This window comes from Cavia porcellus, unplaced genomic scaffold (genome assembly GCF_034190915.1).
Source record: "Cavia porcellus strain 051 isolate PalLab524CR breed Dunkin Hartley unplaced genomic scaffold, mCavPor4.1 scaffold_28, whole genome shotgun sequence".
Taxonomy (NCBI): domain Eukaryota; kingdom Metazoa; phylum Chordata; class Mammalia; order Rodentia; family Caviidae; genus Cavia; species Cavia porcellus.
In genome coordinates this window covers 44,969,462-45,098,066 of record NW_026947511.1, presented here as the reverse complement: position 1 = coordinate 45,098,066, position 128,605 = coordinate 44,969,462, and the positions used below count along the sequence as shown (strand labels likewise).

Below are 128,605 nucleotides of genomic sequence, written 5' to 3'. Positions count from 1 at the left end.
AGCATACGAGTCACTGAGCTTCAAAGCAGCTAGAAGAGACAGTGTTGCAACTTGGCATAACTGATGCCATCTTGTGCCCTGTAGTTGACCTAGAAGAGTGAAAAATTACTCAGGGTACAAGTCTCATGAGAAAAACAGAACAGGCTGCACCCACAAGAGAAAAATTAACCTGCCCAACAAAAGAAGCGAGATACCGGTGTCAACCAAAATTAACGTAAGATTCTAGCTAAATTGTTTCCAACAGGATGTCTTGCTTTGCAGTTTTCTCCTTTAAAAAATTCTGTAACCCTCCAGTTCGGGGCCACTCGATCTGATTCTGAAACAGGGATCTTTGCGGGTGGTCACTGAGCTCAGTCAGTAAAATCCCAAAATTTGTCAATTTGGCTGCTTGGATTCCTATACTGATCACAAACCCACCTCAATATTAATGCTTCAGTCAGTCAACAAACAGATTTTGGACTCAGCTACATTCTGGATAACATGTCAGCACTGAATGTAGAGAATTTACCAGCCCAAGGAGTGACACAGGCTTAAATTATATTCCACAGTTTTTGTTCATTAAAGGAAACTGGGGCACGCTGGCCACTTCTTGCAGCACACGTGTGCTTTTGTTTGCTTGTTTCATTTTTGGGTTTTTGAAGCAGGGCCTTGCTATCTAGTTCAGACTGGCCTTCAACTCACTGTATAGGCTACGCTGGCCTCAGAGTTACAGCAATCCTCCTGCCTCAGCCTCCCAGGGTGTGCTGTTTCTTATCAAAGGGAAATAGGCTTGGCCAGGCCCTGCAAAGACCATAAAAAAGAGAAAAACATAAAAGCAAGCACTCTCCATTGAGTGTTTAACGGGCCTGGGGTTTCAGTCTGGGGGTGTGGAAGGTTCTGATGACCGATGGCGGAGTCCGCTGTGCAGAGTTCTGGTGCCTCTTTCCAGAGCTTACAACGGTCAATTTTATGTTGTATATATTTTATCACAAATTTGAAAACAGCAGGTGGAGGGGCAGAGGGCACAGCACCTCCTCTCATCTGGGGACCAGAGGGGCCACCTCGCCCTGTCCCAGGTGCCCGACCAAGGGCTGTGAAGCGCACAGCAGCAGGAGGGTGCGGAGGACCAGAGCAAGGACATGCGTGAAACGTGTGGTCATTTGGTCTCACGGGCTGAGCACCTGCCTGGCGTGCACAAGGTCCCAGCTTCTACCATGGCGCCGTAACGGGGTGTGAGGCGTGGGAAAGCGCAGGGACCCCAAGTGCACGGCCCGGAAGGGGATCCCCTCTGGGAAGAGGATCAATCGGCTGTGTAGCCAGCACCCAGTTTCAGAAACCGCACGTTCAGAGCACCCCAGAATCAGCCCGCGTGCCGCTGGCCCCAGCACCCCACGAGTCCTGCCTGCTCTGAACCCCTACAGACCAGGGCTTCTTGCAGCACTGGCCGTGTTCACTGTCACATCCGAGAGCTTCTGCTGGGTGCGGCTGTGGTTTTTGCTCCCAGGCAGACATGGCCAAGTGTCAGCAGGGAAACAGGCGATGAGGACCAGAACACCCAGTTGCAGGACACAGTTCACACAACTCCTTGGCAAACTCGGGTGGCGCCGGGCACAGTGGGGCTCGACCCCAGCACTCTGGGAAGCTGAGGCAGGAGAATGGCAGGTCCAAGCCCAGCCTGAGCAACTTCAGGGATTTAGAGAAACTCTGCTGATTAATAAACAAACAAGGTCCAGGAGCGTAGCTCAGTGCGAGGGCCTGGGGATCAATTCTCAGTATCACACACACAAAAAAGTGGCCGCGTCTCCCAGGGCTGGACAGCCCCCTGCACCGTTTGGGTCCACCAGAGAAAGGCACGTAAGACAAATGCATGCTATTGGCACTGATTGTAAGGGCCAGAAATTTGAAAATACGCAGTGATTGGAAAAACAGGGAAACCCACGGTGACACATTCACCAGTGGAAAGACTTTCTTCTCCCAAGGACCTGTGAGCTGGTCTGGATAGGTCACCTGTCCCTGTGATGTAGCCCACTGTGCAACCGGGCCGTGGGCTGAACTTGGGCTAGAATGAAGGAATCCGAAGGAGGAGGGGAGCCTGTCTCGGGAGCAGTTCTGGGGAACAGTTCAGTTTTCCCAAGGGAAATTCTCTGCGTGGAACTCTGCTTCCCAGAAATCGGCCTGACTCCTGCAAGGCATTTACAGAGCCTGGAGCCATTGGTGTGCACACGCGGGCCAAAGAGCAAGCGGGGGCCACACCCCAGGGCCAGGCCCGTCAAGGTGTCAGTGACCCAGGTCCACCCACGGGGACCCTGAAACGCCGCTGAGGACCAAGGACCAAAGTTCGCTGTTCCAAGGACGTCTCAGAATACTCTTTCAATTGCTGCATAGAATGACTGCACGCTCGGTGGATCTCAGTTCCCATCAACGACCTCTACCTCCGGCCCCTCCGGTGACCCCAGAATCTCCGGCCCTCAGCTGTCTGCGGTGGAAAAGTGGGGACCTGGATTCTGGCGCAGTCCGGCTTCTCACCGCCAGGGGGCGCACTGCTCACTGCATCAGCGAAGGCCGTTTGCAAAATGTTGGGGCGCGACTCAGGCCCTAGGTTAGGAGCTTCCAGCTCTTTATTTATTTATTGAGTCTCTTTGAGACAGGGTCTCGCTATGCAGTTCAGACTGGCTCTGCGCTTTGTAGATCAGGCTGGTCTTAAGGATCCCCCTGCCTCAGCCTCCTGAGTGCTGGGGTTGCAGGCATGCGCCATCGTGCCCAGTTTAGCGCAATATTTTTAACCTCTACAATACCAAGTATATAAGTATATGTTGTTATTTTATGGACAAAGAAATTGAGCCTCAAAACGCTGCTACCGTGAACCTGCCTGCCTTTTACAAGGATCCCGTCACCCACCATGCTTTTCCCTCTAGCCTCAGCTTGCCCAGCTCTGCAATGGGAAAAGAATCCCGGCCTTGCAGGGCTGCTGGGAAACTCTGAGAGATGATCCACAGGGTCCAGAAGGCACCCGAGTGGAGGCAGCGCTGGCCGTAGAGGGGCCCACGGTGTGATCTCACTTGAGAGGCTGGGGACGGACGGAAGCTCCCTCGTGGAACCTGCGCCGAGCCTGACAGTTTTTATGGTGCAGCCTGCAGGAATAAATCCATGAGCTTCTGTTTCCACGGGAGACTTCAGGATCAGCAAGAGAATCCTGTGTCCCTGTCCCCACCGCCTGCCACGCTGGACCAGGCGGGCACCTGTCCGAAGGAGGGAGCTGCCCCTGGGTTTAGCCGCTCCCCTGGCTCTGACTGACGGATGCCCTAGCACCCTGCCCTCCTCTGCCTTGCGGAGTGTCCTCAGGAGCTATGATTTTAAATCTCCAGGGGATTTAGCTCAGCAGGAACTAGAGCCTGGCAAGGGCAAGGTAGTGAGTTCGAACCCTGGTGCCAAAAAACAATGTTAAAAATTTTAAATAGTTAAAATTAAAAAGCAAATCTCCAATGCCAGCACTTGGGAGGCTGAGGCAGGAGGATTGTTGAGAGCTCGAGACCAACCTGGGCTACAAGGTGAGCTCAAGGCCAGCCTGAACTGCACAGCGAGACCCTGGCTCAACAAGACAATAAATAAATCAATAATAAATAAAAACTCCAATGAATGCTCCTGCCGGGCGCCATCCCACAGAAAAGCAAGCTCCAAAAATGTGATGTGTTTTCGTTGATGGCCTCTGGCTCTTCCCCAAAGACAGGACGACAATGAAAGGTAAATATCTTTGGTCAATCCGGACATCAAGGCCGTTGGGGCATCAAAGCCGTTGGGGCAGCACAACAGAAGAAATCGGCAGTAACAACGAGGTGAGTGTGCTCAGCGCCAAAGGGAGTGCTTTGAGGGAACCCGGCAGCCTCGTGTCTTTTACTGTAACAGATTTTTTTTAATGTGAGCATCACCGGATTTTGATCATCCCTTATAGCTAGAGTCCCCAGCAGCAGGTAGTGAGTGCTTGGTGCAGCTGCTCTGTGATCCCCATGAGGACTAGTTTTGTCCAGATGATCATTACCTCATGACCACAAGGTGGCTGCCACAGATAACCGCCTGGATGACATCACATTCTCACTTAAAGACAGGCAAGAAGAGAAACTAATGATGTCATTTTGCCAGTGGGCGTTACCTTTCCCCTGAAGTTTTCCCAGAGCTTCTCAGCAGATCCCTCCTTGATTTTTTTTTTTTTTTTGTCTTTTTCCTTTTTATCGGTACCAGGGATCGAACTCACGACTGCCTGCTTACAAGGCAGGCGCTTATGCCACTGAGCTAAATCCCCAGCCCCCTATTTTTTTATTATTATTATTTAAAGAAAGATAAAACAGAAAATGGGCAGGAATAGTACATACTTTCAAAGAAAAGAAATAAACAGTAATAAATCACCAGTTGATGTATACATATTGTCCCCCCACAAATAGTTGTTCAAGATACAAAAGTGGAACGTAGAAATGGGAATTCATCATTGGCCAGCAGTGAGTTGCATGCACAGCCCTAGCCGCAAAGGATGATGGGAAGATGACTGGGTGTGGAGGATCAAAGGTTGGGAAAGGCTGAGTCCCTCCCTCCGAGGCAGCACAGCATTTCTCACCGTGTTGCTGTCTGCTCTTTTCCTCACCAGGCCACCAGCACCTCAGGATTCACATCTGGGTCCTTGGAACACAGCCCGGAGCTCAGCACTTTGAAGATGAGGAGCCAATGATTGTTGAATGACTCAGTCAGTGATTTGATCTCCCCCTTCCTGTTTCTGGCAGAAGAGCTGATTCTAGTCACAGGGAAATCTAACCTAATCTAACTACCCTACCCAAAGACTGGATGCAAATGATAATACAAATACCGCTGGTTCCTCCCCCGGGACCCCAGGCTTTGGGGCCTCCACTGCCCTCCTTACCCCGCCCCACACCGCCCAGCAGCCTCCTCTCCGGCCGGGTTCTTCTCACTCCCAGGTCTCAGGGTAGATGCCACCTCCCTGGGCAGCCTACCCGGTGTCCCCAGGCGTCCGCCCTCTACACTGCACCCTTTCTCAGGGAGATTGCAGGGAGCTACTAACACCTTCCAGGCACCAGGCACAGCTTGCCAAGCCCTCCCGTCTGCAGGGCAGAGCAGCCACTGTCCTCACTGACTTGAGACCCAGGTCCAAACGCCTGGAGCCTGGAACTGTGACCTTGTTTGGGAAAAGGCCCTGGGTGTGAGGCGGGTGGGAAGTGCCTGTCTTCCGTTTCCCATGCCAGCTGGAGGAAGGGGGCTTGGCTCTGCTCCTCCTCACCCCTCCAGAGGACTGGGACACCACCCTGCGTGGCCTCCCTGGCTGCTACACCGTCACCCTCCACTCTGACACGGGGTGCAGCCAGACAGGCAGCGTGGCACCCCTTCCCCCGCCCGTCCCCTGGGGGCACCGAGTGAGGCTAAGGTGGGGAGGGAGGGTCCGGCCCCTTCCTGAGGCACCCAACACTCACAGTGGCTCTCAGTCCCACCCTCCCGGTCCCAGGCCCGCAGCTGCTGTCCTGTCCAGGCAGTGCTCCCGGCCCTGCAGGTGAGTCTGGGGGCTCATCCTGCATGGGGACCCCACCGCCAGGAAGACTTGCTATGGTATCCTGTCACCCACCATGATTCAGGTCTCGGGGAGCGAGGGCTTCTGAGGTCCTGTAAATCTGCTCAGGATTTTCACCCTGAGTCACATGGACAGAGCCGCTGCCCCAAAGAAAGGGATAAACACTCAGAGCTGTTAGCCCGAAGGGCTTGGAGCCCAGCAACCAGCAGAGACCACTGGCAGAGACCAGCACCCGGCAGACACCTATGGTGCCCAGCACACTGGACAGTGACGACCAGCAGAGGCAATGTCCAGCAGCTGCCTGCATCAACTGCTGGCACCCAGCATGGCCTGGTGCCACGTGGTGCCATCCAGACCGCTGGCAGAGCTGCACTTTGCCGATCTGTAGCTTCATGATGGCTGCCAAAGTGAGATCACCAGGGCTGCAGAGTGACAGCGGTCATGTACAGGAGTCGCCGCTGGTTACTGTAATGAAACTCCTGAGGCAGGAAAAGGGGGCGCAGCGCTGGCATCTCCCAGCTCCAGTGAGGAACTCGTGACTGAGGGCAGCAAGGCGCTGCTGCCCGTCGGTTATTCAGTTCCGCTGGAAAATCCTGAGCCGCCAAAGTGCCGCACGGGACATTGCTGGGTGCCATGGGTTGACAGAGTCAGCTGTGAATCCCGAGTAGATTACAGGACTTTGGGAGCCTCTACTACTCAGGAAATTAACCATGAGCAGGTTTACAGGCCCTCCAAAGAGGGTATTTTACCAGACGCTGGGCTGCAGTTCAATACACAGGGCAGAGCCCTCCTAACTAAACCTTAGAAGTAGTTGGGGGTGCTGCTTATATAGCAGCTGCAAGTCTGTGATTGGTCCAAGTGCAGGCCTGTGTTTGGTGCAGGGCTCCAAGCCATAGCTGCCATGGCACTGATCCAATGAGGGGACAGGGCTGAAACCAGGGAAAGTTCTAGAAGGCTAGCCATGGGGGTTGAGGATGTTAACAGTGGGTCCAGGGCACCCTTGCTTTCTTCAAAACAGTAGCAATAGCTTCAGAGGTGACAGGAGCAGCACACTGAGAGGCCAGCTGCAGGCACATGGGAGCAGCAGAGAGAGAGTGGACACATAGCCAGCCAGGGGGCCTGAAGTAAGCTGTTCTCGTCCATGATGGAGGCCGTGGGAGCCTGGAGATCCAGAGACATACAGGGCAGGTGGCAGCATACACCAAGGAAGGCCAAGGGTGGCCAGGGACCTCCAAGCTCGGACAGAGCCCCTCCTTCAGGGCCTCAGAAGGAGCTGACCTCTGCCCCCTCCCAGCTCCTGGGGAAGAACCTCCTTCTGCGGGGTCCACTTCCGCTGGCAAGTGTCCACGTGTGTGGGACTCGTTGCAGCAGCGGCTGGAGGCCAAGCTCCCCGCACCCTGCTCCGACCCGAGGAGCCAGGACTCCTCGTTGTCCTAGCAGTGCACACCAGGTGGTTAGCAGGGGCTGCAGAGCTTCTCTCCTATCACCTTCAAAGTGATCCATTGGTGGCCTTAAGAAACCAGCAAACATAATGACATAAACAGGAAAGAATTAACCTGGAGAGAGAAAAATGTAAATATAATGTAAATGTAAAACCCGTCCCCAGGAAACTGAGGCCTTGGCTGGGACCCAAAAGCATCTTCTCCTATCTGTCCAGGGCTGAGTGGCTTCCAAGCCCGGTCAGCACTGACCTTTGTCCCCTTGGAGAAGGAGAGCAGCAGATTTCTGCCAGCAGAAGCGAAGTCAAGAGCAGGTCCTTCTGGGCCCAGTGGCCCCCAGAGCGTGGGTCGTTGTGGCTCGGGAACGTGGCTGTGTCCTCCCAGCTGATAGGAACCCAGGGAACCGAGCCCCGTGGGAACACCTGGAGGTCGTCAACACGAGGAACCACTGGGGTCAAACCCAGAGGCTCACGGGCGCTGGGCAAGTGTCCTGCCCCTGGGCTGCACGCCCAGAGCTTTTATATCTTATTTTCTCATAAGGCCTCACTGAGTTGCCTTGGCTGGGCTTAAACGTGTAACCCTCCTTCTTCAGCTTCCAGAGTACTGGGATTACAGGCATGCACCACCATGACTAGCTGGGTGGATTTAAAAATGACCTTCAAGCTGGCCAAATTGGTGTATGCTTGTAATCCCAGCATTCTGGGAGGCTGAGGCAGGAGAACTGCCAAGTTGGAACTCAGATGGGACAACTTAGCAACTTAGCTGAGACCTGTTTAAAAAGGCTGGGAAAAGGGTTAGGACGTAGGTCAGCACAAAGGCCAGGACGGGAAGGAAGAAAGGAAATAGGGAAGGGAGGAGGAGGAGGGCGTGGGGCTTCTTCTGCGCAACCAAGTCTCGCTTATCTTGAACTCGGTCTATGCTCACACGCAATGCTTGGTGAAACGTCTGTCTTCACACCGGGGGACATTAAAGAACGCTGACCCCTCCTTCTGGTTCCCCATCAGCTGATGGCCTTCCTCCTCCTTGAAGCCTTTTGTTGACTGGCTGAAATCTGCAGTCCACCCTATGCAGGCAGTCAGGGTCGGGGGAGATGAGGACGTGGCCCAGAGTCAGTGCAGCCAAGAGACAGCATGTCCCTTCCCAAGGCAGCCGCCCCTGCTCATGGGAATGCAAGAAGGTGGACACCCAAAAGGTCTTGTCCCTCCTGGATCCCAGCACTGAGCAGTGAGTAAAACCCTGCTGCCCTCAGATGGCCTTAGACCAGGGCTGTCCTGAGGCTCAGTGTTTTATAGACATTTCTTCTGGAGCAGAGGCCGCACAGCCTCTGGGTGACGGCTTCAGCAGCTCCAGACCTTCACAGACAGGATCGCCCCACATTTGGTGAGCGTCCCCGGGATGCCAGGCCAGCTTGGCAGGGGTGGCTCCACGTGTCTTCTCCACCCGGGCCCACGGGGACTTCTCTTTACAGCGGCTGTGTGGTGGCCACAGCCTTGACTTCCCCAAACCCCCTGCCAGCCGGGTCTGAGGTCCCCAACCTTGTGTGACTGTCACCCTGCCGCAGGGAGCATCTCTACCCATCTATTTTTGCACTGTGTGTGAGGACACGTGAGAACCTTGTGTTCCCAGAACTAGAACGGCTGGGTCATGCGAGAGACACAACTGCCATTCCCTGCAGGGCTGGGACCGGAGCTCAGGTGGAGCATTTCTTAGCATGTGGGAAGCGCTGGGTTCAACCCCAGCACTGAAAAAGAAATAAAATACAATAATAAAATAACAAAATAAAAAATATACAAAACATTCCACAATTCCCTGACAAATTCTTTTCTTATTATGTATTTATTTATTTTTTTGGGTACTGGGAATTGAACTCATGACCTTGCACTCACCAGGCAGGCACTGGCAAATTCTCTTCTAGAACTTTACACCTCCTAGCTGGGCGTGGTATGCATGCCTGTAACCTCAGCCCTCAGGAGGCTGAGACAGGAGGCTTTCCATGAGTTCAAGGCCAGCCTGAACTACAAAGTGAGACTCCTTTGCAAATCAATCAATCAATCAATCAATCAATATTGGCACCTCTTTCACCTCCAGCTGTGGTTTTCACAGCCTCACTGCAGTGGACACAGCTGAACCTTGTAATTGTGTCTGAGAGCCACTGCTGCTGACTCTGCCTTACTTAGTTACTCTGAAGTTAAGCATATTCTCACATTCTTCTTGGCTAGTAGGTTTGTTTCGTGGACTTACTACTGTATGGAGTCTGGACTGGCCTCAAACTTGAGGCGATCCCCCTGCCTCAGCCTCCTGGGGAGCTGGGAGGACAGATCATCACCTCCACATCTGTTTTAAACTGCAAATGATTTTTGGCACCAGGAATCAAACTCAGGACCTGATGCTGGTCAGGCAGGCACTGTGCCCCAGTCCATACTGCAATTTTTATACAGACAAAAGTCTTGGGAGTTATCATAATAAAAATTAATAAATTAAATGTTAAAGTCTTGATGTGAGGAGGCCAGCCCCTGTGGCTTTTCACATCCATCTCATCCTGCATCCAGGGCCCTTCCTCTACCTCAGTGGCTGGGAAGCACATTTCCCAGACTCCCTTGCAGCTAGAGTTTCAGCTGTGGCTTAGGATCGGACAGGGAAGTGCCCCGGCCAGGACGGGGGAGGCAGAGCTGAGACGGGGCCCCAGGAGCAGCTGTGTGGTCCCAGCATGCTGCTGCCCCTCCTGGGCCAGGCTCACTCCTTGCTGTCAGCACCACAGCTGTGGCTGAGGGTCCCCACTCCTCCCTGGAGGCCCCTCCTGAAGACTGGGTCAGCACCCGCTCCTTCCTGCTAAAACTGACTGGTGCAGTTTCTGCTTCCTGAAACTGAACCCCAGCTTGCAAACAAACACTCTTATCTCCACCGAGCCCGGGAGATAGGAGAAGAAGCCCAGATAAAGGGCAGTGCGTCCTGAGTCACGGGCTTCTGCTGGTTTCCTCACGGCCAGTCAGCCACATACTCTTCCTTGGAGACAGCTGGGAAAGTACCCAAAAGCACAAGAACGAACTAAAAGTCATTCTCGATTCCCCAGAATCCAATACCAACAAGAACAAATCACTGGGTCTCCACCTCGCCCCAGGCGCCAGCCAGCGACTGGGATCTGTGTGAGCAGCCTGCCGTGGAGGCTGTACCTGCATCTGAGCGGGCAGAGGTGGGGGAGCCCCGGCTCCTTCTCCACTGTCAGGGAGGAAACGGGCCACGGAACAGGGTGGCCATGTTGCCTGATCCGTCCTCTCCCTGGCAGAAGCCCAGAATATCCAGGGCTCCAGCTCCCTGGCTGGTCACCACTGGAGGCTGAGAATCTGATCTTTATGTCACCCTCCTGCTGGCAGAGGGTCACCTGTGTCCCTTCGCAAGCACTGGAGCCTAAAATCCATTCATCTGCTTATTTAAGCAGGGCAAAGCCCTCCCACCTTCTGTCCAAGGCCAAAGTCACCTTCCAGTGACCTCTTTCCTTTGTATCCCAGAGAAAATAATCTCAGAAATGCCAGCCACGGATGGAACACTCTAAGATGCCAAGAAGTTCATTCTCAGAATCATGGGAAACAGGAATTTTCATTTTACGGATGAGGGCCTCGGAGGAGTGGACTCAATTCTCCAACTTACAAGCAGCAGAGGCAGGATTTGAACCCGCAGCTGTCAGGATTCAAAGCCCGGGTTCTCCATCCTGACTGTGTACCCCATCCTTCCCAGGCTAGGAAGGTACCTCAGAATCCACGGCCCCCTTCAGGGAAGCGCGGCTCCCACAGAGCTCTCTTTGCTCACAGACGATTTCTGACACTTCTACTGAGGTCAGACTCACATGGCACAAACGTCGCTCTTTACAGGGGACAACAAAATCCCCTCTCAGGAAAGCAACCATTATGTACACCTAAAACACAGCAGTAAACTTAATTAAGTTTTTAAAAGCTGTACACAGGTTGGGGGTGTGGCCCAGCGGTAGAGCACCTGCCTAGACCCAGGCCCTCGGTCCCACGCCCACCACAAAAATGAAAAATGAATAAAATCCAGGGTCTTCTCTGCCTTTCTTCTTTCTTCCTTTTTCTTTCTCTCTTTCTCTGTCTCTTTCTTTCCTTCTTTTTACACAGAGCTGTGTAGTACTCAGTGATGTAGCTCAGTGACACGGCACCTGCCTAAGCGTGAGGTCATGAGTTTGGTTCCCCATACAAAAAAAAAAAGACTCACATGTGTAAATATAATATTGTTTCCCTAGTATTAAAAAAAGACTAGGTAAGATCCAACGTGTACAATAGATACTGTGAAAATGTGTGTATTAAGGTGATGATGTGGTCTGGCTTTTATTTGTCTATCCATATGGTAATCACACCGTCTTTTTGTGTGTGTACCAAGGATCAAACTTACACCCTTGTACTTGCCATGTTTGTTGCACAAACAAACAGAAACAATACGCAATATATTAGCTAGTATTATTTCTCTTCTTTTTAAAATTTCTGTATTATTTTTATCCTTTTTTTGTCTTTTTGAGCCAGGGTCTCACTGTGCAGTTCAGGCTGGCCTTGAGCTCACTTTGTAGCCCAGGCTGGTCTCGAACTCGCAATGATCCTTCTGCCTCAGCCTCCCAAGTGCTGGGATTATAGGCATGAGCCACCACACCCGACTGGTGGGTTGTTTTTAAAATAAAAAAAGCTGTGTATCGGTCACCACTGTCTCCCTGCAGAACATTTCCATCAGCTATTCAGCAGTGAATGGATGTTCAGACTCTTTTTACTTTTGACTGCCACAAATGTTGCTGCTGTGAACATTTATGTACACATTTTTGTGGGTCAACATGTGTTTTTGGTTCTCTTGAGTGTCTACTTAGAGCAGGATTGTTTGGTAATACGGTAACTTTCTTAGCTTTTGAGGAAAATGTTAAATGTGTTGCCACCCTGCCCACCATTTTATGTTCCCACCAACAACACGTATGAGGCTCCACTTCCTCCACATCGTCTCCCACACTTAATATTATCCATCTTTCTATTACAGCCATCGTAGTGTTGTGAAGTAGCAGCTCCCTGTGGTTCAGTCCGCCTTCCTCAGTGTTTAGTGGTGTTAGCTGCCTTCCATGTGCTTACTGGATATATATATGTACGTACATCCTTTGGAAAAATGTCTATTCATGCCCTTCATGCATTTTAAAATTTGAGTTATTTGTCTTTATTAATAACTTGTAAGAATGTTTTTCCAGTACTGAGAGTTGGAGCATGGCCTTCATGCTGTGCTAAATCTCCAGCACTTTAAAAAATATAGAGCTAGGCATGGTGGTGCACACCTGTAATCCCAGCACCCTGAAAGGCAGAGGCAGGAGGATTGTTGTAAATTCAAGACCATCATGGACTACAAAGTGAGCTCAAGTTTAGCCTGAAATGCACAGTGAGACCTTGTCTCAAAAAGGACCAAAAAAAAAAATTAGTGTCTTGCTAAATTTCTAAGTTGCCCAGCTGGACTAGAACTTGTGATCTTCCTGCCTCAGCCTCCCAGAAGGCTGGGATCCAGATCGGCACCACCACACCCACTGTGAGAGCTTCCTCTATGTCCTAGTGGAGTCTCTTAATCAGATATACAAGCTGAAGATATATTCTCCATTCTATGCACTGCCTTTTCACTTTCTTTTCTTTAAATACTTAATTAGCACTTTATCTGAAAATCCTATTTTGGGCAAATTTCCAAATACAAAAACATAGAGCCAGGCACGGTGGTGCACAGTTGTGGTCCCAGCTAGGGGAGGCTGAGGCAGGAGGATCAGCTGAGTATGCATGGTCAAGAACAGCCTGAACAAAAAAGAAGAAAAAAAGGAAGAATGGGAGGAAAAAAGGGAGGTGGGAGAAGGGAGGGAGGGAAAGAGAGAAAAAGAATGGAAGAGGAAAAAAAAAAAAAAGAAATCACTTCACCTTCATATTGTCCTTTGAAACACAAGCATTTCTAATTTTGATAAAGTTCAGGAGGTTTTTGTTTTGTGCTTTGGTGTTATATTTAGAAATGACTGCAAAACCCAAGATCATAAAGATTTATTCTTATATGTTCTTATATCTTACAGTTTGAGCTTTTACATTTTGATGTATTTTAAGTTAACTTCTGTACATGGTGTGAGTAAGGATATAACTTTTCTCTTTTCCTCGTGGATAACTAACTAGTTCCAATTCCATTTGTTGAAGAAATTATTGTTTCCTTGTTGGATGGCCCGCTCTTCTTCAAACCCAGTTGCAATTGATGTTTGTGTTTATTTTAGGTCTCTCAATTCTATTCCCTTCATCTATTTCCTTATTTTAGTACCACACTGTTTTGATTAATGTAGCTTGGAGGAACTTTTGAAATCAGGAAACGTAGAACTCTCCAACGTTTTTCAAGATATTTTAGCTCTTTGGGATTACTAGCAATTCTAAGAGAATATTAGAATCAGCTTGTCCATTTCTGAAAAAAGTTGGGATTTTGATGGGAATGGCACTAAAAATGTAGATCAATAAGGGGAGTTTTGCCTTCCTCATCATAGTGGTTCCCAATCCAAAAATGCAAGATGTCTATCCATTTATTTAGGTATTTTTTCAACAACCATTTCTAGTTTTTCAAATTGTATTTCTTGTATTTTAAGTTTACTCTCAAGTATCTTATACTTTTTATGCTATTATAGAGTTGTTTTTATTTCAGTTTCAGATTTCTTGATATTGGTGCATAAAAATACAAGCAGTGGTCAACATATATGATGATTTAAATTTTAAAAATTTATTACAGTAAAAGACACGTTACCCTTGGTCCCTTTATGATACTCCCCCTTGCTCTGAACACTTACCTCGATTCTCACCACTTTCTGGAGCAGCTCTGGACGTCTCCTTTCATGAGTGTCTGTGAGGTATGATACAGTGAAACACAAGATGACGGTTTTTAATCAACTCAGGACACTGAGGCAACCAGGGCAGCCCAGCTAAAGGCACGGAAGACACGGATCTGCTTCAGAAATAACAAAGATGACGGGATAAGTGTATTCAAAGCAGGGGAGAGATTTTGAGGGGGTTAATGGCAACGTCTTTTATGGTAATATGGTAAAATTTTAAATATGAATGTATTTTTAAATCATGCGTCGTACAACTGACTTTGTAGATCGATCTTGGGTCTTGAACATATACTGAACTTATTATTGACTCTACTTCTGTGTGTGAACTTTTAAGAATCTTTTAAAATACAACATCACATCATCACATCATCTGTGAACAGAGATAGCCTGACTTCCTCTTTTCCAAACTGTTTTTTTTTTTTTTTCTGTCCTGGCTGAATCTGCCAGCTATCTGTGGAAAACATCTGGTCTCTTCAGTGGGAGGACAGCTGTGCGAATTCCTGAGATGCCCTTGAGTGTCTGAGGAGATTCTCACCTGGTCTTGATGTTGAATATTCTTAACATAAAAGACCGGTTGTGGCGGTGTACACTTGCGACCCCGGCACTTAGGAGGCTGAGGCAGAAAGATCATCTCAAGTTCGAGGCCAGTGCTTCCTTGGTCTATTGAGATCATGTGGGTTTGGGGTTTCATTTTATTAAGATAGTGTATTACACAGAGGCTCATAAACTCGATCTACGGATCTGAAAGAAAGTTAGAACCAGTTTGAAACACCAAGCCTTCGACTCCTGTCCAGAAGGAACTGCCCATCACCGGCACACCTGACTCTCCCCAACTAAATCTCCTGAGCTGGGGCTCCCTCTGATTCATCCCAGAGGGCGCCCCTCTCTTCTAGAGAAGCCCCATTACAGAAACTGACCTCCTGGGGCAGAAAGCAGTGGCCGGCCTGCAAGACCACACGAAAGGTGCCAAGCAATCCTGGGACCCAAACTTGAGCCTACTTTACAAAGAACAGAGCTCTGTGAATCCGACTCTGACCGACTGCAGGGAAAGGTTTGTTGGCAAGGTGTGGCCCGGTTGTCAAAGCACTGCAGCAAGTGCCAGGAGATCTGGACAGCTCACGGGAACAGCAGTCGGGCTCCTAGCGGGGCTTCAGCTCCCCTTCCTGCCCCGCTAGGGTCCCTTCTGGCCAGAGGACACGGTCACCGCAGCTGGAGGGTGAATTCCCAGGCAGCTCCGGTTGGGAAATCTACAGGAAAGCTCCGCCTATCCGCCGGGTACAGCGGGCTCTGGACCAATCCGGTTGCGTCGCTGTGAGACTGGGCTGCTCCGATTGGTCCCCTGAGTGTAAGCCCCGTCCCCGACAGAGGCGGGAGAAGGATTGTGTGGGCGTGGCTCCCGCGGGCCCAATCCCGGGATCCCAGAGGTGGGCAAGCGGGCTGCGGGGACCACACCCCCCGAGGCACCCACTGCCCACTGCCACCCAGAAAAGCCTCCCCCAGGCTGAGTCATGGAATCACCGAGCTGTAACACAGAGGCTCCTTAAGGGCCGGACGGAGCCCGGGGTGACTGGCTCGCTGCTCTGCCGGGAAAGCGATGCCGGGTGTGGTGGCGCACGTCTGTAATTCCAGCACTTGGAAGGCTGAGGCAGGAAGATCGCTGAGTTCGACAAACAGCTTGGGCTGCAAAGTGAGCTCAAGGCCAGTCTGAACTGCATAGCAAGACCCTGTCTCAAACAGACAAAAATAAAAAATAAAGGAAATTGGTGCCGTCCTTTCTTGGGGGCTCTTTGGGACATCGTCGCGGTCGCCGCGGTTTGTCCCCAAGTTAGGAGGAGCCCGGCTGCCAGCCAGAGTCCTCAGACCCTCGGGCACCTTGACCTCTGTGATCCTCTATCCCGGGTCCCTCAGGCACCGTCACACTCTGCGCCCTGACTGGGAGGCCGCTGCCCTCTGAGCTCTGATAGCCACCGACCGGCCACTGTCACCAGCTTGTCACTAGTGGGGCAGGGCGAGCCTGAGTGGGAAAATCCCCTCCTGCTCTCGACTTCTGTGATTTCAAGAAGCTCAGGGAAGTCCTGCATACACGCAGAGCTGCTTCTGCAGTGGGGGCGCCGGAGAGCTGCAGTGGGCTGCATGTCCCCAGAAGTCTTAGCGCCTGCCCCCCCCCCCTTCGACAAAGGGAAGCCAGGGGACAGCTGTGGCCCACGTGGGCTCCTCTCCCCGCCTTTCCGAGTTCCACATGTGCTGGCGAGGCCCACAGTGATGGTTCCCTGCAACCTGACCGACCACGGTTATCTCACCAGGGACCACTGCTGACACACGTGCAGAAGTACTAACTGAGGCCTGGCTTCCTAGCAGGTGCTGCAGAGTGGCCTTGTCCTCTCCATCCCTAACCCGGGCCTCTACTGAGCCGCAGCCCCTGAATTTTTTTTATTTTATTTTGAGGCAGGGTCTTGCTAAGTTGTCCAGACTGACCTTAATCTTGCAACCTGCCCGCCCAGCCTCCTGAGTATCTGGAATTACAGGCATGAGTCATTGTCCCTGGCTGCCTGCTCAGAAATTCGATAAACAACTTGATAAGAAAGGAAGCTAAGTTTCCCTAGAACAGACATTGGGAAGGCAGGGATTTCGGGAACCAGAGGTCTGCGGGTGGGAGAAGGAACAGTGATACTCTGGTTGATCGGGTGGCTTTCACCCCACCCCCACTTCCCACTGGGCTCTCTGGAGGTGGTGAGCTGCTCCTCACCCGAGGTGGTCAAGCAGGGGCTGAAGTCTCCTTCCAAAGCTGCTGGGAACGGGAGAGGGAAGGCCTTGGCTGGCACGGATGTCCCTAAGACAGAGGCCTGGTGCCACCTGGCGGACACAGCTTTAAACTGCAGGCCGCCTGCTGGCCTCTTCCGGAACCGTGAGGGCCCCAGACAGAAAAAGGACCCACACCCTCCGCTTTCTAGGTTTCATCTTCCACACACAGAAGGGTGGACTGGAACACGATCCATCCCACAGGGTGGCTGTGAGGCTTTAATTAACCTAGCAAGCATATAGCGCGATGTGGTGTGAGCTCATTAAAATCATTAGAATCGCTGCTGCTGGGCCTCAGTTTCTCTATCCGTCACTACTTGGGGACCAGACCCCACAAGCATCATTTGCTTCCCTGCCATTCGGCTCCTCCCTAGGAGAAACCCTCGTGGAAGTTCTCTGTGCCTCAGTTTCCAAGTCAGGTAATGTTATAGGCAGCTGAGTTAGACAGGGCTGGGCCCTCAAAAGAGCCAGAGCAGAGAAGTTCAGATCCCTGCAGCCTTGAAAGAGACAATCACCTCTGCGGTGGGCCAGACCTCAAGACAAAAAGCAAAGCAAATCACCCACATCCTAAGGATTGACAGGCTAAATAATTCTGTATCACTCCGAGGAAGTCAGGAGCCAGTATTCCACCCCCTACAGGCTGTTAAGGAGGCCCCTTTACTATGCGACTCGTTCCCCCATTGGCTCCTAATGTAATCAATTTTACCTGAACAATTAATCTCATTGGTTGGCCACAGTTCCGTCCCGCCTTATGTTCACCTTGCAAATTCCCATTTTTCCCCATCTTGGACCCAGCTAACCCCATGGTTTTACTCTATAAAAGTCCCCAAAAAAGACAGAGAGTCCAGCAACCTGCTCGGGACCCCTTCTGTCTCTAAGATAAAAGCTTTCTTTCTCTTAATAAATATATTCTGCTCTTAACCTCCATTGTTCCTAAAATTCATTCTTTGATTTTAGAGAACACAAACTCGTACCGGACATAGTAGGGGGTGAGTTTCATCCCTCTGTATCAGTAATATCCACTCTCAAGGCTGCTCCAGAGACTAAACCAGAGCAACCAGACGCTATCACATTTCCGGAAATATGAAGACTCTTTTTACTTAAACGAATTTACTTTTTAGAAGGACTCTCTGCATCGCCCCCGCAGGCCATGAGTTGCATGTCTGAAATCCTAATTCCAAATTAAATACGAATGCAAATTGGGGAGACCACCCTCGGGGTAACCGCGGTCTTCTCTGCCCGCTCTTCCGAGTCCACTTCTGGGCAGAAGCCCAGAGTCTGGGCCAGCGTGGGTGGGAGATCTTGGTGTCCTACGTGTGTCCCTTGGCAGGGGACAGTGAGGAGGGATCAGGGGTGGGGATGGAGGAACCTGCTTTGCTGGCGCTGTGAGGGAAGGGAGGGGGTTTGGACCTTGGGAAGGAAGCCACTTCTGGGGGCCCTAATTCATTGTCACCATGGGGGAAACCTCCCCCTCCAGGGTGCCTCTGAGTCACTGAGTGTGGTCTTGAACTTTCCATCCTTCTTCTTCAGCCTCCCCTGTGTTTGGAATTTCAGGCCTGCAACCACGTGCCTGGTCTGGTTACTTATCTTTGTTTGTTTGTTTTGCTTTTTGGAGGAGGGCACAGGGAATTGAACTCACAACCTTGCGCTTGCCAGGCATTCGCTGTGCCGCTGAGCTGTACCCATGCCTGTCACCCAGCCTGGAGTCAGCAGCCCTGAGCATACCAGGAGACTCACAGGGCCTGGCACCAACCGCTCCCAGCCAGGTCACTTCCCTCCGCAGCCCCATCTGGAAAACTGTCAGGAAGCCAGGCAGTACACACACTAAACAACCACACCTTGCATTCCTAGGTGTAGAGACAGTGCTAAAACTCATGGGATTCCCCAAGCTCTCTTCAAAAGCTGTCCCTGCATTTGTTGTTAAGACATAGGGTCTCTCTAAGCTGCTCAACTGACCTCAGTCTCTGGAGCTGCCTAGGATTTTAGGCCCTCTCCCTCTAGAGCATCTAGGCCAGGATTGAACATGACGATTCTCCTGCCTCAGCCTCCTAGAGTGGTCAGCATTTTATAGGGATTTTTTTTTGGGGGGGAGGAAGCATGGTTGGTTGCTTGCATGTTGGTTCTTTAAGAAGCAGATGCTGGGGAAGGTTCTGGGAGGAATAGGGGAGGCTGCACAGTCCTGGGAAGGTACCCCACCCCCAGGGTTTCCGGGCCAACTTGAGCCCCAGGCACACAGGTGGAAGTCATCTGTCCCTGGTGAGCTGGCGGAGCTCATGCCCGCTCATCTGAACCCTACGCTTGGGGTTGCACAGTAGGGAGGACTCATGCTGGGCCCAGCACCTTTATAGCTGAAGGTGAATGAGGCCAGTCCTTGTCCTCCTCGTAGCTGCACAGAGCCAGCTGAAGCCTGCAGGGTGGGGACAGTGACACAGCCACACTTCTCAGCCCCTCCTACGTGGGCCACCTCCTCCTGGAGGCTCCCTGGATACAGCACACTGCCCTGCCCCAGCATTCCTCCTTGGCTGTCCCTGAGTCCTGCTCCAAGTCCAAGGGACTGAATATATGACAGGTGTGGACTGAGCATGCAGGGGCTAGCAGCACCTAGAACAGAACCTGGAACATAGTAGGTGCTCAATAAACGCATGGTGAGTGTGCATGGATGACCACAGAGTCCCCAGAAGAGCCGCTGTTGTTGTTTTCCAAAAGAGGACTCAAGGCTTCCGAGGTATTGGTGATAAGCCCAAGGCCACACAGGTAGCATGAGGACCAGCCCAGCCTGGAACCATTTTGCTTGATGGCTTCATGACATCAAGATTAGCACTCTGGGTTCACCTTCACAGGTAGAAAACCAAGCAGAGGACTGGGGTGCAGCTCAGTGAGACAAAGACTGCCTGTGTGTTCGAAGACCTAGATTCCAGTCCCAGCACCCTACAAGCACAATAAAACAGTGCAGGAATGCTGGGCGTGGTGGCACACATCTGTAATCCCAGCACTTCAGAGGCTGAGGCAGGAGGATCTTCATGAGATCAAGGCCTCAACTACATAATGAGACCCTGTCTCACAAAACCAAAAACCAAGGGGAAAAAAAAAAAGCTGAAGCAAAAAGGAAGCCTAGCGAAGTTTGGGACGCCCACAGTTTGGTGAGGATGGAGACCAAACCCACCCTTGACTGCCTATAGTCAAAAAGATGCAAGAAAGGGTTTTCATGCGCATCCTACTGATAGTGAGAAAACACAGCCGTGTGCCAGGCACCATGTCGGTTCCTGGACACAGCACAGGGTGACACCCGAGGCAGGGGAAGGGCCGGTCCAAGAGCCGCCTCATGTCTCAGGACAGCTGGACCAGCAGCACCTTGGGCAGGCGCTGCCACTCAGGCAGGGATCAGCCAAGCTTGAGAAGGGGAGTTTTCACCAGGGTAATTGATAGTTTTTTCCTTGCACCGTGGAAAAGCGCAAAGGAAAAGGGAAAAGGCCTTTATTACAGGTACGTGAAAGCTTCAGGAAAGTGCAAACTCCTGCTGGGGCAGACAAAGAAACCTCGAGCTTTTATTCAGACAGAGGGTGGAGCTTGAAGGGGCGGGCAGAGTGACGTTTTGACAGCTGATTGGGGAATCTTGGAGCATGCGCAAAAAACGGGCACGTAACGCTCGGGTTTGCATGAAGGCGGAAGTCAGCCTTAAATGGCGGCACCGTGCATCGCCGTGTCGGGTCGGCTCCACTCTGAGCATGGCCCTGCTTCACACGGGCGGAACCCAGTAATTACGGGGGTAGGGCCTGGCAGAGGGGTTTCCTTGCCTTCTTCTTCTCCTCCCTCTTGGTCTCTGCTCTTAAGGCCTCCCTAGGACCTGATCTGATGCTGGGGTCGTCTAACCAGGGGCGAGGACAGGTCTTCAAGCAGAGGTCTCCAGGCCGCAGTGACCTCGACCTGGGCCGTTTGTCCAGGGATCAGGCTGCCTGGGAAGCGAGGGGAATCTGTCACCCAGCGGTGGGTTCCAGTCTCCTGCCCGGGTTACAGCCCGGCGCAGGATCTGGGATGGCCTGTTCCTTTCGGGGAGCAAAGTCCACGAGGCGTCTAGGACCTCGGTATTTATTCACGGAGGAAAATGGTGAGGGGATCACTGCCAATGCACTAGACAGGTCGTATGGTGGGGAGCCCTGCGACAGCGGGGGATCGGCCAAGATTGGGGGATTCCCTCTGGAGTCGCACAGGCATCTCCTCTCCCCGCCCGCAGTACCTCATCTCCTCCACCCGTGCTCAGTTGGTGATAAACTGTGTACCGGTCCAGCATCGGCTGCCTGCTTCCACGCAGATACTACACAGCCCGGCCAGACTCGCCGATGAAGCTGAAAGCCAGTTCAGGGAAGACTCACAGCTGGGCAGGGATCTGGGGAGAGCGATGTGGTGTCCTCCACACCGTCACTAGAAGGACACGGGGGAGCTGACCGCCCTCGCGGAGGAGTCCCATGAAAAGCCTCTGCCTTGATGAAAAGTTTCCTTATTTGGAATACAAGGGGATTCCTGGAGATGACATCAAGCTCTCTGCCACGTTATATTGTAGCTTTGATTTTTTGGTTGAGACAAAGTCTCACTGTAGCCCAGGCTGGCCTTGAACTCCCTGCAATCCTCCTGCCTCAGCCTCCAGAGAGCTGGAATGACAGGCATGGGCCACCGTGCCTGGCTCCGGGTACATTCTAGAACTTGCTGAGAGAATCAAAACAGCAGCAGAGCTCTTGTGGAGCCCCTGGACTTGGCAACCGTCAAGAATCCGTGACCTGGACCTGTCACCCAGCTTGGCCTCCTGGCTTTGCCATGTGCTGCACAGGCCTGGGCACATTATTCATTTACGGTGGGCACCTTGGCTGGGAGTGTCCCGAGGTAGGAACAGTACCCAGGAAAAGGAAATGGACAGGAGGTGGCCCCATGTGTTTCCTGCGTTTATCTTTGGGTGGATTTGGCTGTTTTCTGTATTTCTCTTACATTTCTCTGCCACTTCCTAACTTTTGACAATAGGCACTTTCTACTTTCATAACATTAAAAGTTCAACAGAATGACTTAAAAGAAGGTTCTATCTACACACACCCAGCTGCTCACTTTTCAGACAGTAATGACTCATTCGACCCCAACCTGGGTCCTCCAGGGAGGACAGTGACCTCCTTATCATGGAAAAGATAAACAGGATCTGAAGGAAGTTAATTCCTTGAAGAAGGAGAGTTTGGGAGCCATATGTATGGCTGTAAAAAGAAGTCAGCCTTTCTCCTCCATCTGGTGCCAGAGCCATCCCGGCAGCCTGCAGCTTCCCCTCCCGCCCAGGGCGTTGGTGGGAGTCTCATGGCGTCCCAGAGCCTAAACAGGCTCCTGCGACCTTGGTGACAGCATAGAACGAGGCCCCAGGGAGCCCCGAGGCCAAGACGCCCATCAGAAGTAAATAAATCAGCAAACACTTTTTACAAGAGGGAAAGGAAGGCTGGACTCCTGCACACAGGGGCTCACCAGAGAGGTCTGGATCTTTGCATCCCCACAGCTGGCATAGCCTGAGAGCGACCGGGTGTGTGCGTCAGGATGAGAGAGGCAGTGACGTCACTGCATTGGAAAGCAGGAGCATCCAGGTCTCTTGTGGCTTGAAGAGAAAAAGAAACCAGTTACAGGGTCATTTTCTTTCTTTCTTTTTTTTTTTTTTTTTTTAACTGGTATCAGGGATCAAACTCACGACCACGCGTTTACAAGGAAGGCACTTTATGCCGCTGAGCTAAATCCCCAGCTCCATGCAGCGTCATTTTCATGTGTGTGTGTGTGGTTTTTCCTGCAAGACCATCACCTTCACTGTGAGACAGGAGGAGATTTTAGCACTGGAGCCAGCAGAGCAAAATTCAGAAGCAAAGGGATCCAGCATCCTGGTCCTTGGTTCCTCTGCACTTCTGGCAGGGCAGGGTACGGCTCCAGAGCCCCACTTGGTGGTTTCCCTGGTAAGCGAGCTTCAGAAACTGGGGGGGGGGGGGGGACTTGCTGGAGAAGGGGCTCCAGACCTAGGACTTGCGGAGCCTCCTTGTCACCACTTCTACCTTCTTGTGAGCAAGAGAGGGACCCCAGGCTTTCACCACTTTGGCAACGCCCCAGGAAATGCCTGGGGTCCGCCGCTGGGTTTAGGGTGAGGGAAGGGAGGGGGTAAAACAGAAGCTCTGCTGTCTATTCCGAGGCTTGCGTGGAGGCAAGGGGACAAATGGAGGGGAGCTTTCTGGGCTTGGGAGCCCCTGCTTGATTGGGTGGGCAGCAGTGAGGACTGGGCTTGTTCAGGGGCTTCTAGGGATCCAGCTGGTGCAGTAGGGACCAGGAGGTGAGACTCCACAGCAACCCTCCATGAGTGGCATTTTAAGGGTGACGAGGTGGAGCCAGGTGTGGTGGCGCATGCCTGTAATCCCAGCACTCAGGAGTTTGAGACCAGCCTGGGCTACAATGTGAGCTCAAGGCCAGCCTGAACTGCATAGCAAAACCCTGTCTCAAAAAAGAAAAAAAAAAAAAAAAACGAAAGGGTGAGGCAAGAAGGAGGGATGGATGGTGAGGGTTAGGAATCCACTGGAAAGTGTGATGGGAGGGAAGGAGTTCGATGCCAAGGAAGTTGAGGTGGTAGGGGAGGATAGGAGAGGACAACAGGTGGCCCCAGTGTGCCCTTTGTGGCTCTCACCTGTGTCTCAGGTGGAGAGGGGGCCCCTGCTGTGTCCCAATCGAGGTCCCAGCTGCAGCTCCAGGACACCGACGTGGCCCCAGTGATGTCTCAGGAGCACCTGTGTCCCTGTGCAGGTGCTCTGATAGAGAAGCCGGGCTCTGGATTTTGGGAGCTTAAGTAACCCTGGTCACAGCTCCAGACCTGAAAGAACCAGTCCAGGTGCCCCTGTGGGTCTCCACCCACCTGTTCCTCCCCACAGAGGGGGGGTGTCTCTGCCCTGGAGTGGGGTACCTTCTGCCACCCAGGCTGCACCTGCCTGGGGCCTCTTGGGGGGTGGCCTGCAGCCCCAGGCCATTGCCAAGCACCTGCATTGCTCCACCTGGCCAATGAGGACACAGAGGTCCCCACTGACACCTGCCCTGAAGGCTCTGGTCTCGGGTCCTGGACTAAACCCTCTGAAACTGTGAGCCCAACTAAACCTCTCCTTTAAGTTGTGGGTGTTTGGTATTTGGTACCAGCCACAAAAAAGGTGATATATACATTTGTGTGTGTGTGTGTGTGTGTGTGTGTGTGTGTGTGTGTGTATACACACATTCGCTCTTCACATGCAAGGGTTTGTACACTTAGGTTCAACTAACCTAGCATTGAAAATATTCAGGGAGAAATTACTTTTTTTTTTTTGTCTTTTTCTTTTTTATCAGTACCGGGGATCGAACTCAGGACCGCATACTTGCAAGACAGGCGCTTATGCCGCTGAGCTAAATCCCCAACCCCGAGAAATTACTAATGTGCATAACATGTACAGAATTTTTTGGCCATTACTCCCTAAACAATTCAGTGTAATGACCTAGTACATTGCATTCGGTGTATAAGTAACATAGAGATGATTTAACATTTGCATAGAGGGACCTTTCTCTTGGGAAGGACAAAAGGGACACAGTATCTACAAAAATCACACACCTAGATGAGTAGAGATACGTGGAATCCGTCCTTCACAAAAGAAATATAGAAGTTTTATGCTCAGTAAAACAACGTTTATTTCATTTTTAAATTAGTTTTTTTTTTTTAACATTTTCCTCTGAAGAACTCAAGATGCACAAATACAGAACTTTTAATTTACACCAACAAATGTTCTTAACACCTGCAATTCTTTTAAGGGGGCCCGGGCAGCTAGGAGACCACTCGTTTAAAGGGGTGAAAGAGAAGGAACCGGGTGTGCACATCAGCACCGGGCATCCTCAGAGGCAGGAGAAGCGCTCCAGGCTGCGCCCGGGCTGCCGAGTTTGTCACTCGCTCAGGTCCACACTCCGAAAGGCAGGGCAGAGCGCCGGGCAGGGGGATGCAGAGCAGTGCCAGATGCCCTGGGCCAGGCCCAGCCGGGTAGGGCGGGGAGGGACTTTGCTGTGGGCTCAGAGCTCAAAATGGGACACGGGCCCTGCGTGGTCTCTGGTTTGAGAGGGAGCTCCAGTTCTTGCCAGAAGGAGGCCTGTGGGTGTCCTCCTGGCCCGGGGCCCTGAGGCCTCTGGTCTCCCAGGTGCCCAGTCACTGCCTGGGCATCGCAGCTGAAAGACGAGGCCAGGGAGGCTGCAGCTCCGGTCACCCGCAGAGATCACGGTGGCAGCCGTGTGAACGCCAAGGGGATGGACAGGCGTGGACCGGCAGGTCCCGCTCCCCTACAGCAGGCGGGGGTTCCAGAGCAGGCGCAGCACCGCCCGGGCTCTCCCGAAGAGGAACAGGGCAAAGTGAGCCAGCGCGTCTCTGCCCTCCTGTTGAAGGCCCTGTTTACAAGGGAGAAAGAGAGAGAAGGGTGGGGAAAAATGCATCAGAATAATCCAAAGTCAGAAATCGGATGCACTAGAAAATGCCCATTCGATCCATGCTGTGAATGAACCAACAGTCCAGGAATTCTGCAAGCTGAGAGCAGGCAGCCAGGTCTGGCCCTCAGGTCTGTATCTTCCACGTAACTCTGGAAGTCTCCCTGCGTGCCTGTCCCTCCCCAGTCCCCTTTGGCCACTGAATCCAGAGCCTTTGCACCCAGCTACACCTTCAGCTTTGTTTGTTTTTTGAGACAGGGCTCAAACTTGTGATCCTCCTGCCTCAGCCTCCCAAACTGCTAGGATCACAGGTGTGCACCCACCTCCCCCAGCTTGACCATCAGCAAACTGCAGCTCTGTTCTCAGGGCTGAGGACCCATGCCTCTGGCTTCTAGTGTCTTCCCCAGGCTTGTTGAGAAATAGGTGACCGTGTCCCCCCGCCCTTCCCCCCAAGCTGGGTGATCCCACATGGCCCCTTGCTTGGAAGTAAAATCCTTGTGGTGGCTCCGGCCGTGTGTAATTCACCTGCTGCCCACCTCTAGGTTTTTCTGCTTTTTTCCTCCATCAGCTCCAGCCACACTGGCCTGCTTGCTATCCTTCAAATCTGCCAAACACACCCCTCCTCCAGGGCTTGCAGCACCTAATCAGAGCCAGCACATAGTAGGTGCTCAGGAAATGTTAGCTGAATAAATGAATGAGTGAGTGAAAAACCAGAACCAGCAGGAGAAGGAAAGTAGATGCTGCTCTGCAGTTAGCTGGGATTCATGAAGGGATGGCGCCCCCTTCTGATAATGATATCAGTCAGGAAAATCAAACGCATTTCCTTCCTGTGCGGTAGTTGAGAAAAAGTACAGAAACTGAAAGAGAAGCTCACAACTCAGCATTGAGTGGCTTGCAGAGGTTCCTCGACCCCCGGAAACCCGAGAGCTCCTTCTCCTCAAATGCCTGTCGCTGTGCTTTGTGGGACAGTCAGGATAGTTCAGTGAAACCTGTAAAAGGATTTCAAAGAGTACCTGGAAGAAACTGTCCCAGAAATGCTGGTTTCTCAGCCTCTTCCTAAGAATCTAAGAATTTCCCTGTGCACAATTTGGAAATGCAGGGTCCAAGAGGAAACAAAACCCAAGCCAGGCTGCTTCCGGGGAGGCTCAGGAGAACAGGCTGCCTGCGAAGGCTCCTCAGGGGAGAGCCGGAAAGCCACAGTGCCCAGAGCTCAGGAGAGACTCCTGCAGCATAGAATTGCAGAGACACACATGCAATCTTAAAGCCATGCAGGAGGCCGAGGCAGGAAGATTGTCACCGAGTTCAAGGCCAGAGTGGGCTGCCTAGTGAGTTCAAGGCAGCCCGAACTACCTGGCGAGACCCTGTCTCAAAAAGCAAGAAAAGGTCCTAAAAGCTCTTAGAAGCCTAAGATGTGTTGTATTAAAACACACTTTATGTCTAGGGAAATTACATGGCCCAGATTAAAAATAAAATAAATAACAGCAACAAGAAAAGCAGGCACCAAAAAAATCTGATGCAACCGGATGACAAAACAGGCCTTCTTCTGAGAAACACAGATCCTTCCTGAAAACACACTTGCTTAAGTGAAAAGAGTGAGACCAAGAAATCGGGCAGTTCAAGAACAAAACGGTGCCCTCCGCAGACAAAAGGCAATCTGGGAGCGTCTCCTGGGAGCTGCAAACACAGGAATACCAGGCCTTCCAGCGCATCGACAGCAGCCGGGTGTCTGGAGGGTCCCAGCACCCCTCGACATCACAGAGCACAGAAAGTAAATAAAGGAACCATGTCCCCTGCCAGCTTTATAGTCTGCTAGAGTTGCTCGACCAAAGCTTTGATGTAGCAAAAGCTTTTCTTAGCATCTGAAAGCTGAACTTAGGAAAAATTTTTTAAAAATTATTTTAAAGACACACTGTGATTCAAAAGTGTTCTAAAATGCAATTTTGTAGTATAAAAGGAAGGTATAATTTGAAGTCCAGGTCAAAACCATTTGCAGAGAAAGCTAGTGTAGACATAAGGATAGATATATGGAATCCAGAAATAAATCACCACTTTTCAACAAGGATAAATCTACAGGGTGAGAATGGTCTTTTCAGCAAACATTGCTAGGACAACTAGAAATGTACGTGCAAAAACAAAAAAAAAAAAAAAAAAAAAAAAAGGAGATAGAGCCAGGCATGGTGGCACACGCCTGTAATCCCAGCACTCAGGAGGCTGAGGCAGGAGGATCACTGCAAGTTCAAAACCAGCCTGGGTGAGTTCCAGGCCAGCCTGCACTGCATAGGAGACCCTGACTCAAAACAAACAAACAAAAACTCTTCTGGCTGATTCAAGGTCACCCTGCCTGGGCAGGGAACTCTTTGGGAAGCTTTGAAAATGATACATGCCCGGCCTCCGCTGCCTCCCACCAGGCTAGCCAGATCTGAATGGCTTGGCATCGGGCCCAGGTGTCCCTAATGCTTCAGCGCCACAGGTGACCCGAACGCGCATCCTCCTTGTTTTCAGGGGCACAAGAGGACCTGCTGGGTGGATTCCCATCTGCTGGAGGTGCAGGTGGGACTGAGACCCAACACACATCCAGCTGCCAATGCCACATCCGAGTCCCAAATGCGAGACAGGTGGCTGGCCTGGATCTGGGCTCCCCAGCTGCAGGTCAGGGGACTGATGAGGCAGCTGTCACTCAGGCCACCTTCCAGGTGGGCAGCTGAGGTCCCGTTCACAGTTTGTCCTACTGGGCAGGACCTTGACCTGGGAACCAAATCTCACCTCTCTTTTTTAATAATTAATTAATTAATTAATTGAGCCAGGGTCTCACTATGTAGCCCAGGCTGGCCTCGAACTCGCAGCGATCCTCCTTTTTCTGCCTCCCGCCTGCTGGGATGCCAGGCGTGCGCCACCCAGGCTCACCTCCTCAACTGTCCTGCGATGGATGCTGTCGCCAATGTGCCTCAGCTGCTGGGCCAACTTCCGAAGTGTCTCCTCCTGGTGACAGTCAGGGCAGCTCTCCTTGGGTTGAAAAGGTGGATGGAAGTCTGCAATGACACAAAGAAACCAAAACCGAGTTCAAAAGTGATAATTTGATTTAACTATGAGTGAGCACACCCAAGGCTTGAGGTCAATCCTGAAGACTGGAACAGAATGAGGAAGAGGAAAAGGAGGAGGAGGAACCGGAGGAATGGCACACATGCACAGTGAATCCCTACCATGGAGCTATATCCCCATACATAGGCAATTTTAAATTCTACAATAGGGAAATCAAGTATAATGACATTTAGTAACATATCTCACTTAGGTAAATGTATCCAGTATACATTAACATTACAACATATAATCAGGGGCAGGGACATAGCTCAGCAGCACAGCACCTGCCTGGCAAGTGCAAGGTCCTGAGTTCGATTCCTGGTACAAAACCCCCCTATACTCAGCACAATCTTATTCATAATACACTTCGCAATCTATTTATCATGTGTGAGTCTTTGGAACCCAATGTCTCCTTTTATCCTGGAGCACATTTCAATCAGGGGCTCACTTCACACTGGGAAACTGAGTCCTGCATTTGCAGGTCATGAAGTTGATAATTAGACAACTGGATCCAAGTGTTTAAGTTACTGTGCATGTTTTAAAATGTTTTCAACAAGTAAATCGATGGTCAGATTCAATTAAAATGAAGCTTAAACTTCAGTGGCCACATTTCTGGGGCGGAGATTACCAAGTGTCAGGCGCTGTTGCCTGGGATGTGCAGGACTGGATTTTTAGTTTTGCAAAACTATATTTTCTTTTTTCCCCTGAATCTTACTGGTTTCTAGCAGCTCCGGAGCAATGAGAGTATGTAGAGTACTGGGCAGCACACTGAGCTGTAGTCCCAGTCCTATTTATTTATGTATGTATGTGTTTATTAAATTTCGAGACAAGATCTTCCTAAGTCTAAGTTGCCCAGGCTGGCCTTGCTTGAACTCGTACCCTCCTGCCTCAGCCTCCAAGAGTGCTGGGATGATGGCAGCCACCTCGCCCAGCCCGCTGAGGGCTTTTAAGCCACGCTATGTATAAACTCCTTGCCAGGTGCTTCGGGAAACTTGTAAAGAATAAAGCCAAGGTCTCGGTCCTCTAGCTGCTTACAGCGCATGGGTTAGAGTGATGCGGTTTCCAAGTCCTTTTAGGGCTGCGGAGGAGAAGGGAATAAATTTGGGCTAAAGGCGATAAAGGTGTGGCTTTCTGAATACGGCGAATTTTGTGTAGCATCTGTTTAATTCCCATAAAGTCTGAGGCCTTGTCCTGAGTCCAGTGGCACAGGGACACAGGTACAGTGTCACACATGGCTGTAAGGGAGGCGTCAGGCAGCCGTCCCGAGGGTTACCTGAGCTGGGTGGTGAGGGGTGAAGGTGACATGATTAGCCAGGAGCAGAAAAGACACGCGGTGGGGACCAGCTGGACCTGAGCAGCGGACAGACGGGCAGATGGACAGATGCCCAAGCAGGGAGGCTTGGGTCTCTGTGCACTAATTAACTCACTTCTGGCGATGGGAAGGCCCTGAACAGTGACTTCCAAAGCAGAACTGGGTGATGTTTTCACCAAAATGCAGCCCCATTCCCTGCCATTTCCATGTTCTATTGTTGTTTTCAAAAGCATATCGGGCTGGGGGTTTAGCTCAGCGGCAAAAGCACCTGCCTTGCAAGCAGGCGGTCTTGAGTTCGATCCCTGGTACCGATAAAAAGTTAAAAAAAAAAAAAAAAAGCATATGGAAACAGCTGGGCACGATGGTGCACGCCTATAATCCCAGCACTCGGGAGGCTGAGGCAGGAGGATCCAGGGAGTTCAGGGCCAGCCTGGGCTACACAGTGAAACGCTGTCTCAAAAGAGGACACTACGTTTTTACACCCCAGTCTTCACCGCCTCTGCTTTTGAAGCAAAAGTGGAAAAGGCTTGAGGGACTAAGTGGGGGTGAAAACATGTTGGGAAAGAGAGTAAAATGTAATTCTAGAACAGGGGCAGCGACTGTGTAGCTTTGTGCGGACCCTAAAAGCCGCTGTGTTGCCCTTCACAGGGACATCACAGTACAAAGGTAAGTTCTAGAAGGTGTTCACAGGTGACGGACTCTCAAGCTAACGTCTGGACAGATAGAAATTCAGAATTTTAGTCAAGAAAGTGCTTCCTAGAAAATGGACACCACATTTGCTGGTGGCGGCAGCAATGACTAGGACACTTAAAAGTTCCATTTTCTCAGTGATGTAATGGGTTTGTGTGTGTGTGTGTGTGTGTGTGTGTGTTTAAGACAGGGTCTTTCTATATAGCACAGGCTGGCCTTGAATTTACAGCAAATCCTCCTGCCTCAGCCTCCCTAGTGCTGGGAATACAGGCGTGCACCATCATGGTTGGTTTGATAGCATGTACTTGTTTTAAAATTGGCTAACAGTTTGAAATTAATGTTAGGAAAGCCTTTCAGATAGCCAGCATATTTTTAAAGACCTAAATCCCATACATTTAATTCCAACACATACAAACTCTCTCTCTCTCTCTCTCTCTCTCTCTCTTTTATGTCTTTTTGAGACAAGGTTTGCGATGCAGTTCAGGCTGACTTTGAACTCACTTTGTAGCCCAGGCTGGCCTTGAACTCACAGCAATCCTCCTGCCTCAGCCTCCCAAGTGCTGGGATTACAGGCAGGTGCCACCATACCTGGTCCAACATTCTCTTTTTAACCTCTACAAAATAAAGCTTTAAATTGGTAAGGCTTTAATTTGACAGTGTTGGGGACATGGAGGAATCAAATTTTTACAAATCAAACGTGCAATGTATCATTCCTTCCTGTTCTCTCCTATATTGGCAAAATCAAGAAGGAACCAACTGTGAATGTCCCCTCTCTGAATAGTACACAAATTGCCAGGTCAAGTTTAAAGACAAACCTTTATGAAAAGCCAGGTATGGTGCTGCATGCCTATAATATCAGCACTCAGGAGGCTGAGGCAGGAGCATCGTTGTGAGTTCAAGGCCAGCATGGACAACATAGCAAGTTCAAGGCCAGCCTGAAGTACAGGGCAAGATTCTGTCTCAAAAAAAAAATTATGCAATGATAAATTCCATCCATTTTAGTAAACTTGATCATAATTGGCATTGCATCAGTGATTCAGAGCTAATGGTTAAGACATTTAGGGCCACAAGGTCAAATCAGTTTTGAATTTTCAGAACGGAAGAACTTGAGTGAATAGATTTACCACTGTGTGCCTACAGTTAATTTTTAAAAGCGATACATTTAATTGTTGGTTTTGTGTCCTTGATACCAAGAAAAACACAGGCCGTGTGGAATACTTATCCTAGTTTAACCCTCACCTCTTACCTGGGTTCCTGGCCGTGGCTGGAGGACCCTGGGGGCGGACAAGCCGGGTCATGTCTGGGTTGGTTTTCTGAGGCCCGTATTTTGCCCTCTGCAAATGGCAACTTGCTACGTTGACAGCCAGCATCAGAGCTCCATCCAGTTCATAAACAACCCTGTTCTGCTTCTGCTGCTGCATGTTTTTCCCCTGCTGGAAAATATATTTTCAGAGAAAGTCCTTGAATTAGTTCAGTAAATAGTTGGTGTGTTCCGTGCACAGCCATTCTTCAGTTGCATTGATTTATTATTTATTTATTTGAGGCAGGGTCTCGCTGTGTAACCCAGGCTGGCCTTGAACTCACCGTGGAGCTCAGGCCACCTCAGCGTGCTGGGATGACAGGTGTGCACCACCAGGCTCGGCCTTCGTCACCTGTCTTTATTCCACAGATAAATGGGTTATGGGTTTCAGTGAGCTGTGGAACAGGCTTATCTCAAAGGCCCTTTCAATGTAACTTAACATTTAAACATCTACATCCTCCTTCCCGGTTGGCTTTCCGTTATCTTTCAACAGTCACATTCCATTAGAGGAGGAGTTTAAATCAGTATAGGTGAATAAATAAGATCTGGGCATGGTGTGTGCCTGTGTTACCAGAAGTCTGGGAGGCTGAGGCAGGAGGATCACAAGGTCAAGTCCAGCCTGGGCAACTTAGTGAGACCCTGTCTCAAAGTAAGATAGAAGAAGAGCTGGGGATGTAAGTTGGTGTGGCTCTGGGTTTAATCATAGTACGAGAGAGAGAGAGAGAGAGAGAGAGAGAGAGAGAGAGAGAGAGAGAGAGAGAGATTGCCCGAGCTATGGTTAACAAGCACAGGAAATTTTTCTGAACTTACCTTGTTCTGTTATTTGCCCTATTGTCAATTTTTAAAAGCATATCATTAAAAAATACTAAACTGGACATTTAACCAAGTGTACCCTTAAAACATGTTTAATTCTATTTAAAATATCAGCTGTGCTGTCAGCGATGGCGCTGGGGCTGGAAGCCAGGCCCTCGGATCCCGGCCACCCCTGCCCCTCTGCTTTTCCTCCTGAGGTTTCTCAGAGCAGCTGAGAGGCTGGCGCACGCCACGCTTCGGCACACAGAGGCTACACGCTTCCCGTTACTGAAAACTTGGTGTGTTTTGTTTTCGGTTGGTGCCGGGAATCAAACCCGGGGCCTTGCCACTGAGCTCCACTCTTAGCCCTTGTTTTTATTTTGAAAAGGAGTCTGGCTGTGGCACCAGGTTTTTCCTACTGGGCTCAGATTTTCAGTCCTCCTGCCTCATAAAAATATCAAAAGCTTTGAGACAAACATCTCTGACACAGGTGGGCAAAGGAGGAGAGTTTAACCTCTTTAAAACTGCTCTAGGAAAGGCTTTAGCAACACTGATAGTGGCAGTTTGGTTGTTTTTTTGTCTTTGCATTTTACCTTCTTTTTTTCCTAACACTCAAAATATAGGCACTCATCCGTTCTTTTTTCCAAAAACACAGATTTTTTTTTTTTTTTTTTTTTTTTTTTTTTTTTTTGTCTTTTTTGAGACAGGGTCTCTCTATGCAGTTCAGGTTGGCCTTGAGCTCACTTTTTAGCCCAGGCTGGTCTCACAAGGATCCTCCCACCTCAGCCTGGCTAAAAAACACAGATTTTTGTGTTGTGTTGTGTTTGTAGGTTTGGGGACTGTTCGCAGAGATTTGCTGCAACCTGTTGTATTTTTATCTTGAGACAGAAAGTTGCAAAATCGCCCGGGCTGGCTCTGGACTTGTGACTGACCCTACTGCCTCAGCCTCATGGGGAGCTGGGATAACAGGCAGATACCTCCACACTCAACTCCCATAAAAAGACAGATTACCTATAAAATCCTACAATTGTGTTACAGTGTGGAGTATCCTTGAGAGCTTTTTTTATCTTAAAGCACTTCGTTTTCCTTTTTTTTTTTTTTTTTTTTTGGTACCGACCTCGCACTTGCCAGGCAGGTACTTACACCACTGAGCTAAATCTCAGCAGCATTTTTTCCTTTAAGTGATTTAACTTTTTCCTTTTTATCGGTACCAGGGATAGCACTCACAACTGCCTGCTTGCAAGACAGGCGCTTATGCCGCTGATTTAAATCCCCAGCCCCAAGACTTCCGGGAGAACATGGCGGACAGATAACAGCAACTACCGGAGGCTCTCTGAAAGACTCGGCTCAGAAGCCAGGAATGGTGCGGACTAAGGAGACATAAGCAGGTGGAGATATGCTCTGCTGACTCAGGAACGAACTGGGCTGAGAGAAACCAACTTGGAATGCAGTCCTGGTGCTAAAACAGGAACAGAAAAGCCTCGGTGTGGAGGCTGGACCCCGCGCCATTGGAAGCCACGATTTGGGTTTCCCGCCATGCGGCGGCTGGCTGCCTCTACAGTGGCTCGGCAAGGAGAGAGACGTGCAGAAGCTCTGAGAACGGCAATCTGCGAACGGCAGGGAGGCGTGCACTGACTTGTGGTGAGGTGAGTGAGAGAAACTGACACTCTACCACAGTTTGACTCCAGCAGAGGACTTTCTGGGCCCAAGCAGTCCTGCGGGAGCAGGGCACGGTGGCGACTCCAGCCACACATCCCCCTCTTGGGCGGGATTGGTAAAAAGTGCCTGGCCTGCGTGATGCTGCCGGCGGACCTGGTAGGCTGTCCCAACCCAGATCCCAGAGCCTGACAGTGGCCGGGAGGGGAGACGCATAGGCTGCCTGGTCCGTAACTCCCTGGTGCGCAGCGGTGAGTGGGAACACCTAACCAGCACAATTCGATCAGGCTGTGGCTGACTGGGAGAGAAGCTGGGCCTCTTATATAAGCTTGCATATATAAGGAACAGAGAAGAAGAGGCAGCATGGGAAGAGGCAGCAACAAGAAAGGCTCCTCGGCCCCCAATTCTGAGAAACAGGCAATAGCAGACACCGCACCAATACACATAAGGCGCCATATAGAGAGCCTCATAGACCAATTCAGGAATGAAGTTATCAACGACCTGAAGCTAGAAGTATGCAGAATAGTTAGAGAAATGCTAAGTACCACCCAAGAAAAAACAGATGGTGGAATGGAAGAACAGAAAAAAAGGGGAGAATTGTTTGATGGAGAAAACAGAGAAAGCATAGAATACGTGAAGCAGGTTCAAAGAGACTACCAAGATACTAAGAAGTCTATAGAAGACTGGCATAACAGCTTGAAAGAAACTAAGGACAGACTATCTGAACTGGAGGGCAGACTTGTAATATGGGAGAATGAAATAAAAAACTTCTTAAAAATAACAAAGAAACAAACAGCAATAATACAAAGACAAGAAGATGATAAGAGGAGCCATAACTTAAGGATTAAGAACATAAAAGAAGAAGTAGGGACACAGACAAGTGAACTACAAAAGCTACTCACAGAAATAATCCAGGAGAATTTTCCTAATTTAGCAAAAGGTAAAGATACTCAGATGTATGAGGCATACAGGACCCCAGCTACCTACAACCCAAACAGAGCAACACCCAGGCATATAATAATAAAAATTCCAGAAATTCAATACAAGAACAGAATATTAAAAGCTGTAAGAGACAAGAAACAGACCACTTACAAGGGAATACCCATCAGAATTACAGCAGATTTCTCTGCACAAACCATCAAATCACGAAGAGCGTGGGGGGAAATAATTCAAGCTTTGAAAGATAATAATCTATAGCCAAGATTGAGATATCCTGCACAACTGTCCCTGGAAATTGATGGAAAAACAAGGTGCTTCCAGGATAAAGAGGAACTGGGGGAGTTTGCAACCACCAATTCAACTCTACCGAGAGTATTGCAGGATATTCTAAAAAAAGAAAAATACAAAGAATCCAGAAATAATGGCAGAGAGGCCACAACGAATGGAGCAGAGAACAAAATGAAGAAGACAAACTGACAGCTACTGACAGAAAAAGAGCTCAACAGAAATGAGGCAGAGAAGATTGGATGATAGGAACAGCTATTTTGGAGAAAATGACATCTTAATAGGTAATACTGATTTAGTATCATCTTGTTTTGAAGTCTCATCTAGCTTTTGTCCTTCTGTCTCCAATGGTCTAAATAGGCTGTATCTTATTGGATTTTATTATGTACGATAGTATAAGCAAAAACCTTTTAAAGACAAGGAGATTATACAGAAACCATTGTTCATTTTCTGTTAGTCGATTCTAAATACTCTGTAATGCTGTCATTCTCTTGAATGGTTTTACATTGTTTTGATATACTTAATGCTACAGTATACGAAGTTGTACTCAAGGATTTCAAAGAAAGAGACAATATGGTAACTACTTCTAGGTTAGGATTATCTGGTGGTGAAACACTATTCTGCTTAAATGGTTATGTTTTGATCTGCGCTGTTTCGTTGTTATGCCCTCTTTTATCTCAATCTCCACTCCATTATTTACTTTTTTATCTTTATGCTTTTAATTAAAGGAAAAAAGCAGGATATATTATAGTAACCCACTGTGACTTTTCATTACCTTGATTTAAAGCCCTGTATTACTCTCACCATCTGGTTTTTAACTGATGTTCCCCTATTCTGTTTTGCTGGATAGTATCAGGTTCGAAAGTTTAGGCATCAGCTGTGAAGATAATGAGATTCATTATGACGCCCATTCTTGTTGACTTTTATCTACTTTTGAAGACCTACAATGTCTCCAATGTTTTGGTTTTGTCGGTTTTATTCTTTACTGTTTTGTTCAATTGTATTATAACTAACGATATAGGCAATTCTATTAGAGATAGCGGGAGGCATTATGGTAACCATTGTTGATCACCTTGTATTATGTTTTTACATTATCTATTATGTCCACCCTTTTGACTTGACAGATTCTGTCCTGTTATGTCTCATTTGGTTTTACTCTCTTCCAAAAAAGTAATAAGAACCGTGGGAGCAATGAAACCCAAAATGTGTAATAGTCATGGTACAAAAGAGAGGAAAAGAAAGTGCTCCAAACTATATAACTGCATGTATATTTAAGTGTATAAGATAGAAAATGATATCACAGAGTTTTATTGGATCAATGAACAGAACTGTTTGCAGTATCATTGATGGAATGTCCACTTTACAAGCTTTAATTTTGTGACTTGAACAATTATTTCTAAGATGACAATATGTAATCCATTAACTAGTGATTTCCTACTGTTCATTTTTTTCTGTAAATCTGTATAACTTGTACCCTTTCCCTGCTTTTTTTTTCTTTTCTCCTTAAATAAAATTTAAAAAAAAAAAAAAATCCCCAGCCCCTGATTTAATCTTTCAATTGCTCAAAAAAGCAAACGGATATATTTACAGAGAGCTGGAGAAAGTATGCTTTAGTTTTGGAGTAGGACTAACTTCTCCCTCTATATCTTCACTGTAAAAATCTTTTTTTTTTTTTTTTTGTCTTTTTCTTTTTTATCGGTACCGGGGATCGAACTCACGACTGCCTGCTTGCAAGGCAGGCGCTTATGCCGCTGAGCTAAATCCCCAGCTCCCTGTAAAAATCTTTATAAAATAAAAACATAAGTGGAAAAACCTCACAAAGGAAATACTTGTCTTTTTTTTTTTTTTTTTTTTTGGTTCCGGGGATTGAACTCACAACCTCGCACTTGCCTGGCAAGCATTTATACCACTAAGCTAAACCCTTAGCCCCAGTGTTTTTTTTTTTTTTTTTAAACATTGCTGTTTCTCTCCTGAGAGGCCTCACGGTCTGCAGACCCCTGCAGACCCCTGCAGCCCCCTGCAGACCCCTGCAGACCCCTGCAGACGCAGGACCCATCGTGCGCACCAGCAGTGTGGTTTTACACATCCTTCAGTTCCCTGCCTTTCCTATGAACGGGCTTCTAGATCTCCTGGCTGGGGGACTCTCAGGTGCTCCCCCTGGCTGTGCTTTAGGTGATGGCGAGGCCACCCCTGAGGAGGCTCGCAAATAACGAGGCTCGCAAATAACGCCTGCTTCTGTATTTTCGATTTTAGGAAGTGTTGTAACGAGCTGCCTGTGCCTGTTAATTCACAGGGGCCTGCCCAATCAGGATGTCTACCATTCTTCTCCACAGCAAAGGATGCGTGTGCACATTCACGTTCCCGATCACCTCTCTGGTCACCCACAACCGAGTTCAATTTTCCAAGTTCCTTTACAGCCCTTTGGGGTTACGAGGCCTTTGGGCTGCAGCTGGGCATCTGCTGCGTCAGATGTGAAACTCAGAGGCGCAGGGAAGCCGTGTACAAGCCGGCGTGGCTTTGCGAAGGTTCCGTGGGTTTGCGCAGGACCTCACACAGACTGGGGAAGCACTCTGCTACTGAGCTACACCCCTGCCTGTTTTTAAATTTTTATTTTACTTATTTATTTTTGGTCCTGGGAATCGAACTCACTCACACCTGAACTGCTGAGCTAAATCCCTGGCCCTATTTTTATTTTTTTAATTTTATTTATTTTTTTAATTTTATTTATTTATTTATATTTTGGTACCAGGGATGGAACTCAAGACCTCACACTTGTCAGACAGGCACTTACACCTCCAAGCTAAATCCCTGGCCCTCCTGTTTTTATTTTTAAAGAGAGAAAACAAAATTCAAAACAAGAGGGTAACTATGATTAATATTTTTGTATTATCTTTAAATTAATTATTCAGAGTACAAGATATTTGCATGTACTTGTCCAAACAATATTAGCACAAACCTTTCTTTTCAATGAACTAAGAGAAATTAGTAATATGACTATCTTAGCCGCCATATATATACCATATACAATGTATATCTTACATATATTGTATACTTGCTTTTCCTTCACTTCTTTTCCCCATTCCATTCCATTCCTTTGGAAACTTCTTTCCACTATCTGTTGTATATTTGGATCTTATTACTCTTTCAGCTTCTCACGTTAAGGGAGACAATATGATGTTTGCACATGCCTGTCGGGTTTATTTTGCTTATGAGCATGGTCTCTAGTTACATCCACTTACTTATAAAAGCCTCAAGTGTATCCTTCTTTATGGTTGAGTAGTACTCCATTTTAGAAAAAGACCACATCTTTTTTATCCAGTCCTCAGTTGATGGGCATTTAGGTTGTTTCCAAATCTAGCTATTACAAACTGTGCTGCTGTAAACATGGTTGCACATATATCACTGTGGTGTGACATTTTAAATTCTTTTGGGAAGATACCCAGAAGGGGAACAGCTGGGTTAAATGGGACCTCCAGTCCTAGTTTTTTGAGGAATCTTCACACTGATATCCAGAGTGGTTGCACCAGTCTGCACTCCCACCAACACTGGAGAAGGGTTCCTTTTTCCCAAGCATTTGCTATTACTTCATTTCTTGACAATAGCCATTCTGAGAAAGCTATTCCTGATGAAGCGACATCTAGGGGAACAGTTTTCCAGCAGGCGTCATTTCTCCCCGAGGACGCATGCTCCTGTCCAGGTATTGTAGCTGGGACTGTTGGAAAACGCATGCAGCAGCCAGTGGGGAGACCTCGTGGACGCTGCTTCGCACCCTGCAAGGACAGGACAGTCCCTGCCTCACAGAGCGGGCTGAGCGCGTCAGAGCTGGGGCTGCCTTGGACGGGAGCCAGGAGCTTTGAGCTCACCCAGAGCCTCAGTGCAGTCCTGTGCCAGCAGGCGAGGGCGAGCTCTGAGCCTGAGGTGGACAGCCAGGGGGCTGCAGGACTGGGGGAGAGAAGAGGGAAGGGAGGGAGAGGGAAAGAGGGAAGGAGGCAGAAAGAAAGGAAAGTGTTTATTAGGTAAATATTCCTTTTCCCTAGGCACAGGAAAGGCCACGTGACAGGTCCTACCAATGGACATCAGCAGAAGCGAACAGACCCAAGCCGTGCAGGATTCTCCCAGCTGCCTCAGTGGCAGCCTTGCTGGGGTGGCCGCCCTGCGCCTGGGAAGGAAGCAGCTGCAAACAGCTGGTCACGTGGAGGAGGCACTGCCCCAGGGTCACCTGACTCTCAGGTCACCAGTGCAGCGTCACAACCTCCCCCATCCTGACTCAGATAAACACAAGCTGTGCTGTTTAGCTTTCTTCATCCTATAGGAAGTGTGAGCGTAGAACAGGGCAGGGATGCACCTCGGGGCAAAAGCCCTTGCCTAGCGCACTGCAGGCCCTGGGTTCGAACTCTCTCGGGCTCTAACACTAAATCATAAAGAAAAGTTCATATCTTCAGCATTGCAAGTTAAGTTGTTTACTCTGATGAAGCAATTTTGCTATGCAGGCATCTGTCACCCACTCACCACCTGTTGGAAGGAGTCTATTCTTCGAAGTCCCCACCATCCCAACTCCAGTTCTGCTCCTTCCCCCCAACCTAGTGTTTGTTCGGAGACTCTCGTAAGGAAAAGGGAAAAATTTAAGAAATCGTGTCATGTTTATCTATAGGGCTTTCGATGGCAGTTTCAAAAATAGTTTGCAGGATCGGCACTTCTTTAGGCTAGTTTAAAATATTTTTTAGGACTACTAGTATTTTTAAATTAAAAAAATGTAAACACCGTGACATAAGAGCTGATGCTGTTTTAGATTTTGTGCATTCGTTTTACGGGACAGGGAGTAGACACAGACTTGCTGTTGAAATCTTTCCCACTCAACACCACCAGCTTTCCCATCGTTAGCTTCCCGTTGAACCTGCTGGAGCAGATCGCTTCAGGAGTCTGGAGAAACCGAAGCATCCTCCCTCCTTTTTGACAGGAACGCAGGCAGGGTGGGCAGGGGCGTCCACGCACAACGTGTTTAAGAGCCGCACCAACTTCACCCCCACCGCACCCCTGCGGGGAGGCGGAGGCTATGCTGGGGCCGCGCGCGCTCCTTTTTCGAATCACAAAACAAACTTTTCCACGTTACTCCTCGCACCCTAGAAACAGGGCGCCGCGGATCGAGCTTCGAAGCGCCGGATCCAGTCCGGAAGCGCGGCCACTGCGCCCCCGCCGCCTCCGCCGCTTCCTCCGCCCCCTCCGGCCGGGCCGGACACGCCCCCTTCCCGGCGTGCCCCGCGCGGGGACTCTTATCGTGAAGCGCCGGGTGACTCAGCCGCGTGGCCGCGCCGGCCGGGGCGGGGGGCGCGCGCTGCTGTGCGGCACGGTGACTCCCGGGCGGGTTCGGGCGGAGCGCGGCGGCGGCGACCGCGGCGGGGAGCGGCGACGAGTAAGTGTCAGTGGCGGGCGGGAGGGCACTAGGCGGGCGCAGCCCACGGGCTGGGCGCCTTTGTGTCGGGGTCCGGGCGGAGGCCAGGCGCGGGGCGGGTGCGGACCCGAGCGGGGCAGCAGATCGGGCCGGACCGGGTCGTCGCACTGCAGTAGCGGATGCGGTTCTCCCACCCACCCTCCTGGCCAACGATCGGCTGTTAAACGCTGTGGTTGCCCTGACTTCCTCTTCAGCTCCAGCCGGCCGCGGGTCCCTTTTGCCCCTGCTGCTTCCCTGCCGCCCACGCGGGGCTGGATTTCACCGGCGGCTCTGAGCGCGCAAACGCTGGAGAGAGCGCGTCTTAGCTCATTTTCTTTTAAATAAAAACTTACTTTTTTTCTTTATAGCAGGCAGTGTGCGTCCAGGTTTTTGCCAGATGGGTTCTTGCACTCTCAGAAAAACCTTCCAACTGGGAATTTGGGTTTCTTTCTGAGCAGTGCGGGGTCGAACCGATTTGCTTCCCGTTGTGTATTGGAGATGAGTCCAGGGTCTTCACCCTGAGCTGCAGCTACAGCTTTTAATATACTTACTTTTATCTCGAGACTGAATCTTATTCCTTGTTCAACCTAGGCACAACGGACATTTCCTAGACATTCTACTCCTAACAGAGTATTTCCTCATTCAACCTAGGCACAACGTGACATTCCAGGAGTGCTGGGATTAAGAGAACACAGCAGAACCAGTTTACTTTTTACGTAGGCGGACAGTTTATCTCTGGTCACTGTTAATCATTACCTGCATCTGCTACCTGGGAAATTGAGATTTTTTTTTTGAAATGGTAATACTGATAGTTGGTAGTAATGACCAGTTGGAGGCCATGAATTCTGAATCCGAGCCTTACTTTCTTTCAAGCCCCACATTGGGCAGTAGGTGTTAGTCAGACCCTCTGAGGTCAGGGGACCACGGCCCCACTTTGAGAAGATAAATTCCAGGCATCGGTGCAGGATCCCAAGAGTGCCTCTGAAGTGGGTACCTCTCCTTGCTGGTCCGTTACTAGCCGTCCGGGGACCACACCTGGAGAGGCCACTTTTGCGCTGGCAGTTTGTAAAACTCCAGGTCCTGGGCCTTGTTGATGTGACCTCCGCACCAGGCAGTTAGAGGCCGGAAGCCAGGGCTGTGCATAAGCACAGCCGGTAGCTGCTGGAGCCTAGGCTGACATCAGGGCATTGCTGGGGCCTGGTGGAGACTGCCTGCCTGTGCCTTGTTAACCCGACCTCTTTCCTCTTGGGAGCTCTGTAGGCATCTTGGGAGCTCTGTAGGCGGCTGGGCCAGGTCTCCTCCTCTCTAGAGGAGTTACACTGCTGCCCGGCCTTGAGCTCTCTCCATCTCCTACAGCCCTTCTGAAGGCCTTCTAAGGTCAGCTGGCTACAAACTCACTGGCCAAGTGACGGGAGCGGGGCCAGCTCTGCACACACTGGAGTGGGTGTTTGCAGCCATATTGCATGGTCCCCCGAGTTGCTGTGCGCCAGGGCTCAGCCAGGGCCTCCCACGGCTGTATTCTGTGCCCCCTCAAGTAGATGGGTAGAGGTGAATTTAAGGCCGCATGCTTTGGACTTGAGTCTTCTTGTCTTTGGAATCTTTGTGGTTCCTGATTTCGCTAGTTAATCCATCCTTTTCTGTTGATTCACAAAGTATCAGCTCTTTCTTTCTGAAGCCCTGGGCTTCCTGATAGGTCCACCTCTTCTGCCCCAGCCCTACAGCCCAGTCCTGCTTCATAGCTGAAGGGTTTGGAGCACTGACCGCACAGTTCCCTTGTCATCTTTTGGGGAATCAGAGTGGACTCTTGGCTTCCCTCTGCCTGGTATTCTCCCCACTAAATCATCTCAAGGAAAGCCTTCAAAAATGAAAAGCTTGGGGGCCAGGAATACGCCTCAGTGCACAAATGCCTGCTTGCCAGAGCGAGTGAGAGCCTGAGTTTGATTCCCAGTACAAAAAAAGGTCCAGAGGAAGTAAAAGTAGGTGAACAGAGTTCCCTGGGACTACAGAACCAGTGTTCTCCAGCCTGGAAAAGCCAGGGCGCGCCTGGCTCTGTGATTAACGGTAGCAAAGAAAAGTGACCATGCCAAAATGACCCTTAGAAGCTTGAAGTAGGTAGAGGAGAAATAAATGGCAGGTGACTGTGTGGCCCCTGAGAGATTACAGGCTCAGACTTTTAAAAACTTAATGAAGATTTAGATATTTTTATTTATTTATTTATTTTTATTTATTTAGTGATTTTTATTTATTTTTTTCATGGTACCGGGGATTGAACTTGGGACCTTGCGCTTGAAAGGCAGAAGTGTTAAGACTGATACAATCTGATTTTATATACATATTTTTTATTTTATATATATTTTGACTTAATACATTTTTTAACTCCTTATGAGGAATGAGATTATTGGAGTAAAGTAGTAGGAAGGGAAGAAATAATAAAAGAACAGAGCATTTTTGTTTGAAATTCCCAGATTACAAGGGTGTAGTGGATTGGTAACCAGGGGTCAGTTTAACACCAGCTGGCTGCATGGGCGTGGTGCTGAGTGTGGACGCCCGCCTGAGGGCTGTTGCAGCATAAGAAGGAGACCTGGAGAGGAAGCGCAGCCTGGTGGGTTCTCTGAAGTGTTGTGTGGAACCGGTGATTCTCGTCATGCTGGCTCCCCTGACATGAACTCGGCCAGTATCATCAGGAGTTTGGGACCTTCTCATTGAGAATGGTTGCGGTTCACTTTGGGGGAGCCCTGGTCCTTCCGCTGAGCATTGCTTCCAGGCTCTAGAGAGGAAGATGTGTGCTGTTTAATCTCCTGGAGGAGCTTGTCACGCTGGCTTCCTGAAACGGACTCAGCTGTTCTCATGGAGGAACTCAGGACCTCACTGTCGCTGAGGCTGGCTGTGGTACTTTTCTGGAGAGTCCTGGTCCTTATTTTGAGCGATGCTTCTTGGCTCTGGTACAGAACCCTCGGCCTGCTGGCACAGCTCCTTTACCCTGCTGCCATGGACTTTCTAGCTTCCACTGCTGACCTTTGGACCCTCCCAGTGCAGATCTGGGGGATAGACTTGCATGGGTCATTGTGGGCTCTAGGTCGTCAGCTGGATTCGTGCAGGTTATTGCTGTGGGATCCAGGCCCTCGGCTAGATTCTGTAGGTTGTTAGTGTGTGGACAGATTTCCTGCCCTTTCTTTGTATTGAATTCCTTGGGTGACCATCATAAAATAACAAATAAATGATGTGACCTGCTTTTAATTGTTATCATTACAACCCTTGACTACATCACAGGGTGACTGAAAGCTGGTGAACATTTAATTTTTAAATACATTATCACAGTAAAAGATGTGGTGCCGTTGGTCCTTCTTGGCTTTGAACGTGCTCTCCTGTCATTCTTTCCACCTTCCGAGTCAGCAGTCCGGCATGAGTGTCATACAGGGTGTGACCACAGATGCAGGGCCTGCTGCTGCCCCATGGTGTCCAGCGGGAAGCAGGCCCAGAGCTCTTGCAGTGTCCTCCTCCTCTGGCCGGATCTGGTCCTGTGCTACAGGGCTCCCCCGCCCAATCAGAATGACTGCAGAAGGTGAGCCCCGGACTTGAAGTCACAGCAGTGAGACTAAAGATGCAAAAGAGGACTTCAGCGCTGCTTCAGAAAGTGGCAAGGAAGATGGGATGAGGGGGAGCATGTTAAGGGCAGTTAATGGTTAACACATTTGTGTCTGTGCCTGCAGTAAATTTTAAAATGTAAGCATTTCATATATTTTTCAGTCATACCTCAGACTGTGTTGAGTGGTTTTTGCATAATCACTAAAGTAACAGAAAATAGCAAAGGCTTAATAATTAGTACACACCAGGCACTAGACACTGTACTAAGTGGTCTTATATTCTCGATTAATGATCTCTTCCACTAAGTCAGGGATCTAAGACAGAGACTGTTCACAGAACACACACCCCCAGTAGGCCACCGAGCCTGTACTCACACTTCAGCTCCTCTGAATTGAAAACCTTCACAGTTTATGTGCAAAAATGTCATCTGTGGTGTGGTTACAAGTGTGGTCCCTGCCTGCCTGTCATCCTAGCCCTTGGGAGGCTGAGGCAGGATGATCACTGAGTTTGAGGCCAAGTTGGGCTACACAGTTAGCTCAAGATCATCCTGAATGTCACATTCAGCACTTGTCTCAAAAAAACAAAAGAATGTGGGCTCTGGAGTGAGTCTTGCGTGGGTTCAAGTCCTGGTCCCTCTTTACTGGTGCGGACGAAGTCCTCGTCAGTTCCCACATCTCTACCACGGGCAGCACTGGGTTGGTGCCTGCCCCAAGAACTTCAGGGTAGAGTTAATTTGTGTGTAGCACAAAGAACTCTGCCTGACACATTGTAAATTCTGACTGTAATTTCGAAAATACAATTTATTTCCAGATACTATCTTGGATTCACATTGTCCTTTCCACTGTTTGAAATAGGCACTTGTGTAAGTGCAGTATAGATACAAAATAAACTTTCCTGGGCTGGGGATTTAGCTCAGCAGCACAACGCCTGCCCCCTTAAGGTGAGGTCGTGAGTTCAATTTCTGTTACCAAAAAACCATAATATAACATAACTTTGCTGTTCTTAAGCAGGGAGTCTTGCTGAGATTTTGGGCAGTGTTTGCATCTAGTGGAAAAGGTTATGGACCCAGGCTGTAGGATGGCTTCTGGTCATCTGTCTCCCACCTCTGTGACTCTGGGCTTGAAATTTCTGTTGCATAGAGAAGATGTGGGAATCAGCTGAAGTGACAAATGTGAAAGAAGTGTGAATTTCATATTTTATATAAAGGCAAAATTCTGGGAGCCAAGGGTTCATCTTGATGGTACGACGCCTGCCTGGCAAGCATAAGGTCCTTGGTTTATTTCCCGGTACCCCTTCACCCCAAAAAAGGCAGATTCCCGTCAACCAAAACTACAGGAAAGTTTCAGCATGTTATTGTTGGGGAAATTAATGCAGATTATCAGCGTCCTTGCAGTCAAACAGCTAGTGATTTATACCTCCATAAATAAGATCATGGGACTGAGGATATAGCTCAGCGGCGTAAGTGCCTGCCTGGCCAGTGCCGGGTCCTCAGTTTGATTCCCAGTACCAAAACAAAATTATATATATACATACATAGTCATGCATATATACATATGTATAATATAATCATAGTCTATACCAGATAACTGGCTTAAGACACCGTTCATATGTTTTTTGCACCTCTTTAGGGGGGTATCCAGAATTGAACTCGGCCTTGCATTGCCAGGCAGGATGTATCCTTGGCCTCTGACTCTTGTTTCCGATAGAGGAAGGTAATATTTAATTTTTGTGATTATATCTTTGTACCATATTTGATTTCTCGGGCCTGCAAGACAGAGGCTCGAGGCTGGAAGCTTGCACAGTAGAAATGGATTTCTTGCAGCTCTGGTGGGGGAACCCAGTCCCAGTGTCTGCAGGGTGGGCTCCACCTGTGGCCCAACCTTCAGCTGGAGGGTGGTCCTCGTGGTCCCCCGTGTCCTCACAGGGTCTTCCCTCAGTTTCTTTGATTTTTGTCTTTAAAAGAATACTTGTTACAGTGAAGTAGGGCCTACATTAATGACTTCATCTTACTTTACTCCTTTAAAAGCTCTGTCTCCAAATAGTCGTATTCTGAGTCCTGGGAACTAGAGCTTCGCAGGGGTAAAACCTGGGGGGCCACGCTTCGGCCTGTTGGTGTCCACTGAGGGAACTCGATGCTGGGTGATCTGCGTGCCCTGCTCTGCAGTGAGGGCCCTGACCTGGCCGGCCTGGCGTCCTCTTCTGAGTGGCCACCTGGCAGTCTGTACCAGTCCAGGACATGTCATGCCTCTGTGGTAGCCCCGGTTGTAGTTAGGCTGTCAGGCTTTTCCTGTTATCTGGGGAACAATCTGTTCTAGAAACTGTTTCCTGTGTGTAACCTGAATTCCCGACTCATTTGTTAAGCCTGTTTATTCTTTTATCTAGATAGAAAAATGTCAGGCTCTAGTAAGGTATTGTTTCTATTTAAACTGTTCTAAGCATTTACAAAAATTCCAGTGAAGTCAGCGTTTTCTTGAGTTTCTGGTTTTCAGAGATACATGTTCCTTTTTCCTCATTTTAAGAGCAGTATATCCACTTTAGAGATTGAGATAGTGAAACAATGCTTTTAAAAAAACTGATCTTGCAATTAAGGAAGAATATTTTTAAGCTTTGTTCTATGGGTTCATTTATTGTTTTAACCTGTCTTAAAAACAGCATAGCAGCTGGGTGTGGGGTGCATGCCTATAATCCCAGCACTCGAGAGGCTGAGGCAGGAGAACTGATGTGAGTTTGAGACCAGCGTGGGCTACAAAGTGAGCTCAGGGACAGACTGGATTGCATAGTGAGACCCTGTCTCTAAAGGACAAAAAAAAAAAAAAGCTTAGTGTATCACTACTGTTTCCCTGTTTTTAGTTATTCTTAAATATATTTCTTTTATTTAAGTTGGTGCATTATATTGATTTTGGAATGTTAAACCAAGCTTTGTCGTTAGGGTTAGGTATCCACGTTTATTTTTCTGGTTATTGCCTAGGATTTTGGTGAGTGTGTTCATAAGAAAGAGTGGCCCACAGTCCTCTTCAGTAATGCCCTCATCAGATTGTGGCTCAGTGTTCTCTTGGCCTCAGAAAATGAGTTGAGTCCCTCCCTCTCCTCTGTTCTCTGGAAAAACTGTGAGATTGATGTAATTTCTTACAAGTGTGGCAGAATTTGCTAGTCTATTATTTGGCGTGATCCTTTGTGTCAATCAGCTTGGTAGCAACAGAGCAGGTTGAAATATCTGAAGATAATCCCATCCCTGTGGTAAGATCATCTAGACCCAAGGACCAGTGGCAGTCATTATCAGAACTTTCACTGAAGCTGGGCGCAGTGGCGTGCACCTGTAATCCCAGCACTCTGGGAGGCTGAGGCAGGAGGACAGAAAGTTGGAGCCCAGCCTAGGTGACTTAGGTAGACAGTACAGCGAGCACAGTCCTATACATACTTGAGTGTTGACTGAAGACACCCAATTTGCTAGGAACTTTTTAGGAAAATGAAGCAGTATTAAATAGGTTCATAGTTTCAGGTGCACCTTGATATTTTAAATGATACAATGTGAAATGAAGAGTTACTGTTTGGTCTGAGAAGTACGCCTGTGTTGTAGTGAGCACAGAACAAGAGAAACACTCTGGCTTTTTCTTCTCTCTGGCTCTACAGGAAGGAAAATGAAAATAAGCTAAATTATGTACGAATTTCCATGTAACCGTTGTGAGACGTTGTAGAACATTTTTTGTAAAACACAGGGACTGGGCTTCTGCTTTATGACTAACCTATCGAGAGCAATAAAAAAAATAAAACAGGGAAAAACGCCACATCTGTCTGAAGGCAGCAGGGAACTAGTGTAAGCAGCCAGTTCCCTCCCTGAGAGCAGGCGTGGCCGTTACACCTGCAGCGTGGTGCAGCCACAGCTCCGGGGACGCCAGGCTAGTGTAGGGGTGACTACTGCGAAGGACCTGGTAAGCCTTGTGATCCTCGTACTTTCAGGAGGCTTAGCCTAGGGCGGTGGTGAGGCCCAGGTGCGCCACCACTGTCCCAGGCCACCTGAGCAGCCCCAATGCGGTCAGCTGGCGCTTCTGATGGGCGAGTTCCATCTGGGGACAGCTGGCCCCCAGTGCTGAGAAAGCCAGCTCCTCACAAGAAGTGCTTATATGTATACGTGTGTGTGTGTGTGTGTGAATACACACGCACACTGCTGGCTCTGGCTCTGGCTCTGCTGGGACCCTGAAGGACAGTTAAGTCAGAGCCTGGCATTTGGAATCGCTCCTGTCGCCTAAGTATTGGGAAGTGGCTACCAGCAGAACGTGAGCTGAGCAGAAGTTAGCACTGAGACACTGGAGTGCAGTGGTCTTTGGTCAGCCTCGTGGTGCTAGGGACACTGAGCCCTGCGGGCGGGCAGGGGGCCTTAGGTAGAGCTCCCCAAGGTTTCCGCAGGGCCCTGAAGGTGAGGGTTTAGAACACCAGTGGCAAGCTCTCATGGTGCTGGGCATTGGGAGCAGCCACAGATAATTCCTAAACAGACATGCCTGTTCCCGTAAAGCTTGATAAAAATAGACAGTGGGCAGTAGTTTCCCACTCCTGCTGCAGAGGGCGTAAATTCCACTATTTATATATTTGGCCTGATTTGCACCCAACACTTGCAGAATTCCATTCTTTTTCAAGGGTACCTGAAAAGCTACTTGGAACTAACCCCAAACCATTGAGCTTACTGCAATGCTTTGTAACAAACTAAGAATATCTGTGTCTGTACCTAAATATCCCTTCAAAGCCCCATGCATTCATAGATGGGCTTTTGGCGGGGGTGGATCTAGGTGTGCGACGCTGGGGTTAAGGGTGACACCCTGAGTGGGAGTGCCTCCACCTGAGTAGCCAGGAAGGAATAGAAGGGACAGAAAGAGGACCGCTGTCACTGCTGGCCACTTTGCTGTCCTTTTCCTGTCATCAATTTTTTCTCCTCTGCTCTGGAGCCAGGTGATTCAAAAAAAGAAATCACAGTGAGATGTAAAAAACCAGCCGAAGGGAATGAAGGTTAAAATACAGTGTGTCAGAACTGGTTGAGTTAGGCTGACGCCATGGGCAAAGGGAAACACTGCTGTAAGCATGTGTCAGAAAGAAGGGAAAACGATCCAAATAGCCCTCTGCAAGCGAAGTGAGACGGCTGAATTTTCCCAGAGAAAACATAAAGGAAGAAAGGAGGAGCCAGGCAGAGCAGCACACACCTGCGTTCCCGGCACTTGGGAGGCTGAGGCAAGAAGAGCCCAAGTTGTAAGCTGTCGCTGGACCATTCAGTACCGCAGACCCTTGTCTCGAGGCAGGGGTGGGATAAAGGCCCGGGTCCCCAAAGGAGAGCCACAGCTCTTTGATCTCTGACACGAGGCCACAAGTGCAGAGTCCCGTATCAGGGAATTTTGTTCTGTACAAGATGATTGAAAGTACAGATGCTCCTGGTTTAATGACCTACCTATTTAAGGACTTTGGAGAGCCAGCCTCCTGCCCCGGCTTTCTTCCAGCTTTTGTTGTACAGTCTGTCCAGCTTGTTAATAGCGCCTCAGCATCTTGTTGTTTTGTTGTTTTGTTTTTGAGTACAGCACACTTTGTTTGTGCAGCACTGTCATTTTTGCTGATTGTACTGTACAGTACAGTACTGTGTGGAAGTTACCCGTGTGAAGGCAGAGTCCTCCAGCTGGAATTCCTTTAGCCGTTTCTTGGGCCTGAGTATGATGATGTACATACGGACTGTGTGCACTTCCTCATTTAGCTACGAGTCCATTAAGTGACCTAGTTACGGGAGCAGAAGTGGGCTGTTAAACAAGCAGGTGTCTGTGTGTATGGAGTGACCTTCAGGCTGTGTGTGAGTTTTGTGGCAAGACTTGAGTCCCGTCTCCAAGATGTCCTCTTAACGCACGTGCAGACGTCCCAGAGCTGCCAGGGCCGGTGGCACACGCTTGTAATCTGGCTCTGGGGAGCTGAGGAAGGGAGATTGCCACCTGAGGTCGGCCTGAACTACATGGAGACCCTGTCTCGCCAAAAAAGCTAAAAAGTCTGAAAAAAATTCTGAAATTCAGAGCCCTTCTGGTGCTGCTGCGCATTTCAGACTTGGACATTAGGGACTCAGCCTGGAGATTTTGCTGTAAGGTAGGTAAGTGGCTTTTTTGGGAGGCATGGCCTTTGGTTGGTCTGTTACTTGCCTTGGGTTGTGACTGACCTAAAGATGTCAACTTTTGACTAGTTCAGTCTGGTTGGAAGATGAAGAAGCACCGCGGACGGATGCAGCTCAGCAGTATAGGCGCCTGCCTGGCAAGCATGAGGTCATGAGTTCGATCCCCGGTACCAAATCAAATCAAGAAGCACCTGTATGTACATTAGAGACTCTCAGCTATCTACTCAGTTGTTTAAATTATACTCAGCTTGTAAAACAGCCCCTATTTGGAGGTAATAGCAGTTACTTAAGGAAAAGGTGCTGGGTATGCGCATTAGCGGCACAGAGAGGTTGTACCAGCCCAGATCTTGGGCTGGAATCCTATATTCAGCCATGGAGCTTACTTTTTGGCAGGACCCTAGTCTGGTTTTAGAGTCAGAGTAATGCCAGCTTCCAGGAGTGACTTTGTGAGCCCTCCTTTCCTTTCAGTTTCCCTAAAAGTGGTAAGGAGCATCGGTGTCAGGTGTCCTCACATATTCCCTGAAGTGCTTCTGAAATTCAGCAGAGAATCCATCCAGAGCTAGGCTTTTCTTAATTGTTAGGGTTTTGTTTTTTTATTACTGCTTCACTTTTATTACTCGTTAGTGGATTATTCAGGGTTGTGTCTTGGTTCAGTGTTGGTAATTCATATTTGTCTAGAAATCTATTCTGAATTCTTCAATTTATTGGCATATAGTTTTGCAAAGTAGTTACTAATCTGGATTTTGGCAGTGTCTGTTGGATTTCACTTTTTTTTTTTTTAATTTGCTAAGGATTTGTCTTAGACAATTTGTTCTTTGAAAGAACCAGCTCTTGTTGATTCTTTATATTGTTTGTTTTTAGTCTCAATCTCATCAATTTCTTTCATTGTGTCACTTAAGTTCTGGTTTGTTGTACTGACATTACTGCTCCATCGACTGTCTTACTTCTTCCTTGATTTCTTCTGTAACTCATTGATTACTCAATGATTGATTTATATTCATTTGCGTAATTTGTATTCTTTTGCTTTTGATTTGTAGTGAACTGTGATCTGATAATATGCATAGTATACTTTTGATTCTTTTGCATTTACTTACGTATACTTATCTCTTAGAGAAAGTTCCATGTATGGCTGAGAAGAATGTGTATTCTATTGTTGGATAGAATACTGTAGATTTCTACAAGGTATTTGTCGGAAGGTTTTGTTCAATTCTGATTGTTTTTTGACTATTGATCTAATTGTGACAATGGGGCATTGAAGTGCTCTGCTATAATTGTTTATAAGATCTTTTATGTTCCGTTGTACTTGTTTTATGAAGTTGGATGCACTGTTATTCAGTGTATATATGTTAGAAATTGTTCTTCCAGTTGTGTTATTCCCTTAACTAACAAGTAGTGACCTTCTTTGCCTCTTTTGTTCAGCTTTGGTTGGAGCTCCGCTTCATCTGAAGCAGGGTGGCTACCTCTGCCTTTTTGGGGGACTCCACTGCATGACATACTGTTTTCTATCCTTTGATTTTTAGTTTATGAATTCTTTTTGGGTTAAATGTTTTTGTGTACAGAATACTAGATTTTGTTTCGTGAGCTATCCTGGAAAATTTTGCTTTTGAGGCGTTGAGCATTCATAAGGAGAGTTATCACTGGTGGGTACTGACTTACTCCTTTCATTGCATTATTTTCCTGTTGCTGATTCTCCTTCTTTTCTACTTAATCGGTCCCCCTGCCTGGTGCATTCATTCTGTTAGGCCTTTTATCATTGTTAGCCTCACTGTCTCTTTCTGGATTATCCTTGAGGAGTTTTTGAAGTGTTTCTTGAGCAGCTGCTGGAGGGTAGAGAGGCAGAGCTGTATGTAGAGTGGAACATAGCAAGGTCCTGTTTCAAAATTTAAAAAACTGAAAGGGCTGTGGCTGTAGCTCAGTGGCTACTGGCTTGTGTTTAGCTGTCCCCCTAAAGCCTCATGTGGTCATAGGTGTGCTTTTCAGGTGGCAGGATCTGGGTTGTGTCCTGGGATCTAGGGTGTGTGGTTACCATACCAGTCCTCTGGCTGGTCCGGCCTAGTTCCGGGTGTGGGTGCCGGGAAGGCCCGCCCTGGGTGTGAGTGCTTCCCCTGCTCAGTGCACACAGCCTGGGTGAGAGCTGAGGGACAGAGATGGCCGCTTCTGCCGCTCTGCTGCCTTGCGCCTGCCCTGCGTTGCTATGGGCTGTTTCTCTGCGATGCTCTCTGCCGTGCCACCCTCCGCAAAGCCAGTATCTAGAAGCCAAATAAACCTTTCTCTGTTAACTTTGGGTGTCAGTAATGGATACCCATCAGTAATGGAAATGATAACTAAGACAAGTCCCAAATGCTGGGGTAAAAAATTCACGAGCCTTCTTTTCTGTTCGGTGCTAGGGATCAAAGCCAGGCCTCCCTGGGAGAGGACCACACCGTGTGTCTGGCCCAGGCTTCTTAGTATTGCTCCTTAAACTTGATGTTAACATCATCTTAGTCAGACTCAAGGGCACTGGGGGTTCTGTTTGACTTTAGGGATGAATTTTTTTCCCCTAGTACTGGGAATCGAACTCAGGACCTTGTACTTGTCAGGCAGGCACCTGTGCCGCTGAGCTGTATTCCTGGCCCAAAGGATGAATTTTAAGTGGCTTTGTTTTTTATATTATAAATACATTTTTTCTTTAAGAAGGGCAATTCTGAAAAAACCGAAGGCATATGAGATGTTTATCAGTATGTTTACTTTATTCCTTTAGCTTCATATGGTAAGAGCCACTGTCTAAGGACAACGATTTTATCAGCTGAGAGTATCTCTTCCTGAAAGTGATATATTTTCAGGCACATGCATCGATCCATCTTCTCAAAGTGGTTATTTTTGTATTTCATCCGAGTTAAAACAGGGACTAAGCTGATCAGACTTATGCTCATGTTATTAATAAAGGTGATGAAGGGGCTCAGTATTTACATTACAGATTTTTTTAAGAGTAGGGAAGTTTACTGGGGAATCACGGTGGCTCCTGAGAGACGGGAGGGCCCCGGACGGGTTGCCCTACAGCTGGTTATTGATACCCACTGCATACCCGGTACACCTGGAAGCCACGTCTTAAGACAGTCTGCTGCGTGTAAATGCTGGTGTGGATTAAGACCTTCCTTCCACCGCCAGGATGAAAGGAGCCCAGCACGGACTGTGTGCCAGGCAGTTGGCTTCTGGAACGCTTGGGTCGTCAGGGCCATGCAGCACAGAAAGGGTGCAGGGCGCTGGTAACCAGCGGGAAGGCGGCTCCTGCCACTCCTCCATTCTGCCTGGTCTCAGCAGGGTCTTGCCCAAGGCTGTCCCTTGTGTGTTCGTAGGCACTGTGGATGGCTAGGGGAGAGCTGACACCATTGGCCTTGTGGCCAGTGCATTTTCGAGGTTGCTTTTGGGGTTGCCTAAGATATGGAAGGTGAAAATGAGAAAAGAACCCGATCGCTACAAGTTACAGCTGTTTTTCTAAAGCTCAGATGACTTCTCAAGCCCTTTCTTCCTGCACTGTGGCTGTGATTGCTGTAAATTTTCCGGTGTCGCATTGTAGGAGTGTTGATGGCATTTTTAAACATAGCAGATTTCCTTTGCACTCGTTACCTGCCCCTCATGTTGGTGAGTCGCACACCAGATTGTTGTCCCTCCATGTAATGTGTACAAATGTGCGTGTCCAGGGTCCAGCATGACGCTGCCCGGAGGTAAGTTTACCGACGTTCCTAGTGATTTGGTGAAGACAAAGCAAGCCCCGTTTTCTCAACTGAAAATCCCAGGAACCTCTCCGTGTCCCTCCTCATGGAAGCAGGATGAGGGCTGCCGCACCCTCACGGTCCTTAGAAACTGGATTTGTGGGCTCTAAATGATGCGTATTTTTCCATCTTTAGGATCTCTCTGTGATTGAGCACACAGCTCAGGATCCAGGGTCCGAGAATGAATGTTCACCGTGCCAGTGACAGCGACAGGTTATCGCGGCCCGAGGCCAGCTGTGTAGTGGATGATACCTTAGCTGTGGCTCAAGAAAAAGAAACAGCCAGCCTGGCTTCACCTGGCCTTCATACCTTCACTTACGCCCTGGGCGCCAGGAGCGAAGGTACGGAGTCCGCTCCTGACCGCTCGGGGCCTCTGACACTGCGTCTGTCTGTCCTGCTGGGGCTGTGTTTCCCCATTTCTGTCAAGCTGACCTTCACAAAATCTCCACATATTTAATCAGCCTGGCCCGGACTGGGGATGGTGGGGAAGAGGCACAAGCCAGAGTCTGGGAGCAGATCTGGACCCAGCCCTGCTGTGGAACAGCCGTCACCGCGGACGGGACTCTGACGCGTTCTGAGTCCTGCTTTCTTCTCTAGAAAGCTGTTTGTCAATGGTCCTCCCTATGGGCCGGTAGATGGGTTAGTGAGGCCATGCGCCTCGTTAACTCCGAACATGTCCTCACGGTGACCTTCCTGTGTAAGGTATAGCAGGAGGCAGCAGAACACAGGGGCCAGGAGCAGAGCCATGCAGAGGCGTGGAGGTTCAGCTGTGTGTAAACACAGCCCCCCTTTCACAGGATGGGGTCCTACGGTGTGTGTTGTGTTTTGTCGTGTACCGTGAATATGTGCCAATCAATGAAAGCCCAAAGCTGGGTGAGTATTTTGGTAACCAAAAATGACTACAGGAGCTCCAGTTCTTCTTAGAACAGCACCTCATCCTGCCTCTCTTGGGGCCAGCACTTCGGGAGACTAAGCAGCAGGTTTCTCGGTAGGAGCATTAGTAGAGCTGCGACTAAAACACTGCATTTCCTTAATACCCATTTAAAAGGAGACATGAAGCAAGAGTGCCCTAAGAGTAACGTTTCTGCGAGGGTTTACTTCAGATCTGTACTGCGACATCGCATGGGCATCGAATGACTGAGCGTGTTCCCCTGTCCACCGGAAGCTGCTGCGCCCACGCAGGGACTGTCAGCGCAGTGTGAGTGTGGGCCCTGCCGCCTCGGCTGCCTCCTGTCTGTGGGCTCACGGCCAAGGCCTGACTGCGCTCTGCACGTCCACGTCCACATGTGCTTTCCCAGCAGTTACTGACACGTTGGCTAACTGACTAGCTCTACTTTTTGACATCCTTTAAACTTGTAATTAGAAAGTCGCAGCAGCTTCCTTGGACCTCCACACACACTAGGTCCTTTAGCCGGGACGGCAGCCCGTGGCCAGATCTGACTGCTGCGCCTGTCCACTGTTCAGTCTGTGGCTGCTTTCCATTGGTAGCCATGGAGACTGTGACCCGCAAACCCAAAATAATGTACTTTCTGGCTCTTTGCAGAAAGTTTGCCAGTCCCTGTCTAGAGGAAATGACACTGCTGCCCTTGTCGCACAGATGGAGGAGCGCAGGGCTAGTGCCCTCCTGCCTCATGTTGCTGGACGTGGGCACCCAGCTCTGCCCGGGAAGAGCTGTGCGGATCCGATGGGGGCCGCCGTCCCGGGTGGAGCGGCTGGGCAGGGCTGCTGTGAAGCAGGGTGCAAGCGGCGCTGCTTCCTTGAGTTCGGGCTTCTACCCGATATAGTGACCTCCCTGTTGAGGTGAAGTTGGGCACCCTACAGAGTGGAATTAGTCCCGGAGTACCTGTGTGGCCTCAAAGAACGGCACTCCAGATGTGAATGCCTGATGCTGATCAAGGAGTTTCTGGGGGCTCGAGGTGAAGCACCTGCTGGGCCCCATGGGGTGCAAACTCTGCATGGGTTTTAGTTTAGGCGTTCGCTTCCTTTTATTACCTAGTTTGTTACCAGTGCAGGGAATCGGACGCATTTCCCAGGCCTGGGAGCTGCAGTCTCGTCGGTGGGTAGTTGTGTGTACACCTTTAAAATGCATGAGGGGAAAAGAGACATTCCGCTGTACCATGTAAGCTTTTCTTTTCTTCAAAACATTTTTGGAAAAAGGAATATTTTAGGCTTGCCAAATACAGGTGATGGGGTAAATGTTAAGTCTGTGCTTTCGTACGTGTGAAGTTTTCCATTAAAACATAACTGGACACTGGAATACGGCGGGTCGCCCTCCAGTCCGCATCGCTGGTGTTTCTGCAGCGCGGCCCCGCCTGCCTCGGCGCACGCCCGCTTCCCAGGCGCGGCTGTGAGTGCGCCTGCGCAGCTCCGTCGGGAGTTCGAGGTGCAAAGCGCAGCCCACGCTTTGTTTCAGTTGATTAACCCTGTGAGGTAGCTAGAGTGAACGTGATCGGCCTCTTTTTATAGGTAAGATGAGCTTTAGAAAGATGAAATAACTTCAAGAAAATAGCTTTTCTAAGCCGGGCATGGTGGCTCACCCCTGTAATCCCAGCACTCGGGAGGCTGAGGCAGGAGGATTGTTGCGAGTTCGAGACCAGCCTGTGCTACAAAGTAAGCTCAAGGCCAGCCTGAACTGTATAGAGACCCTGTCGCAAAAAGACCAAAAAAAAAAGAAAGAAAGAAAAACAGAAAAAATAAATTTTCGGCGGTATGAGGACAAAAAGCGAGATTCCGTGAATGAGGCCGGCGCTGTGATGGGTTTATGTCGTCAGGGAGATGCGACACAGAAATCGGAGGCTTGCGTTCTTTTGGAAAAGTAAAATTTAAAAACAGTGTTGAAGGGGCAGGGAATTTAGCTCAGGGCATAAGCGCCTGCCTTGCAAGTGTGTGGTTGTGAGTTCGATTCTTGGTACCGATAAAAAAGACAACAACAACAAAAAAACAGTGTTGAAGAATGTGAAAATTAATAGTTTTAGCACACAGCAACAGGGGGCTCCTAAAATAAAACAAAATAGGATTTTGAAGAGACAGAAATAAAACAAATAAAAGTAATTGCCTCTGGACCAACACCGGGAGATTTAGGGGGAAGCAGGGGATTGTAGGTGCTGTGTATAAATTCTTCTCTAGTGTTTACTGTTTAAAAACCATTTACACAATTTACATTTTAAAAATCATTTCAGCTGAGTGCGGTGGTACATGCTTATAATCCCTGCTCTGGGCAGGCTGAGGCAGGGGTCAGGGATGTCCAGTGTGAATCGCTATGGGCAAGAAGTTTTGTTTTTGCCCTGTGAACATGTAGAAGTTCGAGTTAGTTTGTTCATGTATCGTTTTGGTCAGTGTTTTAGGGATGACAGGGCTAATTTTCTCCCAAGTGACTAGGTTGGTTTGTGTGGCTCTCCAGATCTTCCTCTTGACTGTGCCTCTCTGCCGGCGAATCTTCAGTTCCCTCACATGATGCCACTCTCCGAGGATGTCAAAGGCTCTTGCTTCCAAAGTGGGAATAAACGAAACCATGAACCCTTTATTGCTTCAGAAAGATTTGGGAATAGCAGCATGGGCTTTGGTGGTACCTCTCATTCCCAAGCACCAGAGAAAGTGACCCTTCTGGTGGACGGCACACGGTTTGTCGTGAATCCACAGATCTTCACGGCTCACCCGGACACCATGCTGGGAAGGTAATGGGTAATTCCCTCTGAATCTACTCTGTGATCTCTAAATAGAAGTACATGCTGTTTACCTTGCACTGAATGGGAGACTCAGGCACTACATTGCTTATTTTCCTGCCTTTGTCCTCTTGTGAAGAGGGGACAGCAAGCCAGCACAGTCCTGACCATGGTGAAGATTTGGAGGGGCTGCTGTGTGGAGCGGCACTGGCCTCGCATGGGCAGGGCCTGGGTTCCACCTGCAGCACGCAGAGCGAGGCCTGAAAACAGGCAGCAGAAGCGAGTAGAATTAGGACGGCAGAACAGAACTTGCCAGGTCACATCCCTCCTCCTGTAAGCTCCCTGGAGCAGTTTCCGAGTTGTACCAGGGAAGGAAAGCGACACAGGGCAACCCCCGCCCCCTAGTTTTCAGGCCCCCTGAAAAGCTGCTGCCAGCCTCCGTAGAGATCGGCTTTCAGGACCCGCCGTGTCTCTCTGCACCCGCACGGAGAGCACCTGCCGCACCCGGTGCTGTCTGAGAGTCTCCCGCTCCTGCTCGCCTCAGGTGTGCAGGCCCGTGAGGAGCGGAGTGGGGTCCTCAGATGCGGCGGGGAGGCGGCCGCGTGGGTGAGGGGTGCTGTGGTCAAGGTAACGCTGCGGCCTGGTGTTTTTCAGGATGTTCGGGCCAGGACGAGAGTACAACTTCACCCGGCCCAACGAGAAGGGAGAGTACGAGATTGCCGAGGGGATCAGCGCCACCGTGTTCCGCACGGTGCTGGTGGGTAGCGGCGTCTGCGTGTTGAGATCCTCCTTAAGATTCCAGCAGCCGTGTTACTGCCTCAGCTTCTCCGTGTCCGCCTGTTAACCTGTCCTCATTCCTCTTCTGTGTATCTCGAGTCCTTCCCGCCACGTGAGCTCAGCATTGTCAAGCTCTGGTAGGGGCTGCGTCGCCCCTGAATCATTGGTGATAATCCCAGGAGCCCCTCACATCAACAGTGGGAAGAAGAGGGCAGAGGAAGCACTCTGCCATGTTGTTCTTTGCCCACCTCTCTTCCTCCCAATCTGTTCACAGGATTATTACAAAACTGGCATCATCAATTGTCCGGACGGCATCTCTATCCCAGACCTTCGAGATACGTGTGATTATCTCTGCATTAACTTTGACTTCAACACTATCCGATGTCAGGATCTGAGTGAGTACAGAACAGCTGCCCGCCGTGCCTGTGCAGCCCAGCTTGCAGTGGGCTTACAAGTGACTGCTTTGCTTCATGACGAAATAGTAGTTTAGAGTGTAGGTTGGCAGTATCCAGCCCATTCCCTCCCCTGCTTCGAAGTGTAGTACACAAAGGAAACCCAGCAGAGGGTTTGAATCGGGCTCGGTGAGCCAGCCACCAGGCTAGCTGCTTCCCTTGTTGGTAGGACCTTGGAGTCAGCTGGCTGTCCACGCAGAAAGGCTTGCTGGTAAAGTCAGACAGCACGAGTTAGCTGGGGTCTTCATGCCATGATTCTGATCATCACTGTTAACCTCGTGCTTGACAGGTGCCCACTTGCTCAACCCTGAAAGCTGGCACTGACTTGATTAACAAGTGAGGGCACTGATGCATGCACTTGTGCAGAACGCTAGTCAGTAAGTCCAGGAGTAGAATTCAGATTGTCTGACTGTGGACTCTGCTGTTAGTATTCTTGGAGCTGGAGTGGTATGGTAAGCCAAGTTACTTGGGAAGCTGAGACAAAAAGATTGCAAGTTTGAGGGTACCCTGGGCAACTTAGCAAGATCTGGTCCCAGAAATAAAAAGGGCTGGGGCTGTAGCTTAGGGGTGGAGTACCCTGGGTTTGACCTCCAGTACAGAAAGGAGAAACAGTCCTTTGATGTGCGCGTGCATTTCCTTGCAGTTCGTGCAAAGGCCTGTACACTTGCAGTTTGTCCTGGGTTTAGCACACGGAGGTCAGCCACTTGGTATGGCCAAACATAGGTTTTTCTCTGTGTTTATGATGCTCCTCTACAAGACAGGGAGGGCCCTAGTGTCTCACAAGAGTGCTATAGTCTCACCGATAACAGTTCCATCTCTTACAGAATCAGTGTTTATGGCTTGACAGTGTCTACCCAAACCTCATTTTCTCAGTGCTCAGGGATTAGTGGACCTGAGGGAATCAAAACGTTTCAGAATATGGAACACACGTGTGACAGTCACCTTGGGGCAGGAGTCGATTCTCCTTTCACCACGGCCCTCTGCAGCCCTTACCGAGCGCAGTGACTGTACCCTTGCAGAGCGCACTCCAGTGACAGGTGCCTTTCCACAGGAAGTGCTCAGTGGCTCTCTCCCCCCAGGTGCTTTGCTGCACGAACTGTCTAACGACGGTGCTCACAAGCAGTTTGATCACTACCTCGAAGAGCTGATCTTGCCCATCATGGTGGGCTGCGCCAAGAAGGGGGAGCGCGAGTGCCACATCGTCGTGCTGACCGATGAAGACTCTGTGGACTGGGACGAAGACCACCCTCCACCCATGGGAGAGGAGTACTCCCAAAGTAGGAGCCCCTGCAGGGTGCATGTGTTTTCCACAAGAAAAGCGCTGCCTAGAGCCAGGGTGACAGGCCCTGTGGGGGTGGCCCTGCGCGGGGACCCAGTGCCTGTAGCTCACACCTCCGCCCTCCTGCCTGGTGCCTGGTCCTGCCAGACGCTGAGGCCAGCACCAGGTGGTGTGGCCAGGCTTCTCCTATCCTTTCGCTTTTGATCCTTTCGAACTGGTCTAGTTGAGAGCTAAGAGTTCTAGAAAAGGGTTTGCATTTGATAGTGGTGTGACAACACTGCCTCATCCCCGTTTTCCTCCTCAGAGTCTTTGGTAGCCTTCCACGTATATTCCATATATATCCACAGGTACATGCTGTTTTTCCCTTTTTCCAAATGATACCTTACTCAGACTGCTCTGTACTGGTGCCTCTCTTTTCCGGCCACCTAGGATCCCATTGCATGAATGTGTCCTACTTGATTTAACTAGGCCTGTTAGAGAGTTAGGCTGTGAATTACAAACACTGCATGGCCAAGGGCTTTTTAAGTAGTCTTTTCACTATGTAGTCCTAGAAATGGAAAGTCAAAGGCTTTTCACTTTTATTGCTTTGATAGCTGTTACCAAATTATTCTTCTAAAGATGGTTGCAATTCACACTCACACAAAAGATGCAGTAGGCTGGTTTCCCACCCCCTCACCAGTGTCCGATAAACTTTTATCTTAGCCACTCTGTTAATAGTTTAAGAAACAGCATCTCATGATCTCTGTGGTTTTAATTTGCACTTACTTTACCAGTGAGGCTTTTAAACTTTTTTTTTAATAATGTCAAAAAGTGTATACGAAAGTGTAGGGTAAATGGGAGAAACCAGCTCTGCGCAACAAACTCAGACAGAACAAGAGAAAGAGGATAAAGGTAAAGATAGACACGCCGTGTTCAGTGTGGGCCACTGCATAAACCCTCGCGTGCTAGCCTGCTCTCTGATTTCCTTAGGTCACTGTGCTTGTGCCTCTCATGCCCTGCAAACTTGATTGCTCGTCTTTTACTTAGGGTTTGTGGAAGGTCTCTATGTGTGGAAGTTAGCTCACTGTAAAATGAATAGTGAGTACTTCCCTTACTTGGTTTTCTTTTTAGCTTTGTGCTGCCAATGTGCATGTACTGTTTTCTTTTTTTCTACAGCTTCTAGATTGTATGTGATACTCAGAAAGTCCATCCCCGGTGTAAGAACATGAAAATTTGCTTCATGATTCTTGTATTATTTAATATTAACCCGTCTAGAGTCTCAGCATCAGTGGTCAGGTCACCTGTCATAGTTTGATTCCCTTAGCTCGTGTCTTTCCTTTTTTGTTGTTGTTTTCGTTTTTATCGGTACCAGGGATCGAACTCACAACTGCCTGCTTGCAAGGCAGGCGCTTATGCCGCTGAGCTAAATCCCCAGCCCTTGTGTCTTTCCTTTTACAGAGGTCCTTGTGACTAACCCCAGGGTTTTTATTTTTTCAGTTCTTTATAGCTCCAAGCTCTACAGATTTTTCAAATATATTGAGAATCGAGATGTCGCTAAAACAGTGTTAAAGGAGCGGGGCTTGAAAAACATTCGCATTGGGATCGAAGGTAAATCATAACCCCGGTCAGACTCAGGAAGGGTCAACGTTGTGTCCGTGTCCACAGCAAATGACTGCAGAATTGAGCTTGCAGGGGGCCTGGAGAGCGGGCGACGTGAAAACCACACTCTTCCTGGGAGGATTCCTGTTTTTGTTTTGTGTTTCCTCCTTTCCTTCCCTTTCACTCCTGTTGGAAATCCTTCAGGATGAAGAGCAGGGCAGAGGCTGGCGGGTAAATGGTGGGTCTTGGGCTTCCCCGAAGGGAAGCATGTTTGGCCAGAGGTGGTATTGGTGAGCCTTTCTGGGTCAGGAAGGGTCCACCTTGAGGACCAGAACTTAAGGCGGTCCTCTGCCTTTGGGGACTGTCCGGATGTAGGGATGAATGCTTTAAGTGATGGTAGGCCCTGGCTCCCCACCTCTTTTCACCCTTGCTTTGAGAGGAAGGAGAAAGTGTGCATGTGGAATGATAGCCCGCCAGAATCACGAAGATGGCCTTCTTCTGTTTCAGGTTACCCTACCTGTAAGGAGAAAATCAAGAGACGACCTGGTGGCCGCTCTGAAGTCATCTATAATTACGTGCAGCGTCCCTTTATCCAGATGTCCTGGGAAAAGGAGGAAGGGAAGAGCCGCCACGTGGATTTCCAGTGCGTCCGCAGCAAGTCCCTCACCAACCTGGTGGCTGCTGGCGAGGACGTCTCAGAGGACCAGGAGCTGCTCATGCACCACCCACCGCAAGTGGATGAGCTGGACAGGCTCAATGCCCCCCTCGCTCAGGGGGCGCCTGGTGACTTTCAAGACTAGGCCCACCCCTTGCCAGAGTGCTGCTGTGTGCGACGCCCACCCCGAGCTGTGTCACCCTGACACACGTCTCCCCTACTTTTGGCCTTCCCATGACTGTGTGTCCTTTTTGGTAAGTCTGCGCCTCTGGCGCGGGCAGAGGAGCACTCTGGTGGTGAGGCTGCCAGCTCTGCAGCTGCCCTGGTAACCTGAAGTTTTGGGGGGTCTGGTGCTGTTCACTGAGCCTGCGTAACTGCAAGAGTATGAGAGGAAGCCGAGATGCCTGTGCCTACGAGTTAGCAAAGCAGGGCGCGTCTCCCCTCTGCTCTGTGGTTTTGTTTGTTGTGTCTTGTGTCAGGCCAGTGCACAGTAAGCGGCAAGGGACCAAACATAGGAGACAATCAGTCCTCAGAGACAGCCCTGAGATGCTCACAGGATGTGACTGAAATGCCAGTCCTGGGGTCTATACCCTGACTGCAGCTGCAAAGCACAAGCTCATTCAAAATCACTGCAAGAAATTCTTAGAGCTGAAATTGTTTCCTCATTAGTGAACGATCCAAAACCACCCAAGTTCTTTGGCAGGAAGAGTGACTTCTGAAACCTGTTTAGCTTCAAGGTTTATGAACTCAGGCTGCTGGCTGACTGGGAAAGAGACTCGAGCAGAGCAGGCCAGCTGCTTTCAGGCTGGGCCACCGGGGACCCTCAGCACAACGTCGCGGGGTGGCAGGAAGGCCAGGGGTGCAGGTTAAAGGCTGGTGAGGGAGGAGAGGCCTTAGCAGCGCTCAGAGTCTTAGATGTAATGAATGGGGAGAAGGCGCTTGGAGCACAGCCAGATGGGAAACGTCCCCAGAGACTGGCCCAGTGCAGGCCAGGGAGTTAGGGCAGATAGCGCATTTCGGTGTTTAAGACACCCCAGTCCGTGCTCACACTCGGGGTAAGGACATGACGCCGAGGTCCCCACAGGAAGGGCAAGGGGAAGGCAGGTCAGGCCCAGGCCTCGCCACCTAGTTGTTTTTTTTTTTGTTTTTTTTTGTCTTTTTCCTTTTTATCGGTACTGGGGATCGAACTCACGACCGCCTGCTTGCAAGGCAGGTGCTAATGCCGCTGAGCTAAACCCCCAGCCCCTGCCACCTAGTTTTCGGTTAGCTCTGTTAACACAGCATGTTGGGTGACAGTCCAGCTCGGTCTCTCCGATGCCACCTTCCTCTGACATCTCTGTGGAGTTAGCAGCAGGGCTAAATTTAGAGTCTAAAAGCCAGACAGGTATCTGCGAATTATCTCCCACTTTCTGGTCAAAGTTGCTGACCACGGCATTGACCCATCGTGGATTGTGAATGGGAGAGTGGTTTCCTTCTAATGTGAGAACAGGACTGGCTTTCTAAATTCCTTTCCTGTAAGATGCTATACGGCAAGCTAGATTCCTCCAACATCAAAGTCAGGTATTGAAAACCCTTTTCCTGGCTTGAGGAATAAGAATTTTTTTGGCCTCAAACTCATGGCCATCTTTCTGCCTCCACCTCCCAAGTGTAGGGATCACAGGCCTGCACACTGTGTTGTGCGTGCTTGTAGCCAGCCATCGCAGGGGGCGTCGGGGTTCTATTCCTTACCAGGAAGGAAGCAGTCAGCAGCTGAACAGCCGTCTACTCCCAGAGCACTGATGGCCATTGGTTTCTGTGGGGAAATGGCTGGGGAAGGGTTAGGGTTATTTGTAGCCAAGAGGCTTCTGTTGAGGTCAGAGGTAGCCTTGGCCTTGCCAGCACCACATCTGTACCCACCAGCCGCTGACCTGCCTGGCGGTCCATACGGTGCTTCCTTGGCGATCCTCAGTGGCTTCTGTGCCGCTGAAAAGGAAGTTGGAATTGTCTGTGTTGGCAATGTAACTTCTCGTTAAAGGGTAAACCTGCCGTAGCCAACACTTAATTAGTTCTTCCTTAGCTACAGAGTTAAGGAATAGGGCATATACTTGACACTGTGCTCGTGTAATTGATTATTTTCCTCCAGCTTTTACTAGGCATCTTCCTCACCCTCTTAATTCTAAGCTAACGTGCATTTTGACCCCAGCCAGTGGGTCTGAGGATGTGCGGACTGTGAAGGTTATCTGCGGTGTCATCAGCGGTGGTGACTGCCTGAAAAGGGACCACAGTTCCTTCCGGTGGAGTGTTCTTCTATGAGCCTCCCCGGCCACACACCCCCCGCCTGGACCTCAATGTCATTTAGTGGCCAGGCAGTCCTGGCAGCGGGAGTGAGGGCCAGGTGGCCATCATCCCCTTCAGAGTTGTTACTAGTCAGATGGGTACATGTGGAACTTGGTCTGGTGACTTTTCTAAGTGCCTAAATCAGTGAGTCAGGCTGGGTATACATTTTCCTAAGAAAATGGTTTCTCCAGAGTGTCTTAGAGCGTTTCAGCAGCCAAGATGCCCTGACTTGAGGTTCGGAACCTCGAGTTTGTGCCTGCATCGCACCTTACATAGCTGGTTGGGAAACGAGGCGTTGCGGGAGCCAGGGGGCGGCAGAGCTGCTCACTTTATGCCATGGTTTCTCTGAAGTGGAGGAAAAGCTGGAATAGAGCAAAAAGAAGGGAGATAGAAGGAGCCAGGTTTTCTGCACAATATAATAACTGAGTTATTTAAACTCAGTGCTGAGGACAAGGGAGTTATCTAACGCGTACAGGTCTGGGACAGGACCACCAATCAAGCCCGGTAAAGATGGGCATCTTTTTAGGGTTCCAAAGGCTCGGTCTTGAATACTCAGAGCGCAGGCTTTAACTCAGACCTCGTCACCAAGGGTCCTGTGAGGTCTTTCTAAAGTCCAGCGTTTTCAGTCAGGATCCAGTGCCGCTTCTTGCCATCCCTCGGAATGCTTAATGGATGTAGCTCAGAATGTACGCGGAGGCCTTGGTGGGGCCAGAGTGCACCGTGTCCGATGGGATCGCCCTCGCAGGGGCACAGTTGCGTCTTCTCCTAAAGGCAAAGGCTTGTAGGCGATGCCTCTTTACCTTGTACTTACTTTTAAAGTTGCACTTGTTCACCTACCAGTGTTTACGAAATCCTACACTTGGGATGCTTTTTTCTATAATAAACGCTATCATTTGTGTGTGTGTGCTGCTTTTCTTTAGCAGGAAGTTAAATTACACAAGGTGCTCCTCTCCCTCAGGAGATCTGGGCCTGCACATTTTCCCCCTCTGCTGTTGGCAGGCTCGCAGGTCTAGAGCCCGAAGGGGCTGCCTTTGCATAAATACCTGGCTGAGGCATGGTGAGACACAGGCACAGTGCGACACACCACTGTCAGGAGCCAGCAGGATCACAAGTTCAAGGCCAGCGTGGGGAACCTGGCAAGACCCTGTCTCAGAATTCAAGGTGGAAGGCTACAGCTCCAGGCTTGGCTAGTTTGTGTTCACGCCCTGGGGCCAGACAGCCTGCAGCAGACACCAAGAGCTAAGCATTCTCTAGCACAGCTGTGGACTGACAGAGACATGCACAGCCCAAAAGCAAGGAGGAGCTGCTTCCTGTTGGGCAGAGGCTTCCTGCGAACTGGTTCTGGGCTATGTGAGGGCCGGAAGCTGTGGTGCTCTAATCCCATGGGAAGACAGTGGTGCACAGGCAGAGTGGCACTAAACCACCAGGCACCAAAGAGTTTCAGCAGGTGGTCTGAACCTGAAATTTGGGATTGCTCTGGGAGCACGGGGACATGCCTGAAAGGGGAAAGAGCAGACCCCTGCGGTGGACTAAGGACTGATGCAGTGACCCTGGCAGCACAGATGGCCATGCCCTGACGCCATCGGTGTCTGTGGAAGAGAGCCCCTTGTATGCAGGCCAAGTTTCTGGCTCAGACATATAGGTGGGCTGTTTTAAAAAGCCCTTGAGAACAAGAGGGACTGCATTTGGATAGGCTTGTCTAAGGCCTTCAAGATGGTTTTTCATCCTCTGGTACTGGGAATCAAACCCAGGACCTTGCATTTGTCAGGCAGGTGCTTGTGCCACTGCAATATATCCCCAACCCCAGATTTTTATTTTTTTTTTTGAGATGGTCTCACTGTGCAGTTCAGGCTGGCCTTCAACTCATTTTGTAGCCCAGGCAAGTCTCAAACTTGCAATGATCCTCCTGCCTCAGCCTTCCAGATAGTTTTCTAGTTAAGTACTTAGCCAAGGGATCTAGAGTTTTGGGCAAGGATCCAAGAAGGTCAGGTCAAAGGGGTGTGAGGCCAAAGAACAGGAGAGGTAAACACTGACATTCCACTCTGTGGACCAGGGCCGCCAGTACTTTGCTGCTTTGAATTGTAAGCCATTTTGCTTTACACACAGATTTCCACTGCTGTTTTCACACAGTTTATTTAGAAGTTTACAAGTTAAAATGTGGGCTCTTTCCCCTGCCGCTCCCAGCAGTCCCTAATCACTACACTATCCCGTTACCTCTCTAGTCGCTTACCACACATTTGGGAAACACCGGGGTCAGGACCCCACTATTTGGTAATACAAAGACTGTGAAGTTACACAAATCGCTCATTTACTTCCTTCTCACTAATCAGCTATGTGAAAGATTAAGGGCAAACACATTGCATTTAGCCAGTCCAGACTCGCCCAATATTCTTTTCACTTTGTCTAAGATACTAAAACCCAAAGCAGTTTCACTTAAACTGCAACTGGTAACATTTTCTGAAGGGCTTAAGTTCCCTTCAAAGCTGACCTCACATCAAGACTAACAGGAAGCAGCCTCCCGTGATACCCTGCAACAGGCAGTTACCACACAGGTGCAAACAATGCCTTAGGAGCTTTCAAAACTTAAAACCAAAAACTAATACTGCGTCAGTATGGGACCTCTTTTTTCTGACGCAGTAGAAGTCGTCCCTAAAGGTGGTGGCAGCTGTGGCAGAGAAGGCACTTGTGCTAAAATTTAGAGGGTCTCGAGAGACCACTGTTGTGGAAAGGCCTGGTCAGCACAAGCTGCAGGCAACCCTTAGGCCTGGGGGAGCTCCCCCAGGAAGGCATTTGCAAAGGAAAAATCCGTAATCATGATTCCAAGGCAAAATGGCTACTCAAGAGTTGGGAGAGGAAAAATACCAAGAGGAGAGATAAAAACAGCCGACCAGGGACCCAGAAGTGACTTTATAGGGACCTGTCTGCTGGCTGTGCAGGTCCCAGGAGGCCCTGGGGACCCTGGAGGGGCAGCACCTTAGCCAAGAGGCAGCCAGCTTCCCTGTTCCCAGGAACCGGCTGAGTTCTGCGGGCAGCACTGGCAGGCACTGCAGGTCCCGACAGCGTCTGGGCATTTGCTGACAGCTGTGAGCAGGGAGGCTGGCACGTGACACAGACTCCTCGGCAGCGCCAGTGGCTTTCCAGGCCTGTGAGAAGCCGTGTCCCCCATCAGCACTCGAGGGCAGTGCGAGGTTTTCCGCTGGGTGGAAAGGACGAGTTGAGCAGCGGACCGAGGGTTTGTACCTTAGTACGGTAAATAAAGTGCACCACGGGTGGAGGCTGTGAGCAGCCACTCGCTCGCTCGTTCGAGCCCAGGTACAGGGAGACACTACTGTCCCCGCCCCCAGGGACGGTGAGAACTCCGTCAGCCACCGCGCTGGCTGCTGAGGTGCTTTGCTGCCTTAGCACGGTGGAACCTCAAGCCAGACAGAAAAAGAAATACTTGGTGGGCTTGGCAGATTGCAATGACTCTCCTGGGATTGGCTGATACTCGGTGAGGACACATTACAAGCCAGGAAGTTTGGAAGATGGCTGTTTCCCCCTTCATTCTGATGAACGTAGGGAAATTCAAATTATTTTTTAAAAATACCTGTTAAATTGGCTCCCAATGCTCCTAAAGAAGCGAGATAGCTGTTTATGGCTGATGTAGTAGAAATGGCTGTCACTGTTCTAGCAGTTTCAGACACATGATGGAAGAAAATCCACTGACTACCACGCTTTAGGAGATTACTGTGACACAGTGATGGGTGCCATGAATTTCTCAGCAGCTCTCTAGAGAGTGTGGAGGAAAACCATGTCGCACAAAGACCTTGCTCCATTGGAACCCACGACAAGGGTCCTATTTCGCTGCCTTCATGTAGGAAGGTATTGCCCCCCTTGCAGTCAGGCCCTCAAAGCGCTTGTATGTGTAATTGATGAAGACCCAGTCTTTGTTCTTGTAGTCGGTCTCAGGGTGGTTGCCTGTGGCCACTGGGAAAGAAACATGTGAAAGTTGATCCACTGCCTCACCCCAGTGGGCTGCTCAGTGTTGAAGACATGACTGACTGTAGAACACACCGCAGTTTTTACTTGGAAAAGGATTTTTCACTGAAATTTTCTACATTTGCTCACCTTTGTTAATTTTCCCACTCCGTCATTTCAGTTTACCTAACCTTAATAACGAGAGACAGGCTTCTGAGACTTAACCAACCATGCTGAGCAGACTAAACACGCAAGTCTGAAACAAGGTCTCACTGCTCCCCAGTGTTGGTACTGAGAAATACTTACAGCTTGGAGAACCGCAGTTCCTCTCTAGTTCTCTACCCTGATTTGCAGACATCTCAAAATTGGGGTGAGGATGGAGAAATGACATGATTATAAGGTACCGGAGGCAAGGCTGGTGGAATTACCTGTTGGCTTAAGAATATCAGATTCGGGGAACTCATCGAAGTTTGAAGTATCATCAATGCTTTTGATTTCAATAGATATCACCGCAGGTCTCTCTCTGCCAACAGACATGCCAGAAATTACCATGGTTAGTGCTCATACGACTCATGCCAGTCATGTCTTTCTCCAACAAGACTGCTGTGGTCTGACACGGGAAGATCATCCAAAGGCAGGCAGCATTTATTTTCTTGAAAGACTTGTAAATGCTGACCAGCCACCTGACTATATCCAACAAATTAACTGTGATGAAAAAATGAGTAACTCAATCATTTATAGCTAGGGGAAAGGATAATAAGGGGAAGCTAAAACATCCCTGAGAAGAAAGAGTTAAGCTGTGTTAGGTGCATGCAGCAAGCCCCACGCAGAATGTCAGCATTGAACTGCAAGCATATGAATAGAAACTAGGAAAATAAAATAATACCCCCAGTGACCTTCCCTGTCTACTGAGAGGAGAAACTGAACCCAAGTGTCCCCTCGTGGACATCTCTACCATTTCCACTGGAGGTAGCAAACAAAAGAACTAAAGGAGGCGGCGGCGTAGGTAAACATCAAGGGTGCAAATCAGAGCACATTATAAAATGGAATGACGAGCACTAAGTAAGGTCTAGGGCTAACGCAGGTGGCACAGGCTCGTGGCCACCACCGCCCTGGAACATTCTTCCTTTCCTCGCTTCCTTCTGCATGGCCCCTGCCATCCTCCTTCCACCCATTTCTCCCTTCCCTCTCTGGGAGTAGCCTCTGCCCTCTGGGCAGTGACAGGCTCTCAGCGCCAGCAGCGAGGTCAGGCAAGAGCAGACGGCACACTTCCGAGCTGCGCCCCTCACACGGGGCCCGCAGCTGCCCACCCGGAAGGAACTGCGGGTGCGATACACGCCATGGCGGTGGCCGGGGAAGCTTGGCTCCCAGCCTTCACCGAAGTGAACATCCAGGAAAGACCCGAAATTTCTAGAAGCGCTCTCCATTCTCCCTTTTCAGCTTGCCAATGATGGTGGTTTCAAATTAGCAGTAAGCAAACCATACACTTTCTGAAGTAATTCTGAGCATTTTTATATGGTATACCTGATATGTTCCCAGTCAACACCTTCAAAAAAAGAATTATTTTTGATTTCCTCAACTCCAGGGGCTCCAATTCTATGTTCCCATTCACAGCAGAATCTGGAAAAGACAGATGCCTTTCAGCAGACCTCGAAGTGTTTCTTACGTTAAAAAAAATCTCCTCCTCTTTGTCTTTATTTTCTCCTGAGAGGAGAGTAAGAGGAAGCAGGAACAGAACTAGGAGGTAATGAATTTTTTAAAACCTTCATTCCTGTCATAACCCCTGACCAGCAGGTGGGGGACAGTTTCTGATACCTCAGAATGAGATCCTTGGCTCTCTCGGAGATGGGAACTTCCGGAGGGAAAGTCAGAGTTTCTTTCCAGTTCATCACCTTCTTGTATGTCTCTTGAGGGGTCTCAGAACAGAAAGGTGGGTAGCCTGTAATAAAAGAGGCACTTCGAAGCTCTTCCACCCACTCTTGAGTCTGAGATTGCTCTCCGGAACGCAGCTTTACATGTCCACTCCTGTGACATGGCCAGGACCCCCACTCATCCCCGAAACCAGAAGCTGCTTCTGCTGTTTCCCCAAACCCCTAAGCCCAGAGCGCTGTACTGTTCCTCTGGTGCCAGTAGGAAGACAGTAATAGTTGCAGCTGAGAAAAGAAAAGAGGACGTAAGAGAGACGTAGGAGTAGAGCTGTAGGTGTGGGGTGCACCGTGTCCAAAGAAATGAAGGGGTGGAACGATACCATTGCACAAGACTCTGCTCTCGGGATGTCCTGTATGGCAAAAGTGCCCAACAAGCTGAGTAACAGCGTAAGTAGGTTTCAAAAGTGAACGTCCTGCCTCTTTTGGACAAGTGCAGGCCAGAGGAGAAACACATGCCGTTAGCTGCCTGGCCCTCCAGACAGGGAACATCTACCTCCATGGCCTCCATCCAGTGATCCCAGAGAAAGACTACCGCCTCTCCTAGTGTTCAGTGACACATGGCCACCCCTACAGATGTGTCCCCTAAATACAGAGACACCATTCAACTAGAAGGGAGAGGCCAATGAGCCCATTTTGAAGGCTTTTTGACAGAGGACAGGGGCAGTGAATTAATTTACAGAGTGAGTGAGGCAAGACCCAGGCTTTCTGCCTATGAGGTGTGATTTAAAAATACAGTGTTTTTAATAGAAGTAAACGTGTTACAGTAAGAGACTGCCATTAACCCCTCAGAACACTAGCCTCACTTGCAGTTCACTCAGCGCAATGTTCTGGCCACTTCTTGAAGCGGCTGTAGAAGTCCCTTAGCCTAGCTTTACTGGGGCCTTGGTCACCTTGGCGTTTAGGGTCAATTCCAGATTGTCTCCTTTCCATGGTTTTGACCAGCAACTAAGGTGGATGAGGGCACCCCGAATGCCTGTGGTCTGCCTTTCTGCTGGGCAGCACTGCCTGGTGGCATCCACTGTACTTCTGATCACACCTCTATAGGACTTCAGGGAGCGGCAAGACTGATGGAATGTTTGAAGTGAGGGGGCAGCATTTTGGGGGGAATTAATGGCAATGTGATTTTTACTGTAATAAAATTTTAACATTCACTGTAGTTTACAATCACCCATTAGACAACAGATGTTTCCTAAGTGCCAGCAGTGACTAAGTGTACTACATGGAAGGGATGAAAGCATAGAACAACATGATCAGAAAGGACTCCTGGGATGCCAGAAAGTCTGAGAATACAAATGGAGTGGGATACATGTGACTGACAAAGAGCTGTCTAGAAAACTCCACTTGGAAAGACAAGTGGGGAAGAGGACCTTGACCGCCTTTGGCTGGAACAGCCTGATGCCAGCGTCCTGGATGCACACAAAGTCCTCTGGGACATGCAACTTACCGATGAGCATCTCATACATGATCACCCCAAGCGACCACCAATCACAGAGCTTGTTGTACCCGGTCTGCATGAACACCTCGGGAGCAATGTAGTCAGGAGTGCCTACTGTGGAGAAGGCCTGAAACACGTACCACACGTCAGGGGAGCACTCAGCGTGGCGCTGAGTTCTAGTCTACAAGCACCACCAGGAGCTACCCCAAACTACGTAAATAGCATGCCCAGCAGTTTAATGCAAGATTGACTTGCCAGAGCATTTTCCAAAAGGAACAATGAAGCTTTGTTAACGAGCTGAAAGACCCTTTTAAATAGATTCAAAGCTCCTAATTCACTAGATCAAGGTGTCTTACCACAACAAGCACCACCATTTACTGAGCACCCATTAAGAACCAGACTCTGCATCTTTGTGTGTATGTAATAAGCCTATCCACTCCTGACAAAACTGCACAGGGAGGTGACCCCTGTCACCATTCTCCTGGGGTCTGCAGAGCCCTGCTGTTAGAGAAGGCGCACTAAGCGCTCTCCTCCGCCTGTCTGACGCATGTGTCCAGGGTGCTCCCGAGTGTGTGGCCAGAGCTGGTGCTGCAGGGCCTTCCCACCATTTGACTTGGTTTTTCCCTTGTTTATATTTTGATATACAGAGAATTTTTGCCCCTTTAAAGTACTAAAATAAGTATAAAATTTCCTTTATGATTTGTACTGCTTGTGTCTAATTTAAGGAATCTTGCTTTGCTCTGAGGTCATATAAATATTGTTGTGTATTTTCTTAAGGTTTTATTTTTCATACAGCATTGATTTTTATATACAGTGAAATCAGGGATCCATTTTTTATACATTACTTTAAAAATACAAATATTAAATAATATAAAAGCTCGTAAGTTTTAAAATTTTGTACCTTCTGTGTATTTTAAGATTTAACATCTGAACCAGATTGGGCCTCCCCCCACAAATCAAAAGTATTTTCATTCTAATCATAGAAGAAAGAACTATATATACCCCCTAATTTAGAGATTAAATTTATTCTAGCAAGATAAATACTAAGTAAATTTTACTTGATCAAAGATTATACAACTAGAGGTCTGCCGACACAGGAAAACAATCCCTTCAAGATATTAAAATGTTAAAAAATCCATGGATATACATGTACCCTCTCCGCCCAAGGAATGTAAACATTACAGGCTGTACACATGTACTGCTAACCCACAGCCAGCACGTTCACACTGTGAAAGGGAGGAGACATGCCTTGCTCTGGAGCTGGAGCTGCCACCAGAGCCTGCCTGGCTTCCGCAGTGTTTGCAGAGGCTGAGCCTTCTCAGGCTAGGCTCTGGCTGCTATCCACACTGTCCTCAACTCCGGCCTTGCACCTAACCCTTCTTTGGCGTCTGAGTAGCGCTGGTGAGCACGGCCACCTAGAAGAGCTCTGCCAGCTGAAAGCAGTCACGTCAGTCACATCATATGTGCTAAACCTTAGGGTTCCTTTTAAGGGTTGTGCAGGAAATAAAGTGACTTCTTTTCTATTAATCTATGTCCATAAATTCTACCCTAAAGAATAAACTGACAGGCAACCCTCTCGGGACCTCTCTCCTCTCTCTCTCTCTCTCTCTCTCTCTCTCTCTCTCTCTCTCTCTCTCTCAGAAACTTTCTTTCAATCTGCTCCTAAGAAAATAAATTAAACAGAAACTGACAAAGATCTTATATACCACCTCTTGCCTCTGTGGTTTAATAATTTCAAGCTGACACATACCTTTTACTTAATTAAATACCAGGGTCTAAGACTACCCATGACCACATCACAATTTAAAACATTACAGTAGAATCCAGGCAGCCAACGAGCAAAACCAAGGTGTCTGCTTTTTTCCAGTGACTCCCAAAGGACTGAAAAGCAGCACCTTTGGGGAGCTAATTACATACCTAGAGCATACATGTACACTAATGATTAAATGGCATCCACCTTGATGCCCGCCACACTGATTATTTCCAAAAGCCAAAGGAAGGGACATTTGGAAAACTAAGGTGGCTTTATTTCTTCAAGTTATGAAGGGAGGTAGCATGAAAGTGACCCTAATTTACACTTTCTCATTTCTACTATGACTAGAAAAGGCAAGAACTTTAATTACTGCATCAGGGCCTTAAATGTACTCAATTTTCAGAAAGCTTTTTTTTTTTTTTTCCCCAGAAAGCTATTAAAATGACATCTAACTGCAGATCCGGCAGTTGTGTGATCTCCTTCCTTGTAGAACATTAAAGGTTGCTAGTGAGGTTGAGTTGGGTCCTCTGGTGCACATCAAAAAGCACAAAGTGTGACTCAGAGTCTAAGGATGGTTTCAAGGTGCTTAAACTTAGTTACCCCTGAAATGTTAACATAGTAGCCAAAAATTACATTTTGACTCATTCTCAAAAAGGAGAAAAAGACTGTGGGTATAGCTCAGTGGCAGAGCATTTGCTAGCAGGTACAAGACTCTGGGTTCAATAAGCAGCACCACCTTTCAAGGTTCTTTACTATATGGTAGCTCCAAAATATGCTGGGGTTTCATACCAGTTTCCCGAACAGGCAGGAGCCATCATTTAGGAGTTTTTCTCAGTGACAGAACCATTTACTGCATCGTGCAATCACCTAGTCTTTCAAACTTCAGATACTCAAACACCATAGACCAACTGCATCAGTCTCTGTGAGTGGCAGTCAGTATCAGTGCGCTCTGAGATTCCTGAAGTGATCCTGGTTCGTAGCCATGGAAAGACACAATAAACGTGCTGAGTGTGCTGTTGCAGACCTATGATCCGAGCACTCGGGCGGCTGAGGAGGGAGGACTGCTGCAAGTTTAAGGCCAGGGTGGGCTACAAAGTGAGTTCAAGGCCAGCCCGAACTGCACTGTGAAACCCCATTTCAAAAAGGACAAAAAAAAAATAAAAAAAATTAAAAAACCGGTTTCACTATGTGGTTCGGGCTGACCTCAAACTCATGATCCTCCTGCCTCAGGCTCCTAAGTACAGCGGTTTTACAGGTACATCCATGCCTGATTTGATTCTTTCTTAATCCCACAGGCTTCCATTTTCACAGACGACTAGCATTTACTTTCGAGTGACCCAGAACATGAGTTATTAAAGGTTCTATAGAGAAGTCTAATTCACGCTTTACTAAGTAGCCTGGCTAAAACTCACCATATCTGGCAACCTGCAAAGTACCATTGTACATGCAGACATGTGTTTTACTTCATATATGAACCTATTAATCAGTTATATAGTTAAACATAAATTTTGCCTACATAGCAACATCTCCTACTAGTGAATTTATATTATTTAAATAACTTCTAACAGCTGAGCATGGTGTTACATGCCTACAATCCTAGGAGGCGGAGGCATACAGACTGCTGTGAGATCAACACCAGCCTGGGCTACAAAGCGAATTACTGAACTGCATAGGGAAACCTAGCCTCAAAAAGACAAAGAAAAAAAAATCCAATGTACTATCAAGGTAAATGCAATAAAGCTACTTATTTTTATGCCTTGAGCATAATTTTGTATGTGTAAAGATTTTACTTTTCCTTTATATTTCTGTATAATTTTGATTGCTAAGTACTCTTTTTGAACTACAAACTAAAAAAAGGAAGCAGATGAATTGAAGAATCTTGCCTAAATGGATCAAAATATAATTCCTTTGTCAAGAAAGGTAGACCCGGAGGGAAAGGTACTGAGTATTACCAACTGGAAGCCCAGAACAAGGCCACTCACTGCAAGTGTCAGAGAACAACCTACTGTTACCTGCTCTCCTTTTGGTGCTACCAACACGATGGGGCTCTATTAAGAGAACTTTTCAAGCAAGGGATATGCTGCAAATATGTACTACATGCAAATTTACGGCTTATTTCCAAACTTATTCGTACTTGGTTTATAGCATTACAGAAGCCACAGATACTACTTACTAGCTGACGTCTGTTTCTTTTCCAGGTTTCTGCTTTCCTTTTGGAATTCATGTTTTGGAAAGCTAAAAATAGATAAAACAAGTTCTAATCAAAATTCGGATGGGGCTATTTACTGCTGTGGAGAGTGCTAGTTTAAGTCCCATGAAACCCTACATTATAGTTCCTATCTAGATGTCCCCAAAACCTCAGTTGGCTGACTATGGCCTGAAACTTCTAACAATTGTGACCCAAAATGAACCTCTCCTCCTTTAATTTGTTAGAGTTGGATATTGGATCCTAGTGATGATCAGTGACCCAGGCATCTAAGGCCTGCTCTTATCCCCACATACTAAAAATTCCAATGGCATATTTCCCAGTATCTCAGCACGTCCAAATCAGAAACTCAAATATTAGCAAGCACTATACAGTGAGGGCTGCAAACAATACTCCATGTGGATGAAATGGCAAGAGAACACTTTTGGATTTGCAGGGAATTTGGTCTCAATAAAAGCAAGGGTCCTAAAGTAGACCTAAAATATTCACAATTTCTCAAAATTATCATCAAAATTCTAAGAGTAACAATTGCTACATACACAAGGACCTTCCAATGTGGGCCACATTATTTGACATAAACTTTCCCAGAATGAATTGTGCTTTTATTACATAATCTTCAATGATTTGGTAGTGAAGAAAAGGTAACCTCATAAAGGTGAATTTCTCTGGACTGAAACAAAGAATCACCTAGGACAGTGGTGGCAAACTTATGGCACTACTGTTGCGATGTTTTCCTTTTAAAACAAAAGATGTTAATGTGAGAGTTGTTTTTTCTAACCAAGGTTTAATTGCAGCGTTGGTACCCTGTGATAAAGGGGTTTTGGCAGCAGCCTGGTGCCTGGTCTCTAGGCCTGCCAGTCTAGGATAAATCTAGACTGGACAGTTTGCAGAACTTTTCTTCTACAACTCTTGCTTGCCCGCCCCATGTTCATCCACAGCACCCTTCTGGGAGCGCTCTTAGGAAAGCACGTTTAACGTCAGCCTTAACACACTGGCCTCACCAGACAGTATACATCATCTCCTCTTTAAAAACCCATGCTGTGGGCACCCCCTCCGTCCTGAGTAAATTGACTGCCAAAAAATAGCTCTCCTCACTCCCTTGGAACAAAAGGCTAACACTTACTGAAATCACTGGGCAGGCTGTGGTTCAGATTCCGATAGAACTCTGTCCTGTGTGCTTTCTTCAGTCCTGTGCAAAGGCCAAAGTCAGAAAGTTTCACATGGCCCTGAGGAAAGGAAGGAAAAACGATGAACACGCTTGCATATGGAACAGAGCACTATCTTCTGCCCCTTCCCCTGTCCATTACATCTCTACAGCCTAAGGATACTGGGTTTTCTCCTTTTATTACAGAGGAAAATGTGTAATAATAAACTTTTGAAAGAGCACCCTAAGTGCTACCATATTAGTGATTTTCATTTTTGCATGTTACCTTTGGTTTTGTTCAAATAATAGATTTCTTAACACAGCTGAACACTCCATAGAACCTAGAGATAATTTTTCTACTTTAATGAATATAATCCAACTATTTTATGTTTTTACAAAATTACCATTTTTAATGTCTATAATAGTCCTTTGACTTTTAGCACATTATTATTTATTTAACCATACTGGATTCTTTTTTTTTTTTTTTTATTTAAGAGGAAAAAGAGAAAAACACAAAACAAACCAAAGCGGCGTAAGGGTACACGCAATACAGAACTACAAAACAAAACAAAACAAAACAAAACAAAAAACCATAACAGTAAGAAATTACCTGCTAGTAGATTACACACTATTTTCTTGAAAATAGTTCCTCAAATCACAGTATCAAAGAACACAAGGTGGACATTCAAACAGGGAGACTGCAAACAGCTGTGTTCAATGTTCCAAAAACATTGATAAAGTCAGCTATTTAACACCCCCAAACACACTTGCTGTTATATCCGTTAGAGCTCCTTTTCTTTTTTTTTTTTTCCCTCTCTTTTTTACAACAAAATTTACACATCTTGGATTTTATTACTCCTTAGTGCTTATTACTTTCTTTGGGGGGGGGGCATACTGGATTCTTAACTATTTTCAATTCTTTACTTTTATCTAACATGGATTGTAACTACCCTTGAAAGAGGGGGTCTGTACCCCCAATTCAAACTGTGCGGGATACACAGGATGCCCTGAATAAATGGTTGTTAAAATTATGAGTAATGAACAAATCTTGTTCATATAGCTTTTTCTCCTCTTGAATTTCACTAGGACAAATTCTAAAAAGTAAACTGCTTAAAAGACAAAGGGAATAATACTTCAGTCACTGCTTCAGCCTCCCTCCTAACCTCCTGGAAAATGGGGATAATGACACCCTTCTGGCATAAATGAGGATCAGCGCATGCATGGCTCCTAACACAACGGCTGGCACACAACTAGCGACAGAAAAGAAGTGTGTGTCTTGGGGTGGTGGGAGTTTAAGTGCATGGAAGAGGTGAAACAAGAGCAGCAGAGGAAGTCCTGACGCTCGGGAGGCACCTGCTGAAGGTCAGTCGGAACTGCAGAGGCCAAGGTTTGAGCCTGAATGACCTCGGGCTGGTCTTTCTGCAGTACCCTGTCCAATGGGTGCTCTTAGGGCTGAACACACGAACTTGCCAGAGCACAAGGCCAAAGGATACCTGCTCAGATGGATCAGGTTTCACGTTTTGTTTTTTAAGGAAATCCTATCGGATGTGTGTGTGTGAGAGAGACACAGCAGGTAAACTGCTATACAAGGACAGCTCTGAGCCCACTCAGAATCTTTTTTCTGACTTGCAAGTAACTTGTCCTACAAGCCAGGGAACAGACTTTTAATTTATAGTTCTCAGAATTACATGTTTTGCTGAGGAAAGGAGATGTCTTAAAATCAGTGCCCAGAGCAAATGTTATTCAAGCCTAGACTTCCAGAGAATTTTATAGCTCTTCTGAGTACACAGCAGAAACTCAACACTTCTGCATTTGTACACCACAACCTATGAATCCAACACATAAATGGACGTGCATGTGAGAGCATTTTAGTACAAGTGGAAGGCAGACCTGCACCTAGAAGGACCCTCACACCTCTCCAGCTAGGCCGGGATCTCAAAGTCGTGGCCTTCAGTGTGTTTCATGGACCTACACATAGACTACAGCTAAGCCAGTACTAAGACACCTGGGTGTCTGAACCCAAAACCACACAAGGCAGGCCAATGCTTATTAAAAATACATGTGAACTCCATTTGGTTTTATTCTCTTCAAAAAAAAGTAGTAAGAACTGTGAGAGTAATAAAACCTAAAAAGTGTAATTGTTATTGTAAAAAAGAGAAAAAGAAAGTGGTCTACAGGATATAACTGCATGTATATTTAAGTGTGTAGGATAGAAAACCATATTACTAAGTTTTTGTTGGATCATTGAACAGAACTGTCTGCAACCTCACTGTATGAATGTCCACTTTGTATGCTTTAATTTTGTAATTTGGACAACTGTTTCTAAGATGACAATATGTAATCTATTAACTAGTGATTTCTTACTGTATATTTTTTTTCTTGAAATTCTGTATTACTTGTACCCTTTTACTCCTTTTTTTTTCCTTTCTTTTTTCTCTTTAAATTAAAAAAAAAATACATGTGAACTTGCCAGGGATTTAAGCTCAGCAGCATAAGCACCTGCTTGGCAAGTGTGTAGTCGTGAGTTCAATTCCTAGTACCAAAAAAAAAAGAAAGGAAAAATAATATGTGAACTTAATGGCATAGGATAGATCTTATATAGCACTAATATTTAAAACAGACTAAAGGTTCTTTCGCACTAAAGGGATTTTCGAGTTTCTCTAGATCAGTATGTTCTCTAGTTAACAATAGCAAGGTTCAGATATAAACAGATTTCTCACAGTTATTCAAAATTTAGTTAGGTTTGAATCCTGGCACAAAAATAATAATAACAAATTTAGTGGCACAAGAGTTCTGTTCTGACTTACACTGACTTTTAAAAAAAAGCTTATTTTTTATATCTAAAGATACCTGTAGCTGGGCATGGTGGTGTATACCTATATACCTAGCACTTGGGAGGCTGAGGCAAGAGGATCATAGCAAGTTTGAGACCAACTTGGACTCCAAAATGAGCTGAGGGTCAGTTTGAACGGCATAGTGAGACCCTGTCTCAAAAAAGACAAAATAGGGGGCTGGAAGTTTAGCTCAGCGGCATAAGCGCCTGCCTTGCAAGCAGGCAGTCGTGAGTTCGATCCCCGGTACTGATAAAAAGGAAAAAGACAAGAAAAAAAAAAAAAGACAAAATAAATGAATGAAAAAAAATAAAGATAAACAGGTCATTTCAGAGGTTGTGCAGAGGGCATGTGATCAGCAACTTGGACTTTGTGGGAGGTTTTTGTTTCTGCTGCTGCCTGAGTTCCTGGTTCTTGCCTAAGTTCCTCTTTAGCGCAACATAAAGGTGACGGAAAGGTGGTATATTAGCAGTATGGTTAGTTATATACTATGAGAGGATTACTCTCTTTGGCCTTATTACAAAATAACCTTTAAGTCAATTTTGCTCTTGAGTAGGTTCACGAATGTCCTATTAAACAACCACGAGCCTTTCAGAGAGAGGAAGTAACAATAAACATGCCTGTTTAAAAAAAAAGAAAGAAAACCTACCAGGCATAAAGCAGCTCCCCCAAGCTGAGGTTAGCATACTATTCCTAAGATACCTTGCTGTCCAGCAGAAGGTTGTCTGGTTTGATGTCTCTGTGGATGAATCCGAGCTGGTGAATAGAGTCTATGGCTAACACTGTCTCTGCTATGTAAAACTGAGTCTCTTCTTCCGTCAGAGTGTCTTTTTTCATCAACAGGGTCATCATGTCCCCTGAAAGCAAAGGATACAAAGCCACCACCATACACCACAGATACACACACATACCCGTGCACACACACATAACACACAAACAAGACATGATTAAGTACTGGTTTCCAGGTGTTTCTCCCCTATCTGCCAACACTTGGCAGCTAAACAGAACTCTGCTGTGTTCAAAAATTTACCAACATTGCCAATAGAAGGCAAATAGCAAGTAGTTTCTAATCCTTAAAGGGTAAGAATCACAGCTACCAAGAGCAAAATAAGCATTTTCACACCTAAGCTTGGCCACTGACCACTTGCTGGGCTTTCCATTTGACTTTTGAGAAAAAAAAGGTAATTTCTCCCATACTTATTTTTACAAAAAAGTAAATTTGCTTAATTTGGGGAAAAAACTGCTTTACTTTTCATTTTGCACAAGCATCAGCAAACTTCTCTACATGAGAAGTAAATGTTGTGAAACATAGGTTATGTTACATAGGTCACTGTTACAGAGAGAAACTGTCATGCCACATAAAAATGTCAATAGCTGGGAAGGTTGAAAATGAGCTTTTCAATTTGTTTCTATTCACAAAAAACTAGAAGCCAAAACAATGAAGAGGTGGGACACAAGTAGCCAAGAATTAGTCCACAGGGCAGCAGATATGGTAATGCATGACTGTAATCCCAGCATTCAAGAGGCAGAAACAGGAGGATTGCTGCAAATTCAAGACCAGCCTGGGCTACACAGTGAGTTCCAGGATAGCCTGAACTGCATAGGGAAATCGTGTCTGAAATAGACACACACACGCAAAAAAAAAAAAAAAAAACAAAGACAGAAGCAATTAGTCCACAGGAGAAAATGTTACACACTGCAATGTATAATAACTGCTTTTCAAAAGTGCACACAGTATACCACTCAAGATCAGTGGGCTTTCCACAATGTTTTACTATAGATATTTAGGTATATGCCACTATCTTTTATATGTCTTATAAAACAGTGTCAATTTTTAGCAGTTAAATGGTAACTTCTTTAGTTTTCTGCAAAGTCAAAGCTTAATTATTTGTGCTTAATATCAAAAACATTAAGCAGCAAAGATTCAAATCCTAAAACTCAACAATTAGAAGCAAATATGGATAAGTTACTTAAAATTTTAAGAAAGAAAAAAGATTTCAGTTTAAACTCATATAAGGCTATTTATGATACAAGACAGGGAAGAGAGAAACCTTTAATTTAATAGAGCATCACTGCTACTTTCTGAATTTAATTTCATTCATAATTTTAGTTTTTGTATTCCTGAAGAAAAGTCGGTATTTACCTTAGGCAAAAATGAAACCATTTATTAGCTGCTCTTTCTGGACTAAGATTTGAAAAACAGGCCTCCTGCTTACAACCAGCAGCATCTGAGCCAAAGATGCCCCAGAGATGTGGGGCAGTGCCCGTAGGCCCACACTGGGGTGGCTGCATGGCCTCCACGCGTGGCTCAGGAGTGCACCCAGGGCCTCACCTATGTGAAGGTTGCCCAGACCACTGGAGAGCTCTCACCAGACAGTCTGTGGCTCTGCAGGCCAACTCCACCGAGCACAAAGGGCAGGGTCCAGGGCATACAAGAAAGGCTATGGAAAATGGTGCAGGAGAAACCCAAACTAGCTCTTCTTCCTACTTAGGGACTAACTGAACATGCCAGAGTTTCTCTTCATTTTACTAGACAGACTCACTTCTAACCTTGATCGATTAATGACAAAAAATTCTTGGTAACCTTTGATCTAAACTGAGGGTTGCTACAAGATCAATATATTATCCCACAATTGTATTTGCTTTGCTAAAACTAAAAAGGAAAAAGTTGTCCTTTGTGTTTTTCCTCCTGAGTTTGCTCAGTTTATCTGCTCACTCACTAGGAAACAGACTGAGTTCCCCAGAGCAGAGTGTGATCTGTTCTGGTTTACTATGGAGCTGTTTTAGGAGATACAAATGCAGAAGCATGGAAATCTTGAAATCTTAGAAATAAAAAAACTGATTCTGGCTTCTAACAGAAGTAATAAGAAATTCATTTCCTTAGTTAGAATAAGAAATCTAAAAACTTAAAAGCAAAAAATGTTATAGCTTCAAATTTGTCCCTTGGATAACCTGTGTATGATTCTCCTTGGCAGGAAAGCAAGCAGAGCTCCTAGTTTATGCTTACACATTTTAAAGAAAAAAGAAAGAAATATCCTTTTGAAATTCTGAGAGTGAATGAAAAGGTTCTAAGATTGGAAAAAGACACCCCCAGCACAAGACAGATTACCAACCTCCTTTACAGACCTAAAAGAGATACGGAAAGCAACTTTGTAAGCACAATTAAAAGTAGAAAGGGTTAATTGTTGAGGAGAGAGAGAAACCACAGAACAAAAAGGAAAAATGACCTTTCATCATTAAGTAATTACCTCCAGGCAGGAACTCCATGATTAGGTAGAGGTTTAGCTTATCCTGAAAACTATAGAACATTTTCACAACCCACAAACTGTCTGCCTCCACTAGAATGTCACGCTCCGCACGAATGTGGCCAACCTGGAGGTATATGCATTTGATTAATGACAGCCTTGCTCTGCTTTATCAGATTGCTTATCTGCTTAAACAATTTAAATACTGTTTTGAGTACTGTGATGGTCCAAAAGACCCGCTCAGGCACACCTGCTAAAACTCAAAATTGACATTTGACTTAAATGTCATTGGTGATGAAAACTGAGAGATGAAAAGGCTATAAAAACTGCAAAATGAATGGCTTTAATGTAAATGGTAACAATGCTAAAAATTAAACCTCTTCTTAAGTTAAAATCACCACTCTTTTGCAAATATTTTGTTCTAGCAACTTCTCACAATAAAAACAAGTCCTCAAAGTGAGGCTCTTTTAAGGAAGTCCTAGCTCAGGTCTGCAATGCTATCTAAAACGACAGTGACCATTCTAGAATGCTAGGGTGCCACAGTGTTCGGTTCTCTGCTAGACATATAGTGTACTCATCAGTGCTTACTGAACTGACACACAGAATACCTAAAAGTAAAGTTACAGATTCAAAATAATGACATTTCTTCCCAGTTTTCTAGTTTTACTGAAATGTCTAGCTAAGGAAACCAAGTTGCAAGAGGTTAGGGAGAGCTAACAGAATTATTTTGCTGAAATAATGCTTATATCAAATTTACCTTATTTACTTTAAATATGCAACAGTAATCAAAACACTGCTCTCTCACCCTCTCTTCTTTTTTTAAGTGTCACAAGAGCCAAAGGTGTTGAATCTAGTCTAAATTTATTAAAACCTGGCCCACGCCTTTAGTAGAGGTTTGGCGTTCACATACACTGTCAGTCGTAAGTGTTCTGAGGCTCACAAGCGTGGGTACCTCTGGGGACAAAGTAGGCCCACGGTTGTTTTGCTGAGCACTACTTTACTGAAATGCCTGCCATGGGAACTCTTCCATTTGGACCCCAGCCCCACTGTCTCCCTGTCTTACATCAATCTGGCCTCACTGTTACATGCTAACTCTTGGGCATTTGGAGACACTGAGTTTACATATTTGAGTTTTCTCTCTCTACTAAAATTATTCTTTGGGAAATTTTGAAATAGTTTCAGTATGCAGAAAACATTTTTACATTGGTATTTATCATGCAAGATAAGGCAAATATACAATAGAGGTGATGCAGAACAGTGGCATGAAAACCACAAGAAGCTAAAATAATCAAACATCTCTCTTTACTTGACTTCAATACAATTTTTTGGGAAATGAATGCAGTTATGCCCCAGAGTTATGTCCCTGCCCTACCAGACACTAAGACTGTAGAAGGCAACCTTCACATGCTTGCTCCTCCTGGCTGCCACTAAGGGTCTTACCAGAGATAAGGAGAAGCACTACTAGTACCATTTATCACTCATCCTGGAGGACAGAATGGTGACAGTAACATTTCCTGTCATGGAGAAAGCTATGGTCGCTGCAAGCACACCTCGGCCTGCTCTCCTGGGGATGAAATAGCAGCTAGAAACCTCAAAATGTACAAGTGGAGTCAGCTGAATACAGAGTAAGAATGGGAAGAGGCGGAAGGGCTACTCACACCAAAGAGTCTCTTTCCCCCATTCCGTAAGTGTGTAACAGGGCAGGGTGCTTGCTGCTATCTGGAGTACTGAGACAGCAGAGATAAAATCAGCCTTTCTTCCCAGTATAACAGTGCACTTGGCATCACAATGGAAAGTTTGCCTTTTGTACTAGAAAAGAAACATCTAACACTAGCTTAATAGGTGTGCTTTACCTTTTACAGATTTTCTAGGTGGCAGAAATTTCCACCTTGTGGGGCAGAATAACCACCTCAATGCTCATTGAGTAGCTTTAATTCCTATTAAGTTCAATAAAAGTAAACCAAAAAAAATGATTTTTCCTCTAGATAAGAAACTTATCACTGTGAAAAAAAAAAATGCTCTGAACCTAAACTTTGTCAGCTCTACTGAAAAAGAAAGGATTTGCACTGGCCTATATCTTTAACCTGACACAAATCTGCTGGTGCTCCTTTAAGAAGTCTGGCCCAGGTGGAGCCTGTGAGCACTCTTTAGCCACAAGAGATGAAACCCAGGGAGCTGAATCCATTAGCTTAGGTAAGCTAAACACTTGCATTAATGTGCCATTTAATGCATAAGTTAATGCAGAATTTAAAATGCTAATTGGAATAGACATTTCCTTTTCTCTTCTTTCCTTTCCCTTTTTCTTTTTAAGACAGGATGCTGTTCTGCTCTGCAGTTTAAGCTGGCCTGGAACTCACTTTGTAGCAAACTGGCTCAAACTCACAGTGATCCTCCTGGTTCAACCTTCTGAGCGCTGGGATTACAGGCGTGTGTCCCAACTGGCTTATGTCCTTTATTTTCATTTGGAAAATTTTAGAAATTGATTTTTTTTTTTTTTTGGTCTTTTTAAGACAGGGTCTCGCTATCTGTTCAGGCTGGCCTTGAGCTCACTTTGTAGCCCAAGCTGGTCTCGAACTTGCAACAAAGTTACTGCCTCAGCCTCCTGAGTGCTGGGATTACAGGAGTATGCCACCACGGGCAGCTCTAGAAATTGATTTTGAAGAAGGTATAATCTTTGAGAAAAGATTTTTACATGCTAATGTGTTAGGATCACAGTTATGCTGGACAAGAGGCACATGCTAGGTAGAATTAATAATTCTAAAAATCTTATATGTATATCACTTTACAGTTTTCTTCCAACTGCTGATTATTTGCTATCAGTTTTGAGTCTTTGTTAAAACTATAGGAAATATACCTTGTAAAAATAAAATTTACTCATGCAATGTAAATATAAAGACTAACACAGAAACTATGCTTTACTTCTCAAGAGTAACTAGTATTCTCTCAATGCCTACACACCCGCAGTATTCATTAACTTCTAGTAACGAACAAAAAGGACGACTGCATTTTGCACAAGGTTGGTGTTAGCTTAAACGATAGTGTCTAATGATTGACTGCCAAGGATTTGACACTCTTGACTGAAATTTCTGGGAGTCTAGGGCTTCTGGGTAACACATAAAAATCAAAGAAAAAATAAAATGCCCACATTTTGAGGTGGCATTTAAAAGAAGGCAAAGAAGCTCCGTGACTTTTTTTCCTCCCGGGCAGCAGAAAAATAGTCAGGCCAGTCTCCATCCTTGCCCTTGGGCTCAGTGGGAGGGAACTCCCCTTGCCACAAGGTCCCTGTACTCCTGTAACATCAGATCTTTTATAGAGCACCTGAGCCATCACCTGCTGCAATCTATTCTTGAGCTACATTATTTTTATAGAATGGCTACATTCTCACTTTTAAAAAAATATACTATCCAGTTATATTCTCATTAATTTTGCATAAAATACTTCTGTATCTCACAAATCTAGTTGCAAAGTTCAGGTTCCAGAAAGTTTTCTTTTTTGGTGGGGAGGGATTGCTAGGGATCAAACCCAGGCCTCAAGCATGCTAGTTAAGTGCTCTACCACTGAGCTACATCCTCAGTCTCTGGAAAGTATTCTTGATCATTATAGAAGAATTTGTGTTGCTTTGACATTTGCATACTTTTTAAATTCACTCAGAAACTGGAACACTGGTCTCTCTCAGGCAATGAGCGATAGGCCATTCAGAAGACCTAACTTTGACTTCATGAACAGAAAGGCATATAAAAATGTTTTATTTTGTAAATTCTTAATTGTAATTCCTAGTCTTCAGTTCCAAAATATATATACAATTTCTCTGTCTCAGAATTTGATAAGAAACACATTTCCATAGTAATTATGACATCCAAAAAAGGTTCTTATGACAAGGACATCTTGTGATTAACCAGGAAAGAAATATAGCAGTGGCTTCTTTAATAAGTTTCAACTTTAAAAAGAATGTACACATCCCATAAGCATTATTTGTATTTTTAAAGAGGTAACTGCTTCTTTGCAAGGGAAAAATAGCATTAAATGTCTAAACAATAGTAGTAGAACTAGAATAGCTAAAGAAAACTAAATACACATTTCCACTAAGCAAAAGAAACAGTTTTAGGAAACAAAACTTCATAAGCTGCCTAAGAGCACTGCTGTAACTCTGCTTTACCTGCTCCTTTTCAAGCATGTCTGCTTTGCGGAGGATTTTCATTGCATATACATGCCCTGTATCTTTCTTCTGAACAAGCCGCACCTAAAAAGTGATAAAAGAAATGTTATGTCTGTATCTAGATATTCCCCTCAAAGCCTCATGCAGTCATAGTTGGGGCTTTGCAGAGATAGCTAGACCTATACTGTGTGATACTAGGATTAAGTGTGTGACGCTGGAATTAAGGGTGTGTGATTACTACACTATTCCTGTGGTTGGTTTGGCACAGTTCTGGATGTGGATAAATGCAAGACCCAACCTGGGTGTGAGTCCTACCCATCCTACGGTGTATAGCCTGAGAAGAATATAAAGGACAAAAAGAGAGCGGCTGCCATGGCTTGTTGTTGGTGCCTTTTGCCTGTCCTGCTTTGTCATGGACTGTGTCTCCTCTGCCGTGCCACCCTGCCTTGGAGCCGGCTGACCATGGACTGAAACCTTCACAAACTGTGAGCTACATAAACCTCTCCTCTGTTAACTTTGGGTGTTGGGTATTTTGACTCACCATGAGAAAAGAAAGACAGATTCCAGTCAAAAATTCACACTACCAAGTTAATGCTTTAATGTGTTAATAAGAATTTCTTTTGCAGCCTGGGTAGATACCAAGGCCTAACAAGTAATACCTTAAACTGAAAAAGTATTGTAATTTCAATATAAGCAACTAGGAGAAACAAAGCAGAAGAAATGTTTTTCAAAATTTCAACATGAATATATTATTGCTAGCAATGTTAATGCTAGACACAGCCACGAAATATCTATCTCAATACTGTTAGCTCCCCAGCTGAATGGAGCAATCCAATTTAAAACTTTACTTTGAAATTCTTCAGGTTTAGTTAAATCCCTCATATGTATTATCCAGTCAGCTCAGAGAACCTAAGTAAATAATTACAACAACAAAATTAAAGCTCATATATAGAAAAAAGTCTGAAGTTAAAAAAAAAACAAAAACAAAAAACTCCAAAGCATTTCCTTAGGGGAGCAAGGTTTCATGAAGTTTTTCTTTCTTTTACATTTTCCCAAGTTTTAAAAGAGGGTTGGGGATTTAGCTCAGCAGCATAAGGTGGAGGTTGTGAGTTTGATCCTGGATACAAAAAAAAGCTAAAAAAAGTTTTAAAAGAAAACAGATAATTCTATGATGAAACAAAGAACAAAGGTCTACAGACCAAAAGAAAAACTTGTTGCTAAGTTCTAGTATATCCTCCCCTTCTTTCCCAGGATAAGGAAGTTTTATTTTCCTTGTCTTTGTTCATGTTTTCCTATCAAGCCTCATGTCCCTTCCTCCCTAAACAGAAAGCCTTTTTTTTCCTTTCTGAGATAGTGGGTGATGAACTCAGGGCCTTCACACTGAGCCAAATCTGTGGCCTTTTTTCTTAAATTTTGATTTATTAGTACATACATTTTTTGAGACAGGGACTTGCTAAGTCTCTAAGTTTCTTGAGCTGGGCTCCACTTGCAACCCTACTGCCTCAGCCCTCAGGATGCTAGGATTATAGGTACGTACCACTATAGTTGGCTGGAAGTGCTTTTAAGAGCACTTTCCCTCTCAGCAGATCAGCAGGAATTTTGACCACTGAGGAATCATTTTATCTTTACCTATGCCTCTGAAATGTTACAATTACCCTGGGTACTGGTTTTTAGTACTATGGTCTTCCTCTCTACAAATTATTGTAACTATCACATTAATAGATTGTCCACTTTAGAAGTTTTCCATTTACAAGGGTGACCTTGCATGAGCTCATTCAAACTGTCTCAATAGACTGCTCTCCAGGGATTAAGCAGGACTTACTTGTCAGAGTAGCTGGCCAGCGAGGCATGGTGATGCATGCTTGTAATCTCAGCTCTCAGAAGACTAAGGCAAGTTCAAGGCCAGCCTAGGAAACTTAGACTTGAATCAAAATAAAATTTTAAAAAGCACTGAGAATGTAGCTCAGTGACAGAATGACGCTTGCCTCACATGCCTGAGGCCCTGGGTTCAATTCTCAATGCCAAAAAAAGTGGCTGAGTAAAAGTGAAAATGCTTTCAATTCTATACCTCCATCTATATAATTCTTTTCTATAAATTCTGCTTCCTATGATCACTTTGTTAGAGGTACATGAATCTGATGGGAAGAATAATGGATAGTGTTATGGTTTGTGTCTGGATGTCTCCCCTGCCCCCAAAACCTCATGCAGTCAAGGTGGCAGCTTCTAGAGTTGGTGACTGACTCATGATCTAATGCTGAGATTATGGGTGTGACTGCAACAAGCGCTCTAGGGTGGGTAGCCTGCATACAATGGAAGGCATGGAAAGAGGTTGCCCTTACTTCTCTTGCTTACTGCTTTGCCGTAAATTGCTGCCCCCTGCCATGTGCCACCCTGCCTTGGAGCCATGTAATTATGGACTGAAACTTCCACAAACTGTGAGCTAAATAAACCCTTTGTCCTTTAACTCTGGGTGTTAGGTATTTTGTTTCAGCAGTGAGGAAAGTAGCTAAGATAGATGGTGATACAAGTTACTGTCATGATTATGGGAGAAGAGTACTATGTGAATAACAATTTTCTTCTACATTTCAAATCTTCTCTAAATCAATATTAAAACACTAATATAGTTTCTGGCAAAACAGAAAAGAACAGAGATCTTGGACAGTGAAGAGGGGAAGAAAGAGAGAAAGAAGCCAGACAGCAGTTAGTAGGTGGGTCTCACATACTGACCCACCTAATTGCATGTATTTTGGCTACACTGACAATCATAAGCTTACACGTTAGAAGCTTTAGATTGTGTAGTATTTTTGTGCTTGACAAGTGGCTGTGGTTTTTACCTCACCAAATGCACCTCTGCCTATCACTTTTAAGGACTCAAAATCTTCCAGTCCAAGTCTTGTTCTTTTCAAACGGAGAAATTCTGTTTCCTTCCGAGCATGAGCTGATCTCCTGAGTCGTTTCTAGTGTTTAAATAGAAGAGGAAGGGAAAGAGAAGGAGTTGGAACTCTGAAACTCTATACCAAAGTCATTTTATGTCTTGCCCAGCTGGAAAGCAGGGCCAATAAGAAGTGGCTTCTCCCTTTCCTGGCTGTCAGATACAACAAACAAGCACACTGCACAGAGGGCACCTCCTCTTCACAACCTACTATACAACCCATTAGGCAGACCTTTCCAAGGAAGGGGATAAACCAGTATTTTCCCTTTGCCTGTTTCCCCCCCGCCACACACACACAGTGAAACTCACCATTTGTTTTAACTTTTAATTATTCCTACAAGTGCTTTGTCACTGTCAGGGTTCTGCCTGAGTCCCTCTGCCTCTGAAGCTTTCCCACACTGTCACAAGTACTCACACACACAGTCTTATTCCCTCCTCCGCACCCGTGGGCAGTGGGCAGCAGGGCTGATCTGAGACAGGTCTTCACCTTGACAATGACTTCAGCAATGTGCCTCATTTCTATGGAGCTTTTTTTTTTTTTTTTTTTTGTCTTTTTCCTTTTTATCGGTACCAGGGATCGAACTCACGACTGCCTGCTTGCAAGGCAGGCGCTTATGCCGCTGAGCTAAATCCCCAGCCCCTTCTATGGAGCTTTCTAAGTGAACTGTGTAAGAGCATCATCCCTTGTTATTTTAAGTTTTTGATTGTTTCATCCTTTTTCTTAGAATTCTAAACCTGAATATTACAACTGTGCCTAGAAACATCTTCCTCTCTTAATTCTCCCAAATTTAGAAGCATATCACCCCTTAAAGTTTCTCTATATCTCAGCCAAAATCCCTCCCTTTGGCACCAAAGTTAACTTGATGCATGAGACACAGCTATTCATGCTATATTCCAAGATATAGAATTCCAATATTAATTACCTCTTCATCTTTTAGGCCTTCTTCTTCCATCACTTTTTCTAACTTCTTTTGTCTAAAACAAACAAGAAAAATGTAAGAAAAAAACCAGGAGTATCTTTCTATGCAAACATAACTTGTTTGCTATTTATTTATTTATTGCTACTAGGACTCAAACTTGGGACCTTGTGTTTGCCAGGCAGGTACTGTGCTACTGAGATAAATCCCTGTCTCCCCCCGCTTTTTTTTTTTTTTTTTTTTTTGAGATAGGGTCTCGCTATGTAGCCAAGGCTGGCCTGGAACTCACAATGATCTTTCTGCCTCAGCCTCCCAAGTGGTAAGATTACAGGTGTGAGGCCCCATACCTGGCAAATATAACCTATTTTGAAAAAAAGTGACAAAAGCAAGCAAATCTACAATGCTTTATTAAAATAAAAAAATTTACTACACTAGAAGTGAAAAGATTGCCCCTCTGCTAGGTCCTGTATTTTCAAAAGATAAATTAATGCAATAAAGACTCTTTTGTTTCAAAGCTCAAATTTTTCCCTCCCCATCCCCACCTCTCCTCCATACAGTTATATTCTCCTTGTCAAACTACACAACAGTTGCTATTTGATAACTTCTTAAATCAAGGTATTTCTCTCCCTCTCTCTAACTGAAATCTACTTCATTTGCATCTTCCTCTCTGTCTCTGCCAAAAGCAAACATTAAAAAAAATAAAGGTAAAGGCAGAATGTGGAGATTAGGGAGAGGGGATCAAAAAGATGATTGGCATCACTACCAAAACTTACCAAGTCTCTGGAATACTATACCTTAGTTTAGAAACTGCATCCAACACTATGTGTGTGTGTTTTGTTTTGTTTTGTTGTAGCGGGAATCAAACTCAGGACCTTGTGCTTGCCAGGCAGGCACTGTGCCACTGAGTTATATCCCCTGCCCGAATATTTCTGATTTGTGGTCTCATCCTGATTTTATAAAGTTAAAAGAAGTAAGTAAAACTTCCTGATACTTCATTTACTCAGCATAATAAAAGAAAGCACATGGACTGGAATCTCTCCATCACTCTCAGCATTCCAAATACACAGGGAGGGATAAGGGTGCAGGAGGCTGAGGCCAGGGCATACAGTCAGTGGGGCTGATACACAGTGTGGTGCAGGCTGGCACTTACTATGAAGACACCTGGGCACTAACAGAAGCCTGTGTGCAAAGGAGTGCTGTGCAACTCTTGGTGGTTGTTGTTTTGTTGTGTGGGTTGTTTGTTTTTTGTGTTTTTGAGACAGGGTCTTGCTATGTAGTGCAGGCTGGCCTTGAACTTGCGGTGATCCTTCTGCCTCAGCCTCTTGAGTGCTGGGATTGCAGGCATGTGCCACAATGCCCAGTGAAACTTCTGTTTTGGAACAGTAGCCTGAGGTAATGAGGATCTGATGGTCTAATGGGCAAGGAGAACAACTGAGAGACATGAGGCCAACTAAAACCTATTTTATTAATTCAAATGTGCAAAAAAGATCTGGTAGTCAGGCTGGAAAACCAGAATAAAGTGAAGGAGTCTACTGCAAAGAAAACCATCTGGCAGCAGGAGTCATGGGAAAGAAAAGTTTTAGATTTTCTTATCAGAGGGAACATGTTGCCATTAACCAAGATAGGAAACCTAGAAGAAACAGGGAAAGAAATGAGTCTCACTGTGGTCAATGAGCATCTATTACAGTGACAGTACTCTGTTAAGACAAATTCTTTGCTAGAAGTCATGAAACAAATCTATAGGATCAAACAATGAGTAAGAATTTATGTCCAAACTCAGGAAGGAAAATGATCCATCTTATCCTGATGGAAAAAGTGGGTCTACATAGTTCCCAGTGTCCCCAAGTCTCTTCACCCAGTTCCCAGAACATTTTCAGATACACATCTCTATGTGCGTACATACTAAAGGAGGACTCTAATTCCATCTCTGTGGTTACACAGTTGAAATGGGGAAGAGTAAGAACAGTCACAGCATAACATAACAACCAGTCAGTCCTTTTTGTGTCCACTGTTCTGTCTGACTGCACTAGGCTGGGCTACAAATCTAACACACTATCCAGTGTCACAAACTGGCTCCTTATGACCGTATTTCAAATCCACATACAAACTTAGAGGTTTTCCACAGTTCTACTGCAAGTGTAATTAAACTGGTTTTAGTAGAACATCTGCCTGGGAATAAAGTTATCAGAAATAACTCCTTGAACACAATTAGATTATTTCATTAGATAAAGTACCTACAACAAATCTATCATGACAATGACTTACTGGGATCTGGTCTGCAAAGACTTTGAGAACAACTAAAATACCAAGCCAGCCTAAAATGGGGCTTTAAAATGACATCCTTTGTGGGATGATACCAAGCATCTACTGTGAACATGGTTTGAGTAATCATGACTTTTTTTTTTTGCTTTAAACAATTTATTTAACTGAAATGGACTTCTACTTTATTTTGATTCATCCTTTCCCCATGATGATTTTACAGAACAGTCAAGCCAATATAAACATTTCATAAATATATGGCCATTTGGGTTTATACTCACACAACACCTCAACAGTATCTTTCAGCAAGAAAAATACTGAAGAGTAAAGACTCCACACAATTCAATAGGTAGGATGAAAATCTGCTCCAAATACTTGCTTCTGAGGTAAAGGAGCCCACACCTGCCTGCTGCTCAGCTAAGAAAACCATCCCTACAACACAGGATGACTTTTGAAGCAGGCCCTAGACCACTCAGCCGCCAATCAGGTTCTGAAAGGCAGAGCTCCATCCCCAGCCTCTGCCCTGAATTCCAGGGTACAGGGTCCAGCGACTCCGGCTCCTGCCCACTGGTCCTCACACAGTACCCTTTTCTGGGCGGGGTGCCCTGGCACTTCAATTGAACCCCAGAACCTCTTGGGCTTCCTTCTGTTTCTGATCATTTTCCTTGACACATTTCAGGAAGCTACCTCGACTTACTTCGTATTTAATATGCTCAGTACCCACATTAATCCTCTTGGCAAGATTCTTGCCCTTAACCTGCTTGTTTACAACAACGCCAACAGCATGGCGGGTAACACTGTAGACCCTGTTTTGCCATGGTGACATGTGTGTGGCTTTCCTTTCTGCACAGCACCCACGCCCTTGATGTCTACAGTACCGCCCCTTTTTATAGATTCACATGTGTATAGCCAAAGGAACAACTCATGTTTTCTGAAAGGCCTGGACAACATACACCGGGTTCCCCTCTTCCCCTCTGTGTTCATCATTAGTCTTAACAATGACTGAACCTGAAGGATAAATACGCTAAACATAGGCTCACTGTATTACTGATTTTTAAAAAATGTTCATGATACAGAAAAAAAAGCAGGCCCCTTCCTAGGCATACTGCTGGTACCAGTGCCAGGTTAGCTAATGTTTTGGTTCAAATCTAAGATGTCCCCCAAAGTGTCATGTACTCAGAGGTAGGGCTGCTGGAAAGTGACTGGATCATGGGGGGAAGGGGACAACACCAATCAGTAAATCCATCTACTGGTGAGTTCACTGCTGCATGTGCTGCTGAGCGGTGGGCCTGCTTGAAGGTGGGTGACTGGAGGTATGACCTCGAAGGGTATTCTTGTCCTTAGCTCCTCCCTTCTCCCTCTTCCTGGCTGCCATAGGATGAACAGCTTTTCTCTATCATGCTCTCTATCATATCTCTGTCTAGGTGCCAGCCACCATGGACTGAATTCATCAAAACTGTGAGCCAAAGTAAACCACCGCCTATAAATTGTGGGCTTCAGGTATTTTGTTCCATCAATGGGAAAGTGATTAAAGAAAACTGGTAACAGGGATGGGGCTGCTGGTATTTGATCTTGCGATTCAGAAGTCTTTGGAACTGCTTTACTGGGGGAGTTTGGAAAGGTTTTGAGATGCAGGCTACAGAAACCCTAGGGTCCTATAAACAGAAGTTTATGGGTGATTCTGGTCAGAGCTAAGAGGAACAGAATGCTGATGGGAACACAGATAGTAAAAGTTCAAGAGGTTTCATTTGAGGACAAGATTCCATTGGCAGTTGGACTAGATGTGTTACATTTGGACAATTTAAATTGTGTTCATATCCAAAGATTTTGTGCGAGGCTGACTGTAAAGATGGCAGTCTGATCAATCCTATTGAGAAAATTTCAAGGCTGCCCAATGTCCAGGTTGCAGCATGGGTACTGCTGTCTGCTTTTAGCCTGGCTGACAATGACAATTTGGAACACAAAGCAAAGCTGCATCTAAAAAACAAAACAAAACAAAAAACAACTGTAGCCTTGCCAGATAAGAAGCCACTGTAAAGCTGAGGCCAAGGAGAGCCTGCTGAAAAGGTTAGCATTTCGAAGAGGTCAAATACTTCAGAACAGTAGGAAAGATGCTTACAGGGCATATCAGAAAAGAGCCAAACCACACCTACTATAGTTTCAAAACTTATTTGAAAGACTGCTTTGAGAAGAGAACCCAAGGAGTCTACTCATTCAAGACTACCTACGGAGGTGCTTCCCCTCAAGTTTAGCAATCTGGGCAATCAGCCATGGCTCAAGGAAGGGGACTAAGCTACTCCTTGAGCTGGCAGCAGACCTTGGTGTCATCCACATGGAACTGGTTTTTCACGCACGCAGAATGCAAGAGTTTATAGTCATAGAGGCTTTCACCCAGATTTCAAATGAATTGGGATGTAGGAGCACACAGTACCTACCAAAAGCCCTGAGAAAGTGATGCTTGAAGCTGTGAGAGTGAAGCTGAAGGTGCAACGGAGACTCTAGGAGGTTGGAAATGCCAGCAATGTAGGAGAATACAGACAGCATTCTGAAGCACTGTGTGATGGACACTGTGCTGGAGGAGATGGGTGCATTTGTAAACCATCATCTGTGAAACTTGCCATAGTGCTTTTATGAAACCACCCTAAATTCTCATACTTTACTTATACACAGGAAATAACCCCCCAAAATATTCCAGCCTTTCTTCTATCTCCAGACTTTGGACACACTCCCCATGCAATAGGTTATTTCTTTAAAATATAACCTTGTGCTCTACTAAAATGAAATGGCATGTAAGTTACAGAGATTATGTATAAATTGCATGTAATTTACAGAGATTATTTCAGACTGCCAAGTAGGTCACTGTGTACCAATAATAAAATATTTGTTCATCATCTGTTGTTTCATATAACCAAAATTCTGTTTACCAAGATTCTATGATATTTTACTGTAACATCTGAAGTTTGAAAACTCACTTCTGAAAAGATAATTTTAGTTTACTTACGGCTGAGGTATCTCCTGACAATCATCACTTTTTGTTACAATTTTCTAACAATAATAAAACCTAAAAGTTACAGCGAACTGTATTAACTAAATGAAACTATCAACTCATATCCAAAAAAGAGGGCACAGAATGAAAAACAGTTATAAGGAAATGCTGTTTTGTTTTGTTTTTCTTTCTGTAGTACTGGGGATTAAACCCAGGGACTGTGTACTGAGCTGCATCTCCAGCCTTTTTTAGATAGGTCTCATGAACTCGTCAATGGGCTTGAACTTGTGATCCTCCTTCCTCAGCCATCCTGGCATTATAGGAATAAATCACCATGACCAGCTAAACTGATACTGATTCAAAGTATCTATTATTTCTTTTTTTTTTTCCCCCTTTTTTTGTGGTACTGGGGATTGAATGCAGACCTTGCGCTTGCCAGGCGACTTATGCCGCTGAGATAAATCCCCAGCCCATATTATTTCTTTTTTTAATGAAAAATAATAGTGAATAATGACAAAAATTAACAAACATGTTAGCCTTCTTAAGTATCTTTTTTTTTTTGAACAAGATTTTGCTATGCCTTGAACTCATTTTGTACTCAGGATGACGTCAAACTCCCAGCGACTCTCTTTCATCAGCCGCCTGAGTGTAGGGATTGCAGGCATGCATTATCATCTGCTTTTTCATTTATTTGATCTTTTAGCAGAGGAAAAAGATAGGACTGAACGAGTAAGCCCAGGGGCCCAGGGTTTCACTCGCAAAACCACAAGTCACAAGAGCAAAATAAAGCTTTTGGAAAGTCTTTTAATCTTAAAACTTTAAAATGAAAAAGTGCTAACTCAGCCCTACTTGGGAGTGCAACACTAGTATAAATCACAATATAACATTTATTAATAATGTAAACAAAAGTATATATTATCATGTTCCTGTAGAATGTAATATACATCAGAGACAAATCCTAGCTAGGGCAGAACCAATGGGATAAAAACCAACAGACTATTATGAAATAAAATAGCTACATCAGAATCCATAAATATTTGCTTTAAATTACAATTATAATTTCTATGATTTAAACACTGGTTGAATTTGACAACAACTATCACCAATGAGTTTCACATGCTATATGCTATGCAAATTTATCTCTGAATTCTAATTCAGAATCGTGCAGGCACATGTTTGCTTAAGTGAATACCAGCTGGACACAATGAGATACAAAATACTTGTCTAGGGGCTGGGGATTTAGCTCAGCGGCATAAGTGCCTGCCTTGGGAGCAGGCCGTCGTGTGTTCAATCCCCGGTACCGATAAAAAGGAAAAAGACAAAAACAAAAAAAAAAACTTGTCTATTCCATTTATGCAACTGCATATTTAGGCCAGGTGTGGTGGTGCACTTACAGTTCCAGCACTAAGAAGGCTGAGGCGAGAGGATCACAGTGAGCTTGAGACAAGCCTGGGCTACACAGTGTATTCAACGCTAGCCTGAACTGCCCAGCAAAATCCAATCTCAAACAAACCAAACAAAAGCATAAATTCAAGCCATGCATCCATGTAAATTCTGATTTATACCTTCATGAAAAATAGGCTTTCAAACAACATATCAAATCCAGCAGCATGGGCTAGGGATTTAGCTCAGCGGCACAAGCGCCTGCCTGGCAAGCGTGAAGTCATGAGTTCAATACTGGTACCAAAAACCAAAGCAAAGCAAAAAGAATATATACAGCTTTAAAAAAAAAAGACATAATAACAAATCCAGGAGCATATATACCTATAAACATACATTATGACCAAGAGGGTTTTATACCAGGAAGCAAGGTTAGTTTAACATTCAAAAATTAGTCTGCGTAACTCATCATATTAAAGAATAAAGGAGACAAACAATGCAATCATTTCAAAGATACAGTAAAAACTTTTGACAAAAGTCCATACTCACCCATTAAATAAATAAATAAATAACAAGTCCAACCCTAGCGGGGCATGTGGCACTGCCTATAATGCCAGCATTCTGGGTAGCTGAGGAAAGAGGACTACAAGTTCAAACATAGCCTGGGCAACTCAGTGAGATCCTCTTTCAAAAAAATTAAAATGGCCTGTGGAAGGCCCTACATTCAGTGTGAAGGCCCTGTAAGGGTGCTGTATTATTGCAAAAAACAGTAATAACAAAATAAAAGCCTCTCAGCCAAACATAACATAAGGAAACTTTCTCAACCTAGAGAGGACATCTCTGATAAACCTGCAACTAACAACCTAACTAATAGTGCAATGGTGGGTTATCAGTCAAATTGAGAAGAAAACAAAATGTTTACTTCAATCACTTCTTTTTTTTTTTTGTCTTTTTCATTTTTATCGGTACCAGGGATTGGACTCATGACTGCCTACTTGCAAGGCAGGCGCTTACGCCGCTGAGCTAAATCCCCAGCCCCCTTCAATCACTTCTAATCAACATTTTATTGGAAGTCCCAGCCAATAAACACACTGAAAAGAAAGTCACTGGGTATGGTGGCACAATCCTATAATGCCAACCCTTTGGAAGACTGAGGCAGAATGATCACATATTCAAACCCAGCCTAAGCAGTTTAGCAACTTAATGAGACTCTGTCTCAAAATAATATCTTTTTAAAAAGGGCCAGGAATGTGGTTCCGTGAAGGAATGCTTGCCTAGCATGCCTAAGGCCCTGGGTTGTTCACTTCCTAGTACTGAAAAAAAAATTAACACTTCGAAGAAAATATACAATGGCCGAAAACACTGAAAAACGTGTAACATCATTAATCTTCAAGGAAATGCAAATTAAAACCATATTGAGATGCCACTAAATATCCACCAGAATAGCTGAAGTTAAAATCCTGACAGCACTAATATTAGCAAAAATGTAAAGCAACTGTAACTCTTCCATGCTATTGGTAGTATTTGGAGAACAGTCTACCAGATTCTAATAGAAGTAACATATGAAGATGTTTAGCAATTCTACTCATAGGTATTTGAGAACTGAAATAAAGGTTCACAAAAGAAATGTGTACAGAAATGTTCATGGAAGTTTATTTAAAATAGCTCAAAACTGAAAACAGCCCAGGAGAACAGACATCCTGAGTATAGTCAGAAAACAGAATGTACTCACCAAGAAACAGGAACAAACTACTGATATATAGTGACACAAATGAACCTCAGAAACATTATGCTGAAAGATGCCTCACTCACAGGAGTACTTACTGTATACCATTTACATGTTCCATGTGTATGGAATAGACAAGAATAATCGGGTGCAAACGAAATCACAACAGCAGCTGCCTGAAGTTGGGGAGCAAGAGGCATGCAGAGTTTGGGGAGGATGGTAACATTTTATATCTTGATGAGATTTTAAGTTACACAACGTAAGGCTTTGTCAAAATTCATCAGACCTTTCAACTAACACATTTCATGGCAAATAAATTTTATTCTCCGTAAATATACATATAAATATTGAACTCTAGTTAGTTATTCAAGCAGAAACATTCAGAAGTAAAGCACACTGATGTCTGCAACATACTTTGAAGTCTGGAAAAAACCTAAGCTGGATTAATGAATAGATAGAGGGGTAGATGATAGATATGTGATAAAACAAATATGATAGTTATTACAGAATCTAGATGATATGTATAAATGTATTCACTTTATAATTCCTTGAACCTTTCTGTACTTCATACTTTCATTATAAAATGCTGTAGGAAGTATTTTTAACAATGAGGTACTACATGGAGTATGTAAACCAGATCGGTAATAACAGCTGCTACTGCTACCATTAACTACATGTTTGGGTTTGGATTTAAAATGTTCCCCAGAAGGGTCACATGAGGTGGAATTCTGGGGAGGGACTGGATCACAAGAGCTTCAGTCTCATCAGTAGCTTAATCCATGCATGGCTGTCAACCTGATGGCATTATTGGGAAGTGACAGAACCTTGAGGATGGGACCTAGCTAAGGGGACTCATGGGGGGTGACCCTGGAGACTATCTCCTGCTCTGGCCCCTTCTGGCGGCTTCTCTCCACTTCCTGGCTGCCACACGTTGAGGAGCAGCCTCTGCGGCACAGAGCCACTGCCATGATGCTTGCTACCTCACCTCAGGCCCAGACTGACAGATCAGCCAACCACAGACTGAAACCAGGAGCCAAAGTCAATCTTTCCTCCTTTAAATTGTTTTTCTCAAGGATTCTGTTACAGCAATAAAAACTAACAGGGAAGTGATTACTATGGCGAGTTTTAATTTGCTATATCTAACTCCACAGCAATTCTGCAATATTATCTCCATCATCATGCTGTAGGATATGACACACAGAAGGACTAAGAACTAGTCCCGGCATCATACAGCACTGAATGGCACAGGCAGGATTCTAAACTGAGATCTAAGCCAGGCATGGTAGTGCATGCCTTTACTCCGAGAACTTGGGAGGCTGAGGCAGGAGGATTGCAGTGAGTTCGAGGCCAGCCTGAACTATACTTTGTCTCAAAAAAAAAAAAAAAAACAAAAAAAACCAAGGTCTACCACCAAGTACTACTATGGTCTGTCAATGACACTAGACATAAATGTTACAATTATGACAATTTTTTCAAACAATTCTTTACCTCATTTCTCGCTCTTCATGTTGAGCGATAAGGTTGCTATAAAAATTCTCCAGTGTTACTTTGGTCATTGTCACTCTTTCCTTGGTGTGATTACTCATGGAGGAGCACGGTGTGGAGCCTGTCATTGCCATGGCTACTAGAAACAAAGAAGAGGAATAGACTTCAAGTTAGCACAAACATACTATGCACTTTACGGCCCTACTGGTAGAAACATAAACTGGTACAAGTTTTCTGGAAGACATGTAGGTAATGCGTAACAAAAGTCAGACAAACATAATACTCAGTCAAAATAAGTACACAGTAAGGTCCTATGACCCAGAAACCCCACCCACATATAAGAAGACTAGAGAAATTGTCACACAGATTCTTAAGGCACATACACAAACTGTCAAGTAAAGGATGCTCACTGTGCCATAATTTCAATTATGAGAAGTGAGAAGCAATTAACAAGGAAATAAGCAAAAGGCAGTGGATGCATGGTAGAAATACCATGTGTCCAGGTGTGGGGCCACATATTTGTAAACCTAGCTACTCAGGAAGAGGCCACCCTGGGCAACTTAAGGAACTTATCTCAAAAAAAGAAAAGAAAAGGGGCTGGGGATATAGCTCGGCTAGCATGTACCAGGCCCTGAGTTCAAACTCAGTATAAAAGAAGAAAAAGTAAAGACAAACAGCAGCAACTTTACTTGTACCTAAAAACTGCAAGAACATACGTATCTTTACAACAAACATAATGTTTTTTTTTTTTAAGGAAAAGAACAAGATTACAATACCATACGAGTATTGTAATATTCTTTGCTATCTAGGAAACTACCTTGAAAATAATCAAGGTAAATGCACAATGATTCATACACAAGGGGTTCAATTCAGCCTTGTATGACAAAAGAAAACTAGAAATATATGTATATACAAAAACAGAAGAGAATGAAAGTATGGGCAGTGTTTCTGGATCAGGCTAACAATAAAATAAGCACATAGTTAAAACATATTCAATTATTTAATGACAGGGAAAATGTTTCTAATCTAGGTGAAAAGTACAGATTGTAAACAAAATGTATATCATGATCTCATTGTTTCTTAAATGTACATATTATATGTACATATAAATTTGTTATAAATACATAAATGTTACTAGTTTAATTCTAGGCTGTGAGAACATAACAGATAATTTTATTCTGGCTTGACCTTTACCATATTTTTCTATATTTTCTTTAATAAGCATGTACTGTTAATGGAGCTTAAGTTTAAGGTTTTCTATTTCTATATATTTTTTTTCTTTTTCTTTACTGGTACCAGGGATCGAACTCACGACCACATGCTTGCAAGGCAGGCATTTAAGCCGCTGAGCTAAATCCCCAGCCCCCTATTTCTATAGTTTTAAGAAACGAATCTATGACTAAAATACATAGGCATATACATGCTGACACAGCCTTAAGGTATTCAATAAATCTCTGCTGGCTCTTTACAAGTTACAAGTTACTCCTATAAAGGAGACAAAGGAAAAAATATAATCACAATTACAGTGACAGAAGGCACCTTAAAAACAAAAGATCCTAACTTCCTCATTTTACACACGAAAAATACAATACCCGCTGCACATGGTGAACATAACTGGAATATAGCACTCAGGGTGACTAAGGCAGGAGGGTCACAAGCTTGTGTCCAGCATGGGTAACTTAGCAAGATTCTGTCTCAAAATACAAAATTAAGAAAGGGCTGGGGAGCCGGTGTAGTGGCGCACTCCCATAATCTCAGCACTTGGGAGGCTGAGGCAGGAAGATCACTGCAAATTTGGGACCAGCCTGAGCTACAGGTGAGATCAAGGCCAGCTTGAACTGTATTGTACAGTGAGACCCTGTCTCAAAAAGACTAAAAAAAAAATGGGGGGGGGGCCCTGGGGACATAGTTCTGTACAAAGGTTCTGACAATGTCTAGTACTAGGGTGAGAGACATGAACAGGTTAGAAAGTTTATATACTATTTTCCCCCTAAATTTAAAATCTCAATTCTCTCAGGTACTCTGACTAAATTATATTATCACACTTGACTATGTAGTTCCTTAATACTTGCTGGCTCTAGTACTGACAACAGTGCTCAATACTGTACCCTTATGATGTCTTCCTCCCTGATGATCTGATTCTGTCCTTTCATCCCAATATTAAGCTGAGTAAACAGCAGGAGGCTCCAAAGGCCGTTTACAAAGATGGCAGTCTATGAAAAGTTCTCTTAAAGATTCCCTGCTTAATATTTAGCAGTTTTTCAAATCGTTTTGTAGATTAAACTAGACTTGTACAAAATGTGAAAACACTTGTTATTACTAAGAAAAAAGGCTTAAAACTAGTAGTGTTTTTCAAAGACACTTGGGCAAAACATCACAGAGACACTGCTTCACTGCAGATTCAAAAACAAGGCTCTTCCTCAGTCAAACATTTTGATTTATTTTGTGCAAAAATGGTTCTGTAATGACAAATTCAAGACATTATACTCAAGGCTACCTTACTATAAAATATTATTTTTTAATGGAGTTTACTAATACCAAAGCAAATTCAAATGTTTTTTGTGGATATCAGTGAGGATTATGAAAACAAACCTCCCTTCCACTTTCTGAAGCAGGGGTGTGGTTCCTTATTTGTCAGTCCCCACCCACAGTGAAAACCACATGTACTCTGGCGTTAGTGAAGAAAGTTTAAAACCAGAACCACAGAAGAAGAAAAAAACAAGTAGGAGTTATGTATTCCTCTCTTGTATGAAAATTTCTGGGGACTCTTTACATGTATGTAGTTACATTCTAACAAATGAGATAATTTCAATACAAAAACACAGCTTGAGAGCATTTAAAACAATGCTGTCCATATATTGAGCAATTAATAAGAGTAAATCGAACAAGTTAGTGATTCTGGTCAGCAAAGCTAAAAGAGCACAAGATGAACATTTCCAGTGAAGGATATATAAAAACTAAGAAAAAGCTTTAACATATGTAAACTGTCATTTCCCAAACTTATAGATCAAAAAGATAGTGGGTGTGGTGCATGGCTGTAATCCCAGCACTCTGGGAGGCTGAGGCTACAATTTCACAAATTTAAGCTTAGCTTGGGCAATTTAGTGACTTAGTGAAACTCTGTCCCAAAATAAAAGATAACAAAAGAGCTAGGGATATGGTTCAGCATGAAGGCTATGGGTTCAATCTCCACTACTGAAAAAAAAAAAAAAAGACATTAAGTGTTCTTAAAGGTAAAGGTTCTATTACAGCAATACATTCTTTACTGGGGATATAAAATTTAGAGCTTTGTACATGCTAGGCAAGAGCTGTACCTCTCAGCTACAGCCCCACTCCTTCTTCCTGTCTTCATCTTGTTCCTATTTTTGCTTTGGTTTTTTTTTGTTTGTTTGTTTGTTTTAAATTTTGAGACAGGGTCTCCCTAAATTGCCCAGGTGGCCTCAAATTTGCCATCCCATTGCTGCAGTCCCCAAATAGCTGGAATTATGGGAGTACACCATCACATTGGGCTCTGTTCTTCCCTTTAACTTCTCTTCAAACCTTCCTTTTCCTCTGCTCACAAAAAATTTCACACATTTCTAATAACCTTTAATCACAAGATACAACTAATATTAACCAGTAGCATTTCATAGGTTTACTGGGCCAACTAAGTACTTTTTGGGTCATAGCACTCTCCCTCTGATCCCCAAGCCACCGGGATCTTGTCCTGTGGGCTTCATTCTCCTTCAACTCGGCAGAATTAGTAAACAGTAGGTAACAAATTCTTACAAAGTTTTAAAAAATGAACAGAAGCATGTGATGCCCATAAAAGTCAGTAGGCATTCCACACTCAAAAACCGGTGAAATGGAAACCACTGTTTTATTCAATCTAGACAGTTAGGTCAGGTTGACTGACTTTACAATGGTACTTACTCCGTTATCTCTATCAACATCTCTCTTCAGGGCTCAACTGATTCCTTGACAGTTACATGTCTAATCGCCCCTCCCGAACTGCCAGGCATTGCAAAGTACACACCAGGACCTGTATCTAATATTCTTCCCCCATCTCATTCTATATTTAAGAATCTTCTCTTCCCTTATTCTTAAATTGTGCAGTTAGCGTCTTAAAATGATTATCCAGGAAAAGCACACATGTTTGATGTCCATTTCTTTAAGCGAGTTCACAGCAGGCGGAGACATAACACGTTTCTGTTAGCAGACCTGAGGACAGGGCTGCCATCCCAAGAGGAAGCTGATTTGCAAGGTTTTGTTTTGGGGTGTGGAGGGGAGCCTTTCCTGCGGCGGTGGCAGTTGGTTGTTTAGGAGAACCATAAGCAGTGGCTGGCTAATTCCCAGCCGAGGTGAGAAAGCACTGGATCTACTCCACCCCATCTTCCCGTACGCATTTCAGAAAGCTCAAGTTAATCGTCAGCTCTCCCAGTTCTTTCCGCGCACAACTGGGAGCCGGTCTCTCGGCCACGAGCACACTTTCTATCACAGACCTTCCTCTCCTCCTCGATTTTTCCCCCTGTCCTCAGGCTTTTCCTTTCCCCCCAGTGTCTTCAGGGTGTCTTCCAGGGAAGACGACCCACTGGAAGGAGCCACGCCCCAGGGTAGGCTTAGTCCGACTCCTCAACGCTCCCACGACAGCGCTCCCGTTCCCAGACGCCAGGGACAGCAGGGAAGAGGTGAAAACCGACCGAGGCTGGCGGCAGCCAGCAGACAATGCTGGCAACGCAGGAAGGAGAGGGGAGGCTGGGCTCCCCGCCCTGGCTGCACACAGGGACGGGGCAAAGTCGGGGAGGAAAGGAGGGGAAGACGGCCGAGGAGACTCGGGGACGGGGACCGGGGCGGGCGAGGACGGGGACCGGGGCGGGCGAGGACGGACGAACAGGACAAGCCAAGGCGCTGAGAGGGCTGCGCTGAGAAGGCGCGGGCGGTTAAAGCGGAGCCCAGAGGGAGTCGGGAGAAGCGGAGTCCGTGGGGGGAAAAGCCCGGGCTGGATGAAGCCGGCCGCGGCCACTCACCAGAGCCCCGAGGAGGAGGCAGGGCTGGGAAGACGCCCGCCGGGCCAGGGGTCCCGACCAGCTTGAGGCGTAGCCCCCGCGACAGCAGCCCTTTGGCCAGACGAGGGGAAGAGACGCGCGAGACTCTGAATAACGGCCAAGGAGTCTGCGGGAGACGACAACAGGAAGAGCACCAACTGCCGGAAAAGACGGCAAGGGAGAGGGGTTAAGGTACCCAGTCGCCCGAGGCGGCGGCGGCGGCGGCGGCAGCGGAGGCCAGGGGTTACCGCGGCGGCCCGGGACTGGGACTGCGCATGCGCCAGTCCCCGCCGGTGCAGCCGGCCTGCCGAACTGCGCATGTGCGGCCCCGCCCTCCTCACCCTCGCCCTCTGCCTCACCCTCAGCCTCAGCCTCACCCGGTGTCCCGGGCAGGCGAGGCTGAGGGTGAGGCCAGATGTGTGCGGTGTGGGCCAGACTCGGGGCGATCGGGGTGGGGCTGAGGACGTTCTCTCTGTCTCTCGTTTTTTTTTCACTTTTCATTTTGAAATAATTAGACTCGAGAAGTTGCAAAATGACTACAGAGAAGTTCGGTGTACCCACTGCCCACCCGGCTTCCGTAAACCTCTCACAAAAGATACGTTATCAAAAGCAGGAAATTGACAAGAGCACAGTGCAACAGACTAAGCCGATACAATTTGCTGTATGGCAGATCTTGCTCGGGGTTTGGCATGCATTCCTGAGCCGGAAGGTGGATACAATAGTTCTATGAAATTTAATCACTGTATACTTTTTTCCACCCTCCTTAATTTCCAATCACTGTGGCCTTAGGTGTACTGAACCTTTCGACTACACTGGCCCTTCCTTAAAAGCAGAATTAACTTGCTTCACCTTGAATCAGTTGTGCTAAGAGGCTGGGGCATGGCTACCAGGGGAGTGTTCCATTATACACACAGAGCCGGCTTTTCGGTGCTCGGGCCGTGCCACCTTTGCGGGGAAACAGGTCCTGAGTTCACCAGTCCATGGTCGATTGCTCGATCCTTGAGAACTGGGCACAATGCTCTAGATTCCAAAGTGTTAGTTCCTGGAAACAAGATGTGAGTCATGGGCCCTGCCTACCTCCACAGGGGTCATCAGGGAGCCAGAGAAGCTGGACGCCCGGTCACACTCCTCACCTGCACTTTGTGATCAGTGTTTCGCTGGCCCGCGCTCTCCTGGAGCTGCACTGCACCCATCCAACTCAGGTTTCTCCTTCCAGACTTGGGGTCCCAGGCTCTGCTTCCTTGGGGTGTGAAGCCCACAGGCCCCACTTCCTATTATCCAGCCCCACACATTGCTTGGCCTTGCATTCTCTCTGCCCAGAGCCTTCTTTCAAAGCCTCCCCATCCCTAGCCACTTAATGACAGTCCAAGGTGTTAGCGCAGGGCTTTGCAGTCTCCAGCCGGCTTTCACTCATTTCATGGCAGTGATGTCACAGCTCTGTGATAGTCACACAGGCTGAGGCTGTCCAGACAGCCTGCCTCAGAGAAGCTGAGGGAGCCTCTTGGAGTTTTATAGGTAGTGAGCCCAGGAGCCAAGCAGGGAGCCCTGACTGCAGGCCTGGAGGTCTTCTCCCTGTTCCTGTTACTTCCTCTAAGGCCCACTTGCAGTCCTGTCTTCCCCCAGGAGCATCCTAGTTTCAGAAGAGAAATTTCACTCTGTTCGGGATCCTCCTGTGTCAATTTATCAGAGCCCCTAATAAATGTAAAAGTTTTGCTCAAAATAGCCCAGAAGAATATACTGCTGTCCCTACATGAACTCAAAGGGTGATATTTTACCAAGATTCCAGTAACAGTTATGGACATTTTTCATTCATTCTAGCTTCCCAAGCCCTAGGAAGGCCTTTCATACATTTCTCACTTTCAAAACTGAGAATTCCAAATATCCTCCTTCTAGGATACCAGGATGTGCCAACTTTTCTCTCTCTCTCTCTCTCTCTCTCTCTCTCTCTCTCTCTCTAATTCTTGTACTTTCAGATCTCGGTTTAGAGGGAACAAGGGGAGATAGGATGATTGTAGTATGGTATATGTTTGTACTGCACAAGTATCTCTGAATGAAGCCCACTATTCTGCATAACTCATATGTGCTGCTAAAATTAAATAAAAATAAAAGATTCCTAGAAGCACAAGATCTTCCATAGGTGTGTATGGTTCTCATTTTTTACTTTTCTGAGTCTTATTTTTCATACTGAACAAAATAAGGATGTTCTTATTATTAATTTGTCATTCATTTGTTGTTGCTTTTGTTTTTCATTTTAAAGGGAATAAAATAGAGCAATAAAACGAATTGAAACAGTCTACAATGGTTACCGTATTGCATATTGTTATCCTTTAAATAGTCACTTGGCTTTAGACTTGCAAAGTCAGTCAAACAATACAGTTCTTCCAGATCAGCTGGTTGCTCACAGGGAAGGACTGTTTTCCTCTCCCCAGCCCGTGCTCCAGCTGTCTCACAGGTGGGGTTTGGTTTATTTTAAATTTTTTTTTTGTCTTTTTCATTTTTATCGGTACCGGAGATCGAACTTACGACCGCCTGCTTGCAAGGCAGGTACTTATGCCACTGAGCTAAATCCCCAGCCCCCTTAAATTTTGATATTTTGTGCGTTACTTTTTTTTTTGCATTAATTTTGATAAAAATACAACTACATTGAGCCAAGCATGGTGGTTGCATTAGCCTGAATGTCTGTGCCTACAGTGAGGAATGGTAGCATACACCCGTACTCCCAGCTACTAGGCTACTAGGGAATCTGAGGAAGCAGGATTGCAAGTTCAAGCCCAGCCTTGGGAATTTAGCAACTTAGTGAAACCCTGTGATTAAAAAAAAAAAAAAATTAGGGAAGAAACTTTGGATTTAACAGAGTGAAGGACCTGGGTTCAATCCTATTACCATAAAAAATATATTGCATTAAGTATTGTTTATCTTGATTACTGATCTGGTATGCCTGACTCTTAAATCTGGTACTCAGGTGAATGTCCTGCTTACCTGTTCACCTCACCCTTAGAAAAACAACTGTGAGTCCCTTCTGGTGAAGTTAGTGGCTGCTTCATTGGGTTTCTAGAATATGCAGCCCTGGCTTAGGTCACAGTATTCAGCATTCAAAGTCAATGACATCAGCCTCACCAGCTTCAGCATCTAGGTCTAAGCCCAGTGTGGTGATGCACCCCTATAATCTCGGCTACCAGGGAGCCTGAGGCAGGAAGACCCCAAGTATGAGTCCAGTCTGAGCAACTTAGTGAGCACCTGTTTCAAAATTTAAAAATGGGGGCTGAGGATTTAGCTCAGCGGCATAAGCACCTGCCTTGCAAGCAGGCAGTCGTGAGTTCGATCCCTGGTACCGATAAAAAGGAAAAAGACCCAAAAACAAAAACACAAACAAAAACAAAATTTAAAAATGGGCTGAGGATGTAGCTCACTTGAAGTTGTAGAACTCAATCCCCACTACTAGGGTGCCTGGAGGGGGGTGGAAGATTCTGGTAGGTTTTCAGAATGACATTGGCCAGGATTGTGTCACATGACCACTCATCCTGGGAAAGCAAGTACTCTGCTTTTTATGTACCGCAATAGAGCCGAGCAGGAAGGAAGGGTTGGGAATGAACACTGGGTTAGCCAGCCAGTGTTGTCTGCCATGATAGTACACATGGTGTTGTTTTGGCTCATCTAATTAATCTATTTGAGAAAATGACAGATAACAGGACTCATTCATTGACTTCAGGTCAGTGAGAACACTGCCCAGAGGCACCTCCTATATATTTCTTTTCTCTATGTTCTCTGCCCTCATGAGGGCAGGCCCCTAATTCCCTAGCAGTGTGCAGCCTTCTCATTATAGGCCATGGCATTCGCTGACTCTGACTGTTCCATGAATGGACTGGAACCTGGGCCCTGCTGGCCCAGGGCCTCTCACACTTTAACACGCACAGAAATCCTGTGGGATTTGGTTAAATGCAGAGCCTGGGGCCGAGGGATAGCTCGGTGGCAGAGCACCTGCCCATCATACACAAGCCCTTGGGTTTGATCTCCATCTTCTGTCCAAACAAGCACCCAAGTGATGGCAACCCTGCTGGTACAGCTACCATGCTTGGAGGAACAAGGAACACACAGAGGCATAGATGTAAATGAAATATAAGAAGGGAGAAATGTCCGTGATCCCGCAGTCCAAGGTCCCAGCCAAGGTCCAGACTTTTTCTGAGACAGGGCAACACGTGTGAGACATGGCAGAGTACGACATTTAAGAAGACTTTCACTCTCGGGTGTCACCTCCATAGAGGCACTACGGAAACCTCACTCGGGTTGAGGATCCTTACACCAGCCCTGCTAACCTAGCTACCAAGTACCATTTGCTGGGCAACCTCCCAGGCTCCGCAGTGGAGGGGGCATGGGGATTGGACCCAGAATCTCACGCACTCTAAACTTGTTTTCCGCCACTTGGCTACACTCCCAGCACCTTCCTGGCTACGCCTTATTACACATTAAACACAAGAGAATTGTACATGTACGGCTACACTATTACACCGTTTGTTTTTGTTTATGTGTACCTAAATCACCATGTTGTAAACACTCGACCACAATTTAATCTCACAAATTCAGCCCTCTAAAATGTGTAGATTATTTTCCGTCTTAGGACAGAAATCACGAGTAGCTATTAGACAAGTTTCTTCTTTAATTTTTCTGCACCCCCACCTCCCACTTTTTCCGTGTTGGGCCCAGAGAATCTTTTAACTTAGTTTTTATTTTTATCACAGTAACGCGTGTACAGACATGACAAAGATGAAGTGATCCGTACAGTTTACAGCCGTGCCCGTTCCCCGCCCCACCCGCTCCCACCGGACTCACTGAGCACAAAGCAGCTGCTTCCAATGTTTTTAGCTATTTCTTCTCCTTCCCTCTTTGTTTCCAAAATAACATTGCTATTTCTGACATTTTCATTTTAGGTCTTTTTAAATTTCCTTAATAAGGAGGAGAATTTAAACCACAATGCAAGTTCCATACGACTTCCGTCACCCCTGCCATCCCTCTTGCATTTACAGTATTTACAGTGTTCACAGTTGAGCCAGCCAGTCTTCCTGTGCCACTTTTTATTTTCCCCAGTGCTAACAATTGCCTCTATTTTTTACCTGGCATCATTTTTATGTTACTATTACTTTTGTCTTTTTGAGACGGGGTCTCACTATGCAGTTCAGGCTGGTCTTGAGCTCACTTTGTAGCCTACACTGGTCTTGGAACTCAGATATCCTCCTGCCTCAGCCTCCAGAGTGTTGAGATTACAGGCATGCACCTCCACACCCAGCCAGAGTTTTGTTTTTAAATATCTATCATTGATTTATCTACAATATCTCTGCCAAGAGAGAAATGCTAAAATGGGGGCTGGAAATTTAGCTCAGCGGCATAAGTACCTTCCTTGCAAGCAGGCGGTCGTGAGTTTGATCCCGGTACCGATAAAAAGAAAAAAAAAGAAATGCTAAAATGTAAACCAGTTTTTAGGTTATAGTCCAACTCACAACTGGACTGTTGGCTCTATTTTCTCTCTCTCTCTCTCTCTCTCTCTCTCTCTCTCTCTCTTTCTCTCTCTCTCTCTCCATCCTCTCTGGAGCCCTCTTATATTGGGGGTTTCCAGAGAAGCAGGATGAATAAGTTACTTATAGTACTCCCCTTGTATCTGCAAGGGATATGTTACAAAGTCCCAGTCGCTATGCAAAACCATGGATAGTTATGAACCTTACACATGTACTGAGTCTTTCTTCCTAAATTTACATACCTATGATAGGTTAATTTCTTTTGTTTGTTTGTTTTGTTTTGTTTTTTGGTACCAGGAATTGAACTCACGACCTCATGCTTATGCCAATGAGTTAAATCCCCAGTGAGAGTTTAATTTCTAAATTAGGCACAGTAAGAAATTAGCAATAATAATAAAATGGAACAATTATAACAATATAATAAAAGTACGATAACTGCAATCAAATATATATGAATGTAATCTCTCCCTCAAAATGGGAAAATTTTGATTTAGTAGTTTGGGATTGCTATTGACTGCAGATAACTGAATCTGCAGAAAGTGAAACCAAGGATTAGAGGGACTGTTGCATGGAGATTATAGAGATAGAAAGATTTATTTTAAGCAAATGGAAAGTCTGAAATGTATAGAACAGGCCAGAAGAGTGGACATTGCAGCCGGAAGTCTGAAATCCACATGATAAACCAGCAGGCTGGACTCTCAGGAAGGGATTTCTTAGATTGTCTTCTTGAAGTGGAATTCCTTCTGCCTCAGGAAACCTCAGCTTTCGGATGATAGGGCGAGACCCATCCACATTCTGAGGGTTCTCTACCAGACTTCAAGTCAAATGACTTTAAATGCGAGTCACGCCGGAAGTCTACCTTGACAGCAATATCTGGATTACTGCTTGGCCTGATTACCTGGGCACCACAGCCTGGCCACACTGACACAAGAGGATCACTGTGGCCTGAGCTACAAAGTGAGCTCAAGGCCAGCCTGAACTGCATATGGAGACACTGTCTCAAAAAGACAAAACAAACAAAAAAAACTACAAACAAACAAGCAAAAACCACAACTAATCAGGGAATCATGCTAGGATACACAAAATATAAAAAACAAACCACAGAGTGGATAGGACAGTCTTCGGGCACCCCCTCTACCCCCTGCAGCTGCCTTCTGGCCTCCATTCTTTTCCCAAGGCTCTAAAGGGTGGAGGCAGTGTTTTCGCCATGGTAACTGGCCATCACCAAGCCTGGACAGGAAGGGAACTTATGTGGAGCATGTCTTTTGGGAAATGTTAGCAGGCTTATCAGTGCCCATAACAGCTGTCTGACTGTTTTTATCCTAATATTATAGACAGCTAAGTTAGGTAGAAATATTATAGGCAGTCAGACAGGGCTAGGCCCCTGAGGGAGCCAGTGCAGAAGATGAGAACACATTACAGCTGTGGCCTGAGGCCCATTTGTCAAAGACCAGGCCCTCAAGATAAAGATGGAATAACTTCCTGAGGGACAGACAATAAATTGGAGATTATGTTTTAACTGGTATCATTTGATCCAATGAAGTCTAGATAGACATCAGTCATCAGGGTGAGTAGCCAGGACCTCCTGATCCATCCCTTCCTAGAGGGGTCTTTGTTCTTTCCAATGACACTTGCTATGTGATTTCCTGCCCCCCTTGATCAATATTACCCAAGTGGCTGTGCTTGTAATCTTGGTTGATCATAGTTTTGACCCACATTGCACCCACCTCATGATCTTGCCCCATAAAACTTTCTTGGAGAAGTAGGGTCATGGGCAACCCACTTTTCCTCCTCTCTCTCAGGAGGAGGAAAAGTCTCCCAGAAAGTCTAGAATTTTAACCTCTGTTGTTCCTTAGAATTATTATTCCATTCTGGGGAATGTGAATTCAGCGTATCTGACATCTAGCGAGTTGGGAGTTACACATTATTTCCCCTATATCAGCAACCCTTAGACCACAACATGAAAACTTCAAAATCGAGAAAAGACTAAATGCAAAAATAGCTCGCATGTTGCTTCTTGGTTTCAGATTTATAGATAGGCCAACACAGAGAACAAAGATAGCTTTGAGCATATGTTTTGATTTTTCCCTGGTGCTGGAGATTGAAGCCAGGGCCTTCACAACGAGCTACATCCCCCTCCCTCTACTTTTAAAAAAATTTATCTTGACACAGAGTTTCACTAAATGCTAACTTGCCCAGGCTGGGTTTGAATTTGCAATCCTTTTGCCTCAGCCTCTGGAATTGGAGGCCTGCAGCACCACACCCAGCTAGAAATATTTGTTATACAGGATTTTCCAAATTCACTTGAGAGGTTTTCAGGACTACTGATTAACATGTCCCTAAACATATGCTCTGAGGAACCCAGATGTAAATAAGGTAGCAGGGTCACCATGCCTTCGATCACCTGCTAGTTCTCATATGGCTTCAAGTTCAAGAAATGAAAGAAAGTCCAACAGCCCATCACCGTTTACTGGATTGGAAAAATGATCTCATAAATTCCCCTTTCTTTCTACATTGCTAAATAACTCTGAGTATCCAACAGTACCGGTGCCGATGGGAAACTAGAGGCCAGGTCATCGAATCCTCTCACTTGTGGAGGGGAAAACTAGTCCAAGGAGAGGAAATATGTTGTCCAAAATCACCAAGTTAATCACATTGCAGAATCCAGCTGGAATTAGGTTTCTGACGCTCAGCCATTGACTTTCCGCCCCTGTGGTACCTTCCTACAGGGCCTGGTGTGGATATATCTGCCAAGTCATTCAAAATAGGATCAAAGCTCGACTGGCGACCACAAACAAACCTCAACACAATGGAGCTTCAGTGTGATAAACTAATTCACACCATCACCAGCCCGGCACTCAAAGGGACTTGGGGTGTGATGTCAACCCTGGGATTTATCTCTGAACCCAGGGCCCCAGGGTGTCTTCCTTGAAACTGAGTTGCAGCTCACAGAAACAGCATGGTCCATCTCTGAAAAGAAAACAAAAAAAAGTTTTAAAGTTTTTTCACTATTTAAAGAATAGATCGAGGCTTAAAAGAGATTCAAAATGCAATCTCACTCCCACCTGTCTCCTGTCCCCCCATGTCTTACCACCCTCTCCTTAGGGTTCCCTGTCATATTAGTTCCAGAGCCCCTTATGCAAATGGGAGCAAACACAGATACAGAGACTTATTTTTCTCCCCCTTTTACACAAAATGGTGTGGCCCTTTATTAGGCAGTGATCACTGGGTGCCAGTTTCCTGCTGGGTGTGGTGGTGCACGCCTGTCATCTCTGACTTGGAGAGGCCGAGGCAGGAGGTCATGAGTTTGAGGCCAACCCGGGCTACACAGCCAGACCCAGCACCCCACCCTGCCCTGCCAGGGGGAAAAAAGAAAAAAGAAAAAAAAAAAAAAAAGAAAGAAAGAAAGAAAGAAAGAAAGAAAGAAAAGGAGCTTTCTTTCCAACCCTACAATTCCTTCTCTCTGACACTCTCAGATACAGGGATTATCAAGCCTCCCCCAGCTTGCTCTGTCTCTCCCAAGAGCCTTTGGTTTTGTTTTTCTTTTTAAAATTTTTTTTTAAAAACCACACTTGCTTGGCTGGTTTTGTCAGTGACCTCAAATTTAAGTGCACAGGGTGTGGTTTGCAGATGCGGGTATTTCATGCTTTAAGAAAACCCAATACACAAATGTCAACATTACCAAAGCAAATTAGGGAGTGGTGGCTTGCATGACAAATGACCCTGGCAAAATGATTCACCGAAGGCTTTAAGTGCATTTTCTATTTATTTATTAAATAAATAATACTTATATCGAGGTACAAAATTTAAAAGACTAGATAATGAAAACCTTTACCCTGGCTTCCTAGCCTTGATTCACCCCTCATGGGTCAGGAGCTTCTTCCCTTAGCAGAGTCTTGGGTAGCCCCCCTCCACATTCTCCTCAAACAAACCTACCTTTCTCTAATCTTTTTCAAAAACAGCACCCTAAACATACTGTAAATGTGTCTTGGGAACCTTCCATATTGGAACAAATAAAATTGCCTAATTCTTCTTTCTCTCACTCAGTTATTATTATTTTTTCTTGTTTAATACTTTAGTTCAGAGTCACACAGCCTATCAAAAAATATTCAGAATTTTGTCAAGCAAACAAGGATTTTGTGAAAAAAAAGTCAGTATAAAATACATCACTTAGATGGCCTTTATTTTGTAGGTATTTAAAAGCCCACAGAAATAATTAGTTTGAACATGGCTATGATACAGAAACATCTTAACCTAATTTTTAAAAACAAAGCATATATTTTAGGGTCAGGATAACCTTGATTATGATTTAGTATCCAGATTGACAAAAGAGTCCGTGATAGAGTATTTATTTAGCAGTTTTGTGACTTCTTTCTTTTTTTCTATCTTTATGGTACGTTAACCCAAGGCCTGTGCACGGATCGACACGCCAGTCCTTTTTAATTTTTTTATTTTACATAGGATTTTGCCTGTTGCCCACGCTGGGCTCTGAATTGCAATCCTCCCGCCTCGGCTTCCCAGAGTGCTAGATTACAAGTGTGTGCCCACAGGCCCCTCACCACCAGGTGTGAACCCGCTTTTCCTTGCTCACTCAGGCCGTGCCACCTTTAGGGAGAAACAGGTCCCGAGTTCACCAGCCCATGGTCAATAGCTTGGTCCTTGAGAACTGGGCACAGTGCTCCGATTCCAAAGTGTTAGTTCCTGGAAACAAGATGTGAGTCATGGGCCCTGCCTACCTCCACAGGGGCCATCAGGGAGCCAGAGAAGCTGGACACCCGGTCACTCCTCACCTGCACTTTGTGATCAGTGTTCCGCTGGCCCGCGCTCTCCTGGAGCTGCACTGCACCCATCCAACTCGGGTTTCTCCTTCCAGACTTGGGGTCCCAGGCTCTGCTTCCTTGGGGTGTGAAGCCCACAGGCCCCACTTCCTATTATCCAGCCCCACACATTGCTTGACCTTGCATTCTCTCTGCCCAGAGCCTTCTTTCAAAGCCTCCCCATCCCTAGCCACTTAATGACAGTCCAAGGTGTTAGCACAGGGCTTTGCAGTCTCCAGCCGGCTTTCACTCATTTCATGGCAGTGATGTCACAGCTCTGTGATAGTCACACAGGCTGAGGCTGTCCAAACAGCCTGCCTCAGAGAAGCTGAGGGAGCCTCTTGGAGTTTTATAGGTAGTGAGCCCAGCAGCCAAGCAGGGAGCCCTGACTGCAGGCCTGGAGGTCTTCTCCCTGTTCCTGTTACTTCCTCTAAGGCCCACTTGCAGTCCTGTCTTCCCCCAGGAGCATCCTAGTTTCAGAAGAGAAATTTCACTCTGTTCGCGATCCTCCTATGTCAATTTATCAGAACCCCAAATCTAATAAACATAAAAAGAAAGATGGAGTAGAGAGCAGCAGTGAAGTCAAGTTGAAATGCATGCAAAATAACAACCTAGGGAAGAGCAGGAGGGATCTCTGGAAACTGGGAGGGGGAGGACAGGAAGGCTGGACATGGTGGAGAAGCCGAGCAGGATCACAGCAGGAAGAGTCAGCCTCAAAGGCTTAGCCTGGCTCCGGGGATGCAGCTTAGACCCCCGGGGTGTGTGTGGGTGTGTGTGTGTGTAAGCTCCACTGAGACACAGTGGGCCGGGCCAGCAGAGAAGCCCCCAGCTATTATAAACTGCAAAAGCAGCATGGCACTCTCCCCGAAAGTGATTCTTTCCTCGAGGCAGGCTGGACTGGGGAGGAAGTCTGGGGAAAGTGCCCCATCCTGCAGAGGGTTTAATCAGAAGCCAGTTTGGGGTAGGGTTATTAGTTTGAGACGCCAGGGTTTCTGCCCTGTCACAGTGCCTGGATTGGAGGCGACTGTGGGAGACAGTTACAGAGAGCAGAGGGGCAGAACACAGAAGCCTTGAGAAGTTTTAACTCAGGAGGGAAGTACATAGGGACCTTGACCTCCATGGCAGAAAAGCCAGGTCAGGCAGATGTGGCTTCCGGAAGGAGCTGGGTCTGAAAGTGCTGGTGTCCAGTCCAGGAGGCTACTTGACATCTCCCCCCAACACACACAGCCTGTGCCCTCCTGCACCCCTTGCTGCCTGGATCAGCACCCAACCCAGAGTTCTGTTTACTTTCCCCATCTACCGATGTGAGCAAGAACACAGCTGGGCTAGGATGGCTGCCACAGCCCGGGCAGTACGGACAGAGAGATCTCACAGGTGTACACGCCATGAAACTAAGCAGAGAAGACTGATTCGGGGTGCACAGAGGGACATGGAAAGTGGGGCTTATAGCAATGGAACGGACAGCAGTGACGGGCTGTGCCCAGCAGGAAAGGTGGAGCAGGATCCAATACTTACACAAAAAAACCGAGACGGTGGAAATAATAGTTCTAGCAGTGACTCACTCTCTCTTCTACTGGAGTCCAAGTCTTCAGACCTTGGGGGGAAAAAACCACTCATTTAAAAAAAAAAATGGAAGAATTTTTTTCCTGTCTCTTTTGTTTTATTTTGTTTTGAGACAGGGTCTCACTATGCAATTCAGGCTGGCCTGGAACTCACCTTGTAGTCCAGGCTGGTCTCTAACTTACAAGGATCCTCCCGCCTCAGCCTCCCAGGTGCTGGAATTACAGGCACGTATTGCCACATCCAGCCCTGTCTTTTATTTTACACTGCAACAGCAAACAGAAACACTGACGTGACAGCCAGAGTTTGGAGGAAGATTTAGTTACATCCATGGACACTGATTGGGGTCATTCCCAAAAGATCAGGCCCTGATCTCCGGTGATCCAGGGCTTATATTGGGATAAACAAGCCGGAAGTACAGAGGCAAAAGGGCTTGTCATTTGGGGACTGGTCCTTACAATATGCGTCATAGTGACCAGTTGCTTTTAAGAAACAAAACAACAGGAAGTGTAATTGGAACTATTAGCTGGGCAACCAACAAACTGATGTATACTGGCCAGGGAGGTGGGCATCTTCTTTGTTTATAGATTGACTTTCTTGTATAAGAGAAACTATGCAATATTTAAGCTTGTGTGTCTGATTTACTTCATGTAATATTATGGTCAGACGGTGCATTCATTTCCCTATAAATGACTCGTTTGTCCTTCTTATACCCAAGTAATACTCCACTGTGTATTAATACAAATGGAGTATTATTGAAACAGGGTTTCACTATGCAGTTCAGACTGACCTCAAACTCACTACATAGCCCAGGCTGATCTGAAACTCATGGCAATCCTCCTGCCTCAGCCTCCCAAGTGCTGTGATTACAGACATGTGCCACTTTGTCCAGCTGTAATATTTTTAACTCTCTTGGGAAGCTATCTCAAAGGGAAATGTCTGGATCAAACGAAATTTCTATTTTTAGTCTTTTGAGATTTCCATGGTGATTTCCACGGTGATTGTATCGGTTTACATTCCTACCAACAATGAAGAAGAATTTCCCCCCAATCCTGCAGCCTTTCCAGTATTTGTTATTGTTTGATTTCTTGAAGATAATCATTTTTTTTAGAATGGGATAGAAGCTCAGTGTTTTTAATTTGCATTCTTTGAATGGCTGTCAATCTTGAGCATTTCTTTATATATTTATTGGCCACTTGTATTTCTTCATCTGAAAAGAGACTATTCATTTCAGATGTCCATTTTCAATCAGGGCTTCTATTTCAAGGACGATCTAATTTTTTGAGGTATTTATATAGTCTAAATATTAGTCCTTTGTCTGAGGAATAGGAGGCAATTTTCTGTCGCATTCAGCAGATTGTCTCTTCACCATGTTGGTGGTTTTGAGATGAGTTTGTGAAGAACAATATAGGAATCCAAGCAGCCAAACTGATAAATTTGGAATTTATTAACTGAGCTCAGGACCACTTGTATACAGATCCCCCTGGCTCAGGGTCCAAACAAATGGCCCAAAATGGAGCGTTACAGAGTTTTTCAAAGAGAGAATCACACAACACATCCTGTTGGAAACAATTTAGTTAGAATCTTTTATTAATTTTCAGTTGACACCTGTATCCTACTTCTTCTGTTGAGCAGGTTAATTTTTCTCCTGTGGGTGCAGCTCATTCTGCTTTCTCATGGGACTCATACCCTGAGTTATTTTCAATTTTCCTGAATACAGGGCACTAGTTAAATGCAAGGCTCAAGATGGTGTCAGTTATGCCAAGCCACAACATTCCCCACTGGGTTTAGTGCAGGAATCAAACCCTTGATTCCTGGTCATCCTTTTAGAAGTCATCTTCCTCATCAATATTTCGCAGTTCCTCGTATTGGGAAGGTATAACCATTAATTTTAATAGATTGGACCTGGCTTTGGATGTAATCCATTAAGCATTTACCATGCAGGGGCCAATAATAATGGCCAGTAGGAGGAAAATCAGGGGCCCTGCCAGAGCTGAGAGCAGGGTGGTCAGCTATGGGGTGGTGGAGAACAAATTTTTATATCAACTCTGTTGACCATGTCTCTCTCTCTCTCTCTCTTTTTTTTTTTTTTTTTATCAGCGAGGCATTGTTAGAGCTGATTAAGACTGTTTTTTTAAAACACAAGATTTACCAAGGGCATAGACCCCCCTGTTTTAAGGAGGTCTAGACCTCGCCAGTTCTGAAGGACCATCTCAGCCAGGGAGTTTAGAGATGGTGGTGAACATTTTGTTCAAGTGTACTAGATCATACTCTATTTTTTGCCTAGTCTCTGGTAATTTTGGCCTCCCATTACGAGGGCTGTGGTTCCTAGTGTTGTGGAACCAGTTACTTCTAATGCTGAAAGGATAGGAACTAGGACTGGGGCCCTCTTTTTTCTTGTGAGGTTGATGCCCTCCCTCCTTCTCCAGAATACCAGGAAACCTGCGGAAGAACATGAGCTAAGATACAGAGTTCAGGGTTAGGTCCAGTGAAGACAGCCAGACAGTGCAAGGGGTGAGGCCGTTTGTACAGGCAAACCAAGTACCCAGCGGGAAGACTAAATGTTGGTTGAGGGTGTAGGAGACATTTTGGACATACACAATTGAATTAGTGCTTTAAGACGAAATTCACAGACTGAATACAAAGTCCAGAGCCCTGAATGTTTCCCAAAGTGAGGGACTTAGGTCCTTGCCTCCACCAGCATGAATGACCAGAATCAAAGTTTGAGGTGTTTACAATCTGGGTTTAATGTTACTTATACATAGTCCGTGTAGCTGGCGTCTCTGGTATTGCAGGCTTGAAGTGGGGGTGACGAATCCAATGGCTCTTTCTGGCAACCTTGACGGCCCTGGGAGCACTCAAGGTGACATATAGGGTCCTTCCCAGCAGGCGCCGAGGAATGTGGGCTGTCTCTTTTGATGTAGATTTGATCACCAGGTTGAGCTACCAGAGAGTCATCAAGTCTTTCAGGACCGGTCTGGTGGCCCTGGAACAAATGGTGGGTCAAGTGCAGGAAGGGCTGGAGAGCCTGTAAGGACTTAACAAGTTTCCCATTAGTGACAGCAGCCAACTTACCATCTTGGACATGGGGAATCAAAGGGGGCAGTTGGCCGTACATGGCCTCAAAAGGAACAATGCCCTGGAGTAAGGGGGTACATCACACATGCAGAGGGGCAAAAGGAAGGAGACTTACCCAGTTTTTGCCAGTCTCCAGAGTCAGTTTTGAAATAGTTTCCTTTGTGGTTTTGTTTATTCTCTCTACTTGGCCTGAACTTTGAGGCCGGTAGGCACAATGTAATTTTCAATTGATTTTTAAAGCTGCAGCTTAATTTGAGTGATCTGAGCTATGAAAGCTGGGCCATTGTCGGACCTCAGGGAGATGGGCAAACTGAATCAAGGCACTGTCTCAGAGAGGAGTTTTTCTAATTATGATGAGAGCTGATTCAGTCCAAGTGGTGAATCTTTCAGTCCGCAAGGTGAATGTGTCTATGAGAACTAAGAGATGTTCTTCTCTTCCTCGGCCTATTTCAGTAAAGTCCATCTCCCAGTGATCTCCAGGGATAAGTCTTCATTTTCTCTTTAAACATCAGTGGTGGCCAGCTTAAGATTCACTTGAAGACACTGTGGGCATTTTTGGCTGATCTCTTCAGTCAGGCAAGATAACTTGGCTGAGTTGGTTCCCCCAACTGAGTGGCCCAATGGGTCTCCTGGATGAGCTGGGGACCCAACAATCTGCAGTTCTGGAGAAAGTTAGGCTTCTAGGCTCTTGGCTGGTCTCAAATCTGAATGTGAATAGAATGACTTGAGTAGCATGGGTGGTGGGAGAGCTGGGAGGAGCGTTATAGGCCCCACTTCGTTTAGTGCCACCTCTCTGGCTATCTCAACAGTGAGGGCATTTTCATGAGCTGTTGGGATGTCTTTTCATTGGTGCCCCAAATAATATATAATGGCAATCTTTTAAGGCAACCAAACGGCAGCCAGGAGGTCTAAGATCCCAAGGGCATTCTTGATCTTTGTTCCTGCTGAGGTTAACAGTCCTGTTTCCTGATAAATGGCCCCATGCACATAGACGGTAGCAAAAGAAAACCAACTGTTTGTCCCATCTCAGGGCTTGAGTAAGGGCTGTCAGTTCTGCCTGCTGAGATGGAGTTCCCAACCCTAAAGCTTGGGCACATATTACCTCAGTTTCAGGGATCATCGCAGCTCCTGCCACTCAAGTACCTTGGTGGAGGTAACTGTTGCTGACTGTGAAAAGGATGGCTTCAGGCTGGGCAAGCAGGACATCAGTCAGGTCAGCTCACAGGCTTGAAACCGAGTCAATAATATCCATACAATTATGTTTTGGCATTGAGAGTCATCATCAGGCAGGATTGCTGCTGGATTGAGGGCCGAGGTAGACAGGAACTCAATGCAGTCAGTATCCAGTAGAAGGGCTTGGTATTGGACAATGCGAGCATGGGAAAGCCATCTATCAGGAGGTGACCACAATAGTATCTCCCCAGCATGTGGGGCCACCATCAGGAGTCTCTGGCCAAAGTCAATTGGTGGCTTCCTTGGTTGCAGAGGCTGCAGTTGTCTGTATATAGTTTGGCCACCCTGCAGCCATGGGGTCCAATCACAGGGAAAGATAAGCTGAGTGGATATTGGCAGACCCAATTGGCAGACCCCAGGGTTAAGGGTGACTACAAGGTTGATTGCAAGTTCCAGTGGGTTGGATTCTGTCCAGACCCCAGGGATTTCCTTTTTTTGTCATTTTTGTAGCAACGAAGTTGGAGGGGGTCTGTCCACCAGAAACAAGTATCCTTCAGTCAGAGGGCAAGTAAAAAAGACTAGCCATTCCTCTGATCTAGCTTTCTGAAGATCTCCAGTCTTTCTGTGAAACCCAAGAGTTCACCAAGGGGTTCATGCCCTCAAAAGAGAGTTGAGCCTGTAACTTGTGGGGCAAGTCTCATCTGATGGGGGGTAAGGACATTCAGGCATGACAAGGAAAAGGGAGTTAGGGACACTCTGCTCAAATCCGTAATACTGGCCTGAGTCCATGGGTAAGCCTTTATTTTTCCAGTTGTTTAAGGGACCCACTGGTTGCTGTAGGACTGAATAACTGGCTCCTGTGTCGACTAAGAAGCTGACCTGTTGGCCCCCTACAGTGAGAGTTATCCGGGGGTTCCTAGGGGGCTGAGAGATCCCTGGCTGGTTCAGTTTTGAATAGAGACCTTCAGAGTGGAGGCGTTCTTTTTCTGGAGCTCTGGACAGTCCTTTTTCCAGTGGCCCTCTTCTTTTTTACAATAGGCACACTGGTTTTTTGCTAGTGGGACCCTTTTCAATTTGGGGGCTCCCTGAGTTACATTTAGCTTTGGGATTTTTTCTTTTCCTAGAGCAAGAAAGACCTTTTCCATCCTTTTGTTTAAGTCCGTGGATCTTCTTCGTTGTTGAAGATCTTTTGGGCTATCTCCACGAACTCTGAGAGTGCCTTACCTTTGAATCTTTTTAGCCTTTGAAGCTTTTTTTTTTTTTTTTTTTTTTTTTAATATCTGGGGCCGACTGGGAGACAAAAGAGATATTTAGGGCGCATCTATTTTTAGGTGCCTGCGGATCAATAGGTGTACAGGAGGCCACTCCAAGGATGCACTGGAGCCTTTTCAGGGCCCTAACTTACCTCTGTTTAGACAAATTAGTTGGCTTTCAAGAGGCTGCTTTTAAAAGCACCCAAACAAGTCTGGCGAAACCATAGCAGAGCCTCTTTACCTTGAGCAGGGCGAGTGAAGGACTTGGGGGCAGAAATCTCAAAAAGAGGCATCACAGTCACCCAGGCTGTGTCCATCAGGGAAGCTGTGTTGCTGCTGTGCTGTTGGCCCTGGAGAGCTGGAAGCCACCATTGCACCACTGCACGGGCTTTGGTTTTGGCTCTGACTCCTCTCGGGTTGTCACTGTCTGGTCGCTTGTGTTGTTGTTATTGTGCCCGGAGTAGCTGGGCAGGAAGCAGTTAAGGTGCCTTCCTCGGCCGATTGCTCAGCGTGCAGGGAGAAGGAAGGGGGGGGGCAGCTATTTTCTGCCTGGGAGCCTGGAGAAGTCTGGGCCTCAGGTTTTAGGGTGCAGGGCACATGGTGGGTGCAGGGCCTGCAGGCAGGCCGAGTACCCTCTCTCACCGGGGGACTTGCTGGGTGGAGTGCCCACAGCAGGGGGCAGCAGTGGCAGCACTGTTGTTTTTCAGAGAGTTGAGGTAGACCTGCTAAGGCAAAGAAAGGTGAAAAGTCCCTTCCAGAGTCCAAGAGACTCCGAAAGTGAAAGCTGGCCATTTACATTTACAAGAAAGTTTGGAGCTTCCCTGGGTAAACGGGTTCACCGCTGGAAGAGGCCCTCAAATGAAATTCCTGAAATTGGTTAAGAACACATTGCAAAGGCAACAAAAAGCAAAAGCAGACTAACCCAGTCACATGAATAATGGACAAATAACAAACATTAAACTGGTAAGAAACAAGATTAACAAAATAAAGACAGAAATTAACTGTGAGCTAGTTCAACAAGTTAACAAGTTAACAAGCCCCAGGCAACGTCTTGTCTGGGAACTGGTCTTGGAAACTTTAATGTTGCTCCAACATCTCCAAAGACCCCCCAGGGTTTTTTTTTTTTAATATCTGGGGCCGACTGAACAGTCTTACCCGTAAGGATCTGGACTGCTGTCTCCGAAGGACGGTCCAGGGGTTTTGGTTTTCTCTTTGAAACAAAAGAGATTCCTTGGGGGAAAGGAACGTCTCTTGGGAGTCTCCCTGAAGAACAATCTCAGAAAGGCTTGGATCCTATAATCCCAGACGAGCCCCCAAATGAGGTGGGTTCTTGAACAACAATATAGGAATCCAAGCAGCCAAACTGATAAATTTGGAATTTATTAACTGAGCTCAGGACCACTGGTATATAGACCTCCCTGGTTCAGGTTCCAGACAAGTGGTCCTGAACTGGAGAGTTAGAGTTTTTGAAAGAGAGAATCACAAAAACATTCTGTTGGAAACAATTTAGCTTGAATCTTTCATTAATTTTCAGTTGACACCTGTATCCTGCTTCTTTTGTTGAGCAGGTTAGTTTTTCTCCTATAGGTATAGTTTGTTCTGCTTTTCTTATGGGACTTGTACCCTGAGTGATTTCCATTTTCCCAAGTCAAATACAGGGCACTAGTTAAATGCAAGGCTCAATTATGCCAAGCCACAACAGTTTTCTTTGCAGCATAGAAGCTTTTTAAGTTCGTTAGATTCCGTTTGATGATTCCTAGTATTATCTCCTGTGTGGGATTCTGCTTAGCAAGCCTTTGCCTACACCTGTGTCTTCAAGAATTTTGCCTATTTTATCTTCCAGTAGATTGTGTTTCTGTTATAGTGTTTACTTATTTTTTCCATCAGCAAATATATATTTATTTTTTATTTTAAAGAGAATAAAACAACAACAACAAAAACCCCCACTAAAGCCAATCAAAACAAAACAATGAAAGCGATACAGGAACTGATGCTCCCCAATGGTGACAGGGCCTCAGCACGTGGCTTCCTGTCCTCGTGGAATCTCTCTGGGCCACTGGTGCCTGGCCTTGAGGTGTGGCTTCTTTTCCCTCCCACCTGGGCTGCCTGGATCTCTCTGTGCACTGGCACATAGCCTCAGGGCGTGGCTTCTTCCTATCAACTCCATTTGTTCACAGGTTTGGTTCGGCTCTGATATCTCTTTGCTGACTTTCTGTCTAGTTGATCTGTCTGTCTGTTGACAATGGGGTACTGAAGTCTCCCGTGCAACTGTGTTATTGCTTATTTGATTTTCTACATCTGCCAACAACCGTCTTACATAGTGGGGTGCTCCTATATTAGGCAATATATGTTTATGATTGTTAAAGTATTTGTGTTGTTCTCCAGGTTTATCGTTGACCCCAGTCAATCTTGTGTTATTCTTCCTTGCTTTGTCTCATAGCTGTTGGATTGATTTCTCATGGTCTCTTCCTGTTTTTGAGACATCTTTTTTTTTTTTTTTTTTTTTTGTCTTTTTGAGACAGGGTCTCGCTATGCAATTCAAGCAGGCCTTGAGCTCACTTTGTAGCCCAGGCTGGTCTCGAACTCCCAACGATCCTCTTGCCTCAGCCTCCCAAGTGCTGGGATTACAGGCGGAGCTACCATGCCCGGCTGAGACATCTTTCTTTTTATGATCATTTTAGCCTGCAATTCTGTCTTCAAGATTTGAAATTGTTTTGTTTTTTGTACCAGGGATCAAATTCATAAGCTGGCGCTCACCAGGCAAGTGCTTGAGCTGGTGAGCTAAATCCCCAGATCTAAGATCTGAAATTGTATTCTTTCTTTCATTCAATCAATTGCATGTACTTTTTTTTTTTTTTTTTTTTTTGGTAATACTGGGGAATCAAACTCTGGACCTCATGCTTGCCAAGCAGATGCTTATGCCACTGAACTAAATCCCCAGCCCCAATTGCATGTACTTTCAATGGAGGTTTTAATTTCCAGGGTCTCTATTTGGATCTGTTTCATGGCTTCCATTTCTCTCCTATGTTGGGCATTTGCGCCCCCAAATCCATTTTATTTCAAGGAGAAAAGGAAAGAAAGAAAGAAAGAAAGAAAGAAAGAAAGAAAGAAAGAAAGAAAGAAAACTAACACAAAATTTCAAAACACATCAATTGGGCAACAATGGTACATACATTACAATTGTCTTCCCCAAATCATTCACCCAGAGCATAAGACATCTGCCTTCATTGTCTGAACAGTATGTTGGGTATTTTTTGTTTCCATTTTTTTCTAAGCTTATCCATCCTTTTATTTGTGTCTTCTCTAGTGCTTTTGATTTTAAGCATCATTCCTTTTCGTACCTGAGAGATCATTTTCTCTATAGCCTTTTCCACTTGTTTTTTTCACTCCTCTTGCTATCATTTCAGAAAGTTCCAGGGCTTGACTGCCGACTTCACCCATCTCCTTGGGTTCCAGGCCTGTGCTGGGTGGGCTGGCGCTCCGGGGCTGCACCCACCCCCGTGTCTTGCCATTCTCCACCTTCTCCTTTTTCTTTTATTTTGCCTTCTGCATTGACGTCTGCCAACCTCCCATGATATGCGCCTCCACCACTAGCACTGAGGCCTCTCTCAAGGAGGAAGGAGGTGTCCATTCCTCGGGGGTGTCCTCTAGATGGAGTTGTTTTTTTCAGCTATCCCAAGTACCTGTCTTCTCCTGGTGTTTACAGCTCTGTGATAGAGTCCCTGTTACATCCCAGAGCTGTGCTGGGTGTGGAGCCGACCTTGGCCTCTGGATGTGGGGACTGGGACTGATCTTCTGTGGGTGGAGGTCTCCAGAGACCTCGCTGTCCTCGCTGCTGCTTCAGATGCTTCCTCATGACCAACCTCACTCATTACTCTGTCCTCCAAAAGTGTGTGTGCGTCTGTGCCCTGGGCTGTTGTCCCCGGTCTTGGGGTCCCTGTCGGTCTTACACTCTTCCAGCCACCATCTGTGGGGTGAGGTAATGGGGGAGGCCTGGAGTGCAAGCTCACTGTCTTCCTCGCCCCACCACGTGTTATGTGATGGAAGGGCACAGAGTGCGAATTCACTCTCTTAAAGGATGATCATTTCAGTGGATGCAGAAAAACAATTGCATTAACACTCATAATTCCTCAACAAACACTCATAAGCCCTCAACAAACCAGCAAATACTTATTAAATATGCACTTTGTCTCCGCATTGTACAGCAGTGACTTGCAGGATGAGAGAGGTACAGAGCTGAGGGCTGCAGTCACCTCTCCTGCCTGGAGAACATCAAGGAGACAAAAGTGCTTCAGACTTCAGCCAAAACGCTCTCTGCCCTGGCTCTGTCTTGGGGTGCAGGGCCAACTCCCTGCAGCTCCCCTTGCAGCACAGCTGTCTTCTCGGGCCCCAGTCCACCTGCCGCTTCCACACAGTGTGCAGTGTCCCCCAACCCCGTGGGCTCCTAGCTGTGATGCAGGAGCTGGGCAGCCCTGAACCCCACAGCCTCCCACAGGCTCCAAGGCTGAGTCAGGGGAGCCTCCTCTGAGTGAATGAGCGAGTGAAACTCACCTGACAATGCTTACGGAATCGGGTTTGCCCTCTGGAACAGAGTGCTCGGTTTCCCGCAGGGAACCTCACCATAAAGCTGACCTTCCATCCGTGAAACCCAGGTGAAGCTGCAGGTGTGAGGTTTCAGTTACGCAAGAAGATTAGCTTCCCGAGATGTGCTACACAGGGCACTGCACTTATAGTGTGGACTGGATTTTTTTTTTTTTTTTATTACTAGGGGTGAAAGCCAGGGATGCACACTGACTTACATCTCCATACTTTAGTTCTTTTAAGTTTTGAGGCAGACTCTTGCTCAATTTTGCAATCTTCTTGCTTCAGTCTCTCCCACAGTGCTGGGATTGCAGGTGTGTACCACAGCACCCAGTTGATATTCAGATTTTTAAAATTTGGTCTTTTTCTGTCTTTTTGAGACCAGGTCTCTCTATGCAGTTCAGGCTGGCTTTGAGCTCACTTTGTAGCCCAGGCTGGTCTCGAACTCGCAAGGATCCTCCTGCCTCAGCCTCCCGAGTG

At 46.3% G+C, this 128,605-nt stretch overlaps 3 protein-coding genes and 1 long non-coding RNA gene across 6 annotated transcripts; 2 read left to right on the top strand and 2 right to left on the bottom strand.

Moving 5' to 3' along the window:
* The first annotated feature begins 22,252 nt into the window (after positions 1–22,252).
* LOC134473712 (uncharacterized) lies at positions 22,253–34,893 on the top strand. The gene is made up of 2 exons (XR_010044108.1): positions 22,253–22,614; positions 33,513–34,893. It is a non-coding gene; the product is annotated as an uncharacterized LOC134473712 (long non-coding RNA).
* On the bottom strand, positions 24,336–41,545 carry Pxt1 (peroxisomal testis enriched protein 1). Its single transcript, XM_063238978.1, has 4 exons — positions 40,960–41,545; positions 31,453–31,639; positions 28,031–28,155; positions 24,336–25,090 (listed from the first exon to the last, which is right to left on the bottom strand). Exons 2-4 carry the CDS (start codon positions 31,625–31,627, stop codon positions 24,986–24,988), a joined length of 405 nt encoding a protein of 134 aa, XP_063095048.1. The 5' UTR covers positions 31,628–31,639; positions 40,960–41,545; the 3' UTR covers positions 24,336–24,985.
* Positions 40,451–65,690, top strand: Kctd20 (potassium channel tetramerization domain containing 20). 2 transcript variants are annotated; one of them, XM_003473892.5, is made up of 8 exons: positions 40,451–40,588; positions 54,209–54,414; positions 57,474–57,747; positions 58,390–58,492; positions 58,787–58,907; positions 60,044–60,241; positions 61,720–61,830; positions 62,329–65,690. In XM_003473892.5, exons 2-8 carry the CDS (start codon positions 54,255–54,257, stop codon positions 62,619–62,621), a joined length of 1,260 nt encoding a protein of 419 aa, XP_003473940.1. In that variant the 5' UTR covers positions 40,451–40,588; positions 54,209–54,254; the 3' UTR covers positions 62,622–65,690. The 2 variants fall into 2 exon arrangements, with proteins under 2 accessions (XP_003473940.1, XP_023422403.1); XM_023566635.2 differs by lacking the exon at positions 54,209–54,414 and having other exon boundaries at positions 40,459–40,588.
* Positions 65,691–66,899: 1,209 nt separating this feature from the next.
* On the bottom strand, positions 66,900–106,432 carry Stk38 (serine/threonine kinase 38). Of its 2 annotated transcripts, none has more exons than XM_013156654.2 (14): positions 106,139–106,432; positions 101,136–101,271; positions 91,303–91,354; positions 90,282–90,404; positions 87,448–87,531; positions 83,295–83,418; positions 80,749–80,903; positions 77,195–77,297; positions 76,039–76,100; positions 72,122–72,239; positions 70,565–70,688; positions 70,274–70,369; positions 69,178–69,272; positions 66,900–68,758 (listed from the first exon to the last, which is right to left on the bottom strand). In XM_013156654.2, the coding sequence occupies exons 2-14, from the start codon at positions 101,264–101,266 to the stop codon at positions 68,628–68,630; spliced, it is 1,398 nt and encodes a 465-aa protein (XP_013012108.1). In that variant the 5' UTR covers positions 101,267–101,271; positions 106,139–106,432; the 3' UTR covers positions 66,900–68,627. The 2 variants fall into 2 exon arrangements, with proteins under 2 accessions (XP_013012108.1, XP_003473939.1); XM_003473891.4 differs by having other exon boundaries at positions 101,136–101,268.
* Between the last annotated feature and the right edge of the window lie 22,173 nt (positions 106,433–128,605).

What these genes read in the sequence shown, in the direction of transcription:
- Stk38 (XM_013156654.2), bottom strand. Translation starts at nt 101,266, where the DNA reads ATGGCAATGACAGGCTCCACACCGTGCTCCTCCATGAGTAATCACACC. An exon ending in ACATGCTTGAAAAGGAGCAG is followed by an intron (nt 83,419 to 87,447) that starts GTAAAGCAGAGT and finishes ATATACCTCCAG; the next exon opens with GTTGGCCACATTCGTGCGGA. An exon ending in GCCAAGGATCTCATTCTGAG is followed by an intron (nt 70,370 to 70,564) that starts GTATCAGAAACT and finishes TGTCTTTTCCAG; the next exon opens with ATTCTGCTGTGAATGGGAAC.
- Kctd20 (XM_003473892.5), top strand. Translation starts at nt 54,255, where the DNA reads ATGAATGTTCACCGTGCCAGTGACAGCGACAGGTTATCGCGGCCCGAG. An exon ending in CCTGGGCGCCAGGAGCGAAG is followed by an intron (nt 54,415 to 57,473) that starts GTACGGAGTCCG and finishes GTGGCTCTCCAG; the next exon opens with ATCTTCCTCTTGACTGTGCC. An exon ending in CCGGACACCATGCTGGGAAG is followed by an intron (nt 57,748 to 58,389) that starts GTAATGGGTAAT and finishes GGTGTTTTTCAG; the next exon opens with GATGTTCGGGCCAGGACGAG.
- Pxt1 (XM_063238978.1), bottom strand. Translation starts at nt 31,627, where the DNA reads ATGCAGCAGCAGAAGCAGAACAGGGTTGTTTATGAACTGGATGGAGCT. An exon ending in AGCCACGGCCAGGAACCCAG is followed by an intron (nt 28,156 to 31,452) that starts GTAAGAGGTGAG and finishes GTGTCATTGCAG; the next exon opens with ACTTCCATCCACCTTTTCAA. An exon ending in ATCGCAGGACAGTTGAGGAG is followed by an intron (nt 25,091 to 28,030) that starts GTGAGCCTGGGT and finishes CCTTGTAAACAG; the next exon opens with GGCCTTCAACAGGAGGGCAG.